At 29.9% G+C, this 125,448-nt stretch overlaps 12 protein-coding genes across 15 annotated transcripts; 5 read left to right on the plus strand and 7 right to left on the minus strand.

Annotated features, from left to right (window-relative positions):
* The first annotated feature begins 4,454 nt into the window (after positions 1-4,454).
* LOC137812783 (galacturonokinase) lies at positions 4,455-15,263 on the plus strand. Of its 2 annotated transcripts, XM_068614981.1 has the most exons (14): positions 4,455-4,626; positions 5,250-5,363; positions 5,546-5,617; positions 5,832-5,875; positions 6,425-6,560; positions 6,659-6,724; positions 7,290-7,369; positions 7,875-7,974; positions 8,876-9,051; positions 12,885-12,925; positions 13,023-13,051; positions 13,814-13,883; positions 13,987-14,076; positions 14,843-15,263. In XM_068614981.1, the coding sequence occupies exons 1-14, from the start codon at positions 4,525-4,527 to the stop codon at positions 15,085-15,087; spliced, it is 1,365 nt and encodes a 454-aa protein (XP_068471082.1). In that variant the 5' UTR covers positions 4,455-4,524; the 3' UTR covers positions 15,088-15,263. The 2 variants fall into 2 exon arrangements, with proteins under 2 accessions (XP_068471082.1, XP_068471083.1); XM_068614982.1 differs by lacking the exon at positions 5,832-5,875 and having other exon boundaries at positions 4,546-4,626.
* A 2,722-nt stretch (positions 15,264-17,985) lies between these two features.
* Positions 17,986-20,017, plus strand: LOC137812784 (uncharacterized). Its single transcript, XM_068614983.1, has one exon. It carries the CDS (start codon positions 18,219-18,221, stop codon positions 19,707-19,709), a length of 1,491 nt encoding a protein of 496 aa, XP_068471084.1. The 5' UTR covers positions 17,986-18,218; the 3' UTR covers positions 19,710-20,017.
* Positions 20,018-29,911: 9,894 nt separating this feature from the next.
* On the minus strand, positions 29,912-31,064 carry LOC137812785 (cytidine deaminase 1-like). Its single transcript, XM_068614984.1, has one exon. It carries the CDS (start codon positions 31,021-31,023, stop codon positions 30,049-30,051), a length of 975 nt encoding a protein of 324 aa, XP_068471085.1. The 5' UTR covers positions 31,024-31,064; the 3' UTR covers positions 29,912-30,048.
* A 4,489-nt stretch (positions 31,065-35,553) lies between these two features.
* Positions 35,554-38,469, minus strand: LOC137812786 (tetraspanin-2). The gene is made up of 2 exons (XM_068614985.1): positions 37,846-38,469; positions 35,554-36,089 (listed from the first exon to the last, which is right to left on the minus strand). The coding sequence occupies exons 1-2, from the start codon at positions 38,341-38,343 to the stop codon at positions 35,778-35,780; spliced, it is 810 nt and encodes a 269-aa protein (XP_068471086.1). The 5' UTR covers positions 38,344-38,469; the 3' UTR covers positions 35,554-35,777.
* A 2,267-nt stretch (positions 38,470-40,736) lies between these two features.
* Positions 40,737-42,414, minus strand: LOC137812787 (1-aminocyclopropane-1-carboxylate oxidase 1). The gene is made up of 3 exons (XM_068614986.1): positions 42,257-42,414; positions 41,953-42,176; positions 40,737-41,536 (listed from the first exon to the last, which is right to left on the minus strand). Exons 1-3 carry the CDS (start codon positions 42,353-42,355, stop codon positions 40,936-40,938), a joined length of 924 nt encoding a protein of 307 aa, XP_068471087.1. The 5' UTR covers positions 42,356-42,414; the 3' UTR covers positions 40,737-40,935.
* A 6,575-nt stretch (positions 42,415-48,989) lies between these two features.
* Positions 48,990-57,895, plus strand: LOC137812788 (K(+) efflux antiporter 4). The gene is made up of 20 exons (XM_068614987.1): positions 48,990-49,577; positions 50,021-50,064; positions 50,818-50,876; positions 50,993-51,071; positions 51,230-51,291; positions 51,408-51,483; positions 51,574-51,648; positions 51,859-51,930; positions 52,018-52,101; positions 52,198-52,266; positions 53,511-53,588; positions 53,776-53,864; positions 54,743-54,839; positions 54,923-54,976; positions 55,348-55,443; positions 55,776-55,964; positions 56,062-56,139; positions 56,366-56,410; positions 57,095-57,184; positions 57,285-57,895. Exons 1-20 carry the CDS (start codon positions 49,334-49,336, stop codon positions 57,363-57,365), a joined length of 1,761 nt encoding a protein of 586 aa, XP_068471088.1. The 5' UTR covers positions 48,990-49,333; the 3' UTR covers positions 57,366-57,895.
* Positions 57,896-67,804: 9,909 nt separating this feature from the next.
* On the minus strand, positions 67,805-69,384 carry LOC137812790 (transcription factor MYBS3-like). Its single transcript, XM_068614988.1, has 3 exons — positions 68,926-69,384; positions 68,275-68,471; positions 67,805-68,153 (listed from the first exon to the last, which is right to left on the minus strand). The coding sequence occupies exons 1-3, from the start codon at positions 69,197-69,199 to the stop codon at positions 67,962-67,964; spliced, it is 663 nt and encodes a 220-aa protein (XP_068471089.1). The 5' UTR covers positions 69,200-69,384; the 3' UTR covers positions 67,805-67,961.
* Positions 69,385-79,111: 9,727 nt separating this feature from the next.
* Positions 79,112-84,086, minus strand: LOC137812791 (inactive protein kinase SELMODRAFT_444075-like). 2 transcript variants are annotated; one of them, XM_068614990.1, is made up of 10 exons: positions 83,616-84,041; positions 83,124-83,531; positions 82,660-82,814; positions 82,472-82,566; positions 81,350-82,371; positions 80,897-81,057; positions 80,604-80,680; positions 80,373-80,520; positions 79,448-79,597; positions 79,112-79,356 (listed from the first exon to the last, which is right to left on the minus strand). In XM_068614990.1, exons 2-10 carry the CDS (start codon positions 83,308-83,310, stop codon positions 79,321-79,323), a joined length of 2,031 nt encoding a protein of 676 aa, XP_068471091.1. In that variant the 5' UTR covers positions 83,311-83,531; positions 83,616-84,041; the 3' UTR covers positions 79,112-79,320. The 2 variants fall into 2 exon arrangements, with proteins under 2 accessions (XP_068471091.1, XP_068471090.1); XM_068614989.1 differs by having other exon boundaries at positions 83,124-84,086.
* A 4,965-nt stretch (positions 84,087-89,051) lies between these two features.
* LOC137812792 (thiamine phosphate phosphatase-like protein) lies at positions 89,052-90,745 on the minus strand. Its single transcript, XM_068614992.1, has 5 exons — positions 90,667-90,745; positions 90,392-90,560; positions 90,173-90,294; positions 89,888-90,089; positions 89,052-89,614 (listed from the first exon to the last, which is right to left on the minus strand). The coding sequence occupies exons 2-5, from the start codon at positions 90,536-90,538 to the stop codon at positions 89,321-89,323; spliced, it is 765 nt and encodes a 254-aa protein (XP_068471093.1). The 5' UTR covers positions 90,539-90,560; positions 90,667-90,745; the 3' UTR covers positions 89,052-89,320.
* Positions 90,746-93,739: 2,994 nt separating this feature from the next.
* On the plus strand, positions 93,740-97,483 carry LOC137812794 (uncharacterized). Its single transcript, XM_068614994.1, has 3 exons — positions 93,740-93,891; positions 94,969-95,179; positions 97,077-97,483. Exons 2-3 carry the CDS (start codon positions 94,998-95,000, stop codon positions 97,261-97,263), a joined length of 369 nt encoding a protein of 122 aa, XP_068471095.1. The 5' UTR covers positions 93,740-93,891; positions 94,969-94,997; the 3' UTR covers positions 97,264-97,483.
* Positions 97,484-102,624: 5,141 nt separating this feature from the next.
* On the plus strand, positions 102,625-106,490 carry LOC137812793 (protein NDL1). The gene is made up of 11 exons (XM_068614993.1): positions 102,625-102,957; positions 104,034-104,133; positions 104,311-104,408; positions 104,512-104,600; positions 104,713-104,773; positions 104,901-104,987; positions 105,077-105,154; positions 105,242-105,298; positions 105,407-105,462; positions 105,550-105,685; positions 105,977-106,490. Exons 1-11 carry the CDS (start codon positions 102,883-102,885, stop codon positions 106,196-106,198), a joined length of 1,059 nt encoding a protein of 352 aa, XP_068471094.1. The 5' UTR covers positions 102,625-102,882; the 3' UTR covers positions 106,199-106,490.
* A 2,604-nt stretch (positions 106,491-109,094) lies between these two features.
* Positions 109,095-117,381, minus strand: LOC137812795 (uncharacterized). 2 transcript variants are annotated; one of them, XM_068614996.1, is made up of 16 exons: positions 117,136-117,381; positions 116,999-117,048; positions 116,837-116,897; positions 116,445-116,540; positions 116,210-116,359; positions 115,836-115,967; positions 114,736-114,863; positions 114,164-114,206; positions 113,809-113,892; positions 113,293-113,334; positions 112,945-113,015; positions 112,374-112,427; positions 112,167-112,272; positions 111,969-112,037; positions 110,156-110,299; positions 109,095-109,407 (listed from the first exon to the last, which is right to left on the minus strand). In XM_068614996.1, the coding sequence occupies exons 1-16, from the start codon at positions 117,265-117,267 to the stop codon at positions 109,297-109,299; spliced, it is 1,473 nt and encodes a 490-aa protein (XP_068471097.1). In that variant the 5' UTR covers positions 117,268-117,381; the 3' UTR covers positions 109,095-109,296. The 2 variants fall into 2 exon arrangements, with proteins under 2 accessions (XP_068471097.1, XP_068471096.1); XM_068614995.1 differs by having other exon boundaries at positions 111,969-112,058.
* Positions 117,382-125,448: the final 8,067 nt, after the last annotated feature.

Consider the following 125,448-nt stretch of genomic DNA (forward strand, 5'->3'; position numbering starts at 1 on the left):
GTAGAATGGTGTTGCATGTAGGGTTTATGGACTTAGGATGGGTCTTGGATTTTTTTTTTAGATATTTAACTTGACTATGAGCTTTGTAGAGTCTGAGGTTTTGGTCGTGTGTTTAACAATTTAAACAGATACGAAAAGTTAGTTTAATTTCAATTAGTATCATAGTTCAAATGATATGGATATGAAAGTAATGTAGTCACTCTCATTTCAAATATTTGCAAGAATTGATATATTTAGTTGATTCTTTTGAATTAAAGAAGGTTATTTGAAGTTTGCATTTGGTTGATGATGACTTAAAGTGATGTTTACCTTTAATATGTATTTAATATTATGTATAAATAATGAAGTCATAACCACCATAAACAAATTTAGATCTATGTTTTATTTTGTAACTTTTATGAATTATGCATACTCATTGGACGGGTTAAATGCTTGCTAAACGAAATTCAATTTATTAAAAAAACTTGAGAGTTTTGGTCGCTAAATAAAAGCTCACAGGAAATTGTTTGTTGGGTGATCTAAACTCTCATTAGACGAGCTATTAAATAAAAACTCTTAGGAGATTGGTTTTTGGGTGAGTCAAACTCTTAAAAAAAAATTGACAGCTCTGGTTGTTGGGTGAGCTAAATCTGGCTGGACAAATTTTCTTAATTGAAACCTCCCAGTGAAGTATTCATTTGATGGACCAGATACTTGTTGGACGAAAATGCTTATTTTAAAATCTAAAGTTTTGTATTTTATATGAATATTTGTTATATGACACAATGAATGATGTATACAATGTTGAGATGTATATGACATGTATTAAATCCAAGATTTGTGTAAATGAAAATATCTTAACTCTATTAGTATATTGAAATTACATCGATAAAAATTATCAGGTGGTAAGAGTTGAAGGATGTCCATACGACATCTCGTTTGAAAAATAATTTATCTTACAAGTCATATGAATTTACCTTGTCATATAATAGAACTTATTTCCTAATTGGTGTAAATGTGTTATAGACGTAAGAAGTAGATTATTTTTATATATATATATATATATATATATAATATTTTTTCTAGAAATAACTATGTGTATATTTATTTTGATTTTTTTTAAGAAAAAATATAAATATATGATAGATAGTAAAAGTGTAAAGAAGGGATGTTTAAACTATATTAATAATTAAAGTTATTTATAAGTTAGTGATTAACTTATTCAGGTTCATAATACTTTTAATGTGTGAGATTTTCAATATTTGTGAGATTAGATGAATATATAGGCACAAATTACAATAAATTAATAAGTATTTTAAGATATTTTTTTGCATTATTGTGTTTTGATTATTCTTATTAATCACCACATTGCTGTCACTCTATTTTATTTTTTTAAACTGACCTTTCTTTCTTATTTGACCTTTGCAAGACGAGGTTGACAAATCAATTTTGTAATGGAAAATAAAGATGTTATAATTGTTAAGGTTTCTCTACTAAGAAAATAACTTAAAGGTTTATATATATGTCAAAATCTCATTCGAATATTTATTTATTTTTCTTAAGCTTTTTGTTTTATCTGTCATTATAATTGATGGGTGAAGTTAATGGACATATATAATTACTTTATTGGATTGTAACATAAGTTTAATAAAGAATATCAAAATAGTTTATTTTATGATTTTTTTAACTTCTAAGTTATTTCAGTTAACTTATAACTTATTTAATTTATTTATTTAATTGTTGATGCAGTTAAATTAAAAAAACCCATAAAATAATAAATAAATTTAATAAATATACATTACATCAACTAATTTAATAAAATGATTTTTCCAAAATAAAAAAAAATACATGTACACTTTAAAAATAAAAATAGAAACACTAAAAAGTTTAATGATTTTTTTTTTAAAAAAAAGACACAAATTTCATTTATATATTAACACTTATATAGTTATATTGTGTTAATATAATTTTATATTTACTTATTAACTAGTTTACAAGGTAGTTTTCGTAAACATATTCAGTTTAATTCTATTGAACAATTAAATAAATTAGTTTATCAGCTTCAAATATATCAACTACCAACTAATTTATTAGCTAAACATTAATTTATTAGTAGAAAAATTATTTGGATTCCTTCATAAGTTAGAAATAACAATAGATAAGTTACTTTTTAAAAAAATTAAATAAGAGTTTTCACCAATTAACTTACACGTAAAAGTTTAACCTATGAAAACGATTATTATTTTTATTTTATTTTTCTATAACCACGTACAGAATTTTCTTCTTCTTAAAACATCCTTTTTAAATAAAAACATTAACCACCATATTTTTTTAATTAAAGAAACTTCTTTACACAAATTGACTCATCAGACATTTAAATCTATTTTAAAGTGTATTATGCTACATCACTTTTAAATGTTAATAATCTTATGTCTTAATTTGAAAACTTTAATACATTTAATAATAACGATTACAAAATAATCCGTTAAAAATATTAAGAATTCAAAATTAAAATATTTTCACAATAACTAGAAAAACTATACAAAATTATACTTGTAAAGTAAAACTATATTTATTTTTTATACACTTGTATATTAATTATGAGTTAATCAATTAATTATAATAGATTTCTGAAAATTGGGCTTGAAGCTCACTCATATTACAACATTTAAAATCTTAAGACATTGTTACATAACAAATTTCACAAATTTAGTCCAAGTCTTTAGAATAAGAGAAATCCACACATGTTAATATAGGATTATTTTATTAAAGTAGTGTACTTTTGCTTGATTATTATCAATATGAGTATTTTTTTTAAAATTATTAAAATTGTGTTATTCTAACACTACTTTGTTTAGAATTCAGTAAAGTTTGATTCATGCATGATTTCAATGTTGATAAATAAGTCATGTGAACCATTCAGGACTTTGTTTAGTCTAATCCTTTTTATTTAATTTTTAGTGAAGTCGTGTTAGAGTTTAATGACTTTAATTGAAGACAATGAAAGTTGAAGTTGTGCAGGATTGACACAACTTCAAATATTTGTATATTACACTAAAGTTGTGTAAGATTCACATGTCTTTAATTATTTCTAAATTGAAGTGAAGTTGTGCACCATTAAAACGATTTTGTCTTTAATAGTTAATTGAAGTGTTTATTTTGTTCACGGTGTATTTTATTTTTTTATGAAATTTTGAGAAAGATTACTTAATTTTTATGTATTTAATTATTTGCAAAAATAGTGTAAATTTTGGAAATCGTGAATAATTAGTAAGTTTGGTATCTTTTAAGTTAATAGTTAAATTAACTTAATATAATTAATTTACATGTTTTAAATGAAAAAAGAAGAGTTAGTATGTGGTATTTCATGTGTAAAAAGGCGACAAAATAAAATAGTTTTAGCAAATAAAGTAGTTAAGTATGTTAAGTTATGTAAATATATTTGAATTTAGTGAGGAGAAAAATGTTACAATTACACACATGTTATTTTTTGTAAGGGAAATTTCCTCTATTATGAATTTCATTCCAATAATAAGAATGTTTTTTCTTTTTGCTTTTTCAGATCAAGTTAAACAAATCAAGAACACATAATCTACTTTTTGTCACTTAAGAAAGAGAAGAAAAATGTTATGAAGTGTAGGATGTTTCTTCATGCACTATAACAAATGTCTTCCTACACCCATCATTTTTTGAGAAGATTGTTTTATCCCTTTTAAAAATGACAAGATATTTTCGGAACATATTTTTCAGAACACATTTATGAATTTCGGATTTACCAATCTCAAAATTAAAAAATGTGTTCTGAAATGACTTTTTGTCTTTCAAATTTCTTATTCCAAAAACATTATTTACTTATGGAATCTCTGTTCGAGAAACATTTTTTTGCTTACGAAACCCCTATCTTAGAATCATCCAAAATTGTAAAGAGTAATTTTAGTATTTCGAAGAATGTAGGAGTATAGGAAGGGTGCAGGAAGAAACACCCTTAAGCTTATTATTTATTAAGTGCACCACCTTACATTCCTTATAAAGAAATGCACGTGTTAGTGTTTTCTAAAGGCTGATTCACGTGCACTAGATCAATTTAAATATGCAGTTATGTGAAATATTATTTTTGTTCAAAATGATTTAAAAGACTTTGTCTTTCGTAAGTAAAATCACAAAGTTTTGGATTCTAGAACTAATATGTTACTTTTAGATTTGGTCATCCGGAAGTTTACTTTGATAGCATAAATGACCTTATGGATGTCAAGACTAATAACCAAACATAAATGAATTCTGAACCTCAATCTTCAATACTATTTACAACAATCAATTTCAGACATAAAAATGAAAAACTGATAACTTACTTTCAAATATAATCATCGAGAAAAAAAAAAAAACTTTTTAGATATATGAATCCAAAGTATATAACACCTAGTTTCAAATTTTTACGTAAGTAAGTAAGTAAACATGAAGCGAACAATCCCTAATTAAAAATGAAGCCAATTTAGATTTTAAATTTTATGTTAGGTGGATCTCTTAAATGATAGTTTGTTAAATGATATGGTTCAGGGAGAAACATCCTTTTCTAGATCTCCCTGCGTTTCTGAATCTTGCCCCGCAGTTGCAGAGATGGATGCGCAGTGTTGGCCTTCTTCTAACGAGGTACGTGTTTATGTATATCCTGATCTGCTCGTCAAATTCGTCGTCATTTTTGCATAGCTTAATTTTATAGCTTCATCGTTTCGTGACATTGCCGTTTCGATATTATTCGCGGTGCTGTGATCTACACTCTGAAGCTGTTTTTTCGCTGAACCATTGTTTACGCATCGGTTAGTTAGCAATTGGTGTATTAAGCTGGAAGTTGATGTTTGCGTTTTCAAATCAATCAATGAAACGATAATTTGTTTTTTTGTACGAAAAAATCGAGAAGTGATCGATAACTGCACATCATTTTTATATTTGCATTGCTTTAGAGTTTTGGATTGTATTCTAATAGTAAAATTGATTAATCGAGGGCAAGGAGTTTCTGGTGAATCCTCCCCACTGTGGCTCGACCTAGGATAGTGTTGAGGATGACTGTATTGTGCTAGCAACTTATTTAGTTCATAATGTGACCATGCTGATATTTGTCGTTGTTGATATTTTTGAGTCATTTGGAAAATCGACGAATGGAATGTTACAATGGAAGTGGAAAGTAGCTGAAAAATATCAAGAGGACCTTCGATCAACTATTACTCTTTCCAATACCATTGCATATTTGCGACTGATCTACATGTAATCTGCAGCTAAATGAAATCAGAGAGAGAATATCCAAAATGGCGAATGTGAATAAAGAGGAGGTTCGAGTTGCGGTATCTCCCTATCGAATATGTCCTTTGGGGGCACACATTGATCATCAGGTATTTAATAATCTTTCTGTTATGTTATTGCAAAGGACACTTGGTGATTGATCTTTAGCAGTGAGTACTAGAACAGTGGTGCTGGGAAGTTAAATTCCACGTGTTCAGTTGCCAGACAATATTCTCACAAATTGCATTTAAATTTGAGTGATTTCTCTTGCAATTTCCTCTGGTGTTTGCAGGGTGGGACCGTTTTAGCTATGGCAATTAATAAGGGAATACTTCTGGGTTTTGCTCCTTCTGCTAATAACCAGGTACATATTGATCTTGTTCTCAATCGATAATCTTAAAAATTTATGAGAAAGCATCTGTAAATTTCCTTTGTTCAATTAGCTTAGCATATGTATGGTTGTAAACCAAAATTAACCTGTCTGACGCTTTTACTTGATATGTGCCCTATGCTCACAGACTTGTTATTCATGATGCTTTCATTTGTCTGATGAATGATCCCTGGGACTTTTATTTTAGGTTGTAATTCATTCTGGACAGTTTCAGGGAGAAATTAAGTTCAGGTCTGTGGTCAGTGATTATAAAGCTTGCTGTTTATTAATTTTTTCATGAGTTATTTTCCATCTCTTAAAAAATTATTTTGGGTGAATGTATGCTAGATGCATTAAATTAGATATTGCTATTTCTCACCGAGTCATTAGGATTACAAGACATACTTCATAATGGTTGATGAAGATGAAATATAACTGGTTACTCTTAGTAATTGACAAATGATGTACAGCTTCAGTATGATATGACCAAAATGATGGTCCTTATATGCTGTAATTGGTATATGATTTCAACTGTCATTCTCTATTTCTTCTTTTGGTTACAAAGGAGGCACGGGCAACTGGGCACGGTAGGGAATAGCCGGCCTGGTGGAGATCAAACCTCCAACATCATCATCACACCCAAATCTTCAAGATTTAGGGCCAGTGTTGAGCTATTGCATACATTTCTACTGTCATTCGGATCTCGGGCTATTCTTGTTTTTATCGCATAGTTTTTTTTTTATCTAGAACATTATATAATTTGCCCAATTTTTGAGATATAAAGTGATCGATATTTGATAGAGTTGATGAGATACAGCAGCCAAAAGACAAGTGTTTGGCCAAAGATTCTTCTGAGCGACATGAACAATGTGACTGGGGGCGTTATGTTAGAGGAGCAGTATATGCACTACAGAGTAGAGGAAACAATCTCTCTAAGGTCAGATATATTGCCAGAGGTTCACCTTTCTGTTCTTCACTTGGCTATTTCCTTATTTCAAAATGTATTCCCACCCATCTTTATTACAATGTTTACAGGGTATCACAGGATACATATGTGGTTCTGAAGGTTTCGACAGTTCAGGCTTAAGCTCTTCAGCTGCAGTAAGTTAGTGATTTCTCCCTATCTACTTTCTCTTCATTTGGTCCTTAAATTTACTAGGATTGTGAACAACCTTGTAATGATGAATGTAATGAAGTTCATCAGAAGAAGAACTAACTAGTTTAGCTTCGTGAGCAAAATTCACTTTCGAGCATGGGTCGGGAACATTGGAATAGAAGAACTGTGAGAGGAGATAAATTTTGGTTGTCAATGTGATCTGCTCTCCTTTGTGTATCCATCCATGTGCACTTTAATTCTCAGTAGTAACAAAATAAATGATCATTATAGAAATTATTAGTATATATATATTTGACTGTAACATATTGATTTTTTATTATAATCCTGGAATTAATAATAATACTTTAATTGCAACTAGATCCCAATATATTATTCCACTCTCCAAATAATGTTAATATCTGTTATTCTGATTCTGTGCTCATTTTTTGTTGTTTTTTAATAAGCTGCTCATTTTGGTTTCTTGTGAAAAGGACCATGATAGATGCCTGTTGGCAACTGATCATGTCTTCTAATTTTCGTTGGGGGATTTCAACTTTTGTTGTTTAACAGGTTGGAGTGGCTTACCTCATGGCTTTGGAATATGCAAATAATTTAGTAATATCTCCAACAGAAAATATTGAATATGATAGGTAAGTCTCTCCAAGTCCTTCGAGACATTCACAGTGCATTTTTCTTGAACCATGGGCAAATGTATGAATCAATGCAGTCAAAGGCATAACATTTTCTTATCTAACTGAAAGCGTTTAATAGGTGTACCCTCATTAGCAGAACCCCTTGTTAAAACCCTCAATACCTCTCAACTTTGACTAGCCCTATATGGATTGAATTTAATTTGTTAGAAAAAGGCAGTATGTTTCTTCAAATCTCAGTTTCTTGCACTCTCGTTACACTCTTCAAATCTCAGTTTCTTGCACTCTCGTTACACCTCTTTGCAAGCTGGTTTCTCACCATGTTGGAAAGTAAAATGCTTCTAAAATGTTACTATCGAACTTGAAAAGTTGCCACCAACGTTTAAAAGGAATTAGATCCTCATCCATTTAGTCATTGTGATTATAGATATGCTACCGAGTCATGTCCTAACTGTATGGTTGTATTAGATCCACCCTCTTAAATGTTACTTTTTTCTCATTTTAGGTTGATTGAGAATGAATATTTGGGTCTGAAAAATGGCATAATGGATCAATCAGCTATATTACTTTCAAGACATGGTTGTTTGATGTGCATGAATTGTAAGGTAATAACTGGATTAATATGTTGTTGTTGTAAGTTCAGAATGTATTTTTATATTTTGAAGGATATCCAATTGTTACAGAATCAGATTTGGTGTCTGGCATGTGTGCCATTTTGTCACTGAAGCTTCTTATTGTGTCCTTATGTATATGCATCTTTTTCACCTTTATGGAGAGAATGGCAATGAAGGGGCATGTGTTTGACAAGCAAGTTTCTTTGACCCTAAAGCATTTATTTTTTGGTAAAAGAACAGGACTTGCTACATGCTGGGGAAATTGAATTTATCAACCAAAAACACTATACTCCAATAGTCACTAACTTGTAGCATAAGTTGCCCTCCTGCAAATATAAGGATTTGCTTGTTCCACAAACTTGTATTAATTGCTAGATCCCATTCATGTAGGCATTTATTTTTTATACGTGCTGAGCTAATATACTTGAAAATTAAAACATATTTTGGTTTGCAGTGCAGCATCCCTTGGATGAGGATGAGCTGGATATGTTTTATATGTAAATACCTGGTTGTTTTGTTGATTTTTTTTTACAGTTGTTTAGCATAAAACTTTTCTAAGATATTTAACTTTTCATATTTAGCTGTTTAGGAAAATAATTTTTTTTTAAAAATTTTAATTTCCTAATCATAGACCACAGTATCTAATTATATCTAATAATATCTAACATATCTCATAATATCTAATTATATCTAACACTTATAAATACATCAGTCATGATGAACAAAGGGGAGAGAAACTTAAATGTTGTGGTCTGAGGTCATTTAAACTTTTGGGCCAGAGTCAGATACGGTAAAGTTTCCTGTGAAGAAATGCATTTTACTTGCACATAACATTGTTGTTACTGTTGTCATTGTCATTCCTCTATTTCATGTGTTAGTTTGCAACATGCAGATCAAGGATTATAAGCTTGTTTACCAACCAAAGGTTTTAGAATACAAGGAGAGTGAGCAAGCGAAAGCAACCAGTATATTGTTGGCACTTTCAGGTCTGAAGCAAGCTTTGACGAATAACCCTGGATATAACAAGCGAGTTGCAGAGTGTCGAGAGGCTGCACAAATTCTTCTTGAGTAAGTTTTTTTCTCTTCTCTCAAAAGTTTATTAATGCCGTCATTCATTATTTTAGTTGTTAACAAATAAGAACTTGTCTTTACTTTACATGCATTGCAAAATATTGAAGACATTTCTAAAATTAGTGTCTTGAGAGCTGTTGCTAAATGTCAGCTTTACCCTTATGAAAAGGTTTCAATAAACTGAATTAGAGGATGGGAGTAGTTAATTACCGAAGTGGATAAATATCTTTTTCTCCTAATATCAATTAGATCTCTCAAATCAATTCAGATATGGTCAAATTTGCATCAGTTTAGTTTATTATAAGATGAGGGAGAGGCCTTGGAATATTAGTAGCTGCCTTGTGACCTGAAATTCAAGGGTATCCTAGAACAGCCTGCCTGTGTGGCAAGGCTGCTTACCCAATGTACTGGGTCACTTTTTTATTAGTTTATTAAAAGATGAACGATGGAAAATTTAATTCCAATAAGAGCTAATAAAACTGTTATAATTACAGAAATAAGGAGTTGGTTATATATGTATTATTAGGCACTTTTTTGATATATTCTCATCATATCTCTGTTATTAGAGAATATCAAATCCCCTCTATTTATTGTATTAATTTCTTTTTCTCAATATAAATAAAACTCATGTGCTGTCTCGTGTCTTAAAAACATGATTTCAACTCAATGTTTCTCTTTTCCCTATGGTATCTGGAGTCGTGTTCAAAACCATGTTGGCCTTGCAGACCCACTGTTTCGCAATATTTTTTTTTGTGAACCCTTTTCCCCAGTTCACTTTCACTGATTGGACACCCTCTCCTTATTTATTTATTTAATTTTCCTCTAGCTTTCCAAAAAAATTTAATGCTCAACTTTGTAATGTTATTAAATCCATTATTCACACCCCACTCAAATCTATTTTCTGTCCCGAGGCATGTGCATCAGTTTGGAGTAAGGCTCGTGTCCTTTATGCCAGTGACACAGTGTGTCTACGACATGTGCCAAGATCTCTGCACTTCTTGCTCCATGGTGTTTTGAAGGTCCTATGTCTGATTATCTTGGGCGGTTTCATGTTGTCTTACATGATTTTAATGAGCTCTTTCCACCATTTGCTGATGTGAAGAAGGAACTTGATAAACTGCAGTACATTTTTTATGACCTTGGGCCTGTATGGCTTGGTACAAGAGTATGTTGCCACCTGTGAAGAGATTTTTAGATCACCAATAAATCTTACAATGACTTTCACATCATTTTTCTGCAGCTGAAAACAGTGCGTTTGCATCACAAAATAATAATTATGGACGTTGTTGCATTGGTAATTCTAAAAATCATCCAAATTGCGAACATTGTTACGGCATTGGCATACAATTGATAAGTGTTGGAAGCTGCATGGGAAGCCCCTTTGTCCACACAATATTGTCCAAACATCTACTGTTGAGTAACTTGTTGCTTCTACATTACTAACTGATCCATATCTAGCAACATTTGAAGACTTTACCAAATGGTGTGCTACACACCAACCCACTAATAACACTGCTTTGGTGACACATTGATAATTCATCTGCTTCTCTCTCTCTCAATCTCCTTCTCTTGGTCCTTGGATTATTAACTTTGGTACAACTGATCACATATCTAGTGACCGTTCTCTTTTCTCCTTCTTTACTATTGTTGCCAATTCGCCTTTTATAATTGCTGGCAATGGTTCACAGACACAAGCTTACAGACATTGGTACTACCTAATCGGTCATTTAAATGTTTCTTTGTGGGATATCATCACTCTACAAGAGGGTATTGACGTTTCTCTTCTGATCTTCATAGGTATCTAGTGCCTGTTAACGTCTTTTTTTGAGTCTGTTTCATATTATACAATTGTTCATTCTAATGACAACATATGTATTCACTTTCCCACTACCATTAATCTTCCTTCATCACCACCAGATAACTATGCCATAATTCAGGATGCTTCTCTTTGCACCAAGATTATACTAACACTCTCTGTCTTGATGCCAAAATGACATCAGTTTGACTTCTCTTTCCCATTGTAACTATTCACCATTATACTCTATCTCAACTTGACATGAAAAATACATTTCTACAAGGTGATCTTAATGGAGAAGTCAACATGGAGCAACCCCCTAGATTTGTTGCTAGGGGGGTCATCTAATATGGTATGTTGCTTATGTAGGTTCCTATATGGCCTCAAGCAATCATCTCATGCATGGTTTGGGCGTTTGCCGAATGTCATCCAACAATTTGGAATGATACAAAGTGATGCTGATTATTCTCTATGTATCTATCTCATTGTATATGTGGATGACATTGTTATCATAGGGAGTGATAAGGAGGATATTGTGCAACTAAAACAATATCTTCCTCCAAAGTTTCAAACAAAAGATCTTGAACACCTGATACATTTCTTTGGTATACAAGTGGCACAATCTAAGGATGGCTTGGTCATATCTCAAAGAAAATATGCTCTTGACATTTTAGAAGAAATAGGGATGATAAATGCTCTTGACATTGACATACCAAAAAATTCAAGTGTCAAACTTGTACCTGAACAAGGAGAATCTTATTCTAATCTTGGGAGATGTAAAGGGTTAGTTAGTAAGTTAAATTACCTCACTATAACTCGTCCTAACATTGCCTTTGCAGTGAGCGTAGTAAGTCATTTTTTAAACTCTCATTGTCAAGATAATTGGGATGCAATCAAACGGATCCTAAAGTATTTTAAGAAAGATCTTGGAGAAGGCCTCATTTATGAAGACAAGGGAAATACTCAAATTGTTAGGTATTCTGACATTGACTTTGTAGGGTCAGCAAGCGATAGATGCTACACTTTAGGGTACCGTGTTCTTGTTTGAGGTAATTTAATATCTTGGAAGAGTAAGAAACAAAAGGTTGTGGCAAGGTCAAGTGCAGAAGCATAATACATGACAATGACAATGACATTAGTCACTTATGAGTTCATATCACTAAAACAACTCCTCAAAGAGCTTAAATTTGTAGAAAGTTTCTAAATGCACCTTGTATGTCACAACCAAGTAGCATTACACATGCCTCTGATATTGTCTTTCATGAAAACCAAACATATTGAAATTAATTGTCATTTTATAAGAGAAAAATTGGAGTTTAGAGACATCACTAAATTTGTCAACTTCTTGAAGAGTTGGCTGACATATTCAGCAAGTTGCAAAGAAGACTAATGATCGATTATATTTGCAACAAGCTAGGTACATACGACCTATATGCTTCATCTTGAGGGGAGTCTTATAATTATATGAATAAGGAGCTGATCCTATATAATCATGAATATTTTGTAATTATAGAAATAAGTAGCTAATCCTATATAGTCAGGAATATATGTATTATATTAAGAACTTTTTTATTTATATATCAAATCTCCTATTTTTATTTTATTGATTCCTTTCAGCTTAGTGTTTCTCTCTTCTCTAGAGTTTATCAAAGACATTAGCAAGATAATAAGGTTAGCTCTTATTGTGATTAATATTTCAAGATATTTGATAAAGAGAAGGAAAATAATTATAAAACGAGCTAAACAAGCGTAGTTTAATATTTTACAAACAAGGTACACCCAAAATACAAATTTGGCTTATTTAAATAAATGAGTTAAGCTTGAGCATAATTTTTATTTTCATGCATGTCAAACTAGAGTTTTAAATTTTGTCCATGTAGTTTTTGCTCACTAGGTGTAGGTTCATACAGTTTCTTATGATTAAGGTTTTGGTCCTTATAAACCGATTTACAAATAGAACTAAAGTGATGTATATGATTTTGGTGAGATAATCGTGGCTCGGGAAGTTTATATTATGTTTATATTCATTTTGCAGAGCATCTGGAGATTACAACACCGAGCCCATCCTATCGAATGGCCAGTATCTCGCCTTCTCACATGTGAACCTAGTTATATCTTTTATTGAATAGCTAACTTATCTTGGTTATTTTTCTTTGCCTTTTCCACTGAGCAGTTGATCCAGAAGTTTACGAGGCTCACAAGGTATAAAGCATTGGCATGTTAAATCGATAAGTATACACCTTTTTCCATATCCTGGTTAATTAGTGATATTATGCACAATTCATATTTAGGGTGATGGTGCAAGTGTTTAACAAATATGAAATGTATAGCTAAATAAACGGGTTTCTTTGTTTCAGGAATATGATTTTGAGAATTGTTTAAGTGTAGAAAAGTAATAAATGAACTTAAAATATTTTACTTTTATGCACTATTATTATATAAAAAAATCAACAGTCTGTGTAATGTTATGCAAAGAAACATAAATTCTGGAAAACCTACTGATGTTGGAAATTGAGATGCACAAACATATAAGCATATTGAATGGGCACACATTACTTTCATGGCAGAAGTGTATCCTGAAATTCTGAACATCTCAACGAACAAAACTGTAGGACACATTTACAGTTATATCTGACAACTGTAAAGCTGTTACATAGAGAGTGTGAGTTTGTTGAGACAGCCAAACAGTGCTGTTATAAATAACTGAAAGGGAAAAAATATTACAAAGAGGAGAAAATATATTTCTTACAGATCTCATGCTTCGAAAATGCAGATAAGTTTATGCATGTTATATCAACATTTGTTAGGAAGTATTGTTGATTTTCTTACTATGCTAGTCAATTAAACTTGTTTACTTGTTCCAGCTTATTTACTGATGTTTAATGCTTCTTTCATATGTTGTATAATTCGAATCCCAGATATGATTTTAGCATAATCAAGGAGTCTTACATTTTCTTTGTCCAGCACAAATTAGAACCAAATCTAGCCAAAAGAGCAGAGCATTATTTCTCGGAGAATATGCGTGTTATGAAAGGTATATTTAGTTGAATTGCTTTGATAAATTTCATCTTGAGGGTCCATGCCCTACTCAATTAACCCTTGTTGCTGTAAGGTAATTTATTTCATTTTTAACTCAGGACTCGAGGCTTGGTCGTTGGGCAAGTTAAAAGATTTTGGAATGCTTATTACAGCTTCTGGTCAGAGTTCCATTCAAAATTATGAATGTGGTATAACCTAAATCCCCAAATTCTTTTTTGGAATGTTTTGAAACTCCATCTTCTTTCTCTTCTAATATGAAACTGATATGAAATACAGGAATCCAAAATCGGGTGGAATACCATATTTCTTATGCAAATTTTTTAACTTTCCAATATTATTTATATAGCCTTAAATAATTATGCAAAAATTAAAATTTGAGCCTGGAAATCACTATAATAACATTTTAACTCTCTTTTCACACTAACATGACAATTTTGCATGTTTCTAAATCAAATCAACGAAATTTTTGTAATCTTTTCCTCTACCACTGTCACAAAATATCTTCTCGTATAGAACTATTTTATAACTTTTCTTTTCCTGTGTGAGCAGACATCCATTTGAACACTCTAATTTTTGCTACCTTTTTCTCTTGTAACTTTAAAACCCAACATTCACTGTACTACCACTATTCTACAACTTCGTGATTCCCCACCATACGCGAGCTCCAGATGATTTTAATAAATTCAAATGTTTTAAACATTTTAACCTAGTTTCCTACATTAAGTTAAAATATTGGATGTTATTGAAACTTTTTACCCCAAGACCTCTTTGAATTGAACTAAACCAAAGTCTTCTTTCTAATGTCATGTATCGAATATGATTTCGCTTTGTTTTTTTATTGCGTGTGTGCTTTAAAAGTAATATTCCTAACAATTGTAAGACATGAAACTCACACGTTGTTTGTTGGAGATAATTTGATGTTAGAATAACTAATGATGATCTTGTCAAATGAAGGTTGTGAACCACTGATTCAGCTGTATGAGATCCTTTTGAGAGCTCCTGGTGTATTGGGAGCACGCTTCAGTGGTGCTGGGTTTAGAGGGTGTTGTCTTGCATTTGTGGAAGCTGATCTTGCAACTGAAGCTGCATCATTTGTGAGGAGAGAATATCTCAAGGCTCAGCCAGAGTTAGCAAGCCAAATAAGCAACGACACAGCAGTTTTAATATGCGAGTCTGCTGAATGTGCACGTGTAATTTAAACTGCATTTTTTTTCCGTTCATTCTTCTATTTCATCATTCTTGTAATACCAATCACAGCTTCAAATCTCGCTGTAGTTCATCAAATATTTTATTCTTTTCACTTATTTCATGATCATGGATTAACTCACGTTACATTTGATTTTATTTGGTTCCTTTTCATGAGAGGATTATTTTACACGGTGCAATGTAGAGTTAATATAATAGATTTCTAATTACTTTATAAATTTTTTTATTTTTTAAATATAGTAATGAATTTTGGAGCTTGATTGTGAGCCAATTTTGAGATTGACTCAAGAAGTTAAATTTGTTTCATTAGATCCACTCACGTAAAAACTATAAGACCTAACTATATTAGAAGACAAAATCGTCATATACATAGTGAAATTCATGTGAAAAATTGAATTTCACAAAGAAAATGACTTTTTTCAAAAGTTTTATTGATTGTTAAACTAATAAGGTTGAAAGATTCATGTAAGTCCACACAGTAAAAAAAACTAAAGATACCGTGAATAAGTTTGAACTAATAATATTGAGTGAGATAAAGTTTAAAATATTAAGATTAAACATGCGTTGAATAAGTGTTAATTGAGATTGAACTGCAAATATTCTAATTTAGGTTAAATATTTAATTTAATTAGAAGTGAATGTGTGAAGATTTGATTAAGAGAATTTAAAATGATTTGAGAAGTGAGGTTGTTTAAAATAATGAATATATAAAGTAAATTAGTGGAGAAAATTTATTCAAGTTTCTGAATGATCTAAATAATTTTTAATTTTTTAAAAATGTAAAATATACTTTTGTCTTTGAAAATGCTTGAAAAATAAATATAATATATTTGTTTTTAAATTTTAGTTAATTGAAATTTTGTACATTATTTATTATATCATTAAATAATTATTTTTGAAAAAAATAGAATTTATTTAATCTTGTCATAACATGAAAATTTGTCACAAAATTATATTTTTCTATTAAAAAGTATTTTAATATTCAAATTGTAAAAAATTGTGGAAGATTTCGAAAATGCATTAAAATAAATATTAAAAGTTATCGTACTAAAAAAGCAAACACTTTAATGTAAATGCACGTACTATTAGATGGATTTCTTGACACGTGTAAGCTTCATTAAATATATGTGTAAAAGATACACATAATTTAAACGTTTTACTTTGGTGAGCATGAGTAGTTGAGAAAAGGACAAAATATAGCACTCTCACTTCAAAGCAAAGGAAGTCATGTGGGCCTATTTACTTTCTTTTCTCATTCTGTAATTCATTTTCTACAGTTTCTTCCTGCACCCCTACATTTTTCTTTCTCCACCCCACAATGTTATGCAAAGATCAAACTGTCCCTATTATTTTTAAAAACCCTAAAATGCACTTTAACTGTATTTATTTTTTTGCATTATGGATTATGGAATCCATAAAAAATTTGGATTGATACTTCTGGTAAAATTTCGGATCCACCAATCCGTAATGCAAAATATGCAATTCACATTCACATTCATCATTCAAAAAAAGCATTCCGGATCTACCAATCCGTAACAAAAATAAAAATATGTATTCCAGATTTAGAAATCCATAATTAAAAAAAAACATTCCAGATCCACAAATTTGTAACAGAATTAGGCTTTTGGATTCAGTAATCCAGAAATCAATCATTTATGCCAAAATTGCTTCCAGAACATCCCCTCATCCAAAAAAAAAAAAATATTCAGTTCCAGATTGATGAATCCGTAGCATACTCTCATATCCCTATTTTTAGTAACCACGGTAAGACCAGTTTTGGAATTTAGAAAATTGTGGGAATGGAGGAAGAAAAATGCTTCATTTTCCCTATTTTCTCAACTAAACATTTCAAATTGTGTTTTCAATTATTTGCTCACAGACACTCAATTTAATTTTTTTAAAATAGACTATGTATAAAGAATCTGTGCATTGTCATAAGGTGATTGATATTTTAAACCAATAGCACATAAATATTAAATTCTATTTTTTGTGGTTATATCAGCATAAAACTATTTAATGCAGAATCTCTCATGTTACGTTACATCGATTAGAGTTTCTTCAGTTTTAACTATTACCAAACTCCAACTAACTCAAGTTTTAAAACTAATTTTAACCTTTTTAAAAAATTAATCCTATATATGAAAGAAAAATTCTTATATACTATAATTGTCCTAAAAGAAAGACGGGGATTTAAAAGCAAAAGCAATTAAGTGATGTGATTTTATGAATTTTATTAAAAAATTAAATATATTTTCAACCCATTGCACTATTGTAAACACTTTCACTATATTTGAAATGTCGTAATATAATGCAATAACAAATATTTTATGTATTTTTAAATTTTAAATTTTTTTAAGATTAATTTTCTAGTCTACTTTTGCATGACCTATTTTTAATTAGAATATCCTTAATTTTATGGTTCAGGAACAATAAATTTTATAAATTGTGTTTTATGAAAATTGTAAAAATTAAAAGGATTCTGATAGATTAACAGCAATATATAGTAAAACCATACACCTAATATACTAATAAATTAATATTTTAATAATATTTATTTTATTTTTAATTTATAATATTATTATAAGGAGATGTGAAGTGTGTGTTTTACTATTTACAATGGTAAAGAAAAGTTTTCCAAATATTATTATCCACTATCTATAAAGTTCGGACACTTCTCTTAAATGTCATATCTATGTTCGATACCTGTATACATAAATCTTTATTGTCAATTTATATAATTTATAATTTTATAATATATAGATTCGTGTTTCTATGTGTTTCATTTTAAATATTGTACGTATCTCTATATCCGTGTTGTATCTCTGTATTTGTGTTGTATCCGTGTCCGTGTAACCTAGATAACCCACAACACGTGGTGTTTTCTTGATTATTCCGCGTCTTCTGAAGGAGTGCACCAACCAAGACAACAACGAACCAATTTCCTTAATCTCTGTCGTTGTCGCTTCCAACCTGCAAATGCTAGTCAATGTTCTCCATCTTTTCTATCCTTAATTGGATCTCACTCAACCTTCATTCTCTTCTACCTTAACCATTTTCTCCTCTCTTTCTCTTCCAAAATTCCATAACAGAAACAGAAAAAATACTTGAAAGAACTACATCCAACATGGCTTCCAATCCCTTCTCTGCATTGACTTCAACAAAGCCCACACCGCTCCCAACCCAAGACCAAGACGACCATGATTCACCTTCATCAAAAGCTCTTCTCTCTTTCAGCACAGATTCTTCCCACTCTTCTTCTCCATCTTCATCTTCATCTTCCTCTTCCTCTAAAGCCCTCTTCATCACTCTAATCATCACCACTTGCATTGCCTTATCAACATCCTTCGCCTTCGCCTTTCTCTACTTCTCTTCAAAGCCACCAACCTCTTCCACCATTCACACTCCTTCTCTCCTCGCTCGCCCTCTCTCCAAACTCAAGCGCCCCGTTGTCCTCTTAGTCTCCTCAGATGGGTTTCGATTCGGTTACCAATTCAAAGCCCCCACACCCCACATTTCTCGTTTGATCGCTAACGGAACCGAAGCAGAAGCCGGCTTGATTCCGGTTTTCCCCTCTCTCACTTTCCCCAACCATTACTCCATCGCCACTGGCCTCTACCCTGCTTACCATGGCATAATCAATAACCACTTCACCGATCCACTTTCTGGGGAAGCGTTTTACATGGGAAGCCATGACCCCAAGTGGTGGCTTGGGGAACCCTTGTGGGAAACTGTGGTCAACAATGGATTAAAGGCTGCAACTTATTTCTGGCCTGGTTCCGAGGTAAAAAAGGGTCTTTGGACTTGCCCTTTGAATTATTGTAGCCAGTATAATGCTTCTGTTTCGTTTGAGGAAAGGGTTGATACGGTTTTGGGGTATTTTGATTTGCCTAGTGATCAGATTCCTGATTTCATGACGCTTTATTTTGAGGACCCGGATCATCAGGGTCATAAGGTTGGTGCTGATGATCCTGAGATCACTGAGGCTGTTGCCAGGATTGATAGCATGATGGGGAGGTTGATTAGGGGTTTGGAGCAAAGAGGGGTTTTTGAGGATGTTAGTGTTATTATGGTTGGTGATCATGGAATGGTTGGTACATGTGATAAGAAATTGATTTTCCTTGATGATTTGGCTCCTTGGATTGATGTTCAGAAAGATTGGGTTGTGACACATACTCCTGTGCTTGCAATTCGTCCTCCTTCTGGTCATGATGCATCAGATGTTGTTGCTAAAATGAATGAAGGGTTGAGCTCGGGGAAAGTTGATAATGGGAAGTTCTTGAAGGTGTATTTGAAGGAGAATCTGCCTAGTCGGCTTCATTATGCAGCGAGTGATCGGATTGCACCGATAATTGGGTTGATCGAGGAAGGTTTCAAGGTTGAGCAGAAGAGAACGAAGCGGCAAGAGTGTGGTGGTTCTCATGGTTATGACAATGCGGTTTTCTCCATGAGGACCATTTTCATTGGACATGGTCCTCAGTTTGCTAGAGGGAAGAAGATACCATCGTTTGAGAATGTTGAGATTTATAATTTGGTTACTTCTATTCTAAAGATAAAGGGCACGGCTAATAATGGATCTGCCCTGTTTGCAGAGTCTGTTCTTCTATCGGCTGCATAAGACTAATGGAGTTTATCTTGGTGAAACACTAAGTGAGTAAAATACTTTATCGCTAAGCTGCATGAAAGATAATGCTTGCTCAGATCAGAAATATGAACATACTCAAAAGACTGAAATTGTTCTATTTGTAATAAGGTAGTTCCAGCTATTTGGTTCTAAATTGTTATGATGCACAGGTAGAGGGAAAGCTTAGCTTTAACAATGAATTATTTTTGAGTCTGAAAGTAAGTATACTTGAAATAGGGTGAGATCCCCATTTGGATCTCTAATCACAGATTGCCTATAAAGAAGGATCCATGATTTCAGCACTGAACTGTTTCCATCTTTCAATTGTTTTAGTTTCTCGGTTCTTATATTTGCTGGTTCATCTTCTTTACTCATTACTTCATTTTGCATATCACTGTCATTGTTCTTCATTTTGTCTGCATAAGTTCAAATTTTTGCAATAGGCAGAGCTCTGATAGCTAAATATAGAATGTGCAATAGCTACACTAACCTGCGAGACAATTTTTCTTTATTCATTTGAAGTATTATAGAATCCTACTCTGTTTCAATCAAACTTCTTAGCTTTTGGATCCGTAGACCACCTAGTAGAAAATGAGAGAACAATTCAATTGGGCAGTATATGGCTTCAGTTTACTCATTATCAAAATCCTTGTGACTGTGCATGTAGAGATGTAATGTTTTGGCTCAAAAAAATGGTAGTTTGGTGAAGAACACAACATTTAGTAACTAGATTTTATCTGGTAGTGTTAAGATTAGATGATCATTTATTGGCTAGATTGTATATCTCGTGTAAACTCAGAAATTTTTATCTTTAACTATTTTTAACGGTTTTCTATTATCCTAATTCAACATACAGGGTTGTGTTAAACTCTATGAAGTATGTTGAAAAAGGGGTTCACTATATATAGAATTTTTGTAATTCAATTTCATTTCTTTCTCTTGTCAGTGTGTGTTTTCTATGTTGTTCAAACCCCAACAATTGGTTAGTTATCAAAATTGACAATATTGTTGGATTTCCTTTCCAAGAGACATTTTATATACATATTTAAGTTATTGAATCGATTTTATAAAATTGTTAGAGTTAAAGTTTATTTCTTAACAATCATATATATAAATATATAAACAAGTGTAAATATTATTTTATGAACCGATTTTATGACATTTAATAGATATTAAAGCACTTTATATTATATAAGTGGGTACAAACCTCACTTCATAAATCAGTTTTATAAGATTGAGTTATATTTAAAATCTACTTCTTAATATGGTATCAAAGTCATTTTTTAGTTTATCCTAGCGAGTATTTGTTGGGTTTATCAGACCATTATCGGATCACCCATAATATGTTGGTATGTTGGAAATCTCACGTCTCATAAGCCGGTTTTATAAGATTTAGTTAGTTTAAAGTCTACTTTATTAAAAAGTCCGTTTCTTATATTGTGTATATTGAATTAATACCTAATAAATAAAGCTTTAACTTCATTCCTTATGGGCAAAGTTGAACTTTAATGCAGGGAACATAGTATAAGAAAGCAACTTCCTTATAGATAGTTCCCCAATTGCCATTCAAGCTTATACAATGTGAAGGTGCTTGTTTTTGTTCATATTGTAATTGGTTGTGTTTGGGTAGTTGAAGATGGTATTCACTAATAGTAACATTTTAGCTGTGATAATAGTTCTTCTATAAATAATCAACGTATAAAATCTGGTTGGAAAATGGATGTGCAAATAAGTTTATCCAGTCAAAGACTCTAAATATTATGGACTGCATTTTTTATTTTAACCTATTTTTCTGCTGCTTTTTTTAGAGGAAAACTTGTATATTATTAAAAAAAAAAACACTTGCTTGCATGATGTGCTAAAATGTGAAAGAAAATGCAATACTTTTGAAGAGGTGTCAAATCCTTATAGCAATATAACATGAAAGTTCTCTCCCATGTGAATACTCTCTTCTGCAAACACTTTCTGTGCTTGATCATACCCCATGTTTACACAAACAAATGTATAAAACATGACATGTTTTTTTTTATGAGCAATTTAACTCTGAGACCAGACTTCAGATAAAAAATATATGTTATTTTGACTATTCTTATTTTGTATCTAATGTTTTGACAACTTTATTATAATAATCATAAAATTCAATATTATTTTACTATAATGAGAATTTTTTTTGTCAACATATTATTATTCAAAAAGGAAAAGTGAGTCATATTAAACACTTTCTAAAAACTATTCCATCAAAAGTGTAAAAAAGAAATTAAAAAGAAACAAGTTATATAATAAATAATGCATGAATTATTTTTATGGTTTGTTTCTATAAGATTTAACTAGTTATTTTAAGTATTGAGTACACATTGTGTTAGGATTGTATAAAGGAAAAGTGTACTAAATTTGTTTTGTTTTTGAAGTGTGAATTATTTAAATCTTAATTTTCAATTATGATCTTTGACATGTTTTCATTATGTACATGAAGGATTTTACACGTGATGTTACATTATGGTGTCGTCGTTCATAGGTTAAATATTCTGTTTTTATATGTTTAATAGTATTATTTTAATAGACTTAAAATCGAAATACTCCTTATTTAAAAATTATTTACAATGTTGTTGATAATAAGGGTGTCTTTTGCTGAATAGGAGTATTTTGTAAGCAAAATGTATTTTTGAAATATAAAATTTGAAAGACAAAATTTATTCCAAAATATCTTTTCAAAACATATTTTTTAACTTCCATAATGATAAATTCTGAAAATATTATAGAAAGATTAATCTGAAAGTCATTTTAAAATTGATAAAATAATCTTTTTTAAAAATAGGCGGTGCACAGACAAATTTGTTGGGGGTGCAGAAAGAAACACCCTGATAATGATCCAAGTATCCCACTTATTGTCTTCAAAGCTTGTGGCATTCCTAGCCTTCAAAAGTGTCCAATGCATGGCTGCAAAGAATGTTCAATATTTTTAGGGAAGTTTTAGTTTTCACAATTAGGATTTGTGCTGAAAAAAATTTATTAACAAATGAATTTTAAGTTTAATTTAATTTTATAAAATTAGTTTATAAAGATGAGATTTGCATTAACTTATAATTTTTATCATTAGTCGGTGAGAGATCTCGAATACACACTTTTCACACCAAAATCTGTCAACTCGTGTGTAAAATTATATATTTAATTCGATAATGATTCGATGACAGATGACCTTATAAGTCAATTTCATAATTTGACTTATACTTAAAGTTCATTTCTTAATAAGATGATGTAAATTCAAATTAATTTTTAACAATAAAACAAATATATATATATATATATATAAAATTAACTGGTAACTATTAAAATAAAAGATAAAATTATATTGATAATAATTATAAAAAATAAAGATTATATTTGCTTTATTTCACCACATAAAGGACAAACTCAGTAATGACATTAATTTTGGGATGAATTGATTGTCTGCTATATGAAAGATGAAATTAGGTACCAAATTAAAAGTACTTGTCTATTATGAACATGTGAACCACGTGTTTATTAGAATCAAAATCAAGTTACAGGTGCTGTCTTTTAATATATTGGTCTTGCCCAGTTAATTTTTTTGAGTGCTGATTCCACAATTTGCACCACCAAATTAGGACATTGGGCTAATCATTGTGTTGGTCCATGATGCACTCATACAGAAAATCTCTGTTCCACATAGATGAATTCATGAAGTAGGGAATAAAATATAATAATAAATCTATTTTATTTAATAAAATATATAATTTTACACATTAATTATTAAAATAGGTCAAATTTTAAAAATTTAATGAATAAATTATGTCAAAGTAGAAAAAAAAAGTCGTGTCACAAAAACTTTAGTTAATCATAATTCAACTGAATTTACATCCTTTGACAAAACTTAACCATTGACAATTAACTTTGTTAAATTTCATATTTGTTAAAGAATCCTAACAAATTTCTCTTCCTTATTCTCCTACTTTCCTTAGAACACTGATTTCAGGTTTCTTCTTACTTCCCTTGTCCTATTACCATTATGCAATACATTGTTCTTCTAAACTCCAATCATTTTGTTTTCTTATCCCTGAAGCTATCTTATGGAGAACCTAGTCTATTGGATATACTCTATATTACTTTTATAAAAGTGAGAGTGAATAATTGAGTATCTTGACTGTGATTCCAACCATTTTTTCCATTTTCAGAATAATTTCCTCATACTATCACTTGCATCCTAATTCAAACTCTCTCTTACCCTTTGTCCACACATGTAAAAGTAGAGTGACAACTTACACATGCTCATTCGAAACACCAGCTTTCATCTATTCAGGTGCTAATTGCAGCTTCCAAAAGTAGTTTCAAGTCATAATAATTCAGTCCATTCCTGCATGCAGAGCACCTAGTCTTGGTTTGATAATTCATGATGACGTGAAATCTCCAACACAATGAGGTTATCAATTCGTGTGTGGAAATATATGTTATGAGTGACCGGATAACGGTTTAATAGTGGATGAAATGATAAGTCCAACAAATTTTCGCTAGGATATGTTTTAAGATGCTTTTGAAATCATGTTCATAAATAAATTTTAAGTCTAACTCAATTTTATAAAATCAGCTTATAAGGTGAGATTTACACTCACTTATAAGATGATCAATTTACACTCACTTATAAAGAATAAAATATCCTGATCTGTAGTTGATGTTGAATCTTCAACATGTTGTTTAGAAAGAGAGTTGTGCTTAGACTAGTATGAGCAAAGTGTTGTTGCGACTATGATAACAACCTTTCAGTTTCATCAAAGTTCATTAAATTAAAATTGGTTTCTTTACTCTTTGTTTCATATAATTCTTTTAGTGGTGTTTAGGTGGGGGCTATGCGATAAAATTGCCCCTATTAAGAACTATATGAACGTATCAGATAAACTCAAACTTTTCTACATTGCTTTTTACCTAAATTGTGCTATCATAGTAGGCCCATAAAAAAAACTTTTTAATAGCTTGTGCACTAAGAATGGTCATGGTTGCTGACAAAAAAGAAAGATGGTTTTGATGCTATGGACTATGAGAACTTCTACAGAATTAATCACAATATGATTGATGGGTTTATTTCACACACTTTTCATTCAAATTAAGGTGTGTTGAAAAGGTTCAATAATTCTATGTTAACATTAATAATCAATATTATTTTTTTATAATGTGTTTCTGATAATAAATTGATGGAAGACATTTATTTTTTAATTAATCAACACTTTTAAATTTAATTAATTTGAATTAATGAAATAAATGCTAAGATATATTTTGATAACAACCGTGGCTTAATTTTTTTAATTAATTTTTCTAAAATATCAAAATTTTATTACATATTTAATTGTGATGAATTTTATTTAAAAAGTATAATATTTACAATTTAGTTTCTATGTATTAGTGTTCTTACCTTCTAAAGTATACTATTTGGATAAATAAAAGGTATATTGTGCTAATTGAGGGAAAAAAAATACTATATCAGTGGTAATATGGGAAAAAAATCTTAATTTGGTTGAACAAGGTGGAAAGAATAATTTTTTTTTAAAAGTATTAAATGATGTATGAACACGTATATATTAATTATTAAATACAGATAAATTTGAAATGCATATAGAAACAGAAGAAAATAAAAGGCAAATATATAGATGTTATTATATAAAAAAAATATAAAAAAAGTATAAAAAAAGGTCAATTTGGTGTATTATGCAACCGTATATTATTCGAAACATAGTAAAAGGCCTGATAGAAAAAGATACAAGAGAATAAAAAATAGGTTTAATTATTTTTTTATAGAAATTTGTTTTTTTCAATTTGGTCCGTTATTAATAAAACTTTCGATCAAGTCTTTTAATTTATAAAAGCACAATAATATGATTGCTTACACTTTCTATTAAATTAACAGTAGAATTAATAAATAATAAATCAATATTAATCGTTTTAATTTATACAAAATATAATTTTTAACTAACGTAAAAGGACAACTTATAAAATTAACAATGTCAATTACAACTTATTAAAAAAAACAAATCATTTTTTTAAGTTAAAGGACTTTATTGAAGCTTGAAAAGTCACATTGTTATTTTTTAATTGAGAAATTGATTGACTCTTTCGTTAATAAATAGATTAAATTGAACAAAATAACAAAAAGTGAGACCAAAAGATTAATTAAGCATAAAAATAATAAGGTGAAAAATAAATGAAATAAACAGATTTATGAATTCAAATTATCTTTTATGATACATAAATATCTTAAGTTATTATTCTCATCAAGTAATAGTATCGAATCAATGGTGCATTTGTAATTATATCACATAATTTAATATCAATTAAAAGGAAGAAACCTATTTGAAATTAAACACTGATTATGAAATAAATAATTCAATGAGAAAATCAATAATTAGAATAAAGTAACAAATTAATTGAGATAAAATTGATATAAGAAAAGTTTTAGAATTATTTGGTTCTCTTTAAATCTCCACTAGATATCTATCTAATTGAATTTGTTACTATTTTTGTGATAATTATATTCAATTGGTTAATTAATTAAATTCTTTGATATTTTATTGATTTCTCTTAAGAGATTAAACTTATTCATCACGTGATTTAATTTCTAAGCTCCTTCTTTAAAGGTTCAACAATTATTTATTTTATTTTCATTCTCCCCTACAAATTTATGTTAAAGAAAAACAATTTCTTAATGTTTAAAAAAAAAATCAAAAGGAGAAACCAACATCTTACCTATATATAAAGGAATTCTCCTCTTAACTTCTCTTAATTTTTTTTCCTATTTTATCCTTATATTAATATTTAATTTTATTATTGTATTATGGTCATTGTGTCATTTCTTATTCCCCTCTTAACTGTTCTTAAATTTTTTCCCATTTTATTCTTATATTAATATTTAATTTTATTATTGTATTATGGTCATTGTGCCATTTCTTATTTTTTTTTACAATATTTGGTATACGTAGTAGGGCGGTTTTGAATTGAAAGAGAGGTAGAAAAGCGGTTTTGAATTGAAAGAGATGTGGAAGAACAATTATGAATTGAAAGAGAGGTGGAAGAACAGTTATGAATTGACAGAGTGGTGGAGGAGTGATTATGAATTGAAAGAGATAATTTATTTTGAAAATTAATTGCATAATGAGTGAGTGTATGTTGTATGAGAAAGAAATAAATTTAATAAAATATTTGAAATAAATGGAGCAACCGTAGGAATTGAAAGAGATAATTTATTTTGAAAATTAATTGCATAATTAGAATGAGTGTCTATTTTATGAGAGAAATAAATATTAGGAGATCTGAGTAGTGGCCAAACGTGAACAATTTGATTATTACTGAACGGTTACCACTTTTTTCAGTAGTTTTCACCGTCACCATTTACATCCACTCTTTTACGAATGAGTAGTTTTCACCAGTTACATCCACTCCCTTATAAGGAGTAGTTGAGCGGTTACCACTTTCTTCCACTTTCTTATAAGGAGTAGTTTTCACCCGTTGCATCCAAAAAAAAAATGCTCATAAATTTTGACACATTTTGAACCCTCTTCCTTCACACTCCATGTTCTTCTCCTACTCTCACCCATCTTAGTTTCTCTCCAATCACCACTGTACAACAACAACCACCATTGTTTCCTCCTTCTCGCACTTCCCAAAGCGTTCGAAGCAGATACGTGTCTCATTGTTATAGGATTTGAACATTTTTGTTTCTATTGCTTTCTTAATTTTTTTTTATATTTTTATATGAATCCTAAGCCCAACTTTGCGAGCAAAGTTTTTATGTCTACCGGTGCTTGATGCTTTGATCTATTAGATATTACATAAGTTGGAAGTTTGGTAATTTGTATTTAGTTTATTATTTTATTTTTTTTCAACTTCTTTGTCATGGAAGATGTGGATTTAATTGATATGGTGATAGATTCTACAACTTCCAACATACAACCATTTGCAGAGTATGTTTTGACATTGTTTGCTGGTCCATTTTTTTTAAACCTTAATTTTAATCTTGATAACCTTACAAAGTTCAAGATTACACCCAAGTTAAATCAAAATTTAATATTCAAAAACAATAAAATGAAAATATAAAAAAATTAACATAAAATCTTAATAAAACTGTTATCAATGATGCATTTAGATAATTTACATATCTTCTCGTATAATTTAATACTTATTAAAATTATATAAATATATAAATAGGAAAAATGAAAAATACAAATACATAGGCACGTGAGTGCCTCTATTCCCGCTAGTAATAATAAAGAAAGTCAAAATAGGAAGTCTCAATCTTTTAATAGAGAGTAACAAAATAGGAAAGAGATACATTAAACTTTAAAAATTTAAAGAACAAAAATATTATTTATCTTTTTACACATTCTTTTAGGACGAAATAAATAAGAAAAAAATGTTTATATCTGAATAAAAAAATTAATTAAATAATACTCAAAAAGGATTTTTTTTTATCTAAATTACCATTAAAATGTGTCGTTAGATAGTATGAATTTGTGAATTAAAGATCTCACAATTTAATTTTAATTTATGAATTTGTGCTCAATTTTATGATTTGTTTTTTCTTTTCTCAAAGTACTCTTAACTTCATTTCAATTAGTTGATGAAAAAGATTATGTACCAATAATAGAAAGCTAACATTTTCTTATTCTAAATTTGAGGTAGAAACGTAGGAATGATTTAAAACACAACGCATGAACTATATTGTAGCAGCACTGTTGGTAAACTATTTCCTTTGATTAATTCTGAAGCAATACTGAAGCTAATAGAACATCAGAGTTTGGTGCTGCCCAACTCTTCTGGCTCATGGTTATTAAAAAACATATTATCTACTTTCTCCATTTCATACTATTTTTAAATAAAAGTTTTTAGGTTAGGTATTACTATGTCACTTAAAATCTCGGTTGACACATCAAGTAACAACAATCATTTACCATCACATGAAAAAAATATTGTTAAATAAAAGAAAAAAAAATACAACATTTCATACTATTACTACTATATATAATAATAATCTTTAAGACATTCTTATTTCTGGTCATTGCTTCTTAAAAATAATTGATGATTAGATTTAAAAAATATTTGGATCCACTATTTTGGTGTTTGTGTGAATGAAAAGACGAATGACTTTATTTTTATTTATTTTTTATTATATGGAGAAATTGAAGATGATGTCCATTTAATATCCCAATAATATCTTGAATTATAAAATTTATTTATAATGTCTTGAATTATATTTATTTTTAGATTAAATTATACAAATAATTAAAAAGGGAAAAAGAGTACTAGTAATAAAGATAATTAAAAAAATATAAATTTAGGATAAATTTAATATTATTAATTAAATTAACTATTTTACTTAATTCCAATGAGCGGAAATTAAATCTTACTATAAGTAAGAATAGAGCAACCAAGCTTTTTAATATATTCTTTATGATTTTGATAGCCAAGGACTAATACCATAATTAAAGGATATATATTAGTTAATAAATTCAAAATTTAAAATTTTTAAAAAATTGACATAAAAATAAAATAAAATTCCAATAGGTGACATTTAATATTAAAAAAAAAAATCTAGTTTGATTTTTTTTTTCCTTACCACGGTTTCCTCCTGTGTTCACTGTACTAAAAAAATTAATTCTTCATTTACCAACTCATTTGGGCAGGGAAGAAAAAAAGTGATTGAGGAATTAACAATAAAAGAGGAAAAATCTACTCAGTTAAAGATAAGAAAAATGGTCAACATCCACCTTTTTCTTAAAACAATCACTTGAAAAGTTTATTATATTGAGATGATAATAATAAACATAAATAAAATTTTAAAATGAAATAATAATATAAATGGTTGGATAATATATAGAAGGGGTGAAAGTATTTTATTCATAAAAATAAGGCATAAATTAAGAACATCTTATATTATTATTATTATTATTATTATTATTATTATTATTATTATTATTATTATTATTATTATTATTATTATTATTATTACAGATGAGCATATGCATAGTTCAGATGTAGATTCCAACGAAAAGCATGAATGAATCTATAATCCTCTTGTTAAGTGATAGTAACTTGTTTTGTTTCCACACACACATATTAAAAAGATTAACAACAAAACATGTGAAATTGATCCATTTTTAACATCCAAATTGAACCTAAACAATAAACAAAAAAATAAATTGAAGCTTATAAAAACTCGTTTCAGCTTCCACGTTTATTACTGTCCAAATAAAACATGTAAAACATTGAACTGTTTCATACGATGAATCATTCCAACCACAACATCTAAAGCAACAATGTTATTACTGTCATGGAATTAGGGTGGCGAAGGTTCGGAGTGGCAAAGGAATGTGCTGAAGTTGCAATCGGGCGAAATGGAGTGAAGCAACAACCTCGCCGTGTGCTCCTGCTTAACGGCGGCGTCTTCCTTCTCCACCAAAACGGCGTCCACAATCTGGTGGTAGTCGCCGCCGCCCGCGGCGACGAAGGCGACGAGCGCGGCCTGGACGGGGCCGAGGCTGGGATTGAAGGCGGCGGATTCCAAGTAAGAGCCTTTGTAAAGATTGCCTTGGCGGTCGAGGAGGGCGACGCCGGAGGGGGAGGCAGTGTAGGGTGCATGGGATTTGTTGGCGGCGTCGAGAGCCGCATTCTTGAGCTTGTGATTGTGGAGGTGGCCGTTGGAGAGGGCGGCGTCGTTGGCGGCGTGGCTTGGGAGAAGGGTTAAGGCGTTGTGGTGGGGTTCCAAGAGAAGGGGAGTGCGGAGGGAGAGGAGGTCGTGGGGACCGAATTGGTGTGGGAGGAAGTCAGAGAGAGGGGTGAATTGCGGCGTGGCGTGGGAGGTAACCAGGATGTTCACGTCGGAGGCGGCGCGAAGTTCCTGGAGGAATTGGCGGCAGTGGCCGCAGGGGGCGGCGGAGACGGCGAAGGAGGCGAGGTTGGCCTCCGCATTCAGGGAGAGATTGCAGAGGAGGAACTGCTCGGCGTGGACCGAGTGGTGGAGGGGGAGGCCCGGAAACTCGAGGTTGACGCCCACGAAGATGCGGCCGGATGGGCCCAGGCCCACAGCGGCCACCGGGAAGTTTGAGATGGGGGGCCGGGCGAGGGACTGGGCTGCGGGGACGAGCCTGGGGAGGAGCTCCGGTAGTGTGATGGCGGCGGAGTCGGCGAGGGCGAGGGCTTCCGATGGGTCGATGAGGAACTTGGGTGAATGATCCATTGGATTTGGGAATTGCAGCAGTGTTATGTTATTTATAGAGAGTGTGAGAGTGGATTGGATCTGGCTTCTACTCATTCCTCAACCATCATCATATTTATTTATTTATAGACATATCTACCCATCACTCTTTTGGATCGAATATATGTATCTTTTCTAAAATCATTTTTAATCAATACATAAAAACATATCTATACACATAAATTTTTATTATTAATTTATATAATTTATAATTATATAATATTATATTTATTTTTATGTTTGTGTCCGTATTACCTAGTCCATGCCTCATTCCCAACAGGGTTAAAATCGGTATTAACTCGTATTACTTTAGTCTCACCACTCACCGCTGACCATAGTAATCATACATGCACAAATACTTCTTTTTTAAATATCTTATCAATATTTTTTATTGTCATTTAATTGTTACCATTGTTTACATACCAAAATTGTTTTTTTCCATTAAAAGTAACTTTTTCAGATTTGGATTCAACTTTTTTTTTTTTCAAATTAAAAAAATCTTATGGAAATTAACTTATTCTCCAATGCTTTGGTTTCTTCTTCGTAGTACCAAATTATATTAATACCAAAATTAAAAAATATTTTATTAGCATCGTATTATCTCCAAAAATAAAATTATCAAAATTCTTCGTTGTACGTGAAAGTTGATTTGTAGGTTTCGTGAATTCAGATTTTAAACTACGAGATTGAGTAATTCGCCCTCGGATCCATTTGTGTGGTGTTTTTTTTCTTCGCTTTTAATATTTTTTTGTTTATCTTTTATAGAGATTAAATTTTTAGTCACTATAATAGTGTTTTGATTTTTTTTCATTTTTCTTGAATATTTTTTGTATTTATAGTTAATTTCCTGAATTAATTTTAATGATATTAAGATAATGTTATCACACAAATAAAATTATCAACTAAACAGTGATATTATCAAAGTGTCATGTTAATACATGATAAAATTATTGAAAACTAAAATATAGCAAGTGACATATTTATCATGGTTAAAATAAAAGATATAAAATTTTAAAAATCAGAATTTTTGTTTTATTTCAAAAGATTGATATGTGGTTATTTTGGAAAGTTATACATTAGAAAAATAGTTTATTATTATTTATTTTCTCTAATATATGAGACTTATTTTTCTTGTATAAGTAAGACATTATAAGTTATATGTGTCCCCAACTATAAGAAGCTCTAAAATTTTTATAGTCAAATAAATGTTATTTGTACAAATTTTAGATCTTCTATTTTTTAAGGAAAAAAAGTTGGTTTTATTTTCACATATAAGAAATTGTAAATTCAATTTATCTCATATTTCTTTTGTTTAATTTGGCCTATTTTATATTTTTAGGGTTGGTTTCTTTGTCTAGTTTCACATTTCTACTTTTAACAGATTAACATCGATAAAAAATGATAACTTTTTAAGTAGAAGAAAAGTTAAATTTAGTTGAATACTCTAAATTTTGAATAATAATAATTTATCTCGTTGAATAAGATAATAAAAATGTTAATAAACTGTATTGAGCGTTAAAAATAATTGTTTTAATAATTCTCCAATTTTAGTATTCTTTTCTATTTGCAGAAGGCTTAGTTAAATTTTTAGTCACTATAATGCATGGCGTGTTGAATTTTGTTTGTATAAGTTGACAACGACAACATTATTATTTATTTATATAAACTTAAATAAAAAAATCATTTTTTTTAATCTCAAAAGGTGCATATCTAATTGTTTTGAGAAGTTATAAATATTAAAAGAGTTATATTAACCTTTTCACAATGTCTTACTAGTTTTTTCTCCATAAAGTCACAATAAATTAAAGTAAGGTAACAAGTTAAAGATTGTATATAATAAACATTTTTTACATATATTATGAATTTTAAACCTTTTACTTTTTCTTTAAGAGAAAATCCTTTTTTTTTCACACAATAAATTTTATTATTCAATTTAGGGCATATTTTTTTCTCTAATTATAGGATTTTAATTAAGATTGGTCCATCAATCTAATTTAATACTTCTATTTCTGACCATTAAAATTTGAGAGATTGATAATTTTTTAAATAGAATCTAAAATTTCAATAATAATAAATATCATTTATTTTTTTGAATAAAATAATTATTACTAAATTATGTTAATATTTAAAATAATTAATTTTAAAGAATTAAATGAAATAGTAAAACTAACACAAATATAGTTAACAATATATTCAATAATCATCAATTAAATTTTAGTGTAATACTATAATATTCTTTTTATAAACATATCATTATTTATGTTTACTCTTTCTTAATGACATTTTTTAGAGTGTTTATTAATATATTATTGTTGTTGTAGGGCTAGTGGAGTCGGAGCTTTCCGCTGAAATTTTATATACATGTATAATAATATATAATATATTAATATTAAAAATAATTTATATTTTAAAATTAAATTGTGATATTTTTATAATGAATTTAAATGTATATTTAATATACTTTTCTAAACTTTCTGCCTTTAGAAAATTTATAAAGTTTGATAATAAATATTTTTGTATGATAAAATTGGCCATTTCAAAAAGTTATTTCCGGTTTCATCCTGATTATAAAGATTTTTTTCTTAGTTTTATTTTTGAAAAATATATTACTATTATTTATTTAGTTCACTAATAATTAGTTACTATTTATGAATATACTAGTTTTAAATTTAATTCTTAGTTACTAGTATATTTTGTGACGTCAGTACTACTAAATTGACAAATGTTATCCTAATTTTGTGATAACATTATGTTTTTTTTTATGTTTGTAATACACTAATTAATAAACATTTAATTAATATACTTAACCAAAAATATTAAAAATTTACATTTTAAATTTATTGAAATATATAAACTATATATAAAAGTTGTACACATATCAACGTGCATATATCAAAATATATATATATATAGTCTATTTAAATGTAAATAACTAGATAATTAAATTTTTAATTTATATATTTAAATATAACTTAAAATTTTTATCCTATCTTTTTAAAATTATTTTATTAAACAAGAAAAACCGCATATTACAACATTATTTAATTTTTGACGCAATGTTTTTCTCTTTACAATATATAAGAACTCTGATGTATTAATTTAAGTAAAAATATTATAGTAAGTGGTGATATGTCACTGCTAAGGCTAAGTCATAAACAGATGCATTTAACTTGTACGAAAGTGGGAGTCAAAATTCAATTTATTAGGTAAAGGAATCTTAGAGCAAGTATTCAAGTGCATGAACGATTCAAATAATATATTATCGTAATAAAGTTATTTTCATCTGATTTTTACTATTTTAAAACTTTGGCTTTCTAATACAATGTAACTTTTTAGTACATAATTTTATTTTTATAAAATTTTTAAAACTTGATGGTTCAAGTAACAATAATTATTTATTATTATATAAAAATATTTAAAAATAAAAATTAGAAAATATAAAAGAAATAAATCAAAATTCATATATTAAAAAAATTAAAAGTGATCTAGGTTGGTTTGTTGATTTTTTTTTTTATAAAAAATAACTTTTGAAAGTTTTTATGTGTTTGCTTCAGTTTTTAAAAATAGTTATGAGTTGAAAATAATATAAACTTGGTTAAAGCAGGACTCACAATATATGTTTTTAATAAACTTTGTTTAATACTACAATATATTTTAAAAAGTGTATTATTAATATGTTAGTATTTATTTAAAATTTTGTTACGACTCTTTTAAAGATCATTTTATCAATAGTACAACTTTTTCTAGATTTTTTTTTTCTTATTTGGGATATATGATGTACTTGATATTGATAACTATTTTTTTATCACTACGTACATTTAATAGTAGTGGATTTGAGCCCACAGCCCAGTAATAACTCTTCAGTATGTCAATTAAATAGTGATATTCGTGGTTTCACATTATTGGGTTCATACTAAAAAATGTACAAGTAGCAAAACTCGTGTTTGAGACTTTGACCTAAATTTGGTTTTCACATGAGCAGTTGAAGTTTAATAAATATATAAAAAAGTTGGTACAAGGAAAACTAAATTTAATATTTTTAAGTAAATTTTGAATTCAAATCTTCTTTTAAAAAAACATAATTAAAAAAAAAATTGTTAAGGATAGTTAGACAAAAAATAATAAATTGGTGTGTATTTATAGAAGTCAAGCTTACACTTATAAGTCCCTATTCTAGTTTAGTAGGCTACGTTTAAAACTTCTACTTTGGGGATTTATAATATATTTTACATCAAATTATTTTTTCGATTTTTTTTATATTAATGGTGAAAACTTTTGCCATTATATTATTTTTTACAGTTTGTCACCTATTACCTAATTGGAAGAGGTGAAACTTTAATTAAACGATACAGCATTAATTGAGTGATCCTTTGTTGTTACTCTTATTATTTTTAGTATTCATTGTTATGATGATGAAGTTTGCTTTGGGCTGAAGTCAAAGTTTTAATAATGCAATGAAACTTGCTTTACCTTAACCCTAAAATGTATTTCCAAATTACACAATTAAGCATTTCAAAAAGTGACCATGCTATTATCAAGGTTTTGAATAGCAGCATTAAGTACCAAAGTTCATTTAAAACAAAAAAATGTACAATGACAATTCAATATATATTTCATCTGATCATACACTCAGAGAAAGTATGATTAGAATATTCTATTCTCTGTTTTCCTTGAGCAACGAATACACGTATTACTTCCAATATGTACACTAAAGACAAAGACTTACACGAAGTTACATGGACAAGAAAGAAAGATAAACAAAAAAACGAAAACTTACGTTAAGAACTTGCAAGTGTTGAGAGAAAATAGGATCAAACCCAACCCTGCTTGTAACGGTTGAAGAGGTCTTCTGTTTGTGCATTCTTGAAGGCACTACAAGCGATGACATAAACCCATATGAGGACCACCACCGCCACTATGAGAATGATGTTAGCTTTTCTCCATTCTTTTCTGAGGTTACCCAAAAGACCAGCCTTGCACGCATTACAGTCATAGCATAGTTGATTTTGATCATTGTTCCACAAGTAGCAATCTGGATCAGCTGTAGCATTCACTGGGTTTGTCCAAAGTATGGGGTTTACAAAGTTGTAACCACACACTGTAGGAGGTTTGCAGCATCCTGACTGTAAAATCAATCAAACCAATTCATTACAATTTTAATTGTACAATTTCTGTTCTGTATGGATATAAATGGTTACAGTACAGTAGAGTATCTTCTCAACATGAATTTGCAGACTGAGCAATATGAGAGTGTCACATTAATATTTATGCTAAATATTAAAAGTTAAGTTAATAAATAGAGCTAAAATTACACATCTGAAGGTGCAAAATGAAAATAAATAGAAGTAGATGAAGAGGGGTGACCAGCTACCAAACCATACCACTGAGCAGCAGGCAACAATAATATAACTTTATCTTCTTCTGCTATACCGACAAAACAATGATCTTGACTTTTCTTGGATGATTAATTTAGTATGGCCGAATTTGCATTATTTCTCTGCATGTGAATCAATAAGTGACAATTTCAGCTGGATTGACCTTTTCCGGGATCAATTATACCGGAAAGGCCCCACACAGCACTAATGTGTTGTCATTCACGCTGGTAATAAGGGATGTCTCTAATGTCTTCTAAAGGTACATTCTCAAGTTATGCTGATTTTCTGACACCCAAAGTTACGTAAAATGTGTTGTGAATAAGTGAGTATTACAAAATGCTAAGAGATTTATATGAAACTCAGTGTTCTGCTGGTGTTGACATCAAATTTTAAACTAAAATTTAATCCACACCCTACTGGTGGGTCAAGCCAGGAATAAGAAGGAAAATCCATATGATACATGACGTTTATCACTAAACAAAACTGTAATAATTAGTCTGACAATTTAAAAAACTTATAGCATGTTAAGACCATAGCTCCAGCAGAGTGTGAATACAATCCATGCTAAATAAGAATCTGCACTGGTCCCATCTAAAAAGATGGTTACTATCATCACATGGATACAGTGTTAGTTCCAACCTCTCTCGAGGAATCCTTTAATCCTATTAGAACAGTATACACGGAAGATTAAGAATAGCTTATAGATCCAATCCACCCCCCTAAAAAGAAGAAAAACAGTTATCAAATTCAGCCATTTGAATGTGTGGTTGAAGACAGAGCGTGGTGTCATGTGATGTGGGTCCAGCAACAACAATTGAGGAATAAAAAAATACTTTAAGAAGCAACATTTCTACGAAAGTTAAATCTTGCTTCTTCCCACGAAATCACTTCTTAAAATGGTTACTTTTCAGTGTTTTAAGGCCAGAGAGAGTTCACATGGGCAAATGACTCTCTTAATCTAAAACACAAATAGTAAACTCACAATTACGAGTAATTAAGTTAGTTTAGTTGTCGTGATTAAATTAACCATAATTAAGTTAATTTAGTTGTCAATGGTGATTAAAGTCCGATTGAGTCCTCTTTTGTACCCAGAGCATGCCCATGACAACTGAAACTGAAGTCCATAAAAAAAGTACTTTTTCTGACTCACCTAAACATTGTACTCGGAAACTAACCGTGCCAAAAATCATTTTTCTCTCGACAAACCTGCACATTATACTCGGATTGTGCTGTTCGTCAGAGTAAATTTGCAGGTCCCACTCATCTCGGTGAAAGAAAGAAACAATCAGAAACCACTACAATTGAAGACCGTGAAGACCGGAAGCAGAAGAGGAGTCACTCTAGGTTAGGAAAAAAAATTCTTGAGAAGATTTTTGGGTTAAAAGTAATAATCCACGTACTAACTCAATTCTAAGCAAAACCTAGTTGATACTATATTCAGAAAGTGAATAATAAGATGAAAATGAGTATTATGGAGGTGCACATAAAAGCATTTGGAAGGAACCTGCAAGGGGGAGATGTGAGAAGCGAAGAATTGATCGGCGGTGATGTAATTGAGGGTGAGCTTAGAGCAGACATTGGAAGCAGCCAAACAGGGCTTTATCTTGTGCCAGCTGCCGGAGCCGGTGACGCGGTTCCTGAACCAGGAAGAGAAGCCGTGGAGGTTGTACTCCTTGTAGGCTCTTCCGGGGACGTCGTAGGATCCGTCGGGTCGGGTGACGAGGAAGGCGAAGACGAGAAGGATGAGGAGGAGGGCGATGAGGAGAGCCATGGAGAAGAGGTAAAGGGCGAGGAGGCCCTGTTTGTTCCAGTAGGCACCGACAAAGCCCGCGAGGGAGACGAGGAGGATGAGGAGGCCCATTATGAGAATGGGCCAGCGGAAGTTGGCGACGCACTGGTTATCGGGCTTTGAGGCCAACCAAATGCCGGAGGCTATGATGGGAATTGAGGAGATCATGGCCACAAAGTTTAGCACTGCGGTGATGTTGTTGCTCACACCCATCCCAATCTCACTTCTTCTCTTCTGCTTTACTCCTCTCCAAGAAGGAACTCACTTTGAGGGAGACTTTTTACTCACTTATCTGCTTTTTTTTCTTCAGCCTCATATCTAGCCCAGGACACGGAAATGGACACGCCTATAATTTTTAAAATACAATATATGTAACAAAAATTTATATATTATATAATTTAATAAAATTTTATGTATACGAATGTTTCAGTTTTGTTTTAATAGAAAGATATTTTTCATGATTAAGTATAAAAAAATTTGTTCTTTATTTTATAATTGTTAGGTCATGGACCTGGCATGATGTTTGATTATTTATTAGTTGTTTTTCGATCTAGTGTATCTAACATTACGAGGAAATATAAGTTAAAGGTTCTTAATCAATTAGACTTAATAATCATTGATGACTCAATTAAGACAAAATAATGATTAAAGATAGATAGGTTTCATGACTAAAGGTGGATATGTTACAATTCAGTTTATATATACATACTCTCAACTCTTATTTTATATTGTACTCATTATATTTTATGTTCTTACTGATTTAAGTGTGAAATTGTCATCACAAAAAGAACCCCGTTCCTCAGAAGATAGAATCACTAAAACTTGAAGGGAATAATATTGTTTGAATTGATACAATCTGATTATCTTTTTATAATGTAATATTGGTATGAATTTTACATCTTTTTGTCATCTAATATTTTATTGTAATTGAGAGTAGTGCAAATATCATATTCTTTCCATAAATATACCATTTTAATTGAAAAAGATAATAATTAAGTCAAACAAATTTAATTAAAGAATAATATTCCTTTTTAAAATGAGGAGTAGTTTTCTTAATTCATGTCACAATTTTTTTTAATTAATAGTAAAGAATAATATAAATGAAAGTATTAGAAGTTTGTGTCACAAGTATTTTTTATTTAATCAGCAGTAAAAAATAATATAAATGAAAAATATTAAAGGTACTGTAATTCATTTATAAAACGTCTACTTCTTAACCAAAATTTACATATATACAATATCCTATAATAAAAAAAACAAATTAACAACATAATCGAAGGGTTATTTCCTGTTAATTGTTTATAATGTTTTTTTATTCACTATTATACTTTGTAGAAACATTTTTAGAACTATGGTTTTTATCTTCTAAATTTTTATTGTTATCCCTTTTTTGTGTTTGTTAAATTTTCCTTTTATACATTTTAGCACAAGGAAGATTTCATTATATATTTATTATCCTGTTTTCCACTCACAAAATAATTTTAAAAAAATAACTATCAATAACTTTTTTTAATTAATGACCTCATATATAATATCATTGAAATATTTAAATAGTTAACCAACAGTTTCTAATATCTTTAAATTATATAATTTAAAACAAATTATAATCCATTTATAATCAGATTTATGACTCACAATGATTAAGTGAGAATTTAGTCTATTTTAATCCAAAATTAATAATTTTTTAATTTTTTTAACCTAACTTGATTCAAACTCATAATAAGTCAAATTAATTTACAAATTATCACCTTTTTTTTACACCTTTAATTCTGTGTGCTTAAATACTAATATCTAGGTTTTTTTTTTCTATAGTTGTTTTTAATCTTGAAATTATCATTTTAAAAATGGCACATCTAGTCATGATTGTTCACCTTACTTGTGAGGACTCCTAATAAAATATATGCTAAGTTCGTATCATGTTTAATTATGCTTCTAATATTCTCAAATCTCAATTTACTTATTTGATTCTTCATTTTCTTCAAGAATTTTTTTAACAAAATATTCTTTAACAGTATACATTTTATCATTGATTAATAAACTAAATTTATTAAAAATCACAAAATTTATATGCATATGATTTCTAATTAATTTAAGAGTTTTATTTATGAATTTTTCGTTTGAAATCAGTTTTATCTAACCAATATTAACCATTGGAGCAGCATGCAAGCATAATTAGCTTGCTTAGACTAATAATACATGCACCTGTTCATACAAAAAAAATAAAAAATGTTTGATATATTTTTTTATACTTTCATTTAATAATCATGAATATTATTATTTTATTTATATTTATTAAATATAATATTTTATTATTGAAATGAGTGGTAAAGTGGAAGGAAGAGAAAAAGTGATGTGAAATGTTATTTGTTTTTAAAAAAAAAAAGTTGAGTAAAAAAATGGAAAGAAGGAAAGACAAAAACTTAAAAGCTTAGGTTGCATAAAAAAACTCATATTTTCTTATACAATTACCAATATTATTATTTTAATATTTTTTATATCATTTAATTTTAAATTTATTTTTTATTATAAATATATATTTCTAAATTCATTATATTAAAAGTTATACAATAATAAAGATTATCAAAAGTATTATTTTTCTCAAAAAATTAAAATGATCAAAGTATGTTAACCTTTTTTTATATATATGGAATCAAAGATCACGTTTACAGATATTATAGCGGCCATAGCCATACACCAAACAGGAAAGAAAAGAGATAATATTTGTATGCCAAATGTAAATACGAGTTGTAGCTTCAGCTATTGCAAAGGGTTAAATACTGGTAGGGTCTTGTTGAGTTTCAAGTTTCAAGCCAGAACATTGTTATTATCATGCCCATTGGTCATGTTCTTCATGGATTCAAATCGAGGACCCTTTTCACCAAACTTGGTGCTGCTATAGAGCTTCAAATAGTCCCCATAAAGGAAGTTGCTTGGGTACAAGAGCTTAGGAGCTGGTGAAATAATGGCTTCTGGAATGGGGTTATAAAAGGTGGCAATGGAGATTCTGCTTCCATTCTTGTGAGGCATAACCCTATGCCTTACACTTTTATATGAACCATTGCTCAACACTTCCACTTGATCACCTGTGTTCACAAAAATGGCATTGTTCTTGGAGGGTGGAATCTTCACCCATTTCCCATCTTTGAAGAACTCTAAACCTGGCACTTGGTCATCTTGGAGCAGTAGAATGATGCCACCAGCATCTGTGTGCTCTCTCAGTCCTCTCACAAGTTCTGGACGTGGACACTCAGGGTACTTGGCCACTTTTGTTCCCACAGCAGGACCATCACTTCCAGAAAATGCTTTCTTCATGTAATCCTTCTCCAAACCAAGATTTTCGCTCATTAGCTCTGATAGCTTCTCTCCAAGCCTCAGGAGTTGTTCAACGTACTCATCCATTGCGAGGCTGCATTAATTCAGTACACGCACATATCAATTTCTGAGAAGTACACTTCAATCATTTGTCTGGAAAATCTCCCGAGACTATCAACTCGTACATGATCCATGATCCAATCCGATAGCAGGTGACCCAACAAACTCATATTAAAATAGACTTTAAATGTGATATCATGTTAGAAATTGGACCTTAAACATATCACAACCTTATAAAACCAGGTTAGAATGGGAGATTTGCACAATCCTAATTTATAATCGATTTGAGATCTCCAACCTAACCTTTAGTTATTACATAGTTTAGAACTAATATGTTATCCTGATATTTTTTTAAGTGATATGATATGTTATTCGAACTTCATTATGAGACTGGGATGGTTTTAAACTAAATAATAAGTTGTTGGTGGAAAGAGTTAAAGAATGTGTTACCAAAGTTCCTGAGAGATGTTAGGAATTTGATTGATGCTAGAGGTGGGGCGATGCCAAATGAAGAAGGAACTTTCCCAATCTATATCAGAGGCATTCTCCTGTTTCTCCAACCTCTTTGCAGTCTCAGACTGGTAGAAGCTTTCCTTCAGATTTTCCTCGTAGTATCTATTGATCAACTGCTTCACCTTCTCCATCAATCGTGTTTCAATTTCATGGTTCTCAACCTGCATATATATATCCAATGTGTTAAAAGAATGGTGAAGAAGAAAAACAAAGAGACTAACATCATTTTCATTTTCTATACCATAAAGAAGCCTTGCTCACAAGCTTTGTGCAGTAGGGCCATTGTGTCACCCCTCTTGTCCCCATTGAGCTCACTAAAATCTATCGTAGGGATCTCCATCTTTGTACCAGATACTCAATGTTTCTTTGTTGAAGGAATGTTACAGAGATGGGGTATTTATAGGGCAAACAAATATGTAAATATATTTTAAATATTCTAAGGGAAAGGCTATGAGGTGATCATCTTTTACTCTTCTATGTCAATGGTCAAAAGATTTTCCCTTGTAAACGAAGTTTGGGTTCTTTTCTTCTCAAACGAAAACTTCCCCTTAAGTTAAGTCCACTTTATTGTTCTACACACAAATATCTTAGCTAACGTTTACTTTCCACTAGAATCTACAACTCAAGTGGATAAAGAGTAATGAATATTAAACCAAACACTTGCTAAGCAGTGGGCGGTTTTGGCTGAATGATGATATTACTGATTACGATGAATCACACACTCTCAAGTGTTTATTTTATTGAGACCTTTCATTCTAGGTGATTTGACTATGCATCATGCATGACATAATAACTGCAGGATCAGATTATTTATTCCAAGACAATTTTGGTTTTTTCTAACTTAAAGACAAAACATGTTCATTTAAAAGAGTTTTAGGTGCAACTCATGGAGGGCGCACATAGAAAATGAAGTTATAATACAGGAATTAAGAACCAGGTTTCAAAAGTTTGATGCTCAATCTCCACAGGAACTGCGAGTATAATTAGTCTGACAACTGACATATATTAAGAATCTTGGCTGCTTGTTTGGGTAAATTTTGCCGCCTTTGGATCCTATTTGTACATTTTTATATATATAAACTATATAAATTGTTTGGGTAAATTTTGCCGCCTTTGGATCCTATTTGTACATTTTTATATATATAACTATATAAATTATCGAGGATCCAACAAAAATTAGCTAGATAATTATTAATAATATAAAAAAAGTTTTAAAACTTTTGAGAGCAAATAAACAATTTGTTTTTTCACGATATGATATAAATGGGTAGGTAAATAGTAAATTTAATTTTATTAACATATATCACTATAACAAAATCATTAAATACAAATTAATTTTAAAAATTAAAATAATTATTTATTATTTAATTAAATTAAAAATTATTTTATAAAATAAAAAAATATTGGTATTTAAAATAATTTTTATTATTAATAAAAATTTATAAAATAAATTATAAATTAGTATCTAGTTGTCGGTTATAAGGTGTTTTGTAAGTACTTACTAATTTATATTTTATAATTTTTTTATTAATAATAGAAATAATTTTAAATATCAATAATTTTTTAGTTATTAAATTAATATTTAATTTAGTTAATACAATAATTAATTATTTTTTATTTTTAAACTTATTTACTATTTAATAATTTTTTTTAATGTATAAAAAATATATATTATAAAAATTAATTTAAAAATTAAAAATTAAGTTAGAATTTAAAATAGTTAATAGTTAAAAGTTTGATATTTAAGGTTAGATATCAATTTAGAAACTAATTTATAAATTTTTAATAATAATTAAATTATTTTAAATACTATTTAATAATTATTTAGTTTACAAAATAATATTTAACTTAATTAATATGACAATAAATTATTTTATATTTTTATAATTAATTTTTATTTAATAATTTTCTTAAAAATTTCATAATTTTATTTTATAGATAATTATTCTCAAATAATAAATAAAAAACGTTAAAAAATAAATAATAAAACTTTGGAATATATTTTTGCCGAAGCATAAAGATCATAATTACGAATATTTATATTCTTTTTTCAAATATCATTTTTGTAAATACAGAAAATATTTTCTGTATTAAATGTCTTCCTAAATCATACAATTAAAATGTCCTTTCATTTGGATACACATGTATCTGCAACCATGGTATTAGTTTTTTGAATAAAACCTTGAAATACGGCATCATAATTTAAAAGTCAATAGCAAGTTAACGACACTGAGGATAAAAATAATGAATCTATTTTCAGTAGCTTCAAACTGTATACGTTGAACATCCATGTCTATGAACTTGTTCATTGTTTAGTGTATTCGTAAGTAATGTCTTCCTTTATTAATAGTCAAACTATGAATAGAAGAACTTGTCATATAAGATAAAAAAAAAACACTTATCTTACAAAATCAATCTTATTTCTAATTTTTGTTACTTTGTCCGTTATTAAAAATGTATATAGGAAATTAATTCACAATTTCTTAAAAAATTGAAATAATGATTTTTTAACTATTTTTTTCCTACAGGATAAATAGAATATATAGTTAATTGTTTAAGGTTTAAATGAGATTAAATGTGAATATTTTTTGGAATGATTTTGTGATAAATCAATAAGAGATTAACTAAGTATTGTTCTATTGGAAATACATTATTTTTTTTGTGATTTTTCAACTTAAAATACATTCTTAGTGGCCATTCTTCTTGCAAAATGCATAACATACATTTACTTGACATAATTTAAACTTGTAATAAATAAAATTTAAAAATATATAGATTATATTATACTTAAATTTCATAAAAAATATAACTCATATAAAGTTATATTTTATATTTATAATAAATCACATCTATTCTTTTATTATTATAATTTTAAAAATAATGAAGGCTAAATTTCTAATTTATATTTAATTATGTGTAATATAATTTTAACTATTTAATTATTTATAAAATTTACTATATCTTTAAACATTCTTTTTCTTTATACTATTTTGTCTTCTTTTGAAACTATTATTTTTTGTTTTAAACAAATATCTGATGTTAGTAAAGTGGTTTCAAATAAATCAATCATATATAGTCAGATTTTGTTTTAGTTTTCCCCTTCACTTTAATTTATTTTTAGCTTTTCTTTTTTGCTTTCATTTGTGAGGACTACATGGTTTGACATGCTTGGCTATTTGAAAATGTTTTTTGTCATTTAGTTTTATTTTAATCAGTTACTTAATTGGTTGATGAAGTGGTGTAGTTTAGATTTTTGATGATGTTAAGGGTTTTTAAACTATTTTCTCGAATTTTGGATTGTTGTTAATTGAGAAGTAAAAAACTTTTAAGGTAAGAGGAGTTAAACCATATTTAACCCTTCATTATAATAAAATCATGAAATAGAAACCAATTTTAGATAAAAAATAATTAATTGTTATAGTGACTAAATTAGAGATTAAAAAAAAGTTTGTTTATAAATTAATTTCTATTATTGTTAAATAGTTTTAAAATTGGTATCTAATTTTTAGCTACCAAGGTTTTAACTATCAATTATTTAAATTTTAAATTTGGTAGCAAAAAACTTGGTAGCTAATTAGATACCAATTTAGAAATCATTTAACAATAATATAACCTAATTTAAAAATCAATTTTTTTTAGTTTGTAAAATGGTCTCTAATTTAGTCACTATAGCAATTAATTATTTTTTATTTATAAAATTAATTTTTATTTTATGATTTTATTGTAGTAATGATTTAATTTTGAATTAAATTAAACTAGTTGAAAATTATTACTTCATTTGGAACTGAATTATAGTTTTGTATTGTATTAATTTTTGGGTTAAACTGAGACTTGATAGACTATATTTTGAATTAGTAATGAAATTGTTGGTTTGGTTAATTATATAGAAAAGTTACATTGCATGTTAGAATTGATATTAAATATTTGTTTAAATTTTAGGAAAAAGCTAAGTAATTTGGTAGATTTTTATTTTCTGTGTTTTTTTTCAAGGTAATATAATTATATGTTAATTGAGTTGATTTTTCTCATATAATAACAATTTGTTCGAGTGAATTTCAATTGGTAACTAATCATTCTTACACTAAGTCATTTTGTTCAAACATTTTTTTCTTGAGAAAAAAACTATAATAATACAATTAAATTGATTTTTGTTTAAATAAAATAAGGTTGATCGAGTAAAAATATTTTTCCTATATTGAAAATATTTGTCACTTAAGTGTCTCACTTTAGGGATATATTTGTAATTATTATAGGTGACAAATTGATGATGCATATATGCATATATGTAATTAATAAACAAAAAGTAAATATGAATGTCATGCATTTGATGATATGAATAAGGATATGAATAATAACTGGAATGGTATTATTATGATAAAAATGTATGTATGAATCACAAAATAAAATGAATATTATGCTTTGTGAGTAATAATTAAAATGATATTATTATGATGAGTAGTAATTGTGAATATAGTACTGAGTTGTTTATGTGGTGTAATTATGAAGTTAAGGGTTTGAATGTTGTGAGTAATAACCATTACTATGATGATGAATTATAAGTAGTAACTATGATGTAATATTAATTAAGTTGTTGGTATGTGGTATAAGTATTAAGTTAAATGTTTGGATAAATATATCTCATAAATTTGATAAATAAATGGATTATGTGGTAAGAAAAATATTTTTGTTGACATTAAATTAGAGGTAAATAATCCACTATACTAAAAAATAAAAATAATTACTTTATCATATTTATCATATGAGATTATTACATGAAATCTATATTAGAGGACGATAGATTTAAAATAAATAATATATTATAACAAATATTAGTATTTAAGTTCAAAATTATTACTAATCTTCGATAATTAGACCATAATTATGTTCTTATGTATGAATGATGTATATTTTTTTTTATTAAACTTAATAGTTAACCCACTCTTAACATATTTGTAACATTACGACGTTGTAATGATGCGAGTAGCTAATTTTATAGGTTTTAAAATTGGAATAAGTCTATAGATAAGTAAAAATGTTTTATAATTATGTGATATATATATATATATTATTCAAGATTAAAATATATATTACATGTTAAATTTATATGGATTTTGCATATTTTAATAACTTTTAAAATTACAATTATGGTAGGTCATATATACAAATTATTTTTAAGTATTGATAATTTACTTTAATAAATTAAAATTTATTTAGTTTATGTATTAAAAATGAAAGTGTTTTCGAACGGGTTTGGGGCCTAGAGAACGATTTTTCCTGTCTCTACCTTCGGTTGGTCACTTGCTCTCCAAGCTTCCTACTTCGCCTTCATCTTCTTGGACTCCACAGACGGGGTGGTACCTGTAGAAGACACTCAAACGCTCAAGTCAGTCGGGGTGTTAGCACTCGGATATAAGAGTACTGTAAATAATGATGTACCTTTCTCATTGGAATGTGTGCTATTTATATTATCTTAATGGGCTTTCATTGGTGGGCCGGATTAGGAGGTTGATTCATGTCTAGAGTTGCACCAAACAACCCTTAATTAAGGATTAACCCTGTTGACTTAGTCAACCCTAGACTCGTTGTCAAGAATCGTTCGATTACGTGTCGTCATGTGTGACATTCTTACCATGGTTAGGTGATTAACTAATTATGTGATATATATATATATATATATATATATATTCAAGATTAAAATATATATTACATGTTAAATTTATATGGATTTTGCATATTTTAATAATTTTTAAAATTGCAATTATGGTAGGTCATATATACAAATTATTTTTAAGTATTGATAATTTATTTAGTTTATATATTAAAAATAAAAGAGTTTTTTAGCCTATAGACAAAGAAAAACTTAAAAAAAACTGTGGAGGAAGAGTAACTTTTAACAATATTTTTATTGAATATAATAATTATATTTTATATAAAAAATACTTTGAGAATTATTATTTATTGCTATCTTAAGGGTACATTTTCATTTAAATAGTTAAGACTAAGCTTATCAAATATTTGTATTCTTTCGATTTCTTAACGACACTTTCGTACTTTTTAACTTATCAAAAACAATATTTTCAAATAAAAAATGTAAAATTTGACCCATTAAAATTAAAAGCCAGGCCAGAATAATTTTCACATTAAAAAGAAGGATACACATATAGTTTAAAAAGTTATAATATTAACACATGAAATATATGTTAATTTATTGTCTATTTTTAAATTACTAATTAAATATTTATTTAAGATAAGAATGCAAAACGATGAAATATATGATAAATGGGAAAACAAGTTAGCCACTAAGACTAATCTGGAAAGGTGTGTGATCAGAGTTGCAAGTTTCTCCTATAGTTTTTGTGGGGTCGAAGAGGAGATTAACACCATTTGTTATTTGATTTTGGTTATTGTAAAACCATTGTTGTGCATGATTGGACGTTCAGAACATGTGTCATATTAAATTTTTTTTAGTTTAGGATGAACAATGTGCCTGCATTGGTGAATGAGGTTTGTGAAGTTATTTGGATCGCAGTAGTCAACGAGATTTGGAAACATAGAAACAGGATAATTTTTAAAGGAGAGTAATGGATGTAGTGAAAACTTTTGCTTTGGTTCAATTAAAGACTTGGTCATGTGTTACATCCAAGTTACAATTTGTGCATTTTTCCTTTTCTGATTGGTGCCTAGATCTGCTGATTTGTATGAGGATGATTTTATGACATATTCGTTTAAGTTGTATGATTGTTTGTTCCAGATGTTCTCTGAGAGTTCTGTATAAGCAAACTTGGAAATAAGTCTAGTGAAAAAGGTGGTTGAGTTCATGTATAAGGGTTGGATCATCCTTAAAATAATTCATATTTATTTATTTTTTATTACCGATAAAAAAATAATAAATGAATTTTTTTTAATATGAAATAAATAAAGTGAGGTGAGCAAAAGTTCAATCCCATGCTTTTTGGCCGTGTCCGTAGATTGTTGGCAACGTTCCTTGCTGCGATGCATGAGTCAGTCAGAAGTAAAGTAAGCATATCGGCTTTGCAGTGACAGACACGCGCCTCGTTGTGCATTGCAAGTGGCGTTCGATTTCGAAATTCCTTTTTTTCAATTTTCACAACATTGTTCGAGGACCATTCGGTACTTTCCCACTCGCACTCTACCCGTCTCTCTAACCCACTCAACTTCTCTGTCGCATCTTTCTGCGCGTAAGAGAAACAATTCGCGCGCCAAACACGACGGTGCTGCTAAACTGCCAGCGGTGTCGTTTCGTTTCTGCGCTCTTCCATTTCTCTCTCTCGAACTCTCTTCTCTCCGAGTCTGGGAGATGAGGTTAACATCACCTGCGACTCTCAACCTTCTCCTTCTATGTGATCTCCTTCTTTGTCTTCCCACATTCTCGTTCTCTCTCCTCGCCGCTGACGCCAAGTCAGAGACGGAGCCTCTCCTCGACGGAAAAAACGCAAGCTCCGTCGTCAATGCCTCGCTTGCGAGATCCGGCGATGATAGCTTCGCGGACATGATTGATCGGGCTCTCGAAAGAGAGTTCCCCGATAATGAGCAGAATGAAGGTTCGCAGATCTAGCTTGTCGCACTTTAACTTCTCAATGCTCAATCGTTTCTAAATATTTTCGAATAATTCGATTCCGAAAACTCGTTGGATCGTAGTTGCTGTGTGAATTATCGAAAATGCCGCTCAATTCGAATTTCGTTTCACTTCTTCATATGCGTTTTTCTGCAATTTCCTGATTCTCATTGTGCTTCTGGATTTAACTTGCCTTTTCTGTAAAACCTTCTCGTAGTAACGTGTGTACTGTGATCAGAATCCTGCAATTTGCTCTATAATTTTTTCGGCTTTTATGATGAAAAATCAATGAGACGCTGTTAACTTCCAAATGTTTTCACATGGATACGTTGTAACGAACTTGTTGAATCATTGACGACGTGTGAGTAGCGTAGTGGAAAGTTTATTTCAAATGAATGCTCTCAGTGTACTTTGCCGACTCTTTTGCAGGTACCGATCCTGGTGGTTTCAACAATAGTGTTACTGAACAGCAGGTGTGCAGTGAATTGCTTTCACATGATATATTTAATTGTCTCCAATTTTTTGCAACCCTGGGGGCCAATTGACTGTAGCATTCTAGCGACCTAATTCAGGTAGTATAGGTGTCTTGTTTTAGGCTAGATTTCAATCTTGTCAGGACTTAACAGTGTTGTTGGAAAACAGTTCATTCAATGCAAACTGAAGTTGTGCGTGTTTGGATTTTGGTTAGAAATCTTCAAACTATCACATGCTTTTACGTTGAACTGCAATTGACTCATGTGCAAAAAAAATCAAACACCCACCCAATACTCTTGCTTCTCCGTTTTCTCCCCTGAAAAATCTGAAAGTCTGTTTGGAGGTTCCAGACGAGAATCCAAAACACTTAACAGTATGCTCGTATACACGATACATCCATGTTACACTCATTCCAAAGCACTGTTTAAGGAGTAAATGGTTCGTTTAAGGAGTTCCAAACTGAAAAACTAACACTATAAGCCTGTGGACGATAATTCATTAGAAAAACATTAAGCTGATTCGAGGACACACCTTACAATTGATAATAACTCTTCAGATTTTACTTATGACGTGTCAAATTTTGTTTTAGATTCTCCAGGATAATGAATTTTAGGGTGGGAACCTGTGTGTGTCACTTCTGTTTTGATAAATATCACATGTGTTTTTTACGGGATTTTACATATGTGGCTTATTATTTTCACTTGAAAAGATCGTGATCTATGGTCCTTATCATAATTTTTTTAATGTATCAGGCTGTTTTGGAAACTGTTGCCAGAGTTATGCCCAAGAAAAATGAAAGCAAAGAAGAAAAGTATGGACCACTTTCTTGTAGAGTCAAATGATTTTTCTGAAATAGGGAACGGCTTTTAAAAATTTAATGCAAATGCCTTTACTGTGAATCATGACATTTGTTAAGTTTCTTCTCAGGTCATTTCAGTTCCAAGATGTTTTCAACTTGGATAATGAGAATAGGGCAGACGATATGCCAACTTTAATTGATCGAAAGGTATGTTTAATTCGAGTGGTTGATGTTTAGGCCTTTCAAACATTGAAATAATTTCTGTTACAACCACATCATCACAATATGCATGAAGAACTCAATCCTACCAATACTGTCAGAAGTGGATTTAATCTTTTGTAATTTTCCAATTGTTTGAACTACAGGACAATGTCTTTATCATATCCAATCCCAAGTCAAAGTATCCAATTCTTCAATTAGACTTGAGGTTTACTTACTGTTCGTATTTTTTCTCTCTTTTCTTTTTCTAATAACATTACTTGTATGAGTGCCAGCAACTACTGACTAGTCAGGCTGCTTATCCTTTTTATGCCATATTTTCAGATTGATATCAGATCTTGTGGTTGTCATTGTGTCTGCAACCTGTGGTGGCATTGCCTTTGCTTGTGCTGGACAACCGGTTTGATTACAAACCTTGCTTTATGGTTTGCAGTAGATATCTCTACCATAGACCTCTAAAAGTGGGTAGTCCATACATACAAATTTGCAGGTGATAACTGGATATCTGCTAGCAGGATCAATCATAGGACCAGGAGGTTTGAGCTTTGTTAGCGAAATGGTCCAAGTATGTTTCCTTTATAGTTCTTTTATGTACTCTAATACCCCCTCCCTTCTTTTAGTTAGCCACATTATTTACAAAAATAAGATCATTGATTGAATGGAATCACGATGTGTCATGGATACTCTCTTTCTATATGACATATTGAAATGAAGTAATCAAATGTCATTTATTTTAACTGCTAGTAATCTCACATATTGCTTCCACTCCTTGTAGGTTGAGACAGTTGCTCAATTTGGTGTCATCTTTTTGCTCTTTGCATTGGGCTTAGAGTTTTCAACAACGAAGGTTGGCTTCTACACTCATTATTCCTTTTAGCTTGATCTTGTATATTTTTAGCTCAGCCATACTTAATATATATATTCATGTTTGCAGCTTCGAGTTGTTCGAGCAGTGGCTATCTTTGGAGGCCTACTCCAAATTTTCTTATTTATGTGCTTGTGTGGAATGACAGCTTCAGTATGCCTTTTAGTTCTAGAAGTATTTATTGCAAAAAAAAAATTCCACTTTGGTGTCAATGAATTTCTTATAAATGCACCTAAATCCTACCTGCAGTTATGTGGTGGTAAATCATCTGAAGGAATATTTGTAGGTGCATTTTTATCCATGTCTTCAACAGCTGTGGTAATTTCCTGACCAAACTGTAACATGATTTTGGTATCCCTTTTCTATATTATACCATCTCAAGTATGATTGCAGCTTTGTTGGACAATAAACTTCTTATGTTGTTTAATATTTAACCACGGGCATATAGTATTTTAAGTAGCCTAATAATTGCAATAAACTATTGCAATCATTGCCTGGTTGCAATTGATTAGATTTGATGGTGTTCATATTTCTATTTTCTACACAGCTGTCACAGTTTTCAGCTAAGTGTTAATTATTGCTCGACAATGGAAAATATGAGAAATAAAGGTATTTTTGTTCGAAGATGGTGGTCCTAAGGGTAAAAAGTGTTACAATAGGCTTCAGTATCAGATCAAATCTAGCAAAACTTTAAGGACAAAATAGATGCCTTTAGTGGAGGAGAATAGATTATTTGATCATATGATAGTCATAGCTCATAGACAGTGGCATAAGACCTTGAGAAAAATTAACTAATGAAATGATAACAGCTTCTTTATTTTTTGGTGAATTTGAGATGTATATGTTCATTGGGATTGTTAAGTTGGAGAGGACTGCTTGCATTTCCAAGGGTCCTTTTACCCTTATGTGTGGTACGGGATCATGTTTATGGTTTCTGTATCATGCTTTGTTTGTCTTTTGCTTAAAGGAATATTGATTACTGATATGAATAGATTAATTGGTGCACCCTTTTTTGACTCTTTGGCTCTTTTTTCCTTTTGTATAGGAGAATCTGTCTGTTGTATTGCCTTTCTTTCTCCTTTAGTAAGATTTATTGCATCAAGAAAAGAACGAAGATCATTGCTAGAATGTTATGAAGGAAACAGTAGGGAAATTATTGTGCATTAGTTGAGCGGATTTTTCTTGTTGATGAAAATGCTATAATGCTAAGCTCTTTCTATGATCACTTATTTTCTAGATGTTATCAAACTTCTTTGGTGTCACGTCTAGATAAAGCATTATCTCAAGTATATAATTTCCTCAGTTGAGAGCATGAAAGATTCAAATGAATTGCTTGAGTGTCTCAAAAACACCGAGAAGAATATCATATATCCACAATCTGTATTGGCTTACACCGAGATAAAAAAAAAATGTACAACCTAAATTTAGGCTTATAGGTACTAATGCTAGTAGAAGCCATAGGTAACAAAGAAAAAGCTTTTCTGACAGATATTAAAAGCAGATTTTCTAACATTTTTGTTATTTACTTTAAATTTGTTTTCTTTTTCTACTTTGATCCATAGGTCTTGAAATTCTTAATGGAAAAGAATAGCGTCAATGCCCTTCATGGTCAGGTTACAATTGGAACTCTGATACTGCAGGTATGTCCTGTTATTTTTGTGTTAATGAATGCACATGAATGACTGAAGCATTGCTACTGCTACTTGTGCAAAAAGAGTGCAAAGGCAAAGGAATGCTATCAATGAACATGACACTGATATTCCTTGTTAAGATTTTTCTTCTCACATGTCTTCTGATGAAATGTTTGAATTTATTGGTTCTTTTCAGGATTGTGCCGTTGGTTTGCTCTTTGCACTGCTTCCTGTTTTGGGTGGAACATCAGGTGTTCTTCAAGGAGTAGTATCCATGACTAAGTCGTAAGTTAATTGTAGGATGAATTGTTTCTCATTTTTCTTCTCTCCCCATAATTTATGAAGGTCTATGACAAATGATATTAAACCCCAAGGTTCCCCAAGGCAGCTACATAATATTCTCATTGTGTCTTTCCATCGTGCCGAATTCAACATATATTTTGTGATCTATAAAGGATATTCTGGTCATAGTTTTTATTCTTTTCTTGTTATAAGTTAAAGATGCAGATGCAAGTGAATTGAGAAATTTTAGTGTACTTGACCATCTGGCCCCTTTTTCACCGTTACTGAGCATGATATGTTAACATAAAGTTCTACTACACTTATTGAATGCCTCAATATGTGAATTTATAAAGAGAAACACCGTGGTTCATAAATTGCCTTCATCTTTTCTTATTTTAATCTCACTATTGTCAACTATGATAAAATTGTCCTGAAAGTCTTTTGTAAAAAGAAAATAATTATAATCATAAAAAGGAGCTAGTGGAAAGGAGTGCGTATAAATTAGTACACAAAATTCGTCCCTACCAAAGGCACACCAACAAAAGAGAAAGAAGAAAACAAACTTGTGAATAGAATAAATCTTTTTGTTCATCTTGCATTCTTGAGACAAAGACATTTTGACGAGACCATGAGACGAGGACCAGATGAATGTCATAAATTTTTTATTTCTATCCCAGAAACAATCTAAATTCAAATAAAAGACTTGTGAGTACTAGTGTTTTACTTGCATAATAACAAACATATACTCCATTTTCTAGTTGAATTTCGTAAGGCAGCAGCTTCACTTCATGTGCTGATGATATTAACTTTCTTCATCATACTTGGTTGTATGCTTGTTTAAGTCATTTATTCTTACTGGTTTACTAATTCTGTTGTCTCAGGTTGGTGACCTTAATTGCATTTTTGGCCAGTTTGACAATATTATCTCGTACTTGTGTGCCATGGTTCCTTAAGCTAATGATAAGCTTATCCTCTCAGGTGAAGACAGACCTTTTGCTCTGTTCTTCAATGCTTGTTTGTGCATTAGTTTTTAACTTATTTTATTTTATTTTTCTGTGCAGACCAATGAACTTTATCAATTGGCATCGGTGGCATTCTGCCTACTTGTTGCTTGGGTGTGTCTTCTATCAAGTCGTAATCTTTCATTGCTTGCCAAACCTTGTCATCTTAGTTGTCTGTTTTATCATCTATAATGTATAATGCCCTTAATCTTGGATGACTCTGTGGTTGTTTTCTATTGATGTGTAATATGCATCAAAATTTATTTCCCTCAATCCGAGGGGTTGCTTAAATGCATGCATGCCAACCAAGAGGGTCTAGCTCAGCTGGCAATGAGTTGTTGTAAACTCCCTACTACCTGTGTTTAATTCCTATGAATAAAAAAAATGTACGCATGCCTGACACTAATTCATACATAACATTTATAATGCCCAAACAACATGTGTGCCTTCAACAAAATGTTTTAATATTTGTTGTTTCATTTCAGTGTAGTGATAAGCTGGGTTTAAGTCTTGAACTAGGTTCCTTTGCTGCGGGAGTGATGATATCAACTACAGATCTTGGTCAACATACACTTGAACAAGTAAGAAATTATTCTAGTATCTGTTCTTTGTAGTGACTAGTTTTACTATGTTCTTGGGTGTAAACTTGTGGTTTAAGAGGAGTATTATTTTCTCAGTATTTATCATTTTTTTTTCTTGGGTATTCAGTTCTTTGTCATGCTAAGCATGTTTAGTGGAATGGGGATGTTTGTAAATTATGTTTGATACGACTTTGTATTTTCATCATATATTCCTGTAAGGTGGTGGCACCCAAATGAATTTCAGGAACCTTCTTGAAGCACTAGCACATAAATTTTGAGATGACTCATGTTTTGCTTTAGTTTTGAGCTCACTCAAGGTTGTTAATATTTAGGTTGAGCCAATTCGCAACTTTTTTGCTGCTCTGTTCTTGGCCAGCATTGGGATGCTTATACATGTCCATTTCCTTTGGAATCATGTTGACATTTTACTGGCAGCTGTTATATTGGTGTTCATTATAAAAACAATTGTAGCTGCATTTGTTGTTAAGGGGTTTGGATACAGCAACAAGACTGCACTTCTTGTAAGACATGTCATCAGTTAATACAATTACATCTGCCTGTTCATTACATCATACATTTCATCGACGGAAGAGCCTTAGGTTTATTCCACATGCGTAGGTTGGGATGTCCCTGGCACAAATTGGGGAATTTGCATTTGTTCTTCTCAGCCGTGCTTCAAATCTTCATTTAGTTGAGGTAATGTACTTCATTCCGAAACATTAATTTCAGTTAATTTGTGTTTATGAAGACTGCAATTTATCTTTCTGCATTGTAGGAAGAGATTACAAAGATTGGAAATATGTTTTATTAAAAAAATACAGTTATCTGGCAGTGCGTATTATCATTTGCAATGTGAATGTAATTGCGTTGTTTCTGCAGTTACTTCTAAATACATGGACTGAATGTCTAATTCCTACTGCAGGGAAAGTTGTATCTATTACTCCTGGGAACAACAGCTCTTAGTTTGGTACGCTTGCACTATTTTATAGAATAAAAATGTTGCTCCTACTGTTTTTTTTTTAATATCTAGTAAACTAGTAATTATCGATCATACAACAATGTTGAAATACTGGTCTTTTAACAATCTTGGTGCGGTTCATTTATGGATTCGAACAAGCAATTTCCTAATATCACTAGAGTTTTGTTTTATCATATAATAAATTCACGGTCTTTGTACGGGATAGGATTATTAGGTTGCTCCTACTTTGGCAAACTATTGTTTCAAGCCCACAAACCGTGGTCATTTTTTTCGTATGATTTCTCTACATTTGAGACTAAATGAAAAGTATTACAAACATTCCTTCACCTGAAAGCATGCTGATGGGCACAATGCTAGTCATTAGCTTCAACAGCATCCAGCTAGCCTGAATAAGTGAAACCGCATTATGTGTTTTTGGTAGATAAGTTTTGTTTGTTGATCATCTTTATTTTAACTGTTTGCATACACATGTACAAGCAGGGGATTGCTAGTAAATCTGATTGAAGTTTAAGAAGTTATCACTAGTAAAAACATTGGGCTTTCCTACGCAAAATTGTTGTGCCAGTTTTGAATGTTATAGCCAGTTTTATGGGTAATCTTGACATGTTTTGAGTATTAAGTTCTCAACTATTTGTAGAGATTTTGAAGCTTACACAAACAGAAATAGTGCAGGTGACTACACCTTTACTCTTCAAGCTAATTCCTGCAGTTGTGCATCTTGGTGCATTGTTGCGGTGGTTTCCTTCTGATAGCTCCCCTGAGGTAACTTAAAGCTTTAACAATTGACAAATGATATAAAAGTTTATGACTTTTTGTTTCAATTTCTAAAAGATCCTGATTTTTAATATGGTTTTACTCTCAGATTGCATTAAAAGGGGACAGCTTTCGTGTGGACAGTGCTAAGCGTATTACTTTGATGGTTCAAGGCGCTCATGATTCTTGATATTCAAACATATTATCAAGCAGAAATGAAATTTGCGGGCTTTAATTGACGGCTTCTCAATACTACGGAGGACAAGTGCTAAAAAGAATACAAATAAGGCTTACTAAATGAAGGAGTTTTTCATTGCAAAATATTTTATATACTGTCTGCTTTCGGAAACACGCACTGGAATATTAAAAGTAAATGGCAAACGTATGCCAAGGGAGCCAAGAGTTTAAACCGGGTGCATCAACTAACCTAGTAACTGGGGCCATGTTATTAACTTGAATGGCCTGTTGTGTATAAAGTAATATGTAGTTGCAGTTAGTGTATTTAATTTTAGATACAATCCTCTTGAATTTTTTCCCCTCACTTTCCCTTTTTATTTCATTCAAATTTTTTTGGGTTGATTAAGTTTTTTGGAATGTGTAGTTGCCCCTGTACAAGTTTAGACGTTAAGGCAGTCATCAAGTCAAATGTACCATGTTCATAACTTTTGAAATTTTTAATGGAAGCGGAAGATAAATTGATTTGCCATTCATTTCTTGTAATTGATTACTAAATACGTGAAATGCGTTGTTTCTGGCAAATAAGCTTCACCGGTTACAGAGAGTAACCTGAAATATCTGTCTGTCATCACCACCCGAGAAACCGCTGGTTTTCTTGAATCAACGTAAATAAACCAGCAACTGATTGAAGTTTCTAATTGCCAACGGTCGTTGGATAGTGTTTCTCTATACTATCTTCACACCGGTGTCTAGGTTAACAAAAGATAGAGAAAAGGCTAAAAAAATTTCGAAAGGAAATATCACAAAAGAGGGGATTAGTGATGGTATAAAAAATTAGGAGTGCAAAAGTATTTTACTGTTCGGCACTTAGATTTTAGTAGCAATTGGCTTTTGGTTCTTTGACTGAAGCTAGCATATGTTATGCTACCATTTTTTTATTTTGGAAAATTATTCATGTCTCTGTTCTTTGATTGTTTTAGAAGCTATTTCTATCGAGTAAAGATTTTCTTATCTATGATTAATTTTTATAAGAAAATTGGTTTAGAATTTCTCTTTAAAATTTTATGCAATGTTAATATAAAAAGCTTTACATTATCAATCATAATATACAGTATTACTTTGAAAATAGTAACTGAAAAAATATGAAATACATAATGGTTTCATATAGTGTATTTTGAGCATTTTCTGTTATTTTAAATATGATTCAAGAATTAGGTAAATATAATAAAATAAGTGGATACGTGGTGTATGTAGGACTAGATCTTTCGGTTCTCTGCTGATCTCTTAATTTTTTGAACAGGCTATAAACATGCATTTATCTGCAGTACTTGCTGATAAACCAACACAGGGACAATCATAGCATATGGGTGATGAGCCATTCATTGATTATGTGTAGCAGATTCAAATTTGACAGACATGACAAAACGCATTGCAGGAACTTTAACATAGCCAGAAGGGGTTTGGTTTGATGTTTTTGGCATCTGATGCATTTGATAAGAATGAATGGTCGCAAGCCCAGTGACGTTGGTCTCTTCCAAATCCAATCCCATGACATGTCGCACATTTTTGTTTACTCAGAATTCAACATCAACCAAAAGGGAATCGTCAGTGGTCCCCTTCATTTATTTCTATATTTTAACTCAAGCAGGAAATGGGAAGCCGTGGATGCCTCACATTGGTCCAAAATATTGTACCTTCTTTCTAAATAACTGATATCTTCATACTTCAACTACATACCCACGTTTAATTCTTACACACCTTATCAATTCAAATACTTGCTTTCAATTATTATCATTTTTTAAATTGTATGAGCTGTGATTAACCCAGTTTTTATATGCATTACTTTTTAACGTATAAGTGATATTTTGTGATGGATAATCTTCACAATCTTAACATTTTCTATATATATTATATGAATTTGTTGTATGAAGTTAATGGTATGTGGTAACTAGGTAGGTGATGAGTGACATAATAGCATATTCAAAATGATACTGACAGAAGGAAGAAGGAGGTAGGCGTATTTGGAGAAGATGGGAGCATTTATTTCCCCCCAAGGAAAATGGTGGTCCTTGAATGATATTCCTTTATCCATGTCATGCTTATGAATGTTGAACACAATTCCACACCTGCTATGCTAGCTCCCCATGTTTTTATAAGGGGATGTTGGGGATTTATTGTTGGAATCCTTTTGTAGTGGAAGACCTAATCAATAAATATTGGTAATTTGACATTTTAAAGTTTTTGAATCGTTTTTTTTTTTAATTTTGAAGTTCAACCTAGAAAATTAAAGATCGTGTTTTTAAGGTATCTTGAAAATGTAACAAACATTAATTATCTATTATTTATTTAAGAAGAAAAGTTTTTCTCTCCTTCTCTATATAAAAAAAAATTTGTGAGGAAGAGAAAGACAAGCAAAGGGAGAGAGTAACATAGGGAGAAATGAGAGAATAGATATTCACCATAGTGTGAGATTAAAAATCTTAGTGAGATGCTAGAGAGACATTGTATTTCATCCTTGTTGAGTGAGATTAAGTATTATCATCAGAAAATGAGATAAATCAATGTTGTAATCCTACTTTCTTAGTAGAAACATTTGCAAGTGGGTTTTACTTCTTAAATTGAGAAAGTTTTTCACATTAAAAATTCTTGATGACAATTTTTTTTTACTCTATTTTCTATTATTTACTTATTGTTTCCGGATATATCCATTTTGTATTAGACAAAAAAAAAAAAATTAGTTCTGAATTTTCGGAATACCATGCCAGCAAATGCCACTAATCAGTTTATCCTTTTTTTTTCTTTCTTTCTTTACTAAAAAAAAGTTATACCCTCTTGGAAAATTTATTAATTTAAATAATGATTGTTGCACTATGTTAAGTTTATTTTCTTCTTTTGTTATACTATCTATCTGCACAGCTCTGAATGCCATCCATCATGATTACTTCATACTTTCTTAGTAATAGATGCAATTAGTACACCAACTTGCATTGTGACACTCTTAGTCACTCTTATGTATGTTCCTCCATCATCATAAATAGTTTATAGTTTTTTCAATCAAGTCAAAGGTAAGAGCTATTTTTTTTCTGAGATATTTGTATAGCTGATAACCAAAAATTATTTTTCTTGAAATATGTATACATGTACTTAAAAATGATGTTATCTTATTTACCAAACAATTTATTGTATTTTCTTTGAAGTTATAATATTCAAAAGGTAGTTAACATTACCTTGTTAAGAAGTTGGTTAAACTACTTATAGCTTTTTGCGAAATCAGTTATGAGGAATCAATTAATCACATTTTTTTATATGTAGTGTTGCGGATTTGTTTGGTCCTATGAAGTGTACATCTTAATTCATTTATTTATTGTTAATAAAAAAAAAAGTCTGATTAGCTGTTTTATTGCCTTGTATTGTTGCCAGTTGTAAATTCATGATGTATTTCCACTTTTTTTCTATTAATGAAAATTCATTTCTTTCTAATAATTTTATTCTCTCTCTCAAATTTATTTTATTTTTGCATTTTTCTTGTTCATTATTTTATTCTTTATCGCGTGAGTACTACAATGGATCAATCCTTGGATGTTCATAATTTTCTTACTTACATCAAAGTAAGAATATCGTTATACTACATTAATTAGGTCCGGATTCAACAAGGTATAATTCTTAAAAGAAATAAGTGCTAATATTATTTAGTGCAAAGACTTTGCTGAAAATAAAAATAAAAATTAGTGCACAGAGTAAGATGAAATTTGTAGATGAAACTCCTCTGGAACCTCCAATCACAATAAGTTGAACTCAACATTTCGGAAGTGATCGACCTCTCGAAAGTGTTTACCTTGACACAATTAAGGGTTTGGTCTTGGATAACTTCAAAATCTGTTTCTGCTAGTTTTTGTTACTCTGGATGGTGCTTGGATCCTGCGGCTTGTATGTTTTCAATTAAGTGAGCTTTTGTAAGGTTTGCTCCTTTAGTTGGGTTGTTTGTAGTCCAAAGTTAGTGAGGATTAGGTTGTTTGAAAGAGGTGTGGGGTTTTATTGTATTTTGGTTTGTATATGGGTTGGGTCACCCCTTAAGTGGTTCATATTATTTATTTTTTCTTGCTGATAAAAAAAATTGAATTCAACATGAAAATGTAATAATGTAGTTGTACTATAACTAATACTTTTATTTTTTTCCTTCAACTCAATAAAGCTTTTTTTGGATGGATATAAAACAATTGATATATATATATATATATATATATATAAATAAAGATTTGAAGTTTCATTACTCGAAAGTGGAGTTGTTTTGAGTACCAAATCTAACTAGAGGTGTCAATAATTAAGCAAGGTGATATTTTAGTGATGGATTATCTTACCAAACTGTGTGTTACATGGAATGAACTAGAAAAAAATTGTACACATGTGTGTGCTATTCTTACTAGTGAAAAAGTGAGAAAAATCTCATTACTTGTAAGGTGATTTGTTTTAAATCTCATATATGTAATTGGTGGTGCCGATAATTAAACAAGATGATAATTTATTCATTAATTACTTTACCGAATTGCATATTATACGTGATGAACTAGAAAATTGTAAACTTGATCCATTTTGTTCGCATGTAACAATATTTTTCTGTGTTGCTCTTGCTACTGTAAAAAAGAGAGAGAAATTTTTTTTTAGGTAAATCATTTATTAAAAACATTTGCTGTATAAAAAATTATATAGGCACAGACCTAAAAGTTCAAGATTAAAGAAGCGCGTGAACAACCACCTATAAATATTATCATACGAACTTCATTCAACATGAAGCTTCCCTCACTTAACCTCTATAATCAAATTATTAATGACGCCAGTTTTTAAAAAAAAATGTACTGATATTATCGTTATTTATCAACAATGTAAATACTCGATTTAATACTAATGCGTTATTTTTTTTTCTTTCAGTTATAGTTATTAGTATTGGAAATGAAGTAGATGATTAATCTGTAAATTTTTTATTTTTTTTTCAGCAATGAATTAATAGAATAAAATGAAACACTTTAGGAGTGTCTGCGAATTTTAGATACGAAGGTGGAAATGAACTTTTATATTTTATTATCTGTATAAGTGAACCGATTTATTTATTGCCGATAAAAAAAATCAACAATGTAAACCTGGTATATTATTGAATTGTATTATCACAAAATTTCATTTGTCAAAGTAATATAATTTTATAAATAAATTTAGAGTACACACAAATGAGTAGAAATTTCAGCATAGTCAATGTACCGATCGGTACACTCAATCTCTTTGTCTCGGTGACCAATCGACCGTGTTAAAATACATTTCATAACAATATCTTCTTATATAAGTGAGGGATCATGATATACATCAGTGTGCAATTGATATTCATTCCATCACAACAAAGACTCATGACCAACACTATAAATAAACTTTTTGCACAGGTGTACCTTTGCAGAGGTGTAAAATATGCTCTTATCAGTTTACAAGTATATACTCGTCACACCGATTTGATCGCCGGAGTACCTTTCTCAGGTCAACCACGACTGAACACCAACAATTGAGAAAGGAAACTTCAACGAAGGAGTGAGGGGATCACCAACACATTAACAATCGTATAACCATTTTCATATAGTATCTAAATCATCTTTCTCTATATAGAAATTGTCATAAACTTGACATTATAATATTAAATCGTAACTTGCGTATAAATGTGAAAATATCATAAACTTGGGTTGGATTCTCTTAATATTCTTCTTGAGAAGTAGTTTTTACTTTCAAAGTTGCTGATGAATGCAATCTGAGAAATTCAAGGGAAAAGTACGTCCTCGCCATTTAAGAAACGCATTTTCGCATCCAATGAATTCTTTCACTGATCAACACCTCGTGAATGGATCTTAGCAAAAAAACACAAATTGATATGAACTTTCCGGACACAAAGAAAATCCAAGAAGGGTTTGTTTGGCATATATTATCTGCAGAATCTTGTGGACGCCCTTTTATTTCCCTCCTTCTATCCTTATCCTCATATTTATAATCATCATGATTATATATCTGATCATATATATATATGCTTCACTTTCTAGTCACACAATAATATACAATTCTATCATCAACAATATTGTATTATAGTAATAATTCACAGATATAATTTTAGTGTTACTGAAAAGTAACAGTCCAACATCTAATCTTTTGATGCCTGAGGTTTCATTGTTTTCTTTCACCAAGTTGTTTACACTTTCCCATCAAACTATAACACCAAGAAAAACGTATCTGCATGACAATAACAGCAAATTGAATAATCAGCCTATGATTATGACAATAATCAGCATATTTCAAGGATGATTTATTCCTATTACAACCTATATAACTTCAAAAAACCAGTAAAAGTATCTTTCAAGCATTACTATCTAGATTTAGGAACAGATAGTTTGTACTGAGCTTTATAGCCAAAAAAAACTTGAGATATGGATGACATTGTTTATATAAGATGCATTAGAATCAAACTTTACAAAATTGCTGAACCTCCATATGCATAGTTAACCTTAGCCTTTCATATCTACGCAAGAAAAACCCTACATGTTGTGTTGTTGATAACCAAGAGGTCCCATGAAAAAGCATATACTTAGAATAAGACACAGATAAATTAAGAATCTGTGAGAAGTAATAATTTGATCAAATATTGACTTAAAGCTATGCCTTTGCAATTTTACCTTGCAGAGCAAAAGCTAGAACATATCTTATGGAAATAGGAGCATTATCAAATCCAACCAGTTGACTAACTTGCATATATACACCTTGAATACTGGTTGAATATCTAGGTTCTTTACGAATTAATTGATGGAAAGCATATAATTAATACACTAAGCCAAAGTGGAAGGATCCAACCAAGGTAACAGATCCAAAATTTGGCTCATTTAGGAGTGTGATTCCATGTTCTTCAATTCTTTTACTTTCCTTATGGGCCAGAAGGTTACTGTTAAAAGGCAGTGGTTGTATGGTTAAGACAAAAATGTCTGTGTTCATGTGGGGGGCCATATGCTTTGTTCTGAAAAGCATCACTCTCTTTCTGCACATCTACATCATTGTGAATGTTAATTGTGATGTGAGAGGAGAAGCATATGGTATATGGTGCCAATGCAGGTATATTGGGGTATATATAGATAAATTAAATGTCCTTGAAAGGGATTGCTCTTCTGCTCACTTCCAAACATGTTAATTGCTCATCACATCACAAAAAAAAGTTGTTACTTATTAATTGTACCTCACAAACCAGAATGACAGAAACGAAGTTGCTGGAAGAAAACAGCACAAAAAGGCTTCACCAACTTGTAAGTAAAACTTTATGAATACGTACGAATTCATATATTTCCAATCTTATAATTTATATCCTATCTATTTTTATTCTTAAATACTTCTGCACTTAATCATCATTAGGTCCAAAATACTAAGGTTTAAGGTTTGTACAACTTAATCCCAGTAGCATGTGTCGGAGATCTCACTTCGATCAGAGATAAAAATATTTTATAATATATAAGAGTGTTTTTTCTCTTTCTCAGATTGAATCCAATACCTAATTACTTGTATTAATATGACAACAAAATGTTGATCTTTGTGTGGTTTGAGACGTCGATCATCTGCCTTTTAGCATTTCTTACTTAGCATGAATTTTTTTTGTGTGAGGGTACGTTATAGAGTGCTTAGAGAAGTTCTCTAATTTCTTTAAATTGTAAAAGGGTTAGAATACCCCTCTATGTTCATTTTCTATTTAATTTATTATTTACTAATTAAAAAAAATATAAGTAACTTTAAACCTCTCACGATTTTATAAGATTGACTTAAGTTTAAAATTATTGTTTAATATAGTATTAAAATAATTTAGAATATATCATAATGAGTGTTTATTAGCATCGCCTATTCACTTCTTAAGAGCATGTATCTCATGTTTTTGGAATTTTTAATATTCTATAAAATGAATTCTACATTCCAGAAACTCTGAGAGGAGGAAGTTGAGGCGAGGAAGATTTAAGAATGTACAATTTTTTTTTTAGGATTAAGACGTTTCTTTTCGCTCACATCATAGTTTGGAAGTGATTGAAAACAAGGTTGCTTCTAAGATAAATATGAAGAGACGAGGAATAGGGGTTGAGAATCTTTGTTGTTTGTGTATGGTGTCAGAGATGTCAACAAATCATTTGTTCTTCGGATACTAATTTGGAATCTTTGCTACAACTGGTTAGGAGTGAGTTCAGTTGATCTTATTGTTCTTGGATCACATCTCAAAATTCTGGATGCGTCTACTTCAGTTAATTTTATTATGGGTAATGTTTTGATGACGTTGGTTAGCAAGATTTGGAGACACAAGAATAATTATTTATTTAAAGGTGGAGTGGTTGATCATACTGAAATTTTTTCCGTGACACAGATTAAGGTTTGGTCTTGGATCTCTTCAAAGATACCGTCAGGGAGTTTCTTAGTGCCTATAACCCTTGGTATGTATGCATTCGATTTAATGTTACTATAAGGGTTGATCCTTGATCTTTCTATTTTTTCTTTAGTTAGTAATGTTAGGGTAGGAAGTAGGAGGTTTCATTTTGGTTTTTGATGTGTATGTGGAAATGTACTCTTTGATTTCTCTTGCTATTATGTAGGAGAGTTGAACCTTTAAGTGAATCTATTTAATTTTATTACTTTCTCTGATAAAATTTTTTTTGTCAAACACTGAACTCATTTCCATTTGTTAAATAATATCACAATAGTTGCTATAAGAAAAAAAAATAACTTAAATATAAACAAATTTTAATTACTTTAATCACGTCTGATGATTTCATCCTAAAAGTACATTTCAATTCATTAGAATTATATTTTAACGTTTTTATTTCATATTAAAGTTCAATGAATAACACTTTAAAAAAGTTAAATATTGTTTGTAGAATTAAACTATAATAAATCAACTTTTTTAATTAATACAAAATTAATTAATTTTACTTATATTCCAATTTAATATTCACGTGACGAATAACTGCACCGAAGAAATCAAATCCTCCTCCAAAGTTGTAAAGAAACAACTTAGAACAAAAACAAAAATTAGATTTTCTTATCTCAAATAATTTCATTCAAATAAAACTCCGCAAGAATTGCTTAACTTCACAGCTTTGTTAAGTTCTGATTGGAATAAAAGTATAAAAAAGTGAATCAAATTCACGGGGATTAATTTGGTTTCATCAAAAAAATTAATTAATCCAACTAAAATTAGTCAATTTGACTAAAAAGTTGCTTCAATGATATCAGTTAATTGTAAAATCACTAAATTAATGCTATATTTTTAAAAAAAATACAAATCCATAGTTTTTTTATCTAAATTTTGAATTTTCTATATTTTTAACATAAATACTAAAAAAATTATTAAATAAAACTAATTTTATAAACCAAAATAGTTAGTTATTATTTAATTAAACTAGAGATAATTTTATAAACTTAAAAAAAATTAGTATTTAAAGTATTTTTTATTATTAATAAAAAATTATAAAATAGTTTCTAAACTTTATATCTAATGATTACTTACCAGAATTTTAACTGCTTACTACTTTATATTTTAAGTAATCTTTTAGAGACTAATTTAAAATTAAAAATATTAATTTAGATTTAAATTTAGAAATTATTTTATAAATTTTTATTAATAATAAAAATCACGTTTTTGTCTTTAAATTAGTATCTAATTTATTTAATATAGTGATTAATTATTTTTTTTATTTTTAAGTTTAGTTACTATTTAATTTAATGATTTTAATGTGAATTATATGTTAACAGTGGTTAATGAGTAAACGAGAAATTTTAGTTAAGCATACGAGTATCTTGTTTGCAGTGCATTAACTGATGTTAACATGAGTAAAGACGAGTTTTAAAAGAATTGCAAAATCTCTATCTGCTCTTGGGTCAACCTTTTTCTATATCTTAACAAATCTGATTTAGAATACAATTATGCATTCTTTTCAGGAATTTTTACCAATCACTTTATTTCTCTATTTACAAGAAAAAAGGTGTGTCATGTGTCACCTCTTTGTCTGATCTATCTGGATATATCTGTAACTTTTAATTCCATTGCTGTTTTGAATTTCTAGCTTCTCTTTATTTCTCTTTCTAATTTTCTTATACAACACTTACACTCAAAATAAGCTTCATGAGTACTCCTTGTAAGTAATAAACAATTTGCTCATAAAACATTGATCCAAATGTTTGATTCTATGCTTAATTCTTCTTTCTTTCACTCAGCCCTTAAATTTACTCAAAATAACAAACATTATACTCTTCATAATGATTCATTTCAGAAATGTTTTAACCCTTAATTTTACTCAAAATAACAAACATTATATTCTTCATAATGATTCATTTCAGTCAGGAATGTTTTAACCTTATACACAGAGTAGTTAATGCCGACCTGTTCAACGGATATGATTATTTCATAGATAATAGAGACTAATAAGACTATCAGTAGAATTACTGCAAAGAACAATGTGTTTTGAGAATATGATCTTCTACATGAGTTTGACAGTTGAGAAGAGATAAAAGGGTACATTAATGATGAGACAATTTTTATATGTATTTATATAAGACATGAGTAATTAAGTCACACTAATAAGCAGGAACGAAGAGTAAGGTCCAGATTAGGAGGTTGATGAGGGCAATTATCAAGATTTTCTTGCTTATTATAATCTGATTTGGTTTCTTGTTGAAAGTAGGTTAGCAAGGACAAAGTGGCATCATTATTCTTAACTTCACATTTAGACGAAACTCCTATGCTGGGGCTGTTGCTACCAACCTGCCATTTCAACCACAAAGCAAAAGGAAAAAAGAAAAAGTAAATTACTTTTCAGTGTAAAGAGAAACATAAACCATGATTAGTGTAAGCAGCATATTAATGATTCAGGGTTTATGCATACCACGTCAAAGAGACTTGAACGTCGCTTCTTCTTATCTATAGTTGCCAATCTGAGAAAGTACTTCTGAGCATGGCTTGCCACTTGTGTTGGAGTTCTTGTGGTCACAAAGTTTCTAGAGATTCCCCTCCAATCACCCTTTCCCAGCTTCTCCAGTCCTACAAGGAATATTCTGTGTTCCTCTTCTGTCCATGGCACTCCTGATATAAGTATGCACAACAACAATGTTGTTACATGTTATTTAAGGTTACCAACAAATTCACTTTGACTTTAATTCTAACTCAATCTTACAAAATCAGGTTTATAATCATAAAAGCAATGTTAGATGTCGGATTTTAAGCCTAACTCGACTTTACAAAATCAGGTTTATAAGATGAGATTTACACTCTATGAAATGTTTTTATCTTTTTACTCTGTGGATAAATCATGTATATAAAGAAGGAAATGGTATATACTAGACAAGAATCAAGGAAAAGTAGTTTGATAATTATGATCAAAGATTTTCCTGGGAGGCTGATGAGTAAAAGACACTAGCTAGATTAGTGTGCATAGAATTTGTTTACCTATAACTTCAAATGAACAATTATTCATGAGATATATGAAAATAGTGAGAAAAAATATATACTTAGGAGATTGAAACAAGAATATGTATACCTTTCTTCCTCTCTTGAAGTGGAGGTATGAGACCGTCTGATAGATACCCAAAAGAGGTTCGGTCAGAGTTTTCATCAATGGTTAATCTTGATGAAGAAAAAGAGGAAGATGATGAAGAGGGTAAGGAGTCCATGCTGAAGCTTTTCTTGATGGTAACACAGGTGTCTAATTGCACGCCAAAGAGGCGAAGTCCAACGAAAGAAGAGCCTCTCAAAGAAGTGCAGGTCCTTGAATTGTGCCCTATCACTCCACAATGTGAGCACTTTCTCCCCATTCTCTCTTCAACAAAATTCAGATTTTCAGAACCCTCAAATCAAAACCAAACTATATGATGTTTATGCATGTAAGAGTGTGTGTGTGTGAGAAAGAGGGAAGAGAAGAGCAGAAAAATGGATTGATTTGAAGGTATATATGATGATGGAGTGAGGTGTGGGGTTCATGAAAATGTAGTCACACCCACGAAATTTGATTGGATGGATATAGTTTATTGCTGGATATTTTTACAACTATTTTTTTCCTTATTATAAAATAAAAAAATCATAAAGATAGGGATACCTTATCTTATTTGGAGCATTTATGTCCTCTGGGACTACACAGGATCCATCTATCTAACCTTCAATTTATTTTATCATTCATCAATATAATATTCTACCACACTAATTTACACGTTCTATGTTCTATGGTCTAAATTTTGCATAAATATTTGACAATCAACATATATATCTTCTTCTCTTGGTAGACTTAAGATGGGTGCATAAATATACATGTAATTATTAATTTGTATGAGGTTAGTTAATTGATGTTTTGTTGGCAGAGTTAGTTTATTACTTTTTTTTATCAACAGATAATTAATTGAATTAAAGGGGACTACTTCAGACGTGTTTCAACCCGTATACAAAACCAGAAACAAAATCAACATCAATTTGTTATCAAAATACACCTACTCTACTAGCAAACCACAACCCCCCAACCCACTAGGTACACAACAAACCCTAAATCTTAAACCTTAAACAAAACAACTTCATTATTACTTCGATGTTTACATGAACTGTCTTTGGTTGAATGAGGTTTGTTGATTGTGTTAGAAGAGATTTATTATTATGTTTTAGATCTGTATAAGAGTTGAACCAGTTTGAAGTAATCGAATTTTTTCTTGTAGATGTTGCATGCATATTCTTTTTCAACACATGAATATATTGAATTAAGTGTAAAAGCAAGAAAGAAAGGAGGAATTTCTCTCCATTCAATCAAGGTTGGTCTTTGTATGACTCAAGAAAGAAAGAAAATAATTTATATATATGGAGAGGATGACTTTGAAAGTTGTGTCCGTCAACTAAAATTTCATTATTTGAAGGAAGTTGCTAAACTTATATCAAATTGATCACATATTGTTATTTAAAAACGTGAAGTGAACGTGATGAATTCTCAAAACTTCTGACTTTCCAGATAAATCTATAGAAACCATATATATATTTGTGGCAAGATACATAGTCTAAATGGTACATTTTTTCCCAATTAATTTGATTTTGTATTGAAAGTGTACATTTAAACTGAAATAGTGAGTTATAAATTATTTATTTCTTCTGAAAAACTGATTATTTATTTATATAATTATATAATATTTTTTTGAATAATTTAATTAATTAATAATAACCTAAGTTATTGACTCGCATGGTGTAATTTGGATCAATATTAGTTTCTCTTTAACTTTTTTTTTATCCTAACTCATACATTACGACAAAGTTTAAGGTTTTTAGTGAATATATTCATGGTAGTAGTGTTCAAAGTCAAAAACATTAAACCATTTTGTGGGTTGGTCCCTTTATTCAAACATTTGATAGTGAGTAGTGGACTAACTTCATTGCTTATATTTTCTTACTTCTAATTAGTACTTGTTTCACACCAAGTCATAGTTCCAATTTTTATTGCAGTGCTTTTGTCATGTATTTTCCTACAATAAAACAATTAAAAAACAAATGCATCACAATTTACAAACTATTACTCAATGAACATATCGCATCAAATCAGGTTTTCTGCCGTTTGAAAAAATATATAATTGTACAGAATTCTCACATTTAATTGTTTAATTCAACATAAAATAATAAAATATAATCTATTAACGAGATTTTTCGAGAGTTGTTAATTCCTTTTCTTATATTAAGTCACTTATGTGTTGTCTCGTTTATTATTTTCTTTACACTTCTAGTTATGTTCACATATTACTTAAATTCAGCTAATATAAACTTAAACTTGAACCGGACTTTTAATTTTTTGTGTATGCATTATTATCAGAATGAATAAATTGGTGTTGTTTTTATTTTTTTGATGTTTAGTTCACAAATATAAAATAAGTAAACTTTGAGTTTGGTTCTTATTTATTTTTTGTGTTTCTAAAATTCAAAATATTTTTCATTCTTATCAAATAATTAAATTTAGGTTGTGCAGCCTGTAAATAGTAACACAGGCTGGCGGACTGATCAACTACTTTTCACCTTTTTTAATTTTCTTTTTAGATTTATTTACTTGTTTATAATAATTTATATTACTTTTTTTTACAATAAAATTAGATCAAATTTAATATCTTAATGAATTAAAGTTTTATTAGGGAGTGGATTAAGGTTTTATTAGAAAATGGATTTTAAGTTTAACTCAATCCCATAAAACCGGCTCATGAAGTGAAGTTTGCACCCACTTATATACAAATGAATATCTCAACTTTCTTTGTTATTCCAGTCAAAATCAAAACAAATGGTCTGAATATATACAAATGGTATACTCATTTTAGGTTTAACTAAAGGGGGAAAGAATCAATAATTAAATATTAGAATCATAACAAGACAAAATAAAGGTAGGTTATTCACCACGATAATGAGGAACAACTGATAATTAGAAAAGATACTCAATTAATATTAGGATCATTCTATAACTCTGATATATGTATCATTTAATAGGTTTAATACCTAACAAAATAAAATAAATAACAAGAATACCTCAATTAATCAAATTAAATGATGTATAAAAAATTAATGTAAATAAAGTTCTATTAAAAAACATTGACCACCACCAATTTTTATTCAAAAACATAGCGAATTTAAGTTTTAAGTGTGTTAGAAAATAAATTAAGTATATACATTTTATTATTAAAATTATATGTGTATATTAAGTGTAGATAATCTGTACCCAAAAAAAGTGTAGAAAATTCCCCATCCTAGAAATAGATTAATTACTCCTCTCATCATTTATAATTTTCACACGTACTCGTTACCAGTTCGGGTGAATTATACACCATATTTGAAGGAAAATGTTTAATGAATATTTTATTTTAGAAATGTGTGGCAGAAAAAAAAAAGTGATAAGAGCTTAGGGAGATAGAAAAAGAAGGTGAAAATGTGTTATAAAAGCATACAAAATCTCTTTTTCCATGGATATAGAGGACCTTCTCCATTATTTAGAATCACTTAATAAAGAAGTGATTCTTGATTATTTAAAATCTCTTTTTCCATGTTGAATATATAAGTATGGTAATATATATAATTAAAGTTTGCAAATGAAAACAGAAAAATTGGATAATTATTATATATCTTCATCAACCTAGCTCTTTCCTACTAACCTAGCTAGTGATTTTAATATCATTATTGTATCTCGAGGCTTAAGAATTTGAGTCCAGAAGCGTGACTATTAGCACAATTAATTTGAGTTGAAAGCAAGTTGAAGCTTTCTCTAAGCTTTCAATAATTTCTGAGAAAGACGACACATCCATATATCATTTGGCATTATCATACAAAGGAATCTTCTTCAATATTATTAGATGCTTAATTATTTTACACAATTTTACAAACTATATTTTTTTATCACAAAAAAAATTAATAAATAGGAATCATTTTAAAGGTAATCCGATATTATTTTTAAGAGAAAAAACCTATAAGCTTACAAAAAACTGTCAACTCAAACCAATAGAACCAACTGAAAGAAGAATACCACAAAATTAACCTACTCAAACTAACAAAAACTCTTGATAAAAAACAAACAAGTCACCAAATCAAGACACCAATAAAAAAAGAAAAACAAGCATAAGCAAATTTATATATAATCCAAGATTAAACCTTTAATTAAATAAAAAAAAAACTTTCAGAATGATAATCACTCCTCCTTTAAAAATGTGTTTGTTCTTATGTTTCTAAATCTCACTAATAATGGTAACATTTTACAAATTATATACATTTTAAGTTCTTTATAATCATCATGATTTTTGTCATAGAATTAATTGTATAAATATTAGGATGTAAATTTTTAAGTTTAACTCAATCCTATTAAATTGATTAAAAAGTGATATTTGTATTTATTTATATACTATAAAATATCCAACACAAAATATTATAATTTATCTTGAATCATCCTCCAAATATAATATTGTTTAAATAGTGTATTTACTTACCAAATTAACAAAGTATATATTTTGCCCCACACAAAACATACTTTCTATAGTACCTTTTCGTGTGTACTAAATACTACTTTACGTATATTTTTATGATGCAAAGGATCCAATATTGTTAGATGAATTTGTAAAAGACGAGTTCCTTAATTGAGTGGGTAATTAATTATAGATATTAGTTTTAAAACACGTAGATGTATCCATTAACTATTTCCACTCACAACTCAAACGCCAAAAGTCATAACCAGTGCGGCACTACAAAGAGTTGCAACCAATAACAAAGTGTTTAATCAGAATTTAGTTAATGATTTCTTCAAGTAGAAAGATCAGTTTTTTGCATTATGGTTTTGGATATAGTTTATAATTTTAGTGAAAGTACGATACTAAAATCCTTTTGCACTGTGTTCAAATATTATAAAACTATCCAATTCTGACCAAACATCTTCATTTATTCATCATATAAAAGACAAAGGGCAAAGAACGGGGTAGGTTCCTTCACAGGTCAAAATCAATCAAGGATATGCAAAAAATATACGTCCAAATATTTATCAAGAATAATAAATATATATATATATAGAAATATTCTTAATTATTTAAAAAATATACATTAAATAGATTCATAAATAAATGTATTATTTTATTCAAGACATATTTGGATAAATATTTTAATTGTTGATAAGCTCTTATCAAATAAAATCTTGTGACAAAACTTTGATTTGATATTTATTGAAGTTACAAAAAAAAGGTATATTTTGATTAATGCACCACAAAAACTTCTTTAATTAATTCATAAATAATTTCTGAGAATCACAAGTTATTTTCACAAAATATTTTATTGATGTGTGTAATTTGTTTCTATTTGTATATATTTATCTTCAAAAATATACTTTTTATTGGATCTGATACTATATTAAAAATAAATTTTAAATCTAACTTAATCTCATAAAATTCGTTCATGAATATAAGAAAATCAAAATCATGAGATAGAAACCAATTTTAGAGATAAAAAATAATTAGTTGTTAGTGACTAAATTAGAGACCATTTTAGAGATTAAAAAAAATTGGTTTCTAAATTAGTTTCTATTATTGTTAAATGGGTTCTAAATTGGTATTTACTTAGCAACTTACTACTACCAAATTTAGAATCTAAATAACTGGTAGTTAAAACCTTGGTGGTAGCTAATTAGATATCAATTTAAAAATCATTTAACAATAATATAAACTAATTTAGAAACTAATTTTTTTTTAGTTTTTAAAATGATATCTAATTTAGTTATTATAATAACTAATTATTTTTATCTCTAAAATTGATTTGTTGTAGTGTTATATCTAATCGATGTGTCATCTTCAATTTTTTTTTCCCCTAATCAAACAAATATTTTAAGTGTTGTTCACTTTCCCTCTTTCTTTCTCCCATCATTACATTATCTTAAAGAAGTCGTTAGCTTTCTCATGTAAACTATGATAACTAAATCGCCATTAATTAGTTACTTTTTTGGATCATGACCAATCTTATTATATCTGAGAAAAATATTATAGCAGAACTGTGCCACTTAAGCTGAAAAGATAGATTGCATCCCTAAAATAATGCAGTATACTAGAATGAAGTTTTAAACTTAATAATGTCCAATGCAGAAGCACTTTAAATTATTCTCCAAACCCAATTCCACATCACCTTCAATTTCCTACAGCTAGTTGCATAAGATACATTAATACTGATATATAGGAGTAGCCCTACCTACAACTTTTAACCAAATGGTGGCACCACTTGGTGGAGGCCAAGGATCACTATATCTGCATTCTTTATGTTTCTTATATTCACAATCATTCAATTTTCTAATACATCATTCCTCAAACTGGCTTTCTAATTTTTCAAAGAGCTACTCTTCCTAGTAAAGTCAAAAGCAACATGGAAAATTTGGCCACAATCATTGTGCAAATAAGGAAACTTGGTCTTCTCTTCTTCGGCACTCCGTTTCTGCATTTTCATATAATATAATTTTTAAAGATGATGTGGTTGATGTGGCAGAATTGTTCGTTCGGTTTCAGTTAAAAGTTTAATCTTGAGTTACTTCTAAAACTTCTAACTCGTGTTTTAATTTTTTGGTTTGTATGAAAACGGTTAAATGATGTGTATAAATGTTAGTAAGAGTTTAGCGCACGTTGATATAAGAAGTCTAAGTGATTTTTTTCTTTTTGTTTTGTATAAGATTTTTATCATTCCTAAAATGATATACATTTATTTAATTTTTTCTGATAAAAAAACAATATTATCAATTTCAAATTTGCTTGTGATTGCAATCATTTCAATAGTTTATAGGTGATGATTTCATCATATCGATCTCCTAATATCACTGAGCAATTATATATTAATCACCTTCAGTATCATCCAATCACATAGTTTAAGTGTGTAATTATCAGTGAGATACTACTAATGAATACTTGGAATGCACAGTGAGATTCGTCTCTCTCTCTCTCTCCTTGCATGGTGTAACACAACTCACTCATCTTTGAATAAAAAAATTGGTGAATTCTATATCACAACTCACACATCATTGAAAAACATAAAAAAAAAGGTTACAAACAGTTACTGTATCTATTTTTATCTAGGATAAACAATAAAAAAAAGTAAGAACTAAAAGAAGACAAGTTAAAGGTGGTGAGATAAAATAGACTACTGCAATGAAGAGTATAGAAAATTAACAGGTCCCCGCGTTTCCTTATCATGTATATCTAACTTTCTACTAATTACAGCTCATGATAAATTGACATTTTATCTGTGATGGATATTCATTAGTCCAAAAACAAAGATGGAAACAGCTCTGCATTATTCACTGCTGAAGTTAACACAGAAATATAGAATGCATATACGTTTCCATCTGTTATTGTTTCCCAAAGATTCCACACATGTTTCAAGGATTTAATATCAGAAAAAAAAAAACTTCTTTTCTTAATCTATTAATTAATTTGTCACTCTCTTCTAAATAACCAATTATTTGTGCCTCAATCAATGGACATGAGAGAATTACTGATGGAAATGATAAACAAGTAATTTTTGCTTAAAATATATTCTTCCAACATCGGGTTTCTCCTAAAGTGACATCTTTTATCTTCGTCTTTTAGTCTTTATGGCCTACATACACGGTGGTTTCTGGTTGGTTTTTTCTTTCACTGAGATGAGTGAGGAACTTGTAAAGGCACTCATCAAGCTAGTTCGAGTACAAATGGTAGGTGAGTTGATAGTGAAAAATTATCTTTGACGCTGAGCCTTCTCTGATATTTATACATTTTGAATGGATCTCGGTTGTCATGAACTCTGTTTGTGGGTCCAACAGAGGACCCAACCATGTCTTAATCATGTTGGTTTAATTACAGATAATTGTGGATATACGAATTGTGTTTGGATTAAGAGAGTTATTCAATATTCTCGGTCATTCGACCATGATGACCTTTTCCGACTATTGAATAGTATATTTGTTCCCAAACTCGAATAGAGCGATTTGAGTATCAATAAAGTCTATGGAAAAAGAAAAATTATTTTGCCTTTAAGTATATCCCAAGTCAAAAAGATGTTACTACTTACCACACTAGTTATAGAAAAATTGAAAACATATATGAGACGTATAAAATGTTCTATACTTGGTATGTAAGAACAATTAATGAGAGAAGTGAAATGGTATATAGATATAAGGCCAGCTGTTATGAAGTGGTTGTAGAGGTTCATTTGACACGTTGTGATTGTGACATGGTTAAAATTAATGAGTGGATGGACCCAGTGATGCACTGTACGGACATTTTTAAGAAAACATAATTTTCTGGCACCAACTTTGCTGTTTGAGCGTGGAAGAGCTACTCAATTATCTCCTTTTAATTCCTTCTTCTCTCATTATCAACTAAATGCTATTTGTTCTCATTTCACAGTGGAATATGGTTTAAGCACTATCAAAAACTTTCTTCCCTTTCCTCTTTTGATACTAATTAGTAATAAGGGTATTAGTAATTAGGATGCTGATATATTAAGATCCTCAACACTAAAATGATAAACTTTACACTTTAATAGATTAATATTTTATTTTATTTTTTAATTTAAAAATATTATTATATTATTATAAACAGTGTTAAATGTATGTTTTTTTACTGTCAAAAAAACTTTTCTTTAGTAATTATTATATAGAATAATCATGTATTGACAATTCAGGACTGAATTATTTCATCGTACAACTGCTAAAAGTAGAAAAAAAATAATACATTAAAAAAAATTATTAAACAGAAACTAATTTTAAAAACAAAAAATAATTAATTTTTATTTTAAAAAATTAGAAATTATTTTAGATAAAAAAAAGTTAATATAAATTATGGTTTGTATTCCACATTATAAAATTTGATATAAATTATGGTTTGTATTTCACATTATAGAATTTGATATAGATTTTATTACTTCATGGAAGAAGAAGGCATGGAGGTGCAAAGAAGAATTTTCCTACGTTTTTTAAAGTAATAATCCAATAGACAATAGAGAATCTTTATGACTCAACTCAAACTGAAACTCAAGAAAGTAATATTATGGCAAATTCTTCCTACACCCAATATTTTTAACATGTATCCAACACAATTTTAAAATTTCAAAAATATTTTTTATTCTGAAAAGGAAAATTTAAAATTTAAAATAATACATTCTGTAAAAGTAGATTCGGGAAGAGCTTTTTGTGTTCTGAAAATAAAAATTCAGAAATAAAAATCAAAAATCCATTCCGGATAAGAAAATCCGCAATACAAAAATTTTGTTCTGTCAAAAAAAATTTACACACCTTTCTTATTAATATTTATTATATTTTGAAAATAAAATTTTATAACACTGTTTAAAAATACTCATGAGGTTTAGTGCCCAAATAAACAACAGCATACTCATCTTGTCTAAATAAGGGTTATTTTCAAATACTAATTAAAAATTAAAGATAACTATCAGAAAATAGTGGTGTAAAAAGTAACCATGGTCTTACTCATATCCATGAGCCCAACTATTTAACACCAAATTGAGCCCAAGTATTTAAGACCAAATTGAGCCCACTTCTATTGAACCAGCAGCATTAGACTGTTTCTTCCTGCACCTCCATATCTTCTTCTGATACCTCCATACACAACATGAAAATACAATTGTATCCTTCTTGTGCCACCCCCATAGAATAGCTTCTGGATTATGTAATCCGGAAACGCATTTGAAAAAAGACTTCCAGATTACATAATCCGGAAGTTAAAAAAGACTTCCAGATTATGTAATCCAGAAAGTAATCATGCATATGAAAAAATACTTTCGGATTATATAATCCGGAAACTAATTACAAATTTGAAAAATGACTTCCGGATTATATAATTCAGAATATTAAAAAGGGGCATTTTTGAAAATACAAAAATCTATGGAGGTGAGAGAAGAAAGTATGGAGGTGCAGGAAGAAGCAGCCGCAGCATTAAAATGAAGGAGCTCTGCATTGTGAAAAGACCAAAATACCTCTCCTTTATATTTATATTAATCCTACCTCTTCTTCACGTCCACATGTTAAACGGGACAAGCGACAAAGATATAGTTTTACTTTACTTTTTAGACAGTTTTCCAATATTCTCAGATTTTATGTTTTAAATTTAGTTATGATATTGTAAAAAATAATATTACTAATATATCAGATATTATCATAATTTATTGTGTTTATTTTAGATTAATATCGCTATTATTCAAAATCACATCCACAACCACTTCCCTTTTACAAAATTGGAATTGAAATTGTTTAACGAAATTAGCATTACACTGCGAACAAAGATTTAACCAAAACTGAAATGTTGTTCTGTACAATCAACTAAATAATTATACACCACTTCCAATTACTCTCCTCCCACAAAATCGAAGACAATATTTACAGCACTGCTTCAAAAATCTACGAGGAAAAACTAAGCTTTTTACAAGATAAAATTCACATTAGAATGTCACCTTCCAGCATCTTCAGCACCTATTTATAACAAAAGATAAAACAGTGTATAAAGTAAAATTAGAATGGGAAAATGATTCAACTAGGAAGATTTGTTAATTTATTTTCGAACCTGTGACATTCGAGGCCTTAAATGAGGATCCCGTCCAATGCACAAAGAGGAACATTGCAGCATGCGATACACCTCTTCATCAACATAGCACTTTCTTAAACTCGGATCTACTAGTTTATAAATCGCTTTTTTTTCAAGCAATGGCCTTGCCTATGCACCAACATTTCAACCAATCGTCACAACACACAAATTTCAAAAACAATTTCTTCAAAACTCACTTTTAAGATTAAACCTATCTTAACCTAATAGAGTCATGGTATGTTAACAATTCAACACTTGTTTCAGCTTCAATGGTTCAGCTTCAATGGCTGTTAAAACAGCTGTTAAAAGTAGAAAGAGGAATAATCTTTTACCCAAAAGATACATGAGAAAAGTAGAGAAATTTTAAAAAGTTATAAACTTATGAGAATTCGTACACAATTGTCTACGTAGACTCTTGTTTCATTCTATTCCAAAAATATCCTTTTTTAATATTTTGGATTACATAATCCAAAAGTATTTTTTAATTCATAATTAGCTTATGAATTATGTAATTGAGAAGCCTTATGTGATTAGCTTCCCGATTACATAATCTGGAAGTCTTTTCTAGACATCAGATTAGCTTTCGGATTATGTAATCCGAAAGTCTTTTTTTTTCAAATGTGTGATTCGTTTCTGGATTACATAATTCAGAAGTTCTTTTGGATATGAGATTAATTTCTAGATTATATAATCCGAAAGTTTTTTTTCAAATACGTGATTAGTTTTCAGATTATATAATCCAGAAGTCTTTTCTGAATATGAGATTAGCTTCCAAATTACATAATTCATAGGTTTCTCAAATCCAGATAGTATGGGAGTGACACAAAAGTTATGGAGATATAGGAAGAAGTAGTCTTGTCAAAGTAATTTTTTTGTTTTTTAAAGTTATTTAAAAAAGTGTTACCCATTCACTGAGACATTGCTGTCCTTTGGGGCGGTTTATGTCCACTGCTTTTCTTCCTGTGATGAGCTCCAGCAGTACTATCCCAAACGAGTAGACATCAGCTTTTTCAGTAATTTGACCACTCTGAGCGTATTCTGGCGCCAAATACCTGTAAATAACAAAGGTTTTCAGCATCACCTTATTTACTGCTCTTCAAAGGGGAAAAACAATTTGGCTTTCATCTCCCACTACCCAAATGTTCCTATCACTCTCGTTTCCACACCCATGTCTCCATCTGGCTGCCACCTAGCAAGTCCAAAATCTCCTACCTAACACCATAATCATCAACATTAAACCAATAACCTCAACAAACACTCGTTAGCACATTTCAAAATTCAACAACAATAATGATACTTTGACAACATGGTTATATACAACATGTGATTGACACATAAAATAAGGTTATTTTAATCATTTCATGCAAAGACAGATAAATGTGATTGTAAACTGATACAAGTTGTCACTGGTTTAAGAAAAAGACTTACTAAAGCTTCAAAATCATGAGTGAGGAGGATATTGTTTGGTCGCATGTCACGGTGCACAATACAACCTACTCTACATTCTTCATGAAGGTATCTCAAACCACGAGCTGCTCCAACTGCAATCTTTTGTCTTGCTGACCATTCCAGTACATTCTGCTTTCGTCCTGCATATCCAAATCATCCCTTCAAATTCCATTTTCTCTTATTGCTTCCTAAGATTTTCATGCAAAAGTATTTACACTTTTCTTAGATATCATTGCTAATGTAGTTGTTATAACAGTCAACAAATTTACCATCGTACAAGACAATCTGGGATTGGATAATACTATAAAATATAATGGTAATTGGCTTTTCAAGTTATTCACCTGCCAAGATATTTAGTAATAGGAAGAACAGCAGTTTCCAACAGTGGTTATGAATGTAGCAAAAGAAAAGTAAGGATTCAAAGGAATTTACTGTAGAGATGAGAATCCAGAGAGCCATTGCAGATGTATTCGTAAACTAGCAATCTTCTTCCATTTTCCACACAGAACCCAATTAGCATCACAACATTGCGATGCTGTGCACAGCTTAAGACCTCTACTTCTGAGCAAAACTCTTTATCTCCTTGAGTGCTGGCTAATTTATACTGTTTCACAGCAATGACTTGTCCATCAAGTAGAACTCCACGGTGTACAGAACCAAAACCACCTTCAGCCAAGAAGTTTGCCTGTGAAAAACCACCTGTGGCAAGCTGCAATTCAGCAAATGTAAACCACCTTGGTGGATTGCCAAACACAGGTGCCTTGTGCTGACAGATAGAGCACAATGGGGGAGGGCCAGGAGGTGAACTTTTAGCTAGTGCGATTGCTTCTCTAACACTTTTGCTCAAGTTCACATCAATTTTACAATTAAGCATTCCTAGTATAGGATCTTCATCCAACTTTGAGAATTTCTCAAGTAAAGTTTCATAAGCAGTGGCCAGAGTCTTGTCACTGGATCTTTGCATGTTGTTGTCTTCATGCTTTGAGAAATCACCATCCATGCAAATCACATTTGCAATCCATGGCTGAAAATATGAGCTCTTGGACGACATACTTAGCTTTTCACTCTCGGAGTCAGACTCAATATCCTCTAGGTTGGTCAGTCCCTCGTGAATGAAGGTAAAACCTCTTCTTTGTCTCTCTGAGTGGAAAAATGGGGAAGTAGCAGGATCTGAGCTTGATATTGATGATGTTCCAATATCAGTTGCAGTCAGTGGTGGTGACCCTTGTTCAGGACTGCTAGCAGGAGTAACAGCTGGACCTCTAATTATATCTGCATGTTCATTGTTGCCATCTTTCAAGTTTCTTGCAAGTGTAGATGGACAACCCATGTTTAGTTCCATCTTAGGTGAACTGTTCAAGTTCAAACGCAGAATCTTTGGCCTAGACCGTTTCATCATTACAATATTGCAATGCAGCTGCTCCATGCAGTATTTCTTTTCATGTTTCAACTTTCTGCAAATAGAGAATCATCTTCGGTCCATAAGTAATTGGGAAATTTTCACAGATGTATTAAGCAACAACACACCCTTTAACATATAAAGTTGAAAATTACTTGTCCAATATAACCCAGCTTGACTGCACTCTCTTGGCCTCAGCAGCCACAGCTCCACATAAGGAACCTGAAAGAATCTTCACTCTGATTTTTATCTGTGTAAATTGTTTGACAGTTTAGAAAAGATGAACACGAGACACAACAAAGAAATAAAAAACTAATATGTTATTACAATGTTATGTCCCAACCTTCTCTGGATCGTAAAAATCATGGAGTTGAAGCACTAACTGAGAACAGGATTTTGTAATAACTTCTTTCTGATCTGAAGCAGTGCCTAAACTGGATCTCCAATTACTAGAGGCACAGTCAGTAGTAAATCTGGAAAGTCCCCATACCCTTTTGCCTACAAATGCACAAATTATAGTCAGTGATGAACCTCGATACAAGAATGAGTAGAAACAGGTTTCTGGATTATTCAGATCTCTAGCAAAGGCAAGGTCATAAAGCCTCACATATTTGAAGGTTCAAAACACAATTGTGTAAAATGTGCCGCTCAACTTTGTATGCATCTTCTAGTTTAATGTTTTCTTTAACTCAGTTTCATAAAGCCATTAAGCGTGAGACTAAATTGAGTAATGTAACTAAGAAAGAGCCTAAGCAATTGGATATAAATTGAAAAAAAAAAGAGAGAATAAACGAAAGAAACCAATACTTGAAGAAAGAACCGGAATAACCACCAACAGCTTAATGCAATCCCCTGGTTGAACAACATGAGTCAAAGCCCACACCAGAGCAGTCCTTGAAATATCTCTAGAAGCTTTAACCGCAACCACAACCACTTTACCGGTGGTTTCTGAGGTGCCCATCTCTTCTTCATGACGACCCTTTTGGCTCCTCATCTCAAATTCTCAACTTGCTAGGAGAATCAGCAACCAAAAGCCATCTGAAACGCTGAATCAGCCAAAATATTGCAACTTTGCAGCAATGAACAGTGACAACAAACACCCTCGGAAACCAAGGTCTTCTTTTGTGTTACCCAGAAATGAAAAAGTAGCAGGCCACACACTTCAAGGCACTTTAGTTAAACAACCTTCCAGTTAAAGCACACACAAGTGAAAATCTGAAAATCCACGCTTAACAGTGACTCCACTGCTACAGAAGAAAGGACAGTTTTTGTTACATTACATGACATAAAATTACAAACCAGGGATGCCAAATTCACGTTGAGTGCGTGAGGCCATGGGAACAGAATCCGGTTATCCCATTACCATTTTCTTCTGACATCTTATGCATTATGATTGAGACAGCAAAAGCGCCTCTGAAAATTGAAATTAAAAAAAGGGATCATTTTCAATCAAGTAAGGACAGGAAGAAATGGACAGTTTTTAGGTGAGAGTGTAGAGACAAATTCTGTTCACTAATCCCAAAATTGAATGAAAAAGGATCATGTCATGTTAATCATGTAAACCACTGAAGTTAGTTCCCTTCTTAGAAACCCAATAAAGTTGAAGCCATGAAAATTATGAGAATGAAAAAGGTAATGCATGAATGAGCAGTGTAAAATATGTGGCTTGAACCGAGGGAAATGGATATTAAAAGTACTAGAATTATACTATGCGCAAATGATCACAAAGGTTTTACTTAGAAAACACTCTCTATAGTTGTCAAATAGAGTGAGTGACATTGATGACAAGACATGTGGATTTATTTTTTTAACCAAGTGGGAAGGTACCATCTTGTTCAAGTTACAAGGCATTGAACTGAATCCCTTTGAAAGTTCCAACTACTGAGATTATTTAATTTAGCAATGTGAAAAACCACATTGGGCACGAAATTACACCTCGGTTCTAGTCATTCTCCACTCAACATTTGGCACAAGAAGGTGCAATAAATACAAATATACGAAGAGCTGAAATGAGAAACACTAGTAGATGTTGCTTTCATGGTGCCAATTGGTATTATTAAGGGAAGAAAATTTTTCCTTTCTGAAAGAATGGCCTGTGGCCACCATTGACTCTGTTATGCCCATTTTGCTTGCTGTGTAATTGGTGGGGGCAAGAAGCAATGATGGTTGAAGTGAAAGAGTGATGTCATTACAGTGGATATGGATATGCACCTTCAATGGTTTACACTGAAGATTTTTTCTAACTTCAACTCTAAATTCTAAATTCTAAACTTTAAATTGAATTAAAATTAAAATTATTTTTTAATATAATATCAGATTCACTTAAAATAGATAAGAATCTGTTGAACAGATCTGATGAAAATTTGTTAAACTAATTATGTGTTAATCTCTTTAGCAACAAGAAGGAACTTATGTCTTAATCTAGGATTAAAGTCGTATAGGATATCTAATATGTTTCTATAAAAGTATAAGTAATAAGTAATTAAAATAATATAAATGAGTGAAGATTTGAAAAGATGTATTGTTTTTTATTATTTTATTTTTAACTTATCTAAACTTTGGTTGTTGAGATATATTTTCGTCAGTTTAATATTGGAATATTTAATAAGAAATTAATTACAAAAAGAATAATTTTTCAACCCTAAAGAGAGAGGACACCTTGAGCATGTGGGTTACTATTCTGTCATAACAAGATTAGATAAAGTATACCTTTAATAATTTTTATATAATGCAAGTTTAATTAATCTAATTGTTGAATTTATATTTTTATTAACTATATCATAATGCAGAAATATTTAAAAGTTCGTCAAAATATATAATTTTTTAATATTGAATAACATATTTATACAAATTTATAATATGTAAAATTTGACTGAGATTATCATTAGGATTTTATCATTATTTCACTAATGAGAGGGTGTTTTTTGACTTGCAAAGACCTCCAAAAGATACCAAAAGTTAAATAAATATATGTAATTTAATTGTAATAGAAATCGTAATAACTAATAATATTATATTATGGTTATGCTTATACTTGTGAAAGATAGATTCGAACCCATGTGCAGTTAAATAACAACTTTTATTGTCCATATTCATAGTTGTACGTATGTAGCTTTAAAACTTATTTATTACACATATTTTAATGTACTATCTTAGAAAATTAATAAAACAGAATCATCGTTTTGATGTTAAATTAATTATGAAAAATAATCAAAATGAATTAAGTGTGCAATATCTCAATAAAAAACAGTTAAAGATTTTTCAAAATTAAATTTTAAAAGACAACACGTATAATTTTAGAATTGATTTATATTTATATTTATATTTATTGATGGTATAACACTTCATTACATTAATATTCAAAAGATTTTTATCACTTTACTCCATCATCCTTTGCAATAATATGAAGTCGTACTTTTTTATTTGATGTTTGTGTAAATTTTACTGTAATAGTGTACTTATCCGCCTTAAGATCGGAAATGTCAAAGAGTTTGGACGACTACATGTCTTCTCTAACCGAGTTTTTATTGTCACTGACCATTATGAGTAAAACAGTCTAATCAATGAGTCTTAAATTATGAGTGATTATTTATAAAACAATGAATAACAATTATATTGTTAATCCAACTGACTCACAACGACCAGCTCAAAGAATACCACATGATGAATCTATAAATACACATTATCCATGAAGTACAATGTCATTTTATCTCGTACTCTTAACTCTCATATTGTTAAGAACTTACTATCTTTGTGCTCTTATTAACTTAAGTATTGAATAGTACTTTTTAGGAAGACATCATCTCTCATCGAGCTACACTCCCTAAGTTCATTTTCGGTGAGAACAAATAGCATATATATAAACTTGATTTATGTGTATGCATCTACCATCTCAATTATAAAGTCATATTCATAAAGTAGATTAAAAGAGAGAAAATATATATTTCTTATAAACTCGATTGAAATGTTTGAGCTCATCTGAAAGAAAGTTAGAATAATGATAAATAATTATTTTTTCACATGTTGAATTCTTGTATATGTATTAAGAAGTAACTGACTTTAAATAATTATAATATCATATTAAGCATTGAACTATAAGTCTAATTCAATTTTACAAAATTCACTATAAGATGATGTTTACATTTATTTATATATTATAAAATATTTTTATCTTTACTTAATTTGTAATCTTCAACTATACTTAAAACATTTCAGAACATATCATTTCAATAATCATACATTTTTCTCAATTTTCACTAAAAAAAAATGTGAGTCATCTTTCTTGAAATAATATATTTTTCCATAATTTACTCTTATTTTTTTGTGGGTTTAGGTGTACTTAATTTGTCACATCTTGTATTTTGCATGAGATGTTCAAAATCCATGTGGTTTTATTTTTTTATTTTTATGGTTGGAAAACATTGTATTGTACTGTTACACATGGGTAACGTGGCACAGCTGTTTGAGGCTGTCAGTTTTCCTTACACCGTATGACAATTCACAATAGGAGCAAGTTGGAATTCAGAACTTTTAAGGGAAATTTAGGATTTCTACAAAATGTTAAGCATTTCTTAAGGGTAATATTTTTAAAATTCATTTCTTATTTATAATTATACACATTTTTTATTTTAACTTTTTTATTATAAGTAATATGTTTCAGTCTTTATTCAAACAATCTTGGTTTTGCCTTATTTGTGTAATTAAAAATAAGTTGGTGACATTTTTTAATGTTGACGTGGCATTGAAGTATGATACGCTTTACTTTTTAGATTCTATGTTTCTACTTTTTTTATTTTAATTTTTATATCTGTACAACTTTTACTTTTTAGTTTATACACTTAAAATATTTTGTTTTAATTCCAATACTAGTACTTTTAATTTTGTTCTGATTTATACACTTAAAAAAATACTAATGTTGTTAAAAGCAGATGTAGTATATAACTCATGAGATGGTTGAGACCGGACTGGTATTTTTTATTAATTTTTTTTTTTATCTATAATAACTAAATATGTTTTTATATGTTATTTTAATCTCTGAGATTTTTTTTCATTTGATTGGTCAAATTTGTGCTAGAAATATGTAACAAAGTTAGTTTTGAATTTAATGACCCATATAACACGGAATTGTTAAGTTAAGATTGTTCTACCTTTCTATTTTTAAGCTTTTATCAACACTTGTATTTAGATTATATCTCTTTCTAACCTAACATTTTCGATTTTTTCATGAATTTAAAATACACATTAATATCGTATTAATAAGTTTTTAAACCTACAAAATAAATTTATAATTGCAATTTATATCTATTTATATATGCTATTTTAATTACATTTCTAGATTATATAGGATCTTTAACCACTTGAAGATAAAGTATGGAATTATAGCAACATTTATGCATATAGGTCAAGCATAATAGAAATAGTCAAACATGACAAAAACTACGCATTGTGTTGCTAAAACTCTCATGTATGAGCAGTGAGGATAGTAACTTTGAACACAAATTTGTAGGGTTCATACTATGTATAAGTATGAATTTTATGGCAAAAAACTATTTTAGTGAACCATTATTGGTGATCTAGATTATGAGTTTGAGGTGTCATTTTATTAAGAGTATTAATACTTTAATATCTTTTATAAAAATTAAAATTATTTATATATTATCTTATTGATTTTAAATAATATAAGTAATACAGAAGATATTTGATAACTAATATTTTATTAAATCATATTTAAAATTTAGTGTAGGTCAATTATCGATTTTAATTTCGAATAATATCTCTTAATTGATTTAAGATTGATAAAGATTCACCGATATTTGAATTTGAATTCAAAATACATACTTGACCGTATAATTTATCGATGGATAAGTATTATTGATCCAATAATCGATTAGTCTTGATGAACTATTTGACCGTTTATTCTGAAATAAAAAATATTTCAATAATGACATTACTTAAAATCATATTTTTTACAAAATTATCTATTACAAGTTAGACATAATTTTTAATAAGAAATTAGTTATTATTCATGTGAATGCATGATAAAAGTCATAGATGTCTTTAGTGTACTATTGCAATTTCATATATACCTTCAATCTTCCATTTCATTTTCTGATGGTAATGTATCTATTAAGCTAATATTTAGATGTCTCATTAAAGTATCATAAAAAATTGCACAATTATTTATGAAGTTTTACTTACCAATTAGAATATGTAGATAAAACATTCCTTGCACAACTATTTATGGAATTTTACGTACAAATGTAGATAAAATATTTTTCACTTACATATATTTAAGTATGAATTTATATTTGTATGTAGAGAGACTCACAGATGAACTATTTATATACTTATTTATACAAATTTTTCCATCTTAACATTTTCCTATACATTTATCAGTGTAGTGTACATATAGATGATGTTTTCTTAAGTAAACATATTCATATACACCACTTGATCGTGAGTTCACGATCAATTACTGATGAATTATTTTGTATATAATATTACAGATGTAAACATTTTTGTAAATAAATATACCTACTCTTAATAGTCCTGCTGCTTTACCTATGAATTTAATCTGTCCCATGAGCTGTTTTTTTTTAATTAATGATCAAGGACCTGGTTCCAATCAAACTAGTCAAACCAACCGTTTTGGTTTTCAAAAGATTATCTTTTTGTCAAAAGTTACGAAAATTACTTTCAACCAATTAGAGAAATGCTGCAATGGTAGAAGAGAGAGAGAGAGGAAACAGTGTTCTATAACTGAAACGTACTTGGGAGAAAACAAAAATCTTAAAAGCTTCTGAACTTATTGCCCTAAATTGTTCAATGATCATATCAATATAATCAGTTATAAATGGGAACAATGCACTAACAATGATTATTCCTATAATTCCTAACTAGCATGAGTACAAAACCCCCTCAAAGCAATCAAATCACTTAACTAGAGTTTCATGGAATTTCCCTTATTGAATCTCTGAGGTGCCAAAGGCTAGATCATTGGTAACCTACAGGGGAAGGGTGTGAGAATCTACATAGCCACTAGTGGGAGCTATTTTGTTGATAAGCTTGAGTAGAATGCTCTCCAATTCTTCCCCATTGCTCCAATCATGAACTTCTGCAGCAACTAATTTTGGGTCACTGTGAATCCGGTTCCAGAGTGGATAATTCTTCCTGGGCATCACAAAATCACCTTCCTTCAGCTTCAAAGTTGGACAATAATCACCTGATCCATCTCCAAGGTATATGAATTTTCTTTCATTTCCAGGTAAAGAACCTCGAATTTGGTCTATCACTAAACCCTAAGAAGGAAAAAGAAAACAACCAACGTTATGTGTAACAAAATAATGCAGTAGTAGACAAAAACGAAAAACAGAGCTTCATAGTCATGTAAAGTACATACTTAAAAACAAAGTTTATTTCTTAAACATGTTTAAAATAAATTAAATTAAATCTTGAAACATATACCTAATCTGAAATCATTTCTATCAAATGATCCATTCTCAATGATAAGTGCTATTTGTACAATTTAATTAAAATTAATACAAGTTTTCATGCAACAAGTTAATGCTGACCTTGCACATATTGGGAGGGCAGAGGGAACAAGCATGAGGAGACAAGGTTGAATCATGAAATGGAGTGACATGAAGACGTCCTTCATCATCTACAAAACCACGGTTGGTATAAATCTGTGAAAAGCAACCTAATAAACCATGGTGTTCCAGAATGGTCCGAATGAAAAACTCATTTGCGTCACTAATTATCCTCAAGTCGCAACTGCAAATTCAAAATGTCACACGTTATACTAAAGCAGAGCCAAAATTTAACAATGAAAAAAACAGAGAAGAGGATTAAATCACCCAAGAGCGTGTGCAGATTTGATGGCTGAAACGATGTTGGGATGCAAGGGGGTTCTTATAAGGCACTCTGCAATGTGATCGATGGTGATTCCGTGCGAGTGGAGCTCCTCCATGATCCTATCCTGAATCAAATTTCAAACGCAAAAACATGGAGGGTTTCAAATTTCAGTTGCAGGATTCATGCAGGTGTATGAGAGGAAAAGGGTAGTGTTACTATACCATGAGAGAGGTCCAAGGCATGGTGTGGCGAAGCTGGTTGAATAGGTGGGTGAGACCCAACTCAGTGACGATCCATCTGTCACTGTCATCGTCGATAATGGTTCGATCGAAATCGAAAACCACCGTCGCCGCCACGCTTCCGCCCATTTCAGCCACGCCCAATCTACCACTGATTGAAAAAAGTTGTCGATAATAAATGTTAATAAATACCCTAAGAAAAGGGTGAGAATTTTTTAAAAAATTAAAATTAAAATTAAAAAACAAAACTAACAGACCCAACGCAACGTCATTTTATTCAACTTTTCGGTGCAACTCCACGGAAAAATCGATTGGAACTTGATTTTTTGAGGACTGAATTTTGACCTAATTTATACCTTTTAAAAATACTTCGTGTCACTAATAATTTAAAATTATAAATAAATGTAAAATTAAATTAATTGATACTAATAATTTAAAATTATAAATAATATAAAATAATAGTAACAGTTTTAATGTTATATTAATAATCTAAAAATTAGTAAATATTATTATTATTAAAACTTTAAAATATTAAGTTGGTAAACTTATTATTATTAATGTGAGTTATATTTTTGGATTATGTTTATTAATAAGTGAAATTTCTTATTATAATAATAAATTCATGAATTTATTACCAGGTTAAAATTTAATCTTTATCCTTAATTTACTAGGTTTACAGTCTCTATATTTGTTTTTTTAATATTATACATAATTTAATCTAACCGTTTCACAATAAAATATTTACGTGTATGCATGCATCTTAATGGTATATAGTATCTTGCTCCATGTTAATATCTTAATTATAATATAAGAAGTAGATATTTAATACAATTTAAATATAAGTAAATCTACTCAACTCTTTTTTTTCCTAATATTATTCCTAAAACACCATATATGGTATAGTTTATTTTAATAAATTTTATTCGTGATATGAAATTAAATGAAAGGTATTTTAGAAAAATATATCATTTTATTAAGTTGAAAATTTAATGTTTATATTTTGAATTCATATTGTTGAAAGGCACGCAAGAGTGAGTGATTTGTGATTTATTTTGATTTTGATTTATTTGTGGGTAGCAGTCGAAATTAATATATTTTTATTTATTTGTGAGTAAATTCAAATATTGAAAATTTGCTTTTAAATAAAAGTTTAAGGGTTTCACATTCTTATCATGAAAAAGGTCACAATAACACTTTTTCTTTCACGATTATACATAAGGATGTAAAAAAAGTTAGTGAATGAAAAGACTAGTATTTTATATTTCTTAAACTATTGATATGTATTTTAGTATAATTATTTTTTTATTTTTGATATTATATTCAAATAAGTTATTATTGGATTAATATTATTTAATTAGTAGATTAATTTTATATTATTATATAATGTCATAATATATATTTTCAGTTATGTTGACTTCTAACATGATTAAATATGAATGAAACTCTGATTTAATATCTAAAACAACATATATTTATTCTTATTTAAAAGCTATAAAATTCTTATACAATTATTTGGTTACCTAAAACTATGTAAAAAAATGCCTTAAAACACATATAATTATACCTTTATGTTATAAGTATATTTTTAAAAATTATTTCCTTTATCCGTTGAGTGATATCAACCAAAAATTCCTTTTTTTATTTTTTTTATTTTTTGCATTTATGAATCACAACTAAAAGGATAGATTCCACAACTATGTTCATATAGTTAAACTTTTAAGTAACATTGTTTCCTCTTTTAAAGGAGTTACTAAGCGTTTGATTTTTCTTCTACTTTGACCAAATATAATTTTAAAAGATATCAGAAAAATAGTTTAATTTTTTTAATAAATAATTAAAATCACCATTAATGTATTCCTAAGTTAAGAATACCAGGAATCCTCTTAACGTAGGATAAAAGTCTTCTAAAAACGATTATTTCGACAGAACGTGCTCAAAAACTCATCAGCCATCAATACGTGGATTTTCTATTATAAAAGTGCAATTATTTCTCAAAGGAAAAAAGAAAAAGAAAAAATATGAAGTACTAAACTAATAGGAATAGAGATACAGTAAGAAGAGAAAATCTGGTATCTCTAATCTATTATTAAAGATCAAACTAAAAATAGAATTAAATTATATTATACAAGTGATTTAATAAGCATAATTTATAATTTAATAAATTAGTTTTATAGATTAAATTAAACTTCAAATTTATTACATTAATATTAATATTAGAGTAAACATATGTATGTTCACCCTTTTTCAATATAAAAAAAGTTTATTCATTCATGACTAAACATTAAAATTAGGTATAATTATCTTTTTGTCCTTACAGTTAGATCAATATTTAATTTAATATAGTGATTTTAAAAAAACAATTTGGTTCAAAAGTTTTTTAAAAAGTTAATCTGATCCATTTCATTAAGTTTTCACTAACAACGTTAATTGCTGATGACATGGCGCACACAGTGACATTGATTTGCACACGTGGACTAAATGAAATTTTAAGGTTTGAAAATTGGGAAAAGAAGATTAAGGGAGAGGGAGACTGAGGTGATGCATGGTGGAGTCAAGGGAGGGGCGACGCCATCCATGAAAGGGAACATGCTAGTTTTTGAGATATCAAGTTTGGTGGAAGAGGATGGGATTGTGACACTCAGCATGATGTTGATTAGAGTTAACGAGTTGAGTGAGCCTTTTGGGTTTTTTGAGTTTTGGAGAAATGGTAGAATTGGTTTACATGTTCAAAAGATTATAGAAGTGCAAAAGGATGATGGTAGCAACAGAAAAACAAAGATTATATGTGGGATTTAGTAACTGAAGTGAAGGAGGTAAAACAATGAGTTCCCATGAAGTAACAAAGTCACATAGGTTTGAATTCCCAAAGCTTTCTATCAATTAGATATCACCACCACACATCATCGTCATTGCCTCCATCTTCCTCATTTTTTTTTTCAATTTCCAAATCTTAATTTTTCTTTCAATCCACATATGCTCACTAATGTCACTGTGTGACACGTCATCAACAGTTAACACGACTAGTGAAAACTTAACGGATGACAGATTGAACTTTAAAAAAAATATTGAATCCAAATTGATTTTTTAAAAATATTGAGAACCAAAAGTAATTATACCTTAAAAATATTATAAGAAAGTATGACTAAACATTAAAAATATTATAAAAATCATGTCACTTAATGCTTAACACCTTCCTTGTTTCTCAGTGTTTTGAGGACCTTAAATAGAAGTACAGGGGTGCCAATAGTCGAATCCATATGGACTGTACTCGTAACTCAAAAGGCCCAAAACTAATCCCATGGAACTGAAAATTGGTAAAGACCAAAAAAAAGAAGTAAAGAGAGCACAACACAAGAAAAGGTTAAGAGTGAAAGCATAGAGTCAAACAGAGCGTCCTTAGTGCTTGCTGCGTCGCAACTTACCGGCGGCGACGGAGAGCTATCTCAGCGATTTCCGATCACTGCACCGTTCCTCTTCACAAGGCAACGCTCTTCTCCCCTCATCTTCCTCTTCCCATTACTTCCATCTCTGATATCTGCACTTCACATATTTTTCCACGTTACTTTGCTTTTGCATTTCCTCTTCAGATCTCCTTTTCTCCTCTACCCGATCTTCTTCCCTCATACTATAATGTCTTTCATTTCCCCTCCTAAACTCAATTACGTTTCATCTATATATGTATCGCCCAATTTTGTTTTGTTTTATTTATTATTTTGGTCGTACTGTGAAATGATTGATAATTTAGGGTTTTAACTTGGCGGCTAGAGTTTTTTTAGTATCCATGGATTAGTAACTAATCCTTTGAGAGACTGGAACGGAAGTGTCATTGCTTGAGTTGTTTTTACTTGGTATAATAATAGTTTGATTTGTAGAACGCTTTTTTTTTTGTGGGTCGGTATGTTACTTTGTTGGAATGAGGGATGTTGAACTACTAAACCTTTATGTTTTATGGGATTGGGCTCTTTCTTCCTCTTGTATGTTTATTTAATTTAATTTAATATAATTGATGTTCTACTCATTTGATATCGATTATTAGCTCCATCCTAAACCCCCTTTTTAGTTATTGATAAAACATCATCTGCGGAGCCAATTGCCCCTAATTTAGAATAGAGAGGGATGAGGCAGCAACAATTAGTGTCAATGGCCATTTCGTGTTTTAGATATTACGTGAAGATTATGCCTTTAGCGTTTAAGTTTCCTTTTGTTCTTACTATTATCAGTGTTAGTAGAAGAATTTTTGGTATGCAGGGTCTGTTTAAATAAGCATCTTTGTAACACATGTCTAGAGAAGAAAATAAGAGGCCAAAAAAGAAATAAACTTTTTTCTATAAGCTAAAATTGGTTCATTCATGAGATAAAAATTGTTGTAGAGAAGTGAGTGTGAGAATTTCTATCTATAGATTAGTTTATGCTTAAGCTAGTTTTAGCCTGTGAAGAAATTCATCATTTTTCTTTCTTATTTCTAGAAATGCTTTTGAAGAAGTTTGTTCAAATGAGTCCTTGAAGTATATCGCTGCCCTTATGCCTTATTCTGATATGACTTTTTCCCTTTGATCTAGGGTTTTGTTATACTTAACTTGAAGACTTGATGGCGTCAAAGTTGCAGCAGCTGCAGTCCAAAGCATGTCAAGCATCTCAATTTGTCGCCAAACACGGAAGTAGCTACTACAGACAACTGTTGGAACAGAACAAGCAACACATTCAGGAGCCTCCTACAGTAGAGAGATGCAACCTGCTTGCAAAGCAATTGCTTTACACCCGCCTTGCTAGGTTATATTTTCTCCAACTCCCTCTTTCCCCCCAAATAGTGTGTATGTCTGGATTCACTGTATGAAATTCTTTAATTGTATATGATTGTTGGCCATCCTTTATTGATTCAAATAATTTGTTGACACACTTTAATACGCCAGGATGTTTCTAGTCATGTCTAATGGCTTATTCTTTATCCTTTATAGACTAGGGAAAACGTCCCGAGTGATGTGGTTGCTAGGCTGAGCAAACATGCACCAAATCAGTCAATCCATTACTTTGGACTTAGGTTGGTTAAGTTCACACCTAGGCTGTGGCATGGAAGGTTTATTGTTACCAGTGGTTTGAGTCAATTAGGGTCGGAGAAGCTGACACTTGAAAAAGGAAATGAACAGTGTATGAAGCATTTTACTTTTTGTAAGGTTAGGGGTTGGTAGATACTAAAAATGTGCTGGTGATCATGTACTTAAAATCAGTCCTTTCTTAACACTGAAGTGTTAATTTGATTCAGCCCACAGACCTGTTTATTGGATTGTAATAGAAATACGGGGACAGGCTGGGTAGGTATTGGAGAGATAAGGGTTTGTGTGGAAGAGTCCACCTCAGCTCAGATAATTCTGATCTTGTGCTGGGAAGAAACACCAGAAATATATTATGTGTATAATTTAGTGAATATTGTTCTAAATGCTTTAGAAGTACAAACTACACATCACTACATACAAAGTTTTAACTTTCGACTCTTTTAACTTTTAAGGTATCAAATTATTAACTTTCGACTGAGTTTTGGAGTGACCACAATTAATCGAATCTCTACATACAAAGTTAGTGTTTCACAGGCTTCACTAGCTTGTCAGATATACCAAACTACACATCTCTTTAGCAGCTCTATACATGTGCAATAAACAATGAACATTTAGTAAATTAAATATCTATTATACTTTAATAATTATTTATCTACATCACAGTACAAAGACATGCATATCTTGGAAACGAAATCCCATTGCTTCAAATTTGTGCCATATGGTGGTCGTGCTGATAGACCCCTGGTGCCTGTTATTGATGCAATTTTTACTTGTTTATGCTTAACATAGTAACCTGATTTGGATTGACACCAAAAGTGCCCGCAATTCAATGTACAGCAATATGTTATGTGCATTTTTATGACTGACATTTACTGCTTCAAGTGGTTTCCAAATCCTTCACTGGGACTTGAATGTAACATACTTAAGTAAAATACTACCAAATACAGATCATTTTTCTGTACATTCTTGTGTATCTGTACTGAGTTTGTATTGTTGACATTTTGTCGACTAAGTGCTTCTGGAAGTGTGTAAATTTAGTCGTGATCTTAAATAACTCCTTATGCAACTTTGATTCTAAATAAAATTGAAATATTGTTAATGGGAAAATGAAATTATCTGATTACCAGTATATGATTTTAATGTAAGTTTTTTCATAATCCGTCATGGCTTGGTTTAACCATATGTCTTGAATTTAGCAGCTCATAATGTGCTTGTCGTTATAAGAACCATAGTTTTAAGTCTATAGCTTCTTGTTAGTTGGTGTAATCACGTTAACAATTCTGAGCTCTTCAATTTCTGCCCACATCAATGTCCCAACTCAACAACTTGTTGCTTGTAGTTTTTATGTTGAAGCCCACTTGTATTAGGTACTACTTAGCCAATGCTGTCTCTAGCTATGCCGTCTATTTGTGAATGTCAATGCTTATGTGGCTCATTTCAATATGGTTTTCAAATCTGGCATGTTTCGAACTATGTTAGTTTTCACCTCGATCTTCAGTGAATTAGCAAAACAATGACACAATGAACTCTGGAAACCTGTTATGCATACTGTATTGTCTCTATGTAGCAAAGTCTGTTGTATGTCAATTACATATAACTCTTCAAATCTTTTGCAGTATTCCGGGTCGTACAGAGTCCTTCTGGAAGGAACTTGATTATGCCAAGAATTTATGGAAGAACAGAAAAGAACTAAAGGTGGAAGATGCAGGTATTGCTGCTTTGTTTGGCCTGGAATGCTTTGCATGGTTTTGTGCTGGTGAGATTGTTGGAAGGGGATTTACTTTCACCGGTTACTATGTCTGACAATATCCACTTATATCCTCCTAAAGCCAGCTGCTCTGGACATAAACTGGATTATAGATTTCTACAAGGCAATTTTTGTTATTGAGTTTTTTCGTTTGGGAGAAAGGTTTAAACCCTAGTGGTTAGCTTTCATAAGTCATAATAACCCCTTGTAGTTGAAAGCGGGATGAACCTTACGTTGCTCTCTTGTCATGATGATATACTCCCGCAATTCTTTTCATATTTTTCTCATGCTTGTTGTTTTCAAAAAATTTATTGCTGTTTATTCCAATCAAGTATTAAAACCAAAATAAAAATTTGTCCCAGAGAATTTATATAATTTTTTCTCTACATTTTTATAAACTACGATTTTTTTATTGTAAATTAGTGTTATTTGTTTCTCCTAAGAAATGTTAGGATCACTCTTTGATACACTTATTTTTATTTGTTAGAGTTTATTAAAATCACAATTTTTTTTGGATTTCACGTACTATTTATTGAACTTGCTCATACTGTTATGGGTTTTTTAGTAAGTTTTGGTTATAGGAATTTAGTGTATTTAGCAATTTTCTTGTTGATTGGACTTGGTGAATAGATGCAAAGGATTATAGCCAAACTACTTCATTATTAGAGCGCAGATGCATTGTTACTAAGCAAGTACACGTGCAAGATTATGGTACGAGACAAATAGTTAAGGGGTTGTGGATTTTATTATTTTTATTAAGAGAATAAAAATATAAAATTTCAAGCAATGATAATTGAGTGAGTTGAGTGAAAAAAACTCCCAGTAAGCTAAAATAAAGTTTTTCATTGTGATTACTCTTTATTCTGTTAATTAAGTTACATATATTTTTAAGAGTTTATTTTAGAAATTGTTTGGTCTAACTTTTCCTTTCAAGGAAAAAAAAGATGGGTCAAATTAGACTTAAAACCTGAGAGTTAGAGTCCTAGTAGGATTTGTTTTCACTTGAACATAAATATAACATTTTTTTGTCTTTATTATAAATAAATTAAGCATCATCCCTAATAAAGGCAATATAATCTAAATGAACGTAGAAATTCATAAAAATTTAAATAGATAATAACTCCATTATAATTTAATCACTTTTTTTCTTCATCGTTTCCATTATTCTAATACTAACATTTCAAAAATGCAATTATATTATATAAAAAGTTCTCTCGGACATAATAATTCAACTTGAATAATAGATGTTTATTTTGATAATTAATTTTCAAAGCTAAATGAAGTTATTGATTTTCTGAAATATTATAAAATTAAAAGCATACTGTGTACCGATTATATATATTTCCTATAAATAATTTTTATTTGGTATGTCACCATTACAATAGTTAAAAAATTTGTAATTGTAATAAGTTTTTGTGAATAATGAATGTGTAGTTGTATTAGAAATTAATGACTAAACAATGGTGAGGTTTGAGAGTATTCTTAATGAGAGTGATCATTCAATAGCTTTTGTGTTAGGTTGAGGTATTCATTATATTAAGGGTACACAGCACATTAACCTAAAGTGGGATAATCATACTTAGTATCATCACTGTATTCAAATTATTGCACATTTTCAACATATATAATTTTACCCTAAAGGAACATGGATTAGGAGGAAATAGAACTTATATATTATATATAAAATATTAAATATATAAAGAATCGTTTTAATTTATACAAACTTAAGCATTTTTAGGATTAAAATACTTTTAAAAAAATTTGAGGAACTAAAATTAAAATTATTCTAAATTTCAGAAACTAAAATATAATGAAATATTTTTTTTTCATATTTTTTTTAAGAAACAGAATAATATATTATTAAGAATAGAACTTTAGGTCTAACTCAATTTTATAAAACTGGTTTATAAAATAAGATTTGTACTCACTTATATACTATGAAATATCTTTATAGATCTAATTGATATACGATATCTAATATATTCGAAGACTGATAACTCATGTATGAAACTATATATTTTGGGTGGTTCTGATAGCAACATAATAACGGATAACCTGATAAGTTCAACAAACTATGGTTATAATAGTTTCTAAATTGCTCCCGCTTAATTTAAAATTAAACTTTAAATCTAACTCAATTTTATAAAATCAATTTATAAATGAGATTTACACTCAGTTATATACTATAAATATTTCATAAGTCAAGTATATACTATAAAAATTTCATAAGTTATAAACTATAGAAAAAATTCATAAGTCGATCATTGATCTTCGATATATTTTAATATTAATGTGTGTTAAAATTGGAGAAGGTGCATGAAATGTGTGGATTTGAGGAAAACGAGAGCATCACGCATGTCTTATGCAATGTTATATGTTGAATTGGAGGTCGTTCTCAATAACTTTAGTTTAAAAGGTGGAAAAGTTTTGTCGCTTAAAGCAGTGATAATAATTTTACCAAAGAAAGTGATGAGAATATTATAAAGTAAGTGATTACAATGAAAGTGTGTATGGTCAGAGTGGAAAATAGTGTCACTCTTATTCAACCAATTCACCATTGGGGTGATTAGTCACATTGATTGACAAAAACCATGCAACTCAAAATTATTAGCATTAAATTCTCAATTTAAATCTGTTTATCTATGCTTAAAAACTTACAATTTGTACCTTCAAATCTAAATTATTATCCACCAATCTCCATACTTTATTAAGTATAAAACATATTAGAGAGTCTATATATATTATATTAGTTATTTTGTGATGTTTTAATTTAATTTTTGTGGATATACTATGTCACATCATTTTTAATATATTTTTGTAGTTTTATTTTAATATAAGAGTCACATTTTTATTAATGTTTTATTTCATTGCTAGGATACATATATATTTGTTAACAAAAACTATTCTTATGATCTAGGATTTTATTTAAGATTTCAATTTTTTTTATCTAATGTAAGCCTACTTTATTTAAGAAGTTTTTTTTTACAAAATTCAAATCTTAGTTTTGTAAATAAATTGTGGAATGGAAATACTCTTAGAGTATTTTAAAAAAATGTATCATTAAACTAAACAAAATTAAGCAAAAGGAATAATAAAAATTTAGTTAGTATTAAAAAGTAGACTTTAAATTTAACCTAACCTCATAAAACTAACTTATAAAGTGAGGTTTGCACCCACTTATATATTATGAAATGTCCTAATCTTTAGTCGATGTGGGGTCACCAACATCCCCTCACGCTGATGCTACCAACTTGAGCGTGAAACTATATATTATGGTGATCCGATAACGGTTCGATAGCGGGTGACTTGATAAGTCTAACAAATCATTGCTAGAATAAGTTCGAAATGACTCTGATGTCATATTAAGAAATGATCTTTAAATATAACTCAATCTCATAAAACTGGTTATAAGTCGAGATTTGCATCCACTTATATATTATAAAATGTCATAATCTCTAGTCGATGTGAGATTTCAATTGTTAGAGTATTTAAAAAAGTAATGTATCATTAAACTATAAAAAAAAATTGTTATGAAATGAGAGCTACATATGATGGAAATTTGAGTTGGAACATAGTATGTAAGAGTTAGGTGGAAACATGATTCGAAAGAGGTTATTGAGAATTGTTTAGTATGAGGGGTTTGGTGAAGATGAGAAAGAATATTGGTAAATGAATAAGAGATGAGATGGAAAAGGGCAAAGCAATGTGTGAGAAGATGATTAATGATTGGAGTCAAATTAAAGGCAAGCAACCTTCCATTTTTTAACTTCTAAGCTCCCTCTTCATAAACCACCCTAATTAATTACACAAAATCAAAAAGAGACAATACAAATAAATTTAAATAAAAAAAATGTGTGAAAAAGTTGAGACTTTGAATGAAACATGGCATTGTTAGGGTTTGGAGTGAAAGACAAAGACATGTTGTGCTCACAGAGAGACGCATCCCGAAAATTACGACCCTTTTTAGATTTTGTTAGGTCTTCACCCTACTCAAATCATACAGTAAGAAAAACCCTAATTTTCTATGAAATTTATTTTAAAAAAATAATAATTTAGCAAAAAAAAAAATCAATTTACAATTGTAATATAATATAATACAATTTTAAAATTATTACATTTCAACTCTTCAAGTGTATTATAATGCAGATTATCAATATATATTATTTTTTTATCCCATTAATTTCTCACAGGTGATGCAAAATGAATGTAAAATAGTTTTTTTTTCTTCTTATAAACTAATGAAAAATTCATGTAAAACTTATGTAAAATAGTTATGTAGATTTGCATTAGTTATAGACTGACTTAAGTAGGTTTAATTTTTTGTTTTTTCTGTGTACAAGTTTAAAGTTGTTTATTTGTTCTATTTAATACCCAATGTTGTATTTTTTAAATATACTTTTACAGAATTTGTTTTTTCTTTATTAAACAAAAAAAAAATCATAACCAAAGCATCTCTTAAATCTATTAATTTTTACTCAAGAATACAGAAATAAAGGATTGAAGTAAAAAAACTAAAAGATTTTATTAAAACGGGAAAGTTAATAGTGACGCATTGGTTGTGATGTAATATAAAGTTGAAAAAGAGTCTAGCGAATATATCACCTACAAAGAAAAAAAAAGTAATTATAATTTTTTACAAATCTAGAGAGTGAATCAAATTATTAATTATTTTTAAATAAGATTTGTATTTATATATTAAATTTATAAAATATTTTTATAGTAAAAAATCAAGATGAATCGAACCCAAACGTACTAACCAAATTTATAGACTCAAATCACAAAATTAAATTTACAAATCACAATAAAATTTCTTTAAATTTAACAAACAAAAATACATATAAGTAAAGAATCACCAATCCTTAATTTAAAAAATATATATATAAATAAGACGTAAATAAAATAAAAAACTAATCATTTCGATTTATTGCAATACAAATTGAATAAAACAAAATTTAAAGAAAAAAAATCACTTCTTGTTAAATGAAATTGTGTCTGAAATTTAAATTTTTAAAAAGTTAAACCTATTTTAAATGATTTAAAATATTCGTTGTTTAAAATTATTGACCTATTTAATTTTAAATGAAAGTAAATTAATTTATTGTTGAAATCCACGTGAAATAAATATCCCAATCACAAATCTTGAATGTAGTCAACTCCTAGATTTTACACATCTGAATCGTAAAATATTTAATTATGATTTTATTTTATCCATAGGTAACATAATGCACTCACTCACCTACCATTTATATTTGGTAATTTTTAAATAATAAAGTAAAAAATAAAAAGCTAGTCAATTAAGTAGTCATAATAAAATTTCCATAAGCAGCAGAACGACGTCGCTCGGGAGGAGAAAACGACGTCGTGCAATGTGTAGGCGCAGTAAGAAGATAAAAGAAGGAGACATAACGTCGGTGGTTGTTAACCGCAGGATAAAAAGATTTGCAAGAGAGAGAAGAAAGACAACACAACGAAAGAACAATCGAACTGCTTCGTATATAAGCCATTAAAGGCACAAGAGAAACCTTGTATTCTATTTCTTTCTGCAAACCTCAAACAAAAAAAAAAAACATTAACATAAGCATAATCCAAAAAATATATTAAAGGAGCTAAGAGAGAGAAAACACACAAAGGGGAATTGGTGGGTGGAGGCTTTTCGTCATCAGTGAGAGGCTTCCATGTTCACCACAGCCATGCCAGAATCCATTGATTCCGTTTCATTCGACATGGAGAAGATCTACCTCGGTGGAAAGGTCCCTCCCATTTCATTTCTTCTCTTCTTTTCGTTTCAAGTTTTAATCTTTTTTTCTTTCTCTTCGAGGGGTGGATCCACTTCCTGCTTTTCTCAATTGGGTGTTGTGACTTTTGTTGTCTTTTTTTGTTCTTGCTGCATTATGCAGCATTTTTGGTTCCTGGATTCTGCTGCTGCTGAATGAAGGAGATGCGGGTCCAAATTTTATGTGAATGGCAGTTTTTTTTGGGGTCTATTTTTCTTGGGCTGGTGTTTGCACTTAGGATCTTTGTTGGGATTTTTTTTAAAAATGAACCAGAATGTTTTCTTTTCATTCATTTTTACTCTTAAAATTCTTGGGGTTGTGTGTTTCCTTAGTTTACCCTTATCTAGTTTCTTTATGTTCTTTCTTCGAGTTTTATGTTTATCATATCTTCTGAAAATTTGATGAGGGAAATAAATAGCGGATCTGCTGTGCATTCCTTAGTGTCATTTGCCACGTATTGTTTTACTCTTCCATCCTCCGTTTATTAAGCTATTGGTTTTTCTGGGTATTTGATCGTCTTGTTGTTCTCCTCGGTTTTCATCTGGGGATGAATTTTATCCTTATGGGCGTTTGATATGATTTGGGTGATGTAGAAAGTTTTATATGCTTTGAGTTTTTCTGTTTTTTAGGAATACACATGTTGGCCATTGAATGAGTTTCAGTCATTCTTTTCCTTTTAAAAGCCAAAGATGCTCTCCACTTTTTCTCTGTCTCCCTTATTATTATTATTGCTGTTATTTTCTTGAGCATAATATGATTGGAATCTGGAATTACTTATTCCACTTTTCGGTTAGATAGTGATATCAATGTGTTGTTATTGCTTGATGGTTTGGGTTGCCAAAAAAAGCAGCAAGAGCACATGGGGAACCATGTTAGGGGCCGAATAGCTTGAAAAAGTTCAACGCATGAATTTTAACATTACTCAAATGGAGTGTATACTAAATAAAGAATATCCCTTGCTCTTGAGGAAGGTTCTTTTCATTCCTAAAAGTTCCAACTTCAATTTTGGTACCCTTTTCTCATTCTACCATTCATTTTGGATGCCGTTTCAGGAACATCATATTCGAACTGGCTGTGGTTCTGTGTCTGTCATAGTCTATGGGGATCCTGACAAACCAGCTCTGATCACTTATCCAGATTTGGCCCTAAATTGTAAGCACGGCCAATTTATTTTCTTTTACATACTTCCACTTGTTTCAGGATTATCTTTTCTTTTTACCACCTGTTCCTGAATTTGTCTGAGTTCCTTTTTAGGTTACATAAATGATTGCATTGTTCATGTGTATCTGGAAATAATATTCAATATTTGACTTCTGTGTATCGTGGCAGATATGTCATGTTTCCAAGGATTATTTTTCTGTCCAGAGGCAGCTTCTTTACTGCTTCACAACTTTTGCATATATCATATCAGTCCTCCCGGACATGAGGTTTGTGAGTTGATAAATTTGAATGTGTTCTTTATTGCATTTAGAACTGAATATTATTATTCACATAGATTTTCCTCTGGAACTTCCACAAGAGTTCTTGCAGTTGGGAGCAGCTGCAATTTGTTGCGAGGATTATGTTCCTTCTGCTGAAGACCTAGCAGATCAAATAATCGAGATCCTCAACTATTTTAGGTAGCTTTCGTTTTTCAGAACTCTTTCCTTTGGAACTCTATATAAGTTGATCTCTTCCTTTGCTTCTCTTCTTTTTCTATATTTACTTATGGTATGAACTATTTTTCTCCAGGCTTGGTGCAGTGATGTGTATGGGAGTCACAGCTGGTGCTTATATACTTACTCTTTTTGCTGTATGTACCCTCCTTAACTTTCAAAGGAAAAACTATGCTTTATCGTTAGTGCTTTGCATTCTTGCACTGATCAACTTATTAAGTCAGTTTCTTTATTGATTCACTTTTCTTTTGGTACTTCTTGCAGATAAAATATAGGGAGCGTGTTCTTGGTTTAATACTAGTATCTCCCTTATGCAAAGCACCTTCTTGGACTGAATGGTTTTATAACAAGGTTTCTTTCAAAGTTCTTGCTGGTTTTTTCCTTTTATGAATTCTCTGATATCATAACTTACTATTTTGTTATTAAACCTAAAATTTTAGGTGATGTCAAACTTGTTATATTTCTACGGTATGTGCGGCTTGCTGAAAGAGTTTTTACTTCAGCGATACTTTAGCAAGGTATTATAATGCAACTATGCAAATCCTTTAGGTCTGCTGCATTCCCTCTTATTTCAAATGTTGAGTTTTCTTGGTCAATTTTTATAGGAAGTCCGCGGTAACGCAGCAGTTGCAGAATCAGAGATAGTTCAAGCTTGCAGAAAAGTTAGTGCTAAGTGCTATGTTAATTGCTAAAATGTCATTGTTATTCTTTTTCTCATTGTTTCCCTGTTCCTTGTATTCACCTTGTTATATACATTTGTTCTTTTCCAGCTGCTTGATGAGAGAAAGAGAACAAATGTTTTGCGGTTTCTTGAAGCAATTAATCAGTAAAATTTCCTACATATTTGCATCCCTATTTGACGTATATAGTATGTAAAGTGGAAAACTTACCTCTTTGTTTTTCCATATTGCAGGAGGCCTGACATTTCAGATGGATTGAAAAGACTAAAATGCCGAACACTTATTTTTGTTGGAGACAGTTCTCCTTTCCATTCAGAGGCTCTATACATGACTTCAAAACTTGATAGGAGATATAGTGCCTTGGTTGAGGTATGTGCAATGTTGTGTAAGAGTGCACTCTAAACATGATATAGCAAATGGTACATGTTGTGATATTTTAATTTTGAAAGCAACTTAGTAAAGTTTTAGATTCAACACAGAAGTTATGTAAAGTATAGTAATAGTACAAGTACTACTACTTGTAATACAAGTACTACTACTTGTAATACAAGTATTACCATAGTCTATGTTTCAGTGTGTGGTTAATAACTAAAATTATGTTATTTGTTTGTGGTTTGAATGATTCAACATGTGGATTGAAAAGGTTTTTGCATTTTGCAGGTGCAGGCTTGTGGATCAATGGTTACAGAAGAACAACCACATGCAATGCTGATACCAATGGAGTACTTTTTCATGGGGTATGGGCTTTATAGACCAACCAATTTCAGTGACAGCCCAAGAAGCCCACTGAGCCCATCCTGCATCTCTGCAGAGCTCCTCTCTCCGGAAAGCATGGGACTGAAGCTGAAGCCCATAAAGACCCGTGTATCACTGAAGGTTTGAACATATAAAAATTAATAATATGATAATAATAATAATGATAAAAGCCTTTGACTTTTGTAATTGGAAGCAGTTTTTCTTCAAATTTTTTCATTTTTAAGAGAGGGAAGGGTTAGAGAAAGGTTGTAGATAGAAGTGAAGGGCACGGACAGAATACATGAAATACATATAAAACCTAAAAATAGGTAAGAGAAGTCGCTTTGATTCATTTGTAGGTTTGTGTTCAATAAAGGAATCGTTGAGCTGTATCTGTAAATTCCACATGGACTATTAATTTATTTATCATTTCTGAAGACACATGTTTCCCATTAATCTTCCCATTTAACATTTTTTAAACTTAGAGTGGAAAATTGCATAATACATTATGCAATAATAAAAATATTATTAGCATATGGGGCCCGCCATTACTAGTCTTCTATCAACTTATAATGATAAGTTTATTTGAGCGTGCGCAAGCATTGAATTTGTTGGTATTAAGGTAATGCTTTAATTATGAAAAGTGGTGACTAGTAGTGTGGTACGGTGCTGTTTTTTGACATTTTCTGATTAGAGAAAGGATCGGAAGATAGTGATGTTTCAACTCACTGGTCTTGTTTTGTTAGGGAAAACGATGATCTTAAGCAATTCCATAGATTTGTGTGCTTGAAGGTTTTCAAAGATATAAATGCTTTCCAAGATACGAAGGATCTTTTCCAGAATTTTGAAGATAAACACAAAGGGTTCTCCTTCAATGGCATGCATCCCTATAAATCGCCTTAGTAAGATTGCTGTAAAAAACTAGGTGATTTAAACCATCACTGTAACTAAATAAAAAATACATAACTTCAAACAGGTACCCATGTTATGTTGTGCAAGATTTGGATCTTACCTACACAATTTGAGACACTAGGTGAGTTTAAGGACATTTACACTTCTGATTTGTCCAGGGCTCAATAGAAGAGAGAAAAAGTTGAGCGATAAGGCGTGGAATTAATTAACTGTCCAAATAGTTTTTTCTATTTGACAAAATCATGAAAAATGATTATTGGATACTTTGGCTGTTTACACGAAAAAAAAAGAGAAGATAAATAATTAATATAGTTAATAATATTATGTGATAAAAAGAAAAAATAGAGAGAATATCGATAACGCGTTTGAATTTAGGTGTCTAAAAATAATCGTGTACGAACATCTTTTGTAGGAATTCCTTAGAGATGCAAATTAAAAACACAAGTTACTTGATAGAGACAATGTTTTTTATTTACATTTCTATAAATAGAAGTTAATCTAAATAGGCATTGAAGAATTCTCATTGCAATAAACAACTTAGGGTCCTTCAATTCCATCTCTTTTCTTTTCTATTTTCTTTACTTTGATTCATCTAATCACTAACTTTTAAATTTCTTTTAGTTAGGTTACAATCAACTTTGATTTAGTTATTGTATAATTCATTCTTGCTTGTAGTCCTAATTCAATTTTGTATAGTCTAAGCTTGGAATTCGGTATATACTGCTTGTATGGCACTTGTCTCTTTGGTTAGTTGTATGTAGGCATCATTGTTATAATTGAACTGATGTGACTGAACGTAATGTCCATGAACTGTTATGCATATGACCGTGTTTCCTTTAGGGGAATGAAGTTAGTATCAATGGATTGTGATGAAACGTGCTTGTTAATGGGGTTGACTGGAATGTTGAACTGAATACTTTGTTATATGTATATATACGGTGCATACATTTATATAAATGGATAGGAATGTTTTTGTTAAACTTAAAAGATTTTTTATTCTATTAAGAAATGAATTTAAATTTATAAAATGTTTAAATTTTTTATTGATATGGAATCTCTAACACCCTCCTCACGTCAAGACTACTAACTCATGCATGAAACTATATATTATGAGTGATCCGATAACAGTCCAATAACAGAACAGAAGTTCATAAAAAAAAAAACAATCATTAGGTTTGAATGAAGTGAAGAGTTGGGTAGAGATCTATCATTTTACTAAATAGTTAATGTGATGCCTTGGTCAATATTTTTACAAGAGTTAGAGAAGAATCCACTCCAATTAGAATCTATAATTTTAGCTATATAAAGAGCTGAGTCTTAATTGTCGTGTTTAGTTGCTTCCATATTACTTTAAAAAAAATTGGCTATGAACCAAAAGATCTCAATTGTATTGTTTTATTCAATGATAGTCAAAATGATTTGGCATGCAAGCATTATACTGTTTCAGATATAAATCAACTTGAGTTTTAAGTATTTAATTTTTTAACGACTTGTTACAGTCAGTGTGAACAAGGAATGCTAGAGATTGTGGTCTTATTGATTAGGTGTGATCAATCCTTTTAGTAAAGAGTCACATGAGATACCTAACACAATATCTCTTAAAGAGTTGGAGACTAACTTACTCTAAAATCTATAATTTTAGTTGCTTTAAATAATGAACGAAGTCCTAACTTTCATGTTTATTGCGTTCATACTGGTAAAAATAAAAATTGTAATGAACCAAAAGATCTCGATTGTATTATTATAATAATTGATAAACAGTTTGGCATCCAAGCACTGTGTTGTTCCAGAATTAATTAACAGGAGTACTATAAAATTTGAATTTTTTTAACTACTTACTACAATCAGTGGGAAGAAGCAATGCTTGAGATTGTGGTTATTGGGGCATAAAGGTACCACATATGATCCTCTACCATTGATATACTGTAGTTATAAATGGTCCGTTGATCGACTAAATTATTCTTCAAATTTAATGTAAATGTATTTTTCAATTTTTTTTGGGCAATTAACTCTTTTTGACACGAGGCAATTAGGAGAAATCTTACGATTTAAGCACTTCTAATTTGACTCTCAGAACCTGCTCCTCTATAACATCTCAACATTTGTCAAAGAAAACGTAACTACTGCCGAGTTTGATATGAAAATGTTTGTATAGAGGATCTTTTTTTATTTGGGAGGGGACGGGGATTTAGAGTGCAAAGAAGATCATTTTAGACACTAGACAGGTAAACAGCAACTTGCATTCTAATATTCATAAAAAAAGAAAACTAGTAATGATGCAGACCTGTTCACATAAAGGAAGATTGAAATAAGCTTAGATTTCTAATCCATTTCTAGCATGAGATGTTCTTCGCTGGCCATGGTGCCCCTGCCATCACCCCCTCAATCTCGCCTATTTCCCTGGGGCACTTGGTCATATTGTAGCAACCAGCGGCAGTAACGAGCTGAGCACATAAAAAAGAAATAAACATAGTAATTATCAAATAAGGTCATCAACCACAATGAAAATGCATTTTTATAATGAAATAACACTTGTTTGGAAGAAATTCTAAAATATATATATGATATTACCCTCTTCATAATCTAAAAATAACTTATATACAAGTTAAATTTTTTTTTAAGGAAATTAAATGAGATAACTTCTACAAATTAATTTATGTATTAACTAATTTTATTTTATGATGAAACTAGTTCCAATGATCACACCAAACAATGAAGAGTTTAAAATTAATGACCCTAAATGAGAAAGTTGCTTTTATCATGAAAAGTCAATTAAAACACAAATTTCAAATCACTTTATAAGTATCTTTAGTCAAGAGAGAGTGTGCATGTCCCACTTGTTACAGAGAGAAAAAATATGACAACTCTTAGCAGTTGTGATTTATGAGAATATTTTACTACAACCATTTTCTCTTATGTCCTGTTAGGAGTATTTTAAAGTTCACTAGATCATATTTAATTACAAATATCCCGTGATCTTTTATTAAAGAATAAGAAAATCACGTGAAATTTATAATTTAGTATGCAATTTAATCTGATATTTTTAGGGTTTAGGGTTGAATATAGGATTGAATATGTATATATTGTTACGGGGTTGAGAAATGATAAAATAAAAACTAAAATATAGTATAGAAATGATAGGCTAAAAACTAGGTTATCCTTAATAAGGTTCAGTAGTAAATGGAGGAATACCACATCACTCTCAATTCGAACTCCACCAAAATCTTTATATCTATTAATCACTTCCTGGTTCAAGAACTTGGAAGTCTTTGGACTATTCATGGCAGGAAGTAATAAGGCGTCAATAAAGTAGCATCCAGGCTCCACAGTGATAACCTACAAGTTTATAAATGATAGGTGTCAGGGGATCAGGGATAAGAAATGAGGAAAATCCGTATTGTATTAAGTGTATAAAAATAAAAGACTTGGACCATATAATAACGTTTACAAGCATTAAAATGAAAGAAAAGCAAATCTGAGCAGTTTGGGATCGCTCAGTTCCTCCCAGAACAAGAGTCCGACCCAATTCACGCTTGCATTCCTCTGTTACACTTCCCCCCCAAACTTCCTCGTCACATGGGTCACACCACACTAGCCAGCTAGGCAGTTAGTAGTAGCATATTCTCCCTTCTCCTATACACACGCTTAATCTCAACTTTCTATTTTGGGTCCTCAAATTCATATGTATACTTCAAAAAAATTGGGCATTAACTAATACCAGGGTTCACAAATTGCAATAGTCACTATTTTGATTTTACCTTCACATGTTACCACCGTTGAGATAGAAACTTGGAGTAAACTTGGTATTTGACAATTTGATGCTCCCAACCACGTATGTAATAGTGGAAGGGATGAACACTATGATCTTTTGATTAATCAGGGTTTTGGTCGTAATTCGAGTGTTAAATGTGTTGTAAATGTTTATCCTTGATCTTGCAGTAGTTAAATCATTTAGTAGTGTTTTAGTGGATTAAAAATAGTTTTAATTTGTAAAAATAAAAATTTTAGTCTTGTTGGGTTTCTAAGAAAAATCATTTTAAATCATTAAAAGTTTGTTTTAATTCATTAAAAAAACTTAACCACTTCATATGAAGCGGTGTTGTTCACTACTTTAATCAATTAAATCATGGTTTTAATCAACTAAAATTACTTAATCTTATCTACCGCAAGTGTTAACCTTTAATCGATCAAAATCATGTAAAGAGCATACTTCAGTGGTTTTTAATCCATTAAAAGTGCGTTTTAATGGATTAAAATGTTACATAAAGGCACAAGGTCATGCTTTTTAATTTAAAACTACCAAATGTTGCAATTCTTTTGTGAAAATCTGTTAAAATTAATAAAAGTTCAATTCAATCCCCCCTCTTTAATTCAGTCCTTATTTCTAACAAGTACATCTACAAGATACAAACCATCATTCCAATGAAGACTTTGGCAAACACCTATAGTCCATGAGATTGTAAGTACCAATCACTTTGGTTTACAAATTAAAAAAAGAAACCCCACTTTAGTTCCTAATTTATGATTTGTTTGAACAAGCTTCTCCAAAAGGACTTATGGCAGAAACACATAAGAAAAAATGAATTTAACTTCTTCATAAGTTAAAATTAGTTTATGCATAAGCTAATTCATAGAAGCTCTATCATATTACTTCTCCAATTTTTTTATATTTTTAATTAGTGAATAAGCTAATTTTAGCTTATGGAGAAGTCAATTTTCTTTTTTTCTTCTTCATGTTTTTCTCCTAGAACTCCTTATGAAGAAGCTTATTCAAACGAAGCTCATAAAACATCGTTTACTTTAGTATGTAAAGACAACTAGATGGCTCAATACCAGAAAAATTTAACTCTCAAACATAAATCATGAAGTTTTAGGGCACTCATTATGCCAATTTCAATCTAGTATAACCCAAAGCAAAACATCAACTACTATTATGCTTCTAATCAGTTGCGACTTGCTACTAAAAATAATTCTAATTACTGAAAGAAACCATAACTGTACTCACCATTCCTTCTCGGAGATCTCTGGTTGTCCGCAAAGATTTTAATCCAGGTTCCTTTCTTCTTTCCAGGCTCTGCAAATCGGAACAGTGTTCCTAATATGATATATGAAAAAGGTGTCAATATAATATTAACTACACAGGAAATTAATTAAGGGGAAGGGGTAAGCTTAAAATGTAACTGCAGATTATAATATAAAACACCTTTAAGTAGCCTCCAGGGTCATGTGTATCAAGACCAAGGAAATGCCCCAGACCGTGTGGCATAAAAACTGCACCCAAGCGTGCAGCCATCATGTCCTCAACATCACTACACCAAAATTCACAAATAAGCAACTTCATGAAAGATCCTACAGATTGTATCAAGATGAAATTTAGCCGCCAGATATAGAATAACGCAAAATACATTACCCCAAAAGAATGTTTCCCCTCTTTAGTGACTCGAGAATAATTTTTTCAGCCAATCTGCAATTTTAGAAAGGGTATGAGCATAAACAAGGAAAAATAACATGATAGAAGTGTATATTATTAGTAGTTCGAATATTTTATTCTTTTACAAAAAATAGATGGCTCATGGATATTTGGTCAACTCATTCTGATTTTTTATTACCTCTGTATAAAGTCATTGTTTTCAACAGCAAAGTACAGTATCACAAAACGCACACTTGTCAGTTTCACAATGCAATCTAGTGATGGCTATCAGCTAAATTTTCTTAGGTTCCCAAATCAAGACAATGACAGTAATTTCTCAATCAAGCTGCAGACGTTAAAATAAATGCTTGGGACTGCATGTGCACAAATTACCTCCGTTACAATTCGGTTATATACTTATATTCCAATCCACCTATTTAGTTAAATAGTCAACAAACTTTCCTCTCAAGGGAAACACTAATAACAACCCAGCTATTGGCACTTCAAAGTAGAAACCAAGCATGGCAGACATTTAGTTGCAAAAAAGAGTGATATGTGTACTCAATCATACATGTGCATATCAACCCAGTTTACTCCAGGTTTCATTGAAGATATAACAGCATTATGAGCATCTAGCACAGCCTGCATAACATGAAGAGCAACAATAAATAAATGTTGAAATAAATGCTATTAAAATCAATCCAGAGGTACACAGAAGTTGAAATTTACATTGGCTGGGCCATACTAACATTCACATGAATGTCTAAAATTAAGCAAGCCCACCCTTATATAAAAGTAATGCATATGTTTGTCCGGGATTTGCTCTGCAAATGCTTGTACTGGTACAGTTTGCATATTAAGTAAGAAAACATAAAATATTTTTCCTTTGACAAAAACGGTTTTTTGAGAGAGAACTTACATTATATATAAGAGATTGATCGCTTGTAAACTTTCCATTTATCTGCACCACAAATTTAAAGTTGAGTAAAAAATAATTATTCTATTAAATAGATGCCAAGATAACATTTGACCCAGCTTTTTGGCTTTTCTCCTCAAAAGTAGAAACTCCTTCAGCTAGCTTTTTTATGGAAGCTCTATATTTTACTTTTCCTTCAACAAAATAGTTTATTTTCATTTTCTAGCTTTTAAATTTTATTTGGTCTGCCTTCACCTTTTGAGAAGAAAAGCCAAAAAAAATTAGGTCAAACACTACCTAAACACTATACCTTGTGTATGCACAAAAAAAAGAGTATGAGTTAGTATAGAGACAATAATGAGACGACAGCAGTATAACAAATAAATACATGAACAGGCAAAGAAACCAACTGCGGTGCAATTTTAGCATAATTCAGTGACATTGCTAAAAATGGCAATATGCAGGAAGTGGGAAACTAAGTAAATACTACCAAAAGTAATTCTTAAGGGAAAAACTCACAGGGAAAGAGCAGGTTATGTCAGACCCATAGAAATGGTACTCAGCTCCCATATCAAACAGTGCCATGTCTCCATCTTCTAATGTCTGCAAAAGAGTCATGCTTAAAAAAAATAAAAAACTTGAACATCCGTGAAAATAAACAATCATTGATAATTCAACTCAGACTATAATAACTTCATCTCATTTTGTTTATTAAGGAATAAAGTTTTCAATATTTAATATGTCAATTAGCCAAATCCAAAGTCACAACATTATGATAGCCAATGATAATGACTTTAAAAGAGGTAGAGCACGGCCAATGATAATGACTTTAAAATAGGTAGAGCGGGGGAAGGGAGGTACTTTTATGCCATACCTTGTCATTAGGAGCTGCCGCATGGCCGTAGTGAAGAACAGCACTGCATTAATACACATATCATAGCCAGACCACCCAATTTCTGATGAAAGTAGCTACTATTTAAAACATAGTAAACATAATAACTCTATCCCTAAATATAATACTCTTTTACCTAATTCACACCACTTCAGAAAATTAGTTAATTTTGTTAAAAATATTAAATTGTCAATAGTTACACCAACTAAATCACCTTTTCCCACTTAATTAATTTCACCTAACTAACTAATTTTGGAAAGAAAATGGTAGCATTGTGATCGGTTCCAGTTATCTTCACCAATACTGGAGGAGAGAGAAAGAGAGACTTCCCAATATCTGTTATTTATGGATTTAAGGGTGTTTGTTTAAAAAAATAGTCTTAAAGAAAGGGACAAGTTTTAGAAGAAAAAAAAAGTCTCGTATTTAGGGATAGAGGTAATATTTTTTTCCTTTTGGCAAATCCATTTTAATTACAAATGAGCACCGACTATGAATTGTTAAACCAAACGTATTTCAGAACCACATTTATTGTATCAGAATTCAGAAATGTATACCTATTTTCACCAGTAGCGCAAATACATGTATAGGAGCAATGCCGACATCCACCATACATGTAGGTATGATGAAGAAAAATGCTTTCAAGCTGATACTCCTTCATTCCCACCTTAGTTTTTCTCATAACCTGTTTCATTGTCATGTAAATTACAACTAATACGAAAGCATTTTTACAGATCATATGTATAAAGTCATTCATACTTCGTCATTATTACAGATCCTTCTACTAATCAATCAATAATGTAACCATGTAATGCCCGCCCTAAGTACAGATGGCAAATGAACCCGTTCAGTGGGTATTGTCCAAACCCGTCCCAATTTTGACGGGAATCCCCACATTGACTAGGTACCGGTATTTTTAGGTCATACATTTGATCTTTTTACTTTATTATAATTATTTTACCTGTATCTAATTGTTATTTGATACTCTCATTTGATAATTATAGAGTTATAATTTCTTTCTTGATATTTAACATTGGAGAAAAGAAAATATATATCCTTTGGACATTAAATACTTGATAATATCATGTTTCCTTTGCTATGATTTTTACTTTGTATAAAAAATTATTTAATTAATATTCAGAACAGTAAAGGGGTGGGTATGGGTATACACTCATTCTCCGATGGGGATGGAGATATGACAAAAAAATTCATACCCATTGGGCATAGGGGTGAGGATAAATTTTTATGTAGCGTATGGGGATGAGATAGCCAAATCCGCAGCCGCCCCTGCCCCATTGTCATCCCTAGCCCTAAGATATTCCTGTTTCAACAAAAAAATATGCCAAAAGTTTTGGTGAAAAAATGGGCAGATAACCAGGTAAAGGAAAATAGTACATTTTCTGCATGTTTTGTTCTATACTTCAACTATTTTTCATAGTCAGTTAGTCTTAAGAAAAAGTCATTACAGGCAACCTAAAAGTCATTACACTTAGTCTTAGACTCACGCGTAAGATACTAAACATTAAACTGTCACAATTACAATACTAAAGCCTATTTCCTCCTATAGATCTTTCATAAGCCTCAAGTACACTTTGCATAAATGTTAAAATATGTACTAAATAGACAAACATAACTTTGGTAGTTTAAGATTAATTACCTCAATATGAGCTTCGGAGCTTATATCATTGGCATACTGAATAAGCTCAATTTCCAGCTTTGACTTAATGACACGGCATTCAGTCAATATAGGATGCAGAGTTGCCAAATCCTTATCAAACTTATCAATGCCCTAAATCAAAGTTAAAAATATACAATAAGAATCAGTTTTCTAAGATATGCTAGCTACAGTATATGTGCTACCATATCATCACACAAAAAACAGAATAGCATTGGTAGACAAGAGGTCTTATGCAATGACAGCTTGGAGGTCAGAAATAATATATATCCAACAGATCACCCACTGTCCTAATCAAAACAATTAACAAATGCTCACATCAAAGGGGAAGAAAAGGAATGGTTAGAGTTGAGAACCTGAAACTCGGCCGGTTTAGAGAAATTATTGCTATCTGTATTAAGGCCATGCAAGAGAAACAGTAATGGTTTTCCCGCACCCTGGTAATGTTGTTGCAAAACACTTCCAATTTCATCTGAAAAGGATGTTGTGCTAACCATGTAGTGTTCCTGCAGATGAGCATGCATAGATATGAACGACTAAACAATAACACGGCATGCAAATCCATTAAACATTTATCATTGGAAGAGTTACCTTAAAATAGGATAGTTGCTTAATCTCCCCCAACCAAACAGCATACTCAGAAGGTAACCTGGGAGCAAACAGGAAAGAGTCCCCAGTCGCAACGTCCTTCAAAAAACCAATAAAATGCACAAATCAAAACTACTAATTTCTACAGCTTAACGTGATCATGTTTGCGTGCATTACGATAATTAAAAAGAGATTAGCACTAAAGATTTTTACACTACCAACTAATTAGATGTCACCTTAGATACAATACAACTTACAAAATAACCATCACAGAAGGCAATATTCTTACCATACATGTTAATTCCTAACTAGTTTTAAATTTTCCGAGCATTTAAATGAAATTAAAATTAAAAAAAAAACATAATAAGATTGTAACGGAGAAAAAAAAAACGAACAATAGCTCCATAGAATCCAGGCTCTTTCACTCCAAACAAGTAAGCGAAGTAACTCTCCTGCCTGCGAAGCCAGAAGCAAACAAATTAGGGATCGATAGGCAAGCATTGCAGCGGTGATCATCCAAAAAGTGAAACGGTGAGGAGGATTTAGGGTTAGAGTACCTGAAGAGATCTAAGTGATCGGTATCGTAACGCGTTTGCTCTTCGCCACCCTGCGCCAACGAAATTGGATGAAGATTGTTAAGAAAAATGAGAAATGGAAGGAAAATGAATGCAGAGAGAGAGAGAGAGAGAGAGACCTGAAGAAGAACGAAGCCGTGGAGAGGATTCGAAGAGTCGGAAAGGTGTTGACGAAGAGATGCGATGAGCTTCTCTCGGTTTTTGACGTGAAGCTCCATCGACACCTTCGGAGGCCGCAGAGACGAAGCCATGCTGATTCTGTTCACTTCTCTCTATGCTCTTTTCAAATCATTTTCATCTCAATCTTCTTCTTTAGCATAACAGAAAGAGTAAACTACATTAATCATTAATCATATTTAACATTTCATCCAATTTTCAATTTTTCCCTGCTTATCTATACAATAAAATAACCTAATTAGTTACTCATTCATTTAAAAACTATTTATTTTTCATACACTCTAATTATCACTAAAGTTTTAATCAGTGTTCATAATTATTGTTAAAAAAATTGTATTAATTAAAATAAATTTAAAATCTAAAAATTAATTAGTATTTTATCATTTTTCGGTAAGGATCATTGCAGATACTAAATCCCTAATTTTCCAGCATTTAAAACAGTTCTAACTAGAGTTCAAATTGGAAATTACTAAATAAAAGTAATGCTCAATATTTTATATTTTAACTGTTATTTTGCATTGCTAATAAGATAATTTTGCAGTGCACGAAATATATTTTTAGTCTGGAAAAAAAAATCAAAAAATACATTAATTTTAGGACAAAATTCGGACAAGAGACTAATGTAAGTAATTGATTTGTGTTAAAAAAATGGATAAATAACAAAATGATAATAAATTTAAAGTGTATTTAATTTTTAATTTATTTAATTATATTTAAGATATGTAGGTGACACATTTGCGTTAGTTTTAGTTGTTTACACAGAGAAGGATATTTATGTTTAAGTTAGGGAGTGAGAAGTCAGTAGTTTCTCAGGTGTAAATAGCAAATAGTTTGGGTTGTTGATGGAAATAAAAAACTTAAAATAGGAGGTGATCTTAGTAACTGTGGGGTGCAATTATCAACTAGAAAGATTTTCTTTGTAGTTTCACATAATCAACTCTTTCTTTCATTCTTTGTATATTTCAATTTCAAAGAAAAACTTAACCATTTTCTTATGATTTTCAACCTACAAGCTAACGTAGAGATAATTTAGAACATCTATAGGATTAGTGAATAAAAGAGAGTTTTTTAGTGTAAATTTAACTTATGGGTATTTGATGGTTAAGATTTGAGATTTAGATACTTTATTATTTTCTTCTGGTTTTTTTTTTAAGCACAATGAAACCTAAAGTGAAGGAGTTAATTTTATTCTAAATTTCAATTCAGATTACAAGTGATAACTTGATTTTGTATGGGTTTCTTTACGTGCAAAAATATTTTTCGTTTTAAATAACATGCCTCAGAAATGAAATGAAAAGATAATTTTGCATTTTAAAATTAACATTTGTTTCGATTGGGATATTTTACGACGAAAATAATTTGTAGAATTTATTTTGATGGTGATATAAAATTGATAATTAAAATTAAGTATAATTGTTTGGTTTGGTTCAAAGTCTTTGTTGGGCCATGTATTGCATTTTAATAAATGGCACCGATGCTAGAATGGTACAAAGAAGACGATAAAATTGACCCAAGAAAAATAAAATAAGACAGAGAAACTAGGTGTGCTTGCCGAGGAGACAAAGTACATTGGAGATACTACGACAAAGTACATGCAAATTCTCAAATTATTAATGCTCATGGTCAAGTAAGGTGGAAAATGCATTTCAACAACATAGAAATCAGATAAATAATACATATATATAAGGTATTAAATGTGAAAAATTAAAATTAAAATTGAAGACTATAATTAAAATAAAACACTTTAAAAGAAATGGAGAAAGGTAAATTAACAAATGAAAAAAAAAACTAATGAAATTCGCTTACTTTTTAATTATTTATATATATGGTAGCAAACAAATGCATTTCAACAATAGTAAAAACGAGATAAATAAAATATATTAAAAAAGAGTATAAAAACGCGTGAAAATAAAATAAAAAAAATAGATAAGAAATAAATAAAAAAAAGTACTAATGGGATTTCTATTGGACCAAACAAATCCAAAATTATATATATTTTATAACATGTAACATAAGCATTTATAAAACTAGTATACTTTTTTTTTTAAATATTAATTTCATAAAAAAAATAATCACTCTATTGTTAGGTTAAGTAAATTGGGAGATTAAATTTATTATAAATTGATAAATTTATATACTTGGTTTATTTTTGTTCATAATAAACTATATAATTTTATTAATTTATTTTTAAAATCTATTAAATTTACGGTGATCTAATTTTAAAATCTATTAACTCTGTAATAAATTTAATCTTCGAAAATTGAAATGGGAAGACCCGCTGGTTATAAATTTAACTAACTATAAAATCTAAACTTTAAAAAGTAATAATCTTATATTTAAAAACTCATTTTCTACTAATAAATGTATTTATTAGTTAATATCATATTTTTTGGAACTTTTCATATGATGAGAAGTTTATGTTAGATTTTTGTTATGTGTAAAAAATCATGATACTATGAACCAAATTCTTCTCGGATTCGTAGGGTAGAGAAGATCTGTAACAAAAACTCTAATTAAAAAGTGAAAACATTCTTAAAATATGCCAAATTAAAATCAAATTATGACTTTATAAGTCCATAAATTGATTAGCATGATATTATTTTTAATTTAGTAATTTTTTATATTGATTTTTTTTTAAATATTGGAGTACCTGTTTTTTATAATATAAACCAACTTTTATTAATAACTGATTTTGCTGTACTAAGATTTTCATTTCAAACTCTTTATAATTAATTTTAAAACATTTTCAAATAAAAAAACTATTTAAAAAGATACTTTTATATAAGTTCATTGTTTTACGATTGAAAAAATAAATATATTTAATGGCTTTTAGAAATTTAGAAACACAAAATTGTTTTGTTTATAAATTTTAATAACGAAGATGAAAACAAAATTAAAAAGATATAACTTAGTATTTTAAATCTCCTTAAAATCAGAAAAAGTTCACTCGCTCCGTCAACATCTTGCATTGCGTCACAATCCGTGTTCTAAACACGTCATCTCAATCATTGAAGTGGTTTTATGTCATAAGTAATAAAAAATTGAATTGGAAAATTAATGAACAATTGATATTTCATTTCCTTGTTTAAAGAGTTAAGAAACTAACAATTCATTTTCATTTTATGTATATGTATATGTTTTTAAAAAACGATTGAATATTTTAAGAACATTAATTAATATTATAATAAATAATATATTTTAATATGAGAATAACACCTATTTCATTTCAACGCGTTTATATGTTAAAAGCGGGTTAGAATAAACTTAGATTAATCAATATGACTTATTTTACATCATTATTTATCATGAAAGAATATATAAAATATCTAAAAAAAACAATTATAATTTTTTTAATCTCATATGAGGATCTTATAAAAAACAAGTTTACTGTAAGTATAACTATCATAAACTTAAATATTTAATTAATATGAAAACATACCAAAAAAAATATTTTTCTCGAATAAGGTTGTAGTCAAGATAATGATTGTCTTCTTTCTCGGTCAGTTGGTCAATCTTTCTCTTTTTTCTTATTGAAACTGTCTTCGTGTTCTCCTTTCACTATTTTACTCATCGTCTTCGTGAACTCCAAGTTTGGATGATACATGTAAAATACACTTTGTCTGACGTTTAAGTGAGATTTCCGTGACATTCGGTGTTATTAATACTGAATAATGACGTATCTGATTATTGAAATTTGTGCCTACTTATATAATTATCATAAACTTTTTGTTATTGGATCGGATTAGAATTTTGAAACACTGTTTAGTCTTGTTAATCTTATGTTTAGACGTAATGATTTTAGTCATATCGATCGACGTTGATTAGATACTGAATGTCCAAGTATCAGACTCCACGAGATTATTAAAATTGATCATAAAATAAAACTTACATTTGCATTTGTAAGTATGTGATGTTAATGAATTAACAGAAAAATAACAGTACATGATAAAAAAAAATTGAAAATATTAAAAATTGGACAGATAAGCTACACTTTAATCTGACACGAAGATATGCTGACTAAACAAACTTATATGTTTCACCCACATCTTTTTGTATAACATTTTTGGTCGGTCCACATAATTGTTCATCTTCTTATCCTTAGGAATAATTTAATTTAATGAAGTAATAATAGAGCTTCTTAAGAGTATTTTTAATATTAATAAAAATAGTTTATATTTTGAAAGCAGAAAATATATTAGTATTATAACTTAATAAAAAATAAAATAATTCTCCCCTCCCCCACAATTTCAAGGACTATTTAATGTACACAAATAATCTCAAACTAAAAAGATGAGATATTTGCATCTTCCCCGAACATCCAAATATATGAAAATGGGTCCAGATTTGACTGAACAGAAAATGATGACAGAGATAGTCGGAGAAGAAGAACCGGCACCGACACAGTACCGCATTCCGATGAAAAATGCCACGTGTATTCATTCATTTATTGTTTTTAAGATTTTTTTTTTTGTTTTATTTAAAATAAAAGTGTGCAAACGAGTATTTAATTACAACTCAAATACGATTTGTGGTTGTTTATACACATTATTTTAACACTTTTCTTAAAAGAGCCAAATTTTGTGCTTTCTATTATTTTTAAAAATAAGATAAGATTATAAGAAATAAATAATAATCAGTGGTTCACAGATATAAAATCAAATAATAAGAAATAAATATCGATTTAAAAGTAGTTATTTTTAGAAATAAAATTGTGTGTTTGTCCAATTCTTGAGTTTCTTTTCTTAAAAGTGTGATAACTTATTTTCACTGAACCAAATTTTTAAAAAGTAGCTTTTAATTTAATAGGATTACAACTTCTACTCAACTTATTCATATAGTTTCTTCTTCAAATCTCAACTCGAAAAAACTGTTTTCCCAAATTTGAATTTCAAGTTATTTTCTACTAAATAGTTACAGCGTGAGAAATTAAAGGGGAGGGCAAATAAAAGAGAAAACATAAAGTTTAAATAACTAAACATATGAAGTATTTTATTTTATTATTTATTATTTATTTTTATTAATATATATTTATCCCAAATTTCATTTTCCTTTATTTATCTCTAATTTTTACTTTATTTCTTATATATTTTCATTTTCACCCGTTATATTTCTCCCTATATTTTTTTTTCAAACATGATTAAAAAGATTTTACAATATTCTTATTCAATAGGAGGTATTTAATTATTTAGAAACAAATCATTCTACTTCAATCACATAACATAAGTTAAAATTGATGAAACACTAAAATAATATAATTAAATTATTTTTTTATATAACTTCATTAAATGTACGGAAATTAAAATAACTTATAGCGTGATATTAGTTTTATACATATCATTTATATTTAACAAAATATGATTTTCTATTATATTTTTCAATTTTTTTAAAAAAAATACAAGTAATTATATTACATATCAGCAAATTTTAATTAATTTAAACATCACAAAATTATATCATAATTTATTATTTAAATATTTTTAATAATAAGAATAATTTTTTAAACTTATATTTTATATCTTTAAAAAAAATTAAAATTTACCAACTATCACATAACTCACAAATTATATTTTTTAATTAATTTAAAATAAGTTACATATAAATTTTATTTATATCTAACAATATATATTTTTTAATTTACATTAATCCATATGTAATATTTTTTCTATTTTTTAATTAAATTTAAAATAAGTTATCTACGGATTATATTCATATGTAACTTTTTTTAAGTTAATTTTTTAATATATTCGTATGTAACAGTTTATTATAATTAAATTTTTAAATACGTTACATATGGTATGTAATAATTTATATTTTTAAAATTAAATTTTAAATATTTTACATACGGATTATATCCATATGTTATGTAATTACCTTTGATTTACATACAAATTTTTTTTTATGTAATATATATTTACATATCGAATATAATTTGTACGTAAATATCTATATGTAACGTTTACTTTGCATACGGATTTTTATCTGTATGTAATAATCGATATGTAATTTTGAAATTTTGTGTAGTGTATTAAAAGTTACTTTAACAAAAGTAGGTTTTCTTATCCATTGAAGTTTTTAGGTTTTTTTATCCATTGAACTCTTTTTTCGTGTTCTTCACTTTTCTTCTTTTATACGTTTTTCACTGTTCTTCTACTTCTCAAACTATCTCCATTCCTGTCTTTTTTTTCAATTTTTTTTGGATTTTTTTAGAAATTAAATGAATTATGATTAACCAAATTGAATTGCGAATCATACCATCCATCTAACGATTTAAGTAATATAACAATACTATTTTCGATTTATATCGATAAAATCTTAGTATTCATGTATTCATATGATTCTAACTATCATGTTTCCATTTATTAAAATTCTCTTTTATTAATAAAAAAAACAAGTAACAAGTAATGTAAATGAACCAATGCATAAATGTGAATTGAAGTACATAAAAGGATAGTAACGTTTTCTTCTTAAATCAAAAGTTAAATAATTGACGTGAAAATTATAAGGTATAAAAGCAGATTGATGTTTAGGAGTTTAGAAATATAAGAGAATATAAAAAATGAAAAGAAAAGAGGTATGGGTAGAGTTTGAGAAATAGCAATAAGTGTGGGTACGTAGTTGAGAATTAAACATGCAGAAAGAGAAAGTGAGAAAGTGACTTTGAGAGACAAATTAAATGGTCTGCGTGTCCGTGCAGATGGGAAGGCCATACTTCCTATACTTCATATTTAGACTTTCATTATTTTTTATTTCAACTTCAAACGATGTATTCCAAATTTATTTATATTCTCGAAAACGTGTGTACGAACACGCTACGAATCTGCACTGCATGTAAAATAAACATATGCAAATGGATATCATCTACTAGAACTGCCACTACTCATTCAAACTTCAAACTTTTAAAGCTTTTAACAAATAATAATAATAAAAACGAAGAATTAGTTTGACGGTTTGTAAAGTTTATGAAACACATGGAGAAAGATATTGATACGACACATATTCGTACAAAGATACGTATAATTTATAAAATATAAGACACGGAGATATGGATCTATATCTTATATAATTATGAATTATATAAATTGACATTAAAAATTTATATGTAGAAGTATATTTCATTTTTTTTAAAACAAAAATATATTTTTTAAGATTGGTTAAAAAATATTTGTTTCTTATTTTAATAAGCATACCAAAAATTTATATAATAAATTTGAATTTTTAGAAAATTAATGTATTTATCATGTTAGAACCATACTAAAATTGTTAGAAATCTAACAAATATTTTATAAATTGGACACTTCACCAATAAGTGTCATGTTCGAGACTGACACGTCATTTAAGAGGAGTATCCGAACCTCACAAATCTAACTATTACTTGCAGATCAGATATTGAGTAGGTTAAACTTGGCTAATTTATGTTTAAGTGTTGTAACATTCTTGAAATATCTATATAAGAGTTACGACTTGATGTATTTTATTTTATTTATTTATTGGGGATTAAAAATTTAAATAGAAATGGAGGATAGGAAAAAAACAGAAAGTTGAATATTAATATGAGAAGTGAGTGTATTTAACGTTCGACCTACTCAATATTCTGTACTTATCTCTGTCTTAGACACAATATCCTACCATGATTAGAACAAAGATTCCTTTGAGGCGTGTCACCATTGTAGCTACATCTTCCTTGAAGATTCATACCATGTATTTAATTCACACACACACCATGTCAAATGTTTTCCTTAGTGCAACCCTGCATTGTTTTGTTTTTTTTTTTCTCTCAGCATAGTTACCACTATTTCTTAATAAATATTTTTTTTTCTTCTAGAAAAGTATTTAGATAAAGAGGCAAAATTTATAAAATTCTTATTGTTTTCTCTCTTGCTCATCACATCAAAGTTGATATATTAGTATTATTGTTTTGACAACTTTCACGGGAGAGAAGTATCATTAATGATCATGCATATGTTACTGTTATTACTCTATAGTGGAACTATCGCACCCAGAAACTAAGGATTATTCTTTTGTTGCACAGGATCAATTCATCTTACATCTTTTTTGCCTTAATCGGTTACATCTCTTCGAAAGGTTCAGTTGGTGATCATAAGATTGTGCAAAAATAATAAAATATAATTTACATGTGATATTGTCAACAATTGGTGGTGATGATGGGACAAGTAGCATGTAGATGTTAACGTAAATAATAATAATTATAATAATATTGAAGCAAGAAAATGTGATAGTGATATTAGATGATAAAA

Source organism: Phaseolus vulgaris, chromosome 2, assembly GCF_000499845.2.
Source record: "Phaseolus vulgaris cultivar G19833 chromosome 2, P. vulgaris v2.0, whole genome shotgun sequence".
Taxonomy (NCBI): Eukaryota; Viridiplantae; Streptophyta; class Magnoliopsida; order Fabales; family Fabaceae; genus Phaseolus; species Phaseolus vulgaris.

Coding starts and splice junctions, on each gene's coding strand:
- LOC137812783 (XM_068614981.1), top strand. CDS start 4,525: ATGGTTCAGGGAGAAACATCCTTTTCTAGATCTCCCTGCGTTTCTGAA. Junction 6,561..6,658: donor GAGGAAACAATCTCTCTAAG/GTCAGATATATT, acceptor CAATGTTTACAG/GGTATCACAGGATACATATG. Junction 12,926..13,022: donor CGAGCCCATCCTATCGAATG/GCCAGTATCTCG, acceptor TCCACTGAGCAG/TTGATCCAGAAGTTTACGAG.
- LOC137812784 (XM_068614983.1), top strand. CDS start 18,219: ATGGCTTCCAATCCCTTCTCTGCATTGACTTCAACAAAGCCCACACCG.
- LOC137812785 (XM_068614984.1), bottom strand. CDS start 31,023: ATGAGTAGAAGCCAGATCCAATCCACTCTCACACTCTCTATAAATAAC.
- LOC137812786 (XM_068614985.1), bottom strand. CDS start 38,343: ATGGGTGTGAGCAACAACATCACCGCAGTGCTAAACTTTGTGGCCATG. Junction 36,090..37,845: donor CTCACATCTCCCCCTTGCAG/GTTCCTTCCAAA, acceptor TTGATTTTACAG/TCAGGATGCTGCAAACCTCC.
- LOC137812787 (XM_068614986.1), bottom strand. CDS start 42,355: ATGGAGATCCCTACGATAGATTTTAGTGAGCTCAATGGGGACAAGAGG. Junction 42,177..42,256: donor GTGAGCAAGGCTTCTTTATG/GTATAGAAAATG, acceptor ATATATATGCAG/GTTGAGAACCATGAAATTGA. Junction 41,537..41,952: donor AACATCTCTCAGGAACTTTG/GTAACACATTCT, acceptor GAATTAATGCAG/CCTCGCAATGGATGAGTACG.
- LOC137812788 (XM_068614987.1), top strand. CDS start 49,334: ATGAGGTTAACATCACCTGCGACTCTCAACCTTCTCCTTCTATGTGAT. Junction 54,840..54,922: donor TGATAAGCTTATCCTCTCAG/GTGAAGACAGAC, acceptor TTTTCTGTGCAG/ACCAATGAACTTTATCAATT. Junction 55,965..56,061: donor GCAACAAGACTGCACTTCTT/GTAAGACATGTC, acceptor CCACATGCGTAG/GTTGGGATGTCCCTGGCACA.
- LOC137812790 (XM_068614988.1), bottom strand. CDS start 69,199: ATGGGGAGAAAGTGCTCACATTGTGGAGTGATAGGGCACAATTCAAGG. Junction 68,472..68,925: donor ACTTCAAGAGAGGAAGAAAG/GTATACATATTC, acceptor TACTTATATCAG/GAGTGCCATGGACAGAAGAG. Junction 68,154..68,274: donor GTTCAAGTCTCTTTGACGTG/GTATGCATAAAC, acceptor TTGAAATGGCAG/GTTGGTAGCAACAGCCCCAG.
- LOC137812791 (XM_068614989.1), bottom strand. CDS start 83,310: ATGAGGAGCCAAAAGGGTCGTCATGAAGAAGAGATGGGCACCTCAGAA. Junction 82,567..82,659: donor ATTTTTACGATCCAGAGAAG/GTTGGGACATAA, acceptor CAATTTACACAG/ATAAAAATCAGAGTGAAGAT. Junction 81,058..81,349: donor TCTGGATTCTCATCTCTACA/GTAAATTCCTTT, acceptor TTGGATATGCAG/GACGAAAGCAGAATGTACTG.
- LOC137812792 (XM_068614992.1), bottom strand. CDS start 90,538: ATGGGCGGAAGCGTGGCGGCGACGGTGGTTTTCGATTTCGATCGAACC. Junction 90,295..90,391: donor TGCCTTGGACCTCTCTCATG/GTATAGTAACAC, acceptor AATTTGATTCAG/GATAGGATCATGGAGGAGCT. Junction 89,615..89,887: donor GCCCTCCCAATATGTGCAAG/GTCAGCATTAAC, acceptor TTTCCTTCTTAG/GGTTTAGTGATAGACCAAAT.
- LOC137812794 (XM_068614994.1), top strand. CDS start 94,998: ATGGCGTCAAAGTTGCAGCAGCTGCAGTCCAAAGCATGTCAAGCATCT. Junction 95,180..97,076: donor CTTTACACCCGCCTTGCTAG/GTTATATTTTCT, acceptor AATCTTTTGCAG/TATTCCGGGTCGTACAGAGT.
- LOC137812793 (XM_068614993.1), top strand. CDS start 102,883: ATGTTCACCACAGCCATGCCAGAATCCATTGATTCCGTTTCATTCGAC. Junction 104,134..104,310: donor TCCAGATTTGGCCCTAAATT/GTAAGCACGGCC, acceptor GTATCGTGGCAG/ATATGTCATGTTTCCAAGGA. Junction 104,774..104,900: donor ATATACTTACTCTTTTTGCT/GTATGTACCCTC, acceptor TACTTCTTGCAG/ATAAAATATAGGGAGCGTGT.
- LOC137812795 (XM_068614995.1), bottom strand. CDS start 117,267: ATGGCTTCGTCTCTGCGGCCTCCGAAGGTGTCGATGGAGCTTCACGTC. Junction 113,335..113,808: donor ACATAACCTGCTCTTTCCCT/GTGAGTTTTTCC, acceptor TTTGTGGTGCAG/ATAAATGGAAAGTTTACAAG. Junction 112,428..112,944: donor AACTGGGTTGATATGCACAT/GTATGATTGAGT, acceptor CTAAAATTGCAG/ATTGGCTGAAAAAATTATTC.